The sequence below is a fragment of the Taudactylus pleione genome, unplaced genomic scaffold, assembly GCF_031769625.1.
Source record: "Taudactylus pleione unplaced genomic scaffold, aTauple2 ptg001531l, whole genome shotgun sequence".
Taxonomy (NCBI): domain Eukaryota; kingdom Metazoa; phylum Chordata; class Amphibia; order Anura; family Myobatrachidae; genus Taudactylus; species Taudactylus pleione.
In genome coordinates, this window is record NW_028285928.1 from 628,609 (window position 1) to 772,787 (window position 144,179).

Genomic DNA, 144,179 nt, shown 5'->3' on the forward strand with positions numbered 1-144,179 from the left:
CAAATGTGACTGAGTTTAGGAACTAACCATTTTTTGCATAGCCGACTGACCGTTGTGTCAGTGCAGCTGCGGAGGGTCAGATTTATTTGCATGTTCTCTTTACAGTGCTTAATATGTTATGGTCATTCTGTAACTTGCTTTAATTCAGGTTAATTCTCTGCATAGCCGACTGACCGTCTAAACACTATCTTGAAGAACTTGACTATATGAGAAAAGTACAGTTGATATATAGACGCATACCAGAATTGCAAAACAAGACTGAAAAGCATGTAAATTGTGCATATGTATATACGAGTCCTTTTCTTGATGCAGGTACAATAGCTGATTGAGATATACTCTCCTTCTAGGACTAATGCTATATCACTTTCCATGTTCATATTATAAAATAATCATGATAGTGGCATTTGCATATAGTGGATATAGTGCACATAGTCTTTGGATGGCCACTCAAGCATTAGGATACACTGCATATTCCTCTGTATATGTTCCTGTTATAATCAACTATCAGAGGGTTTGAGCCCTCCTTTTATAAGGTTATAACCAGGCTAACCCTAAGAGAGGAGACAATATCACAGCACCAAAGGGAGTAACAATACTCTACATCTATTGGAGATATCCATACGATACAACAATTGTATTCACCCGTTTTCCATTACAATTTGATTTAGTCTGTTTGGAGATGGATAAATGTAAGTCATGTTGACTCATTTAAAATGTACACATGTTGAATTATATAGAATGCAAAAATATTATGTAACCTCAGACCATACAATCCTCATATGTGATACCTGGACAATGTATAAGTACTGAGTTTTACATGAGATACAAATAAAGTACGCCTGTGCAATACTTTTTTTTCGACTCTGCACTATTTTAACAAAGCGGACTCCTCATGCGAGATAGTCCTACAAACATTGCTGGGTATACACCAGGGCATCCAGACTCATAATAAATTTCCAACCTACAGCCATACCATGCTGGTTATGCCCAATCTTGTCTGACCTTGGAAGCTATACAGTATTGGGCCTGGTTAGTACTTGGATGGCAGACCACCTGGGAATACCAGGTGCTGTAGGTAATTCCAGATAAGAGTTGGTCTGGAATGATGAAATGTATAAACACAGGATAGTGTTCACATGTTAAATCAAGGTCTGGTAATCACAGGGTTATTATGGATATCATTACACTACATTCAGTATTGAACGTTATTGATGTGTTTTTTTTTTTTAATCTCATCAATACTTTGGGTATGGTGAAAATATTCTAAAGCATCAAATTTCTACACTTACTCGCTAAGGAGATCTGTTTCATTTTAAATAATCATAATAAAAGTAAATATTTTATATATTTAAAAAAGTGCCTCAGCGACAAGCCCTTCTTGTTCTCTTTTGCTTGGTTCATACCATGAAATCTCCAGGCTTCATCACAACATAAAATTGGCCGTAAGGTTTCCATACAGAATTTGGGCACCTTGGTGAATCTGTTGAGAGTGCTCAGATTCAATATAGGGCGAAGCGACCCATTTGGTTATTGAATCAAAAATACATTTGAATAACCACCCCATTCCCTGTTGCATCACAGGGACGAGGACTATGACTGACTTCAGGAGGGCCCCAATAGACTCCCGGTAGGCCGAAGCTCTGACCGAATTCAAAGGCAGGGTTGTACTAAGAAACATCTGAGGGGGGGATGCCTTAGGAACGTGATGGCGTAACCATAAGAAACCAGCTCTCGAACCCAGGCAATCTGTAGTCGTCTGATGCCAGGCCTGGGCAAACTGTAGAAGTCGGCCTCCAACCCAGATATCCTCCAGGGGGAGGCCCGTCCTATCAAGACAGTAGGCTTACCGTCTGGCCTGGAAGCAGGACATTTAGTTGACCAAGATTTCTTGGGCTGCGGCTTCCTGTGGGAATGTTTCTTTGCCCTACCCAGTGGGCGAAAGGACAGAGATGACGACTGCCTAAATTTAGAGGTAGTCGTGGATGGCAATTCAGCAGACTTCGGTGTTGCCAAAGAAGTCATTATGTAATCCAGCTCTGATCCAAACAGTACCTTTACCGCAAAAGGCAAGGATTTGAGGGCCTTTTTGGACCCTGCATTAGCCATCCAGGTCCAAGAGATTGTTGTTCTCTGGTTGCATCAGACATAGGGTCTGATTCAGACCCAGTCGCTAAGCTGAACATATTGCCAAAAGGGGCGGGGTATGCAAATCCCATGATCGCACTGTCTGGCTTAAGGACGCCCTCTATGTCTTAGAGGGTGACGGCAGTGAGCGTACGCAGGTGTAAAGCCGCCCACCTGTCTCTCTTAGAACACGTTATCTCTAGGAAGTGTGTGATTAATTGGGAACATCGAGACCCATCGGAGATGCTCGCAGCACTTAAGGTAGCCCCTACCCCACCACAAGCACTGCAATCAGTTGAGGCGAAAAAACAACCAAGTGACGTGTTCAATGAAGCAACATTGCTAATTATGTACACCCATTAAACTCCGTTTTGACGCTCAGACACGCCTGCGTTCGCAAATCCATTCCCCCATTCGCAAGCACCTTCCCGTTACTACCCACAAACGGCACTGTCACTCAAAGTAGCGTCCAGTCTGTGTACTTACTATGAGCGCACGATTCCCGGCCGCATTGACTGGTTCGCACATGCGTACTTTGACACATACGCAGATGTGTGATAATCCCCACTAGCAAGCGAGTGCAGCTTAGCGCCCGGGTCTGAATCAGGCCCATAGTATCTTCCAGAGATCTAGTCCAATCTTCCCATAGCTTTTGGCTACCCAGGTTACAGCCATAGCTGGTCTGGTCATGGCTCCAGATAACGAAAACATTGATTTCAAATATTGTCAAGTTTTCTATCTGTAACCTCTTTCAAAGAGGATGCTGCAGGAATTGGTAACGTAGTGCTCCTAATCATGTAAGATGAGCATCTATCATCAGGGGAACTTCCCATTTGTTACACTCACTAAGTGCAAATGGGTATCATGAGGTTATATTCCTTGTAGCATGGAAATGCTTACTAGGAGTACCCCATGCATCAGACACGAGATTCGTCAGTTGCTCCGACTGAGGGAAATAATCCTTAGCCACTTTCTGACGTCTAAAGACAGGAGTCTTAGATGTCAGTGAAACCTCCTATTCCTCTATACGGAGGACAGTTCTAACCACTCTCACCAGAGAGGGGACATCCACAAGGGACTGATGGTCTTCTTCCACTAAGGCCCGGAACTCTGAGTATCAGAGTCTGCTGAGGAGGCAGAGTCAGACTCGAGGCAACGGCTGACGAGAACCTCTCTTATGTCCCTGCTTTACCGCTACAGGTCTATCTGCCTGCTGAAAGGCTATAGACTGTGGCATACTCTGACTAGAGTGAGCAGTAGAATTAAGCCAACAGGAATTCATGGGGGACATATACATAGGATGCACATGTTGTGAACACCCCATAATATGAGGTAATACCGCAGCAGCAGAAGCCCGTGCTTCTAAAGCCTTGTCTACTAGGTATGACAAAACCTGAGGCAAAATGGCCACCCAGGGTGGCTCTAGTGCAGGTGTACCAGATAGCCCAGGTAGCTGTTAACAGTTATTACAGAGTCCATCCTGTATAACATTCTGCTAAAACAGGCCTGCAAAACAGGACTTACATGTTCTCAGCACTGGCGGTTCATCCTTTTCACCTTTAGACATGACAGATGTGTAAATGGTAGAAGGTGTATAGTATAAATGCAATGTGACCTCTATCAATGAAAAACCCCACACACCTCTGCAGGGGGGATTTAGGAGAAAAACAGTGATAGGTATAACTGACAGCTTGAAAGAAAAAGGCAGTATAAATACAGCAGCTAGCATTACAGTCACATACAATGCATAAATATGCACATTTGCTATTGCAAATGGACTCTGAATCAACTAGCCAGCTCCGGAGGGGTAATGGTAGGGGATGTAGAGTGCTATATACCAGACCCAAGGGAGAGGTATACAGAGAGACACACCAAAACCTCAGACCAACAGCTTCTGCAGTACCCACACAAACGCTAATTGCGAGCGTCTCATACATGAGGTGGTCAGATATAGTAAACCAGACACAGGAATCCGTACCCGGAGGTTTGCGTCTGGGGGAGGAGCGGCCAGGGGAGCGCCTATCTCCCCAAGGCTGCGATTTTGACAGCCGTGTAAACTGACCTCACAGTAGTAAGACTAGTGCACCTCTGGTGCGTCTTACCACCCCTCCCTGGCGACAGACTATATGGTCCCGGCCGCCTTAGTGAGGACACGTTACACGAGGCCTTCACCCGCAGCCACCTCCGATGCGTCTCTATACCGGAGGCCAGGACTGCTGCCAGGAATCGCTTACCTGACATCTCAGTGATCCGACTACAGCCGAGATCCTCAACAAAAGCCGCTGCTAAGTCACGCTGAAAACCTCAGTGCATATAGCGGTACTGGTGTTTCGGCATCGGTAGGAGTCGTCGCGGTAAAAGGGCGTCATTATCGGCGCCTAGTACCGCTAGACTCTGAAGTTCAAAAACTAAGGTAAATCTCAAAATAAAAAAGCCTGGGACTGCCTAGGCAGTCCCGCTGTATAAACAGGTGCGACTGCTCTTAAAAATTAAATGCCTGTGGCTGAGGGCTTCCTTTGGGCGGCGGATTCTCCTCTCTGCACAGGAGCATCCCTACCCTTAAGGGAACTGCTTTAGGACATCCCCAAGGTAGTTCATGTGGACCCTATTGACCCTGAAGAAAATAAGAGTTATGGTATAACATACCTTTTTGTTAACGCTTTTTCTTCGAAGTCCACAGGGCACCCACCCTGAAGCACCTGGCCTCAGTTGGGATCTGTTATTTGGCCTTTTTGTATCATTGATTCCCTCTTCGTATGTTGAGTGTTTCTTGTGTACATTGTACTTCCTTCTCCACTATCTGTCTCTTTCCGTTGGGCTTGTTTACAAACTGAATGCCTGTGGCTGAGGGCGGGGTGTATAGGGAGGAGGACCAGTGCATGCTGGGAGCTCCAAAGCTGTAGCTGTTTGGTGCATTGGATCGCTCAAACTACATACCCCAAGGTAGTTCCTGTGGTCCATATGGACCCTGAAGAAGAAAAACAGATGTAATCTATTTACAACAAGCCATGTTAAGACTAATTTTTCATTTGTTGGGTGAGGAAACAATTTTTTTTTTCGCTTGCAAGCAGTATACACGTTATGTACCTGCTGTCCTGAGTGATATGAGCACTATCCAATCTGGGTGGACCACAGGGACAGCCCATACAGGCCTTGGTGGTCATCTTCATACCATATTTACCTACATACGCTATAATGAAAGTATCAGTTCTGAGGCCCAAATATGGCTGATGCCTGGTACTGATTGCAACACATGTGGCAATAATCAGACCATTTTACGGATATTGCCTTTTTACTTATACTGCCCTCATACTGAAATATGTGAAGGAAGTGGCTCTCAGGTGTGCAATTTAAGAAACAGTTACTTTTAACATTAAAGGGGATTAGTCAGCTTTTTACAAAACTATTCAGTTTACTATTTTAATAAAATAATGCTTCGACTCAGCCAATGAGGTGTTGTAAAGGCAGAATGTTTATTTAATTCAAAAACAAACTGTCAAACAGCTTATGGAGTTTTTTTTAATTATGGTCCACGGTAAAAACGTAATAAAAATAAGTTATTTTATTTTGCTAGCAATCTAGGTTTAATGTAGCAAACGTAATAACAATTCCGTTCACACTATTAAGGAGCGTACACACGACGATATTTTACACGATTCGCCCGATTATCGGTGTAATATATGTCCAAAACGTGAGTGTCCACTCATGATCACGATGCTCGTACCCGTGGGTCATAGATCACATCTTCAGATCTTGACTACTGCAGGCAAGATTTGCCAATCTCATACATGATTTTGTGCAAATTGATCTTTAGTCAGAATGGACACTTTTTAGCACCATATCGTGACCTGGAGAGCCTGGGAGCTGCCAGGGAGAGTTCAAGGGAAATTGCTCATGATATCGCATCGTGAGCACATCGTCTAGTGTGTACGCACCTTTAGACTGGATCCATTTATTATATATATATATTTCTCCCCTTTTTTGCAAATTTTGTTTAATCAATGTTTAGTGGTTCAAGCGGATGCAAAACCTATTCTAAAGACACGAATCCACTACACGATTAATGAACAAATACATCGTCTGAGGCAGACAGAGTGAGAGACAGCCTCCAACGAACCCATTAAAAATGCACTGATGCAGACACAGTAGCCAGGAAGGAGCGAGCATAGCCATTAGGAATTAAAAACAAACCACCATCAGAACACCATCAAATAACTTACATTCGATGGTGGAACACATCAGACTGCCACCATATTATGGTGAAATCATTACCACTGGAACAAAAAACAATCGATGTTACTAACCATCAGATTCCTATGTCCATCCCTACGCTGAACCTGCAGACGGACTCCAGCCACCACCCCTCCACCGTGAAGTGCTCCCTCTCCAGCCACACGCCCTCACCTCCCATGGTAAGTCTAAGTCAGCGCTGTTCTCAAACAGGGGCACCATGGCGAGGAAGCTCAACAGGAAGACCAGGAAATACAGTGTACATTGTGCAAAGAGGACATTGATTATCGCCATGTTCGGCAGCAAGGGAGGAGTGAGCATGGAGGCTGGGTATAGGCTGCTGATAATGCTTACGGTAGCTGCAATAGAAATCCAGTGGCCAGGCCCCAGCCAGCTGCAGGGTGGGTTGTGGTGACACTGGTGAGATGCAAGAGCGAGATGCACAGGTCTGTAAATAGATGCAGGGGGCTGAGGTAAGGACCAGTTGCAGGAATGAGAAGCAGGGGCTTGTGGTGAAATATAGGATGCTGTGGTGAAATGCAGGGTGTAGGAGTAAGAAGCAGGGGCTGTGGTGAGATGCCCAGTGTGGTGGCATGGCATAGGTGGTTATGAGATGCAGGGGACTGCGAAGAGATTAAATTGCTCCCGTGCGAAGCCAGGGTGGGTCACTAGTATGGGAATATATTGGAACATTCTAGAAGGATAGACACGCGAATATTCTAGGTGTTTGTTCCGCGATCACTAAAGAATATTACCTCTCCGTATACAAGTGATCAACTACCGTACCAGCAGTCAGTTATCTATTGTGCTTCTCGTCCGTGTATCTCAAATTAGAGCCAACCAAGCAAAACAGATGTCATTCTGAATCAGCACCACAAAGTTACCCCAAAATCACTAATATGATTGGCAATAAGTGTTCATTAAGGTGCCCACACACATAGCGACATTTTACACGATTTGGCAGATGTCGACGAATCGTGACGACGAATTGGTTAAAAAAAGTACAAATCGTGAGTTTATACTCACGAGCACGATGCCGATGCGCGTCCCCGCTCGTCTTATATCGCATCTTCTGATCTGCCGTGCTGTAGGTCAGATTAGCCAACCATGAACACGAAGGAAGCCGATCGTGAGGTTTTTTTTCCTCACGATGAATCGTACGATTCATCACACAATGTGGAATTTGACTGACAGAAGCCTGGACACGCCCCATCGCCATCTTGTGCAGCATCGTGTATGGAGCAAGACAGTCGCACTTTGGGAGCCTGCACACTGAAGTCTTGTTTTGTTGGATATTTGGTGAGTATTTGTACAGTTTGCAACTACACTGACCACCAATATGTGCCCCCAGGTAATAAATGCATGACCCAGCCACCGCCCGCCTCTGGATCATGCATTAAGCTCCCCCACTGCCCACCAATGTGTGCCCCCAGGTAATAAATGCATGACCCAGCCACCGCCCGCCGTATTGAGGCGGGCGGTGGCTGGGTCATGCATTAAGCTCCCCCACTGCCCAAAAATGTGTGCCCCCAGGCAGGGCCGCCATCAGGGGGGGACTGTCGGGACTGGAGTCCCGGGCCCGGTCACTTAGCAGAAAGGAGGGGGCCCGGGCCGCTCCTACCCCTGTAGCTACTGACTTTTTTTATGGAGCTCAGCAGCACTGCTGCTGCTGGCTCCAGTAGATAAGAATGAGCCGGCGGGCACTAGGACCCGCTGCGGCTCTAACATGCCAGGTCGTCCGGCAACGACTGCGCATGGGCATGCGCGTCAGTGCCTGGGACGGAGAGGAGACCAACAGCAGTGGGCGGCACGCGTCGCGAAGCCGGTAAGAAACATGCACTGCGCTGTATGAGGGAGGGGAGGGGACGGGAGGGGAACACACAAGGGGGCCTGGCTGGACACACAGAGAAGGGGGCCTGGCTGGACACACAGAGAAGGGGGCCTGGCTGGACACACAGAGAAGGGGGCCTGGCTGGACACACAGAGAAGGGGGCCTGGCTGGACACACAGAGAAGGGGGCCTGGCTGGACACACAGAGAAGGGGGCCTGGCTGGACACACAGAGAAGGGGGCCTGGCTGGACACACAGAGAAGGGGGCCTGGCTGGACACACAGAGAAGGGGGCCTGGCTGGACACACAGAGAAGGGGGCCTGGCTGGACACACAGAGAAGGGGGCCTGGCTGGACACACAGAGAAGGGGGCCTGGCTGGACACACAGAGAAGGGGGCCTGGCTGGACACACAGAGAAGGGGGCCTGGCTGGACACACACAAGGGGGCCTGGCTGGACACACACAAGGGGGCCTGGCTGGACACACACAAGGGGGCCTGGCTGGACACACACAAGGGGGCCTGGCTGGACACACACAAGGGGGCCTGGCTGGACACACACAAGGGGGCCTGGCTGGACACACACAAGGGGGCCTGGCTGGACACACACAAGGGGGCCTGGCTGGACACACACAAGGGGGCCTGGCTGGACACACACAAGGGGGCCTGGCTGGACACACAAGGGGGCCTGGCTGGACACACAAGGGGGCCTGGCTGGACACATAAGGGGGCCTGGCTGGACACATAAGGGGGCCTGGCTGGACACATAAGGGGGCCTGGCTGGACACATAAGGGGGCCTGGCTGGACACATAAGGGGGCCTGGCTGGACACATAAGGGGGCCTGGCTGGACACATAAGGGGGCCTGGCTGGACACATAAGGGGGCCTGGCTGGACACATAAGGGGGCCTTACTGGACATACACAGATGGGGGGCTGGCTGGAAACATAAGGGGGGTTGGCTGGACACACAGATAAGGGGATCTGGCTGGACACATAAGGGGGCCTTGCTGGACACATAAGGGGGGCTGGTTGGATGCACATAAGGGGGATGGCTAGACACATAAGGGGCTAGACACATAAGGGGAGCTTGCTGGACGCACATAAGGGGGGCTGGTTGGACAGACAAGGGGAGGGGCTGGCTGGACACAGAAGAGGGCAGGCTTGATATTTTTGGCCAAATTTTTTTTCCGTAGGAATAAGGTAGCAGGGGAGGGGGGCCCTGCCGATTTTGTCGGGTCCTGGGCCCCACAATTTCTGATGGCAGCCCTGCCCCCAGGTAATAAATGCGTGACCCAGCCACCGCCCGCCGTATTGAGGCGGGCGGTGGCTGGGTCATGCATTAAGCTCCCACTGCCCACCAATGTGTGTAATACATCAAAAAAATAAACAAACACGTATTTTACAAAAAAATCACCATACATTACATTTAAAAACACACATTATTTAAAGCTGGGGGTCTTCTACCTTTCGGTCTCCAGCTGTTGTGGAACTACAGATCCCAGGATGACCTGCCACCCACCTTTGAAACTGTTTTTAGGGCATCCTGGGATCTGTAGTTCTACCACAACGACAGGCCCAAAAGGTGGAAAACCCATACTGTCAAACAAAGAAAAACATTATATTACCAAGCAATAAACATAACATTCCTGTAAAAGAAAACATGATTAGAATACCATAACAAACCTTTAAAAACCTGTAAAAAAGAAAATATTAAAACATTAAAAATGGGAACTATAACATTACATTTAACAAAACTATATACACAAATATTTAAATGTCCTTTTTTTTTTCTTATTCATAGATAATGTCCATGGATTCAGAACGTGAATTCGTTACAGGATTCATTGAAATCCTGCACTCGAAAGACTGTCTGTGGAAGATCAGTTCTCGGAAGTACCACAATAAGTCGCACAAGTTGGCCGCACTCGAGGAACTGTTGGGGTATACGAAAAAATACATATCTGATGCAGACCTGAAAACTGTACGGCAAAAGATTCAAAATCTCAGGACAGTGAAAAAAAGAAAAAAAGGTGGATGACTCAAAAAAATCAGGAGCGGCTACAGATGAAATATATACTCCTGCGCTGTGGTACTAGCAAATGATGTCATTTATCAGTGAACAAGAGCCTCAAAGGGAATCAATCATCTTGATGTCTGAGCGTGAGGGAGATGAGGAGGTTGCAGAAGTCTTGGTAAGTAGTGACACAGTTTAAACCAAAATCCTTAATGTTTTTGTTGTTAAATCCCAAATGTCCAATTTAGTCAGTAGTTCACAGACAGTCCTCCTGCCATGGTACAGCACCTGGTCCATTGAAATAGGTCATGTACTCCTCCCTCACTTCTTTGGCACGTGCGGTGGATGTTGTTGTAGTTGGTGGTGCAGACACAGATGTCAAATGTTCAAATGTCCTCCAGGGGTCCTACATCTTCTGGTCTAGCTGGGACTGGTCCTCGTTGAGTAGATTTTCTTCGCAGAAAGTTGTGCAGCACACAGCACGCCATCACGACCCAGTCTATCTTCTCCACATGTAGATTGATGGTGGTGTGGAAAATGCGGAAGCGGTTGCTTATTATTCCAAACGCATTTTCCACAATGCGCCGTGCCCGGGATAGACGGTAGTTGTAGATCCTTTTCTCTCTGGTCAGGCCCGTGTGCAAATGGCTACATCACATGTTCATGTAATGCAAAATCCTCGTCTGCAACAAAAACGTAATTTAGGCCGTGCTTTGTCTGGTCCAGTGAGGGCAAGTTGAGGGTTTTGTTGGCGAGTCTCTGGTAGAAAGCAGTCTTTTTGAAGGACCCACCATCCGAAGCACGGCCATTCTTGCCGACATCCACAAACAGAAATTCGTAGTTTGCATTCACCACTGCCATGAGAACGATGCTGAAGAATCCTTTGTAGTTGTAGTAATATGATCTGGTGTTGGCAGGTGGGTTGATGCGGATGTGTTTCCCAGCGATGGCTCCTCTGCAGTTAGGGGAATTCCAACGTTGTTCAAAATCTTCAGCGATGCTGGTCCACTCCTCCACGGTGTTAGGGAACTGTAAAAATAGTAAAAAAGATGTTAAAACATGACTAATATTTTTTATATCTTTTTTCCCTATATAGACTCCCACCCAAGACCCTGATTTAACATCCACACCGGACCTCAGTCTGCTCGGTGGCGACAGTGATCTGGAGAATAGCACACATGTGGAAAGTCAAGTTCCACCTGGACCCTCATCTTCTCAACAACCCCAAAAAAAGAAAAAAAAAAAAGAATTTTACAGAACGAGAGGAAAATTTTTTACAAAACGCAGAACGGCTGCTGCAGAAACCCCCAGATGCAATAGATTATTTCACAGCTCATGTGAACAGCACATTGAGAAATCTGGATGCAGATATCCAAAGAAATTTTTTAAGGTTAAACTACGACCTCTTGAGTCGCTGTATGAGCAAAAATATCTCAAATTCTACATACATTGCAGATCCAATGCTATTTTCCCCTGCCCCAAATAGGTATGTCCGCCCCCGCCCAGTTAGATATTACTCCCCCACCAAGCACCAGCACCACCTTGTATAATGCTCTGCTGGATGCAGCAGATGAGTCGCCCCAATATACAGAGATGTAAATTTTTTCTTGGTTTTAATATGACCAAATGTTATGAATTCTAATAGGTGCTTGCTGCATGGGATAGGGTGGTGATGACGCCATTTGGACAAGGTCACTACGCACATGGCACAAGTACACATTGCTGGAAGCCGGGGCCACAATGTACACTTGTGCCATATGTGTATTGGCCTGTTCAAAATGGCGTCTGACCCACCCTATCACATACAGCTGGCTACCTATTGGGATTCATAAAATTTGGTGATAATGTTCTTTTGTAAAATTGTTATAAAAAAAGGATATTGCACACAGTTTAGTGCACAATTTCAGTTACCTGCAGGTCAGTGCACATTGTACTAAAAGAAGGCAATTTTTTGCTTTATGTTGAATAAAAATAAAATAAAAATGTGTGTTTTTTTTTTCTTAACTTACCTTGCAATAGTGGTACTGTAGCACTTTTACGATGGCTTTGCAGGTCTCCGGAACGATGACGCCCAAGGACTGAGGTGAGATGAGTGTCCCAAACTTCAGGTCTTCCAGTGACCTTCCTGTAGCCAGGTACCTCAGGGTAGCCACCAGTCTCTCTTCAGCAGGGATTGCCCCCCGCCACCTTGTGTCCTGTCTCTTGATGTGGCGGGTCACCAGATGCAGCAATTCTTGGAAGCTGGCGTCATCCATGCGCAGGTAGTTCCGATAGTCATCCGGGTTGTTCTCCTTGATCTCCATCAGCAGGGACATGTGAGAGCGGGTATCCCTTTGTAGCAGCCACTCCTTGGTCCAGCATGCTCTCGTCCTTGTTCACTGGGCCCTCTTCCTAATCTCCCGGACCCCAGCTTCAGCGATCAACACTCTATACTGATAGGGACGCATCAGTACAGAATTCAGGAACAGGATAGAATGCAGGTAGGTAGCACACATTTGCAGGTAGAATAAACTTTGTATAAGGCAAGCCAAATACAAAGAGCACAGTAGCAATGTACAGGATTCAGCAGGAATACACCTAGCCTCATCTAGTAGCAGAGCTGAATGTACACAGAGTTTAAAGGACGCCTTCTGTTTATACTCACTAGCTAGCCCCTCCCATTGTTATGGCTATTTAAATTTCCCACCAATAGTCAAGAGCCTGTTTTCTTTTTTTTTTCAACTCACGATTTGTTATGGCCAATCTCACGATGTGTACGATCCGATAGATCGTGAGATCGTAAGACAGATTGGGTGTCTTTTTTCCAAAATCGTGATCACGACGGCAAGGGAGCTCCCGTGAAAGTTCATGAGGAAATTGGCCATAATATTGTATTGTGAGCACATCGGTATATGTGTGGGCACTTTAAGTGTAATAAATTTGAATGGACTTAAAATAAACATTTTTTTGAAACTCCCAAAACCAAAGGTTACAGGGTTTTGTTGTGCACAAAGTAAAGGCCATGAAATAATGGTCAGTCGAGTGTGATGTGGAAGACGTTAAGTGTTCCACACAGAATCCTGACCTCAACCCCATGGAACACCTTTGCGATGAAGTTAACACTGGCTACAACCCGAGCACCATCGGCCATTATCAGTGCTGATCATGTTTATGTGTAAAGCCAAACAAACACTAACATTCCAAGCCATCTATACCTTCCATGAAATTTGTTTATTTTTACATTTCAATCATGTTGACAAACTTAAAAGTGCCTAAAATTGATCAACATAACAAAAAAACAAAAAAAGTATCAGCTCTAACATGTATCCACCCAAAAAAATTATTCAACTGCTATATGCGTTCTGAACACATCTAGAAACAAAACAAATAGCTGTCCTGCTGCATGAAATTCCAATTAAGGCTGATAAGATTATATAGGTATATTAAAAAAAAAAAAAAAAGGAATTGGGCTTTTAACAAAGCACTTTCAAAATAAAACTAGCTGCACATAAACTTGTCTTTGGCGACCGGGAACATGCAAAAGTTTAACACATGCTCCTTTAGTGAATAAAAAGTTATATTTTCTTTACGAGAAAAAAAAAAAAAAAAGGTTAGTTCCAACAGTTGCCGTGACTACGCCAAAATATTTGAGTACATATCCAATGCACTTGAGAAAATGTAACCTCTATTTGTTTAGAACATTCCATAACCAAATACAAGTGGAGAAAAGTGTTCTGCGTGTTCTTGGTGAGGGCATCTAGTCAGTGAACTCAAACTATCTAGGGAGATGGCTATATGAAGTTAGAGATAAAACAGAACTTTATTTTTGGTACAAAACTCTGGTGCCAATCAGTGAAATTAGAACACATTTTTGGAGAGGGTATTGTAGAACACTGAGGTAATCTGGGAAAGTTAATTTATCCACTTCTGATAAGTTTTTGAATAATGGGTTAACTTTAGGCGAATATGATTTTAAAGTTTTAGTAACAAATTAAGATTACCAAGAAGTTAAATCGTTATATGATTAAGGGAAAAAAAAAGGATTTAATGATCAAGCAATTGACATCCAGCTTTGGACTCTCTATTATTAAAAAGTACAGTAGGTTTCCTTTATGAAGCTGCATCAAAATTGACGCGGAAGGCAGAGATGGAATGAAGATGAGACCAGTGGATTATTTTGAACACCTTTAGCTACCTTGTGATTTAACGCATTAGACACTTGTTGCATGTTTATAAATTGTGGTTGTGTAATATTGTTTTTTTTGTGTTTTATTTTAAACACAGCATCATTAAAATGTTCATTGTTTCCCAGCTTGTCGTCCTGGCTTTTTATCTTGTTGTCCTCCTCTGCCAGCACCAGACATTCCTCTACCTCTTCCTCCAAACACACCTAAAGTGGAGAGATTAAATACAATAAAATTCTCAAACTATACACTTTTCAGATCAGGACATATTAATATTGCAGATGCAATCAAGGGATGTAAAACAGTTTTAATTCAGTTGCAACAAACAGTACCCATTTTACATTTTATCATCAGACAAAAGACTAAAAATATATCATCTCACACACCAGTTGTTTGCATGCCAGACAATACTGCCATCTAGTGGCATTTTAGGGCAATGCCACAGTTTTAACAGTGACTAAAAATTAAATAATTCATATAGAATGCAATTTACTAAGCTTAAAAATATTTAACATACAATGATCATTAATTCCCTACTAGTTTTCTACACCACAAAAAAAATCTATGTAGTATGTACTTTGCAGAATGTCTAACGTTTAAAGTAAAAATGCCTTATGTAAAACATATGGTACTCCAATATACTGTTTAACCCAGCAAACACACCTAAATGATTGGCGATTACCATAGAAGAAAAAAAAAAAAAAAAGCCTGGCTCCCAGCTGGCAGCCCTCCTGTTCCCCTGCACACCAAGAGCAGACTTTGTGTGTTTTGTTTTAGTACCAATTATTTTCTCTCTCTACCGAACAACGCTTTGCTGGCTGGGTGGAAAGAGTAGTAAACCAGCAGTAGCATTACTAAGTGTCACTGCATAATGTTGTGTGGGCAGGGCAACATTTGTATTATGCTGGGCAATCAGATTTGTTGATTATAAATGTGCTAGATCAGGAACAAGAGAACAGTTATCTGGAAGGTACTGGTTGCTTATTTTCATGTCATTGCTAAACCAGTGACACTATTGGTCCTTACTATTGACATGTTACTAGACATTACTACCAATGGTGATTGGCATCACTACAGGTGTAATCTAAGTCATAGTACAACACATATTACACCTAATGTTTTACTAAATGACCTCAGTGAATTGGAACGCGCAGCGTCATAGGATGTCACCTTTCTAAAAGACAGTTTGTCTAATTTCTGCCCTGCTACAGCTGCTTTAGTCTGGAAAAGCTATTTTTGTTAAGTGAAAATGAAGAGGTGCAACAATAGCATAGCCATGAAGTGGTGGACTACACAAGTTCATAGAACAAGAATGGCAAGAGCTAAAGAGCATAGTACATGTAAATAGCCTGTCCTATGTTAGAAATGCTTACTACCAAGTTCCAAACTCTGGAAGAAACATCAGCACAATAATGGTTTGTCTGGAGCTTTACGGATTGGGTTTCCATGGTCAATCAGCTGCACACAAGATCACAATGTGGAATACCAAACGTTGGCTGGAGTGCTGTAAAGCACACTGACATTGGGCACTGGAGGAAAGTTTTAGAACAGATGACTCTGAAACATTAGGTGCAAAAGCACTTTTCGGAGGGTACAGTATCCTATTTAGGTGTCTCTATTGGTGCTCAAATAAGATAAGATAGCCAGGTTGAAGACCTATCCTTGCAAAAAATGCAAAAAGCAGAAATGTGCAGAGTGTGTGGGGTTTGTATGTTCTCCTGGTGTGTGCAAGGGTTTCTTTGCTCAATCAAAAACACATACTGCTAGGTTAATTGGCTTCTGACAAAATGTACCCTGGTGTATCAGTGTGATTGGGAATATAGGGCCAGATTCTGAGCAATATGCAAAGCAGATTGTTTGAATACTACTGTGATTGAGAGAGAACTGCACATGATCAGTGCTGCATATTTGCAGGTCTCCCTCAGAGAACGCTCACAGTTCCCCCAAGTCACAGCATGACTGAAATGGAGCTGCGTTTTGGGGGCGGAGCAGCAAGTGAGACCAATCTACATAATGGGTGCTTGCCACCCCCGTTTTTTTTTACTTCCAGCCTTGGCTATAGAGCTGCGAAGGGCAATACGAGTAACCTCAAAGTCATGCAGATTGCCGATTGTCTCACAGAAGATCCAATGCTGCGATGTAGTCAGCAGGGGACTATTTGCACCAGACACCACCTGCTGCATTAGCATATTAGTTCCACTTCCTTTTGGCTGTACAATACCATACAACTCTGAATCAGGCACATAGATTGTAAGCAACTAAAATATTCTCTGTAAAGTGCCGTGTAAAATGCTTGCACTATATAAATAACTTACTAAATAAATGTAGCTGCCGTTACATAATTTGTACATATGGTTCTAGGATGCTCATGAAATAACAGAAATAGATCTACATTCATCTACAAATTTGGCTGATAAATTGAAAAATGGTCTAATCTTTTGCATATTACGAAAAGTCCATCACTGCAGCTATATGGCCGTTAGGAGAAAGCCCCAAAAACCTTCTGACCTCTAACAAAGTAGTGTGCATCATGAACTAATGAGCATAAATACAACAACAAAAAAAATCTCTTTAGAAAGAGCTTCCTAAACTCGATAAAGGTGCAAATAGTTTACTTTAAGGGGCAGATTTATTAATCAATTCTTCCCTTACCCGTTTACACGTTTTTAGGGCAGAATTAAGTACCCCTTAAATGTAACTATACAGAAAGCAGGTTTGTAGCCCCCACAGCAGCTGTACCTTAGTTGTCTATGGGAACAGTGTTTACAAGGGCGCAACTTGCCTCTGTGGGCAAATGCCATCTTCAGATGGTGTTAGTGCAGTGACTGCAATGGGACTGCCCTGCCGGAAGCTGAGGTCCAGCTGCGCATTGAGGTTTTTTACGCATTGTGCATGCGCAGCTGTAAATCCGTATGTAGCACAGTAGCAGCAAAAGGATCCATAGGTGGATGTAAACTGATTGTGTATGTGATCACTTCTTCCTGATCGCTGCAACGGGCTCTTATCGGAGCCCATGTCCCGGTGATTTATATTAATACATTTAAGAGAATAAAGTATCCTTATTGCCACAACATTCTGGGGGCCACAATTTGTAATAAATATGCCCCTAAGCCTGATTGCAGTGTATATGGAGGAAATGGGGGAAGCTTGCAGCAAGAGGGGGAACTTCAAAAGGCTAAACAATTCTTCTGGCACACAACTGTGGGATCCTTGCAGCTGTCTTTGCACCCCACTGCCATGTCAAGTACTCTGAGGCTCTCCTCCATGAAACTTACAGCTAGTTTCTTTGTTGGGGAACCCTCATACACACTAGAAAATATTTTGCACAATTCGCCCGATTTCGATGCATCGGAACGACAAATAGTGTAAAATATGTGCAAATTGTGAGTGTCCACTCACAATAACTATGGCGATGCGCATACCCGCGGGTCGATCATCGTATCTTCAGATTTTGCCTACAGCAGGCAAGATCTGCCAATCTCGTACACGACGTACTGGAAATCATTAAGGACGCACGATAGATCGTTGGTCAGATTGGACACTTAAGCACCATATCGTGTCCTGGAGCTGTGGGTAGAGTTCAAGGGAAATCGCTCACAGTATCGCATCGTGAGCACATAGTCTAGTGTGTGCGCACCTTTACACGTCACTTTTCTCTACAGGTACAAACTCTTACACACAGCAGTATCAAAGCTCAGGTACATACAGCAAAGCATTTCATCTGCCTGCTAAGAATTATATTCTCTGTGCCATGCTGTATAACATTATAGGCTACCACCTGTTTGTTATGGGTTGGGTAGGGATGCTGGCGCTCAGGATCCCGGCGGTCAGTATTCCGAAGCCAGCATCACGACAGGGTTAGGAGACTGACACCTGTCTCAGTATCCTAAGCCGCCCTCCTCTCCCTTCCTCCCAGTTGCCTAAACCTAACCCTCCACCCTAGTGCCTAAACCTAACCTCCCCCTCCATGCACCTTAAACCTCCCCCCTTAGTGCCTAAACCTAACCCCGCTACTTACCTTTGGGATTCTGGCAGGTGTCAGGATTCCAGCACCATTATCTCCACGGTCGTTATTATGACCGCATCCTGTTTGTTATTAGTATCTAGAAACTGATAATAATGTGTATGTGCTCCCTGCAGAGAGAGATATATATATATATATATATATATATATATATAGATCTATATATCTATATATATCACACACAGTTTGCTCACTACTAGTTGTAATCAGTGTGCCCTTTCACCTCCTTACACTAGCTGCAGAAGATATGACTGGAGAGGGCCATATCTAGGTTTACATCTGATTCTGCAAAACCATCCGTTCCATTGACACTGGAGTCATAATAAGTCATCTTTTTTTTTTAACGATTGGTTGGGCGCTCACATTACCCCCACCCCAACTACATGATTTAAAAAATCCCATGTATAGATATGGGTAGTAGTTGCAGAATCACAAATGGGGATGTTGAAGCACCTGCATCACCCACAGAGCTGGCAGCTGTAACTGAAGATTCTGAACTTTCCCTACATGAGAAGGCTTCGTTACCCCCTTCTGTTATGTGATCAAAATGTATAAACACTCCTCTGGAGCAAGATATGCTCCACAAATAGGCATACATCCAACACAGCATTCCCACTAACGGAAAACCAATAATAAAAATATTAATTTAAAAATCAATGCCCAACAGCAGCTAACTAATTTATAATCTTGGACCAATGTCTACTCTAAAATAGTTTCACCTCAATACTAATAACTAACTTAAAACAGGATTAATAGACAGAAAGAAATACTGTAGCTAGCATACCAAGAACCACGCTGTATACCATATAGCATACTATACAACGACCAGACTCACCTCGCCCGGCTCCTCCAGCTCCTCTACCTTTCATCTGCTTCTGTTGCTGCATTCCACCACGACCTCTGCCCTTTGACATCACTTCTTCTTTCACCATATCAATAATTTCATCAGGGATGCGCAAGTATTTAATCGTACTGCCACGTATGTAGCACTCAGGCATTCTCCAAAATTTGTCACCATCCTGTTAAAAAGAAAATACGACTAATTCTAATGCAAGAGACTATGTTGAACAGTACCAAAAGAACAAGTTCAATATGATGTATTTATATTACTGCAGACACCAAGGATAATTGACAACCTAGCGCCAGACTAAACCAACCAATCATTGGTGGCATGATGAGAGCTGTATTTTAAATACACTGATAGAGCTACTTTCTGACAACAAATGAGAGGAGATTGCGAATGCACCCGATGACGTACAGATGTGTCCTCATACATCTAGCCTCCTTGCGCGTTAAACAGCCTTTCAAATCGTGCCATGCTGTGGCGTGACTCTGTAGTGCAGAGCGTCTTTTCGTGAAACTTTTTCCCCTTCAAATGCGTACGATTCGCACAGTGATGCGAATAGGATGCACAAGCCGCTTCTGCCGATTAAAAGGTGTTTGTGTGACAGCCACTAGCACTAACCTAGTATGTCGCATGCAGATGCGCCTGCAGTCACACACAGAATATAGGCATGCCAAATATTTTATTTAGAAACTGCTTGTGTCCTAATCGCATTGCTGTGCTGACACACAAAAAAATAAATTACAACCACGTGCATCATTCGCAAAGCCGCATCGGGTTTCCCTTCCTTCCAGCATCCGGGTCCTGTCTCTCCGATGGCTTAGTGGTCAAATGCGAATAAGTGTAGCTAAACAGCAGGGAGAGGTATTTGCCGGGACAGAGGTTACTCTTAAGCTCTATTCTAGTATGCAAGTTGTTACATTCCAGAAATATTGCATTGCAAATGTAATCATTAATTTAGTTAATCAAAATCAGCAAATTAAATTTAAATTTTTAAATAGGGCTTTAAGTATTAAGAATTGAAAGGATACTTCGTGCATAGGCTCAAATGGGGGAGCCATCAAAGCATTTAAAAAGTCTAACACCTTTTTTAGATTTAACTTTTTTCCAGCACAGGAAATGAATGTTTTCCACACACTATAATAAGCATATAATGATCTTCTTTCTAGACTGTAAAATAATTTTAAGGACTTCATCAGACAGATCTTTTGGCTTTAGCAGTGTCCACTAAACCTCCACACCATTAATGTCAGAATTGGCAGTTCTGTCTAAAGAACTGGTCCCTGGAACAATAATTGACATAAGCCAGGGTTCCTCTCCTTGGCCATGCTGGTAGCAATGCCACTACCTTATCCCCAATTTTTCTTAGGTTGCGAGCTTACTAAATAGGCAAAAGACAGAGCCTGAGCTTCCACGGCAGAGAAGGAGCATCTGCTCCTTGGGACCTCAGAAGTTTGTAGAGCGACAAGATGTGATGTAACTGATCATTCTTTTTCATGGACATCAGAATTTCTTTACTTTGAGCGGAAACACTTCTAGGTTTAGTTCCCACTCCCATGGGAGAAAAATCTTTTGACTGAGAAAATCTGCCAGAAAATTCTCCTTTTGAGGCATGCAAAGCTGACAGGTAACAGGAATTCTTCTCTCCCATAGACAATTTTGCAATTTCACCCATCACGGACTTGCGCCTGAAACCACCTAGAAGATTCAGGTTTTTGTCTTAACACACCTTTAAGTAGTTTCCCTTTAATCCATACTCCTTGTGCTACATGGTGAGAGGATCATGCGCTCCCAATATGGTAATAGCAGCTGTCTATTAAAGTGGTCAAAAAACTTACCAAATTGGAGATACAGAATATAAAATAGAAGCACTTGACGTGCAAATTCTAATAATAAATCTAAAATACGTGTTAATGTAAAGTGGAAGTACCTATCAATATTATAGGTATACAATGTAAATAGCTCTTTCTGTGAATGAATGAAATGTCAAATTATGGATTTTCCCATGTCTGCCCTGGCAATGGGAGTGAGGTGAGGCTTCTTGTAAACTGACTACCTTTTCCTGTGTGAATCTGGGAAGCTGTGCATATCTGGATTCTGCATTGACTGTAACATTGACAACACCTGGATCTTTATGCACCTTTCTTCTGAGAGTGCCACTGCATCCCACAAGGTGTTTATCTGAAACCCCAGAAAAGTGATTTGCAATTACAAAGTTAACCAACTCTTCTCCCAATTGATTAGCCATCCATGACCTTGAAGAAATATTGTATAGACCAGAGTAAATCAAGTCATTCTGTTTTGATTCACCTGCCACCAGCAGGTCATCGAGGTATGGCCATATTTAGTTTGTGTTTTCTTAATTGCGCAAGAAGCATGATCAAGACCTTTGTAAAAGTTCTCTGTGAAGTCAACAGAACGAAACGGGAGTTAAGTAAATTGATAATGGTTGCCCAGGATTCAGAACCTGAGATAGGTCGGATGTCTCTGGCAATTGGAGGTCTGACTTACTGTTTGAACTGGAAACACCCTGCCTTACTAGAACAATCTTCAAATAGGAGATCCCGTTCTGCACCTTGCTCCGATTTATCTTTAAAACACATTCAAGACTATGAATCCTAAACAGACTTTCAACCAGCTCTGAATTAAAAGATCTTGTGTTTGCACATATTTTACCAGTCTTCACTAGACAAATCAAAAGTGGCTTAGAAGAAAATTTTAATGTTGTGGATGCTGCAGGTATGAAAGAATGGAATTTCTGGGTTCCAGGAATTGTTACTGTGTTTTTGAACTGGTCATCCAGCTATATTGCTGTCTCAATATGTTCTTCTTCTGTTGAAAGTAAAATGCATTCCTGTAATTCGGGGAATGGGAACCTCCGGCCCGCGGGCTGTATATAGCCCACAAGGTGATATCAACCAGCCCGGCTGGCTGTGGCTCTGTCCCCCCTCAGCGACAGCAGCAGAGTCAGCGCAGCGACGAGCAGGGCTCTCTCCTCATCAGCGGTAGGGGGTGTGTCAAGGCTGTCAGCGGGATGGTTAGTGCAGGGCTCTCAGCGGCAGCAGGCGGGTCAGGGCTCAACGGCAGCAAGGGTGTGACAGGGCTGTCATCGGGATGGTTAGTGCGGTGCTCTCAGCGGCAGCAGGGGGGGTGCCATGGCCATCATTGGGCTGGTTAGTGCAGGGGCGTGCAGGACTCTCACCCCATCAGCACAGACAGGCCGGGGCGGCAGCACAGCAGCGGGGGTGTACAGTCAGTGCTGTCATCAGGCTGGCTAGGACTGAAAGGACCCCAGGGCTGCCTTATCAATCTGCCTGTCACATCCGTAGGGACTGCAGACAGCCTCCCTCTCCTTTCTTGGCTTCTGGAACCCACAAAGAAGTACTGTAAGTGTGATGGTGGCCCATACCAGCTAACCAAAGAGAAGTAGTTCCAGCCATCGCATTAAAGGTGAGTTAATAAAAATTAGCCTGCTATATTTGGTTAAAATTTGTAAGTTGATAATTTTGTATGGCCCCCTAGATTATTTTCTAAAAATCCAAATGGCCCTTGGCAGAAAAAAAAAAAAGGTTCCCCACCCCAGCTGTAATGTTTCCCTCTGCCCAGTCAAAACATTATTGTTGTGTAAGAATCTGACCATCATATGGACGTTGCCACCATTCAGAGCAGCAGCAGCAGCAGCAAATGGTAACGATCTGTAGTAAGCTCTTAAAATGTGAAGAGACAAAATTAACAAAAAAGTTTTACATATTTTAGTATTAACATACTGTGTCATTGTACATAATATACAGCAAAGGGATTGTTTAAAGGAGCTAAGTAACAGGCCTAGATAGCTTTCATTTTCATAATTTTAACAAACAGTCCAAAGTGAAACCTCTTGTAGCAGATGATGCCAAAATAAAAAAACTTTGGGGATTTATTAACAGTAAGAACAATTTGAGATTTTGGTTATCATTTTTAAAAATTTTGGCTTTTGGAGAAAATCAAAATTCTTATTTCATTATTATTGAAACATACTTCGGTGTTATACATCATATGAAACCCATAAAAGAGGTTTAAAATGAGACCATGTCTAACTCTCAAGCTCAATCAGGTGAGCTGCAAAGTCAATTTAAACATTTTTTAATAGTTAATTTGCAGAAATTGCAGCTTTAAAAAAGGCATACAACTTCAAATCAGTGTACATAGCCTAAGATTTTGAAGTTATCAACTAAATGACCATTTCAGATTGCAATGAAATTTGGTATGTTTCAAACTCTGTGTTGATTTGGTGTGGAATAATCCATGAAAGCTTTTCCATATTTGTTCATCCCCTTTACAAAGATCAGAAGTTTGATGTGTAAAGAGGGCAGAATAATTTTGCTTCAATCAGAGGACTGATGGACAGTTTTTTCCATGGCCTACACTTACTCAGCATTCCTGTATTCAGGAATGTCAATCTTATTCTCTAGACACCAAAATACCCCTACATTATCATAAATTAACTATATGTGGAAACTGAGAGCTAACAGTTTTAAATGTCTTATTCGCTCTTCTCATGCTGAAATCAATTAGAAGTAACTATTTTCAAGTTGGAAACATTTTCACTAGTGCACAGTGTACTTCATACAACCGCCCTGCAGTTCAAGCAACAACTCAGCACAGATTTGCCAGCAAAATAGATTATAGTTGATGGCATTTATTAAGATTGACAAGGAATTGTACATTTATTTTGGATCACTACCGAATGAGCCAATGGTACCAACGATTTGGTGTTCCAATTATGCAATAACACGACAAACTTAGTTCAGAAGAATCCGTGCTCAATCTCCATTCTTCAGGGTTATGCTGAAACCCTTGTGCAACCATCACTCTTTTTAAACCTTTGCAGTTTAAAAGGGATACTTGCATTTATTAGTAACCTCAAGGAGAACTGTGTTCGACGTGAGCTGTGCTTTCAATTCAAGAAGTGTCCAACTGAACAGTTAAAAAAAAAAAAAAAAAGAACCCATTTGAACAAACATTGAACACCTTCTAAGAGCAGGTACTTTCTAAATCAAAATTTAAATTTGTTAATGTACTATTCTATAAAATTTTTCCTTTTATTCTAAATCACCATGTACCAAAATGTATTTTCTTATTTCATTCCATGATATCTTCTCTAAAGCTATGGCATTCTTCACTCTCCCTGCAGTTCATTCCGCTGTACACATTGCAGCATCAATAATCTACTCCCCTCTTGTGAACACACATGCTTTTTACTTATCTATATACATTGACAATAACACCCTTAGCCTGTCGCCATAACAAAAACTTTCATACACCTCCCACAACTATATTTATATCGCTCTCCTACTTCTCATGCCTCCAAACTGCGCTCTCTAACCTCCTCTCCCAATTAACTGACTCCTCTACTCAACAGGAGCGCCACTGCCTTGATTTTGTATTCAGACTATGCTCAGTGTCTAAATTCACTAATGCTCCTTTCCGTCTCTCAGATCACCTTATAACCTGCTCACTCTCCTCTATTAAGTCAACCACAATGTCAATCAAATCAACCAAGCCTCCTCAAACATGCAGAAATATAACTGCTATTAATTTTCAACAACTACTCTTATTGATCACTTCTCCGGAGACCGCTGTATCACACCTGAACCAGACCCTACAAACAGCCCTCAAACTGGCTCCAGCTACCCAACACACTCCATGTAGACTTAGACATCAACCGTGACATTCTAAATTAACAAGACACCTAGAAAAACTCACAAAGTAGAATGTCAGTTACGTAAATCTCGCACTTCAAGGTGACTTCCTCACATATAAGACTCTCTACCACACTTATTGTAATGCTCTGGACACTGCCAAACAAACATATTTCCAATCTCTCATCGCTGTCCAAGCCTCTAACCCAAAACAACTTTTTTAATACATTTAAATCACTTCTTACCCCTACCTCATCCAACCCACCTGCTACTATCAGTGCACAAGATCTTGCTTCCTATTTCAAGGACAAGATAGATAAAATCCAAAATGAAATGGGCTCTTCCTCAGCTAGTGACCTTCTCAATTCCCTACCTAACCCGCTGGCACATTCTCTTCATTTGACCCCACAAATAAAAGATGAAGTATCTACACTCTGCTCATCCTTCCACTCTACTACCTCTCCTCTTGATCATATACTCCCACAAATCAGAAAATATCCATCTCCTGTGCTAATTCCACCCTTAACTAAAATCTGTAATCTCTCGGTCTCCTGGTATCTTTCCATCACTGTTCAAGCATGCGGTGACTACTCACATTTTGAAAAAAAAAAATCTGATACTAACTCGCTCTCAAATTACCGTCCCAGCTCCCATGCCCCTCCAAAATACTGGAGAGGCTTGCCTACACTCATCTCACACACTTTAACTCGCACAACTTATTGGACCCACTTCAGTCAGGCTTTTGTTCCCAACACTCCAGAGACAGCACTGACTAAAATAGTGCATGATCTGGTCACTACTAAGTTTAAGGGCCATTACTCACTTCTTAATGTGCATATCCACTACGTGATATTAATGGACGACTGAACGATATCATTATCGTTTAGTCGTCCATTAATCGTGCACTGATCGGGAAGTAAAATGGCGGCAACGACCAGCGATGAGAGTTCACGCTGGTTGTTGCCGGCATCGCCTGAACATGCTGGTCAACCTGAAGATATCGTCAGGTTGACCATGTTCTGGGATGAGGTAGGGTGCCTGCACTGTGTAGTTTAATGAACGACTGAATGAGAACTATATTGTTAAGTCTTTCAGTGTCGGGTAGTGGATACCCACCTCAATTCTTCTAGATCTTTCTGCTGCCTTTGACATGGTTGACCACTCTTCTCATACAAACACTAAAATCCCTTGGCCCTTCAGAACACAGCCCTTTCATGGTTCTCATCCTACCTATCTAATCGCTCTTTCACTGTTCGCTTTTCTGATTCTGCCTCCTCTGCACTTGCTCTATCAGTTGGAGAACTGTAAGGCTCAGTCCTATGTCCTCTGCTTTTCTCAATCTATACCACCTCTCTCTGCAAAATAATCAGCTGTTTTGGTTTTCAGTATCATCTGTACACGGACAATACTCAAATCTACCTATCCTGCCCAGATTTTTCACCATCTGTACTGGTTCGTGTCACCGAATGTCTTTCAACTCGACAATCAACCCTACCCCACAAGCCCGCTGCCTAGTTGCCATCCTTGACTCTGAACTTTACTTTGTTCCCCACATTCAATCTGTCTCAAAGTCATTGTACATGCATGTGAAAAACATATCCAAATTTCAACCACGTTACACAATACGCTGCAAAAACTAATCCATGCAATCATTTCCTGCATTGACTATTGCAATAGTCTCCTTACTGGTCTTCCCAAAAACAGACTCTTGCCACTACAATCCATTTTGAATGCAGCTGCGAGGCTGATCTTCCTCGCCAAACATTCGTTGTTTGCTGACCCGCTCTGTTAATCTCTCTACTGGTTACCGATCTTAAACAGGATTCAATCTAAAATACTTTCACTTACACATAAAGCTATTAACCAAACCACACCAGCATACATGTCTTCACTTATCTCAACACATCTCCCAAACAAACAACCGTCACTCATCCACACGCATTACTTGCTCCCATTCATGGTTACAGAATTATATTCGGGCTGTCGAATGCCCTCCCACGCACAATAAGACTTTCCGCTAGTCTCCAAACATTCAAGTATTCCCTGAAAACTTACCTCTTCAGACAAGCTGATCAGATTTCAGAACCACTCACAGCCTTCATAGCTTCCTTATCTAAATTACATCCCTACTTATAGTCCACACATAACCTCATATGCTAAGTCTAGGCCAACTTTCCTGTGTGACTGGATCACAAAAAAACTCACCAATAACCTCTGCAACCAGACTTGACCAATTTGTAATATGTAGCTTCTATCCTTGTATATCAATAGCTATTTCCATATAAATTTAGATAGAGTCTCTCTCTCTCATATATATCACCACAAGTGCTCGCAGCACCTTGCAAAGTACATAAACAAATAGGTGACCAGTGACTTACAGTACAATACAATGCAGGACAAGGACATAGACAAGGATAATATACATTGCTACACTAATGACTAGAACACCCACATAAGCAGCAGAGCATAAGCAACCAAGTGTTAGGTGCCTTAGTGGGGAGTAAGAAGTAGATGAAAGTAAAGTAGGGAGAAGCACAAGAGAGTAGAGGGCCCTGCTTGTAAGAGCTTACATTCTCAAAAGCTTGCGAGCAGGGCCATCTTACCTTTAGGTCTGTCTGTTACTACCCAGTTTTGCTCTATTAAAGTTGTTTCCAATTGTAAAGCACAATGGAATATGTTGCGCTATACTGTATAAGAAACGGTTGTGACTTTAGCAAGTAAATTCCATTGAAGCAACCTTTATCCTAATATTTTGGCTTGATTTGAAACTTTAAAAACCCTAAGTCAACTTTGCTCAATTATTCTACTAGAATGGAATGGTGAATTCCACCCAGTTAAGCCGGGTACACATTAGTCAATGTCTAGTGTGTACCTGGCTTAACGATGTTTAGCGTGTACTGACCTAGTGACAGGGTCCCGGCTTCAGCAAGAGCATTTGCCGATGCCGGCAGCGATGAAGCGGGCCATGCTGCATGGCCAACGCTGACTATCGTTTGTCTGACGATGTCACTGACCGTGCACGGGAGCGCTCATAGCCAGTGACAGTGAGTACACGCTGGATGACTTAAATTTGTCGTAACAAATGTTCGTAATCTGCAAATTTGTTTAAAATGTCATCTAGTGTGTACCCAGCTTTAGATGGAGAACCAGAAATAGGGAGTTCAAGTGTATGTTAACTTTACTTTTCTTTGAAAATCTCAGTTTTTGTTAGAAAGAAATAATCTTGTAAGGGATATATTAAATTACCTGCAGTGTTCACTGTGCGGGTAAAGCACGGGGTTTAACACCTGCAGCTATTCAAAGATTCTATGGGTTTCTCCGCACGCCAATTCCCAGAGGGCACATTTAATGCAGATTTTTCTTTGCAGCTCCTACCCCCAACTGACTGGTTGGTTCTTGTCAGACCATTGGAACTGTAAAAGCCATATTAGTCGTCTTCATTAATTTCATCAGATTTACAGATGTGTCCACATACATCTTACTTTCTTATGCGTTAAACAGCCCGTCTAGTCACGCCATGCCGTAACTCTGTAGCGCAGAGCATCTTTTCATGCAACTCGTTACCTTCAAATGCATCTTATTCACAAAACAAATAAGATGCAAAATGCTACGTTACAGTGTCGAAGCCAATGACACCAACATAGCATTTTGCATGCATATTCTCCCGCAGTCGTACACAGAATACAGGCATGCCGCATATTTTAATCCGCAGAAGCTGCTTGTGTCCTATTTGCATTGCTTTTCGAATAAGACGCACAAAGAGACACTCGGCGCCAACGAGTTGGACGGCAATCATATGTCATGTTTAACGTGATTTGTAGCGCACGGAGGGAAGATTTATGTACACATTCCTCACTTAACGATCGGACATTAAATGAATTAGTGGTTAAGCGAGTACATTATAAATTGAGGCTGGTAAGAAAGTTAGAGATAGCAGGTGACTTGAAGCTGGCACGTTCAACCATTTCAACAATTTTGAAGGATAAAGAGTGAAAGAGGCAGTGAATGCATCTACAGGATATACTGTACTGTATACGCATACATATATGCTGTACTGTACTAGTACAGTGGATGTAATACAGTACAGTATATATGCACAGCAATTTTTTCTGTACTGTATTATGAAAAGGAAATTGCTTTACTTTCCAAAACTTGTTTGACTTAGTATAAACGGTTACAAACTGTTTCTTTACAAAAAAAACAAAAAAAAAAAAAACACTACTTTCTAGCCAATAAATCATTCTATAGCTCTCCCTCGACATATTTTACTAATTCTTCAATATATTCCACTTCAAGATCTAAATTACGCACGTTAGCAAGTTGCTCAGTTGTTTGACTTAAGTCATAGACCTGTTCGTCTACGTCAAACATTTCAACATTCACAAAACAGGCATTTTTTCCAAATGCCTTGCATACAATTCTCTGTCACTCCCTTCCAAGCAGATTCTATGTTTTTTGTAAAATGTTGTACAATTTCCAAAAATCATGAAAGGTTACTTCATTTTCTGTTGCTGAGAAAATCCTTTGAAAAAGTTGTGCGCAAATAGTGCGATTTGAACGTAGCTATAACCCCCTGGTCCATTGGCTGTAGGATAACAGTGGTGATTTCCGACAGATACACTACCTTTACATCTGGGTTAACATCATCAAGATGCTGGGGGACAGTGGCAGGTGGTGAGTTTGACTTGGGCGGTACACCTGTCAAACCGTTACGCAGGTGTCCTAAGGCGAGCTCAGGGAGGACAGAAACCTCCTGTGGAGCAGAAGGGCAATTATCAAGCAGATGGATAATTTTAAAGTGAATGCCCTTTTCCAGACAATAACGCTTGACCGGGGGTATGATGTAGTTGATGAACCATTCCTCAAATAAAGCTCGATTCATCCATGCCTTGTTATTTGCATGATCGTTAACGGGTAGCATGTGCTTACTGACCTGCTTCAATACACGTGGGTTTTAGGAGCGATAGATGAGCAAAGGCTTTTAAAACTTAAACCCAGTGACATTTCCACCAAACAACGTGACCCTGTCTTTAAAAGCCTCGAAACCGGGCATTGTTTTAGCTTCTGTGTGTATGTAGGACCTTTCAGCCATTTTCTTCCAAAAAAAGTCCAGTTTCATCCACATTGAACATTAGTCCCGGAAGGTAGCTCCCTTTCTTGATGATTTCATCAAATTGGTCAACAAATTTTGTCATCGCTTGTTGCCTCACCACAGATATTGCAGTTATGCAGGTTGAACTATACCCTTGAAACCATTGCCGTAAAGGCTTCCATAGATTCACCCCTTCACAAGTTTTCAAAGTTTCATAGATACTGCGTGCCTTGGCTAGAATTGAAAGGCTCAGTGGCATTCTATTTTGCATTTGGTCGTCAAACCAGATCGCCAGTGATTTTTCCCATTTCATGAATGAGGGCCTTTCCGCTGCAAAGTTATTATAGCTTTAAATCCTGTGGACTTCCTTTTCTTTGCGCTCCTTCTGTCCGACAAACGCCACCTGTCGCTAAAGAGTCTGGGCGTGTCGTAACGCCAAGATGGTCTCTAAAAAGTCTGCGTGGATCGTAAGTCTGAGGCGGACGGTAACGCGCGGGCAGTAAACAGGTAGGATTTTAAGTGAGGAATGTCTGTACACATGTTCCTCACTTAACCTACTCGTTTAACAACCGCTCAGGCTTATGATCAGTTCTCCGACCAGCTGGAACCAATAGTACGATGACTAAAATGTTACTCTGAAGGTCTTTTATATATAGAACTTTAATTGTACAGTATGTAAAAGTTATGCAAAGTAAAACAGTTACAATATCAAGTTTGAGTTTCCTTTAGACCTTTTCTTTATTCAGAATAAATAAAATCTATTACCTGTATTAAATATATATGGCTCCTCGTTTAGTGACCAATTTGTTTAACGACCTAGTCGTAGGAATGGAACTGGGTTGTTAAGTGAGAAGCATCTGTATATAGCACATTTTACAGCATATATGTGGTGCCCAACCTTTATCTTCAGCACCCACATGGTAGGAGAAATAAGCATAAACAGCTTGCATTAACTTCGGTGTGCCTTATCGACATGGTGACTTCACTGTAAATTAGCCAAATATATAGTACAACTATTTGGTGAATTTATACATGTGCGACATTATTGCTGCATTTTAAAATATTTCACAAAAACACAGCACTCAAACTAGACAGCATGCCACTGCAATTTATAAGCCAAAACTATAACCTAACACAGGGCTTGACAAATATTTCTAAAATCTAGGAGCCAGGATGAAAGTGTAGGAGCCAGATCCAGGCAACCAATCCCCAAGGCCACACCACTAACGGGGTACCCCAGGTAAACCACCCTCCCACAGCCACATTACTGAGCAGCTAGCCCCCCTCTCCAGGCAACCAACTCCCAGAAACACCACCCCGGGCAAGCAAAGCAACCGCCAGCAGTGGCCGAACTAGAGTGGTGGGCCCAGGTGCAAGAATATGCTTTGGGCACCCCTATGCAGTGCCCCCAGTAGTGGTCCGCTCTGCATTGCCCCCAGTAGTAGTCCCCCCTATACAATGCCCCCAGTAGTAATACCCCCTATACAGTGCCCCTAGAAGCGCACCCCCCTATACAGTGCCCCAGTAGTGGTCCCCCTATGTAGTGCCCATTTAATCAGTGACCCCAGTAGTAGTCCCCATATACAGTGCCCCCCCAGTAGTAGTCCTCCTATGCAGTGACCCCAGTAGTAGTCCCCACTATGCATTGCCCCTAGTAGCGGCCCCATCCTGTACAGTGCCCCAATATCAGCCCCGCCATACAGTGTACCCAGTAGCGGCCACCCCCTCTGCATTGCCCCCTGTAGCAGCCTCCCCCTTCATGCAGTGTCCCTTACACACAAAAAAAACCATAACTACTTTATCATTCACTGCCGGCTCCCACTCCCCCACAGGCATCCCGCGGTCCTCACCTCAGGAATCAGGATGATGATCGATGACTGTCTTCACAGTCTCACACTGTGACACAGCCAGGAGCAGCCGTGCCCAGTCCTGTATCACCAACCGCCGGCTCCCATGCCCTCGCAGGCCGCCCGTGGTCCTCAGCACTTTGTCACACAGTGACACAGAAAGGAGGAGAAGCCGCTGCCCAGCCAGCCCTGTATCACCGCGTCGGCTCCCACGCGCCCGCTGCCCGACTCCAGTCACTGGCGCAGGTACAGCTGCTACAGCAGTCAGCGGGGCTGCCCCTCTCCCCTCACGTCTTTGACGCCGGCGCTGCCCTTGTTCAGCGCCACCGCAGGGACAGTAGATACGCCACTGGGAGGCAGGGGGTTGCTGAAAATCTGGTCGCCAGGCAGCCAAATCTGGTCGCCATGGCGACCTGGCCCCCGGGTTTTGTCGAGCCCTGACCTAAAATAAACACTTCTATTGTATTTGGTTCAAATGTAGGCAAACTTTTTTGCTAAATACCCTCCAGACAGCCACTTCACATAGATTGGGGTGGATCAGACAAATAAAATCCTTAGTATGCTAGGCACTTCAACAATACATATTGTTTACGATCGCTATCTCTCCACATGTAAACTGGAAAGATAGTGACCATTTTTATGTTAACTCAACATAGCTCGATTCCAGAAGGCATCGTAAATATTTAAGCTTTTTCGACCATTTAAGATTTTTGCTTGTATCTAAAAACAATGTGATCGGATAGAACATTTTTAGGGTCATATCCTGAATTAGAAAACCGTTTTCATCCATGTTGCCTAAACCTTGTTGACTAGAGTAATTGTAATGCTGGCCATACACTAAACTATCCAATTAATTAGGTCTGAAAGATTTGCCAATTTTCTTTGCACTTGCCTCTACAGAGTGCTCCTCACTATAAACAAGTCTAACCCATGAAGTTCTATTCCGGTCACGTCAAGGGACATCAAACTCCTCAAGACAGTACACTAATATACAAACCCCACATAAGAACTACAGAATGAGCATTGTGCATTGATGTTACTAAATAATATAAGAGCCTTTGGTTCTGTTGAGTGGGTATCCCTCTGAGAGGTTATTAACATATTAGGATTTGCCTAAAATGACCCATGAAGGAATTGCCAATTTGGGTAAGCAAGACTGCATCTACCCCTTGATTAAAAGAAATAGTATAAATTTGGCAGACATGCTGCTCAATCTTGAAAATGTAGGTGCTTCACTTCACAACCTTATTCCCGCTATGCTGTTTAAGCAGGGCGCCGCGCCCTGCCCTATTTCTGAAGGGTAAAAAACATCCTGCCCTACGGTGTGGAGCCCCGCTGAAACTGCCTGCAGGTGCCGTCCCCACCCGTGGGTCTCAGTGTCCCGCGGGTGGGGAAAACTGCAGTGTAGCGGTCACAGCCGTTGATTAGATGCCAGGCGCATGCGTCCGGCATCCATTCACACTGACAGCAGGGTTTAGGGTCAGCCCGGCATGTCCTTAAGGCCTGGGCACGTCCCCCAAGAGTGGTGACTTAAAGGCACGCCCTTTTTTCTTGGCCATGCCCCCTTTTCAGGCACGCGCAGATGTGCCCTCTCTCTTCCTAGTAAATATGTAAGCAAATGATTAGTGGAGCCGGATTGCGACCTGCCGTGCTGTCCAATACAGTCACTCACCGCCGGTGTCCAACCACTCTGGTGTATTAAAGGGGCAAATGGAGCTGGCTTGCGACCTGCCAGATGACGCTCCCATGTAAATATATCCCGATACCTCCAGTATACACTTTCGTTAGTCTCCAGATATTGTGATATAGTGTGGTGAGAGGGGGCCGGCGGAGCTGGCTTGTGACCTGTCAAATATAGCTCCAATGCGGTTAAGACCCCCCTGGTCTCATGAATGCTGGGTCTCTATTGAGCGGGTGAGTGACTGTATTGGAGCGCACGGCAGGTCGCAAGCCGGCTCCACTAATCATTTGCTTACATATTTACTAGCAAAGACTGCTTTCTGATTTTTACTCATGTTGCTCTGGACTGAACTTAATCATTGAGCTAACTATAAATAGATTCTCTATATAGTTATATACATATTTCAATGCATATTGGTTGATGTAATTTATACATACACTGCATGTTTGTGAATAGGTTTTTTTGTACAGGATGCTTGATTACAGATTGATTAACAGAATATATTAGATTTTTTAATACAGTGCATTCGGAAAGTTTTCACAGCGCTTCACTTTTTCCACATTTTATGTTATAGCCTTATTCCAAAATGCAATAAATTCATTTTTGTCCTCAAAATTCTACACACAATACCCCATAATGAGGTATAAAAAGTTTTGAAAAGTTAATATAAAAAAAAAAAAAACAAACTAAGAAATCACATGTACATAAGTATCCAAAGACTTTGCCATGAAGCTCAAAATTGAGCTCAGGTGCATCCTGTTTCCACTGATCATCCTTGAGACGTTCCTGCAGCTTAATTTACCTGTGGTAAATTCAGCTGTTTGGACAGGATTTTGAAAGGCATACACCTGTCTATATAAGGTCCCACACTTGACAGTGCATGTCAGAGCACAAACCAAGCATGAAGTCCAAGGAATTGTCTGTAGACCTCCGAGACAGGATTGTCTCAAGGCACAAATCTGGGGAGTACAGAAAAAAAAATTAGATATGGTAAGAACTTACCCTTTGTAATCTCTATTTCTATGAAGTCCATAGGGTTCCACAGGATACCTTGAGGTATAGGTGATGACATCAGGCACCGGCATCACAGGGTTAAGTTTTCAAGCCTCCCAGGATGCACTGGTCCCCCTCCTATACCCTGCCCCCGAGCCAAGGCACATCAGTTACGCAACAAGCCCCAGGTCGGAGGAGGAGAGGAAAGAGAGAAGAAGAAAGATCTGGAATACACAAGAATCACATTCTCACTAGGAGGAGACGGAGAAACAAGTGACCAGATTAAAACCCATCTGCAGTACAGGTGCGACAGGGCGGGAGTCCTGTGGAACCCTATGGACTTCGTAGAAATAGAGAAAACAAGGGTAAGTTCTTACCATCTCATATTTTCTACATCAGGGTCCATAGGGTATCCACAGGATACCTTGGGGGATGTCCCAAAGCAGTATCCTTTAAGGGTGGGGATGCTCCTGTGCTGTAAGGAGAATCCACTGCCCAAAGGAAGCATCCTGAGAGGCGAAGGTATCAAAAGCATAATACCTTACGAAAGTATGGATAGATGACCACATGGCTGCCTTGCACAGCTGAATTGCTGAGGCGCCACGTCGAGCCGCCCACAAAGGACCCACAGACCGAGTGGAATGAGCCCTAACAGAGGATGTAACCGGAAGGCCTTCATGAATATAAGCTTCCGAAATTGCCATGCGAATCCATCCTGCCAAAGTTTGCTTAGTGGCAGGCCAACCTTTCTTACGGAAGCCATAGAGGACAAACAAGGAGTCAGACTTCCTAAAAGAATTGGTGCGGTCAACATAAATTTGTAGAGCCCGCACCACATCTAAGGTGACCTCACCAACCGATAGGTCTGGTGAATTAAAGGCTGGCACTATAATTTCCTCGTTGATGTGGAAACTAGATACCACCTTCGGGAGAAAACTAGTGCGGGTGTGAAGCACCGCCCTGTCCTTATGAAACATAAGAAAAGGAGGTCGACATGAGAGAGCCCCCAATTCTGAAACCCACCTGGCCTAAGCAATGTCCAGAAGGAATACAGTCTTAGCAGTAAGCCATTTACAATCCACTGAGCCCAGTGGTTCAAACGGCAGTCCTTGGAGAGCCCTCAGGACCACAGCTAGATCCCAAGAAGCCACTGGTGGAACAAAGGGAGGCTGAACACGAAGCACACCCTGCATAAAGGTGCAGACATCAGGAAGAGTAGCAATTCTACGCTGAAACCATACTGACAGGGCAGAAACCTGCACCTTCAGAGAAGCAAGGCGAAGACCATGATCTAATATAATCATAATATAATATCATAATATAATCTAAGATAATATGTAGGAAAGCCAACACTCTGGATATCCGGAATACCTGAGGATCATAGCATCTAGGGCGACACCACTCAAAGAAAGTATGCCATACACGATGGTAAATTCTTGCTGACGCAGGCTTCCGAGCTCTTAGCATGGTGTTAACTACAGAGCTGGAAAAACCTCTGGACCTTAAGAGGGCTGTCTCAACAGCCACGCCGTCAAAGACAGACGACTCAGGTGCGGGTAAAGACAAGGACCCTGTGACAACAGGTCCGGACGTGGAGGCAACCTCGGTGAAGCGTCTACGGAGAGAGCCCGTAGGTCCGAGAACCAGTGACGTCTGGGCCACTCCGGAGCTATCAACAGGAGTGTGCCGCCTTCTTGTTTGAATTTTCGGATTACTCGAGGAAGAAGGGAGAATGGAGGGAAGAGATACGCAAACTGGAAGGTCCACCGGATCGACAGAGCGTCTACCAAAAATGTCCCCTTGTCTCTTGTTCTTGATCCGGACACAGGCAGTTTGTTGTTGTGTCGGGAAGCCATGAGGTCTATTTCTGGAAGGCCCCACTTGTCCACCAGGAGTTGAAACACTTCCTGGTAAAGAGACCATTCTACTGGATGTACGTTCTGCCAGCTGAGAAAGTCCGCTTCCCAGTTGAGGACTCCCGGGATGAATACCGCTGAAATGGCCGGGAGATTGCCCTCCGCCCAAGTCAGGATGCGGGACACTTCCGCCAGCGCTGCCCGACTTAGGGTTCCTCCTTGGCGGTTTATGTAAGCCAACGTGGTGGCGTTGTCCGATTGGACCTGCACGGGTTTTCCTTGTAGAACCTGTCTTGCTTGCTGGAGGGCATTGATTACCGTGCGAAGTTCCAAGATGTTTATTGGAAGCACCACTTCTGCCGGGGTCCACCTGCCCTGGAACAAGTGTGGACCCGTGACTGCTCCCCAACCTCTGAGACTGGCGTCAGTCATCAAAAGGACCCAGTTCGCCACCCGAAAGGGACGTCCCCTTTTGAAGAGATCTTGTCCTCTGTCACAAAGATCCTCTGTAGTTGAGAGTCCAACTAGGCTCAGAGATGGAGAATCCTCTGCGAGGGAACCAGGGTGGATTTCTTCCAGTTTATTAACCAGCCGTGATCTTGAAATACTGAGACCGCCATTTCTAGATGAAGCTGGAGGACTTCTGGAGACCCTGCTAACAACAGAAGGTCGTCCAGATAAGGCAACAAGCGGACTCCCTGCATCCACAGGTGAGCTGCCATGACTTTGGTGAAGACACGAGGGCAGCGCCTGGAATTGAAAATGTTTGTCGAGCACCGCAAACCTGAGGAATTCCTGACGCGCTAAGACAATGGGGACATGCAGGTATGCGTCCTCGATGTCCAATGACACCATGAAATCCCCAGGCTCCATCGCTAGTATAATGGAACTGAGGGTCTCCATCCGGAACCGAGGCACCCTCAAGGACTTATTGAGGGATTTGAGGTTGAGGATTGAACTGTAAGACCCATTGGGTTTCTGCACCAAAAAGAGATTGGAATAGAAACCCATGCCCCTCTGGGAGAACGGAACAGGCACTATAACTCCAGCCTGGAGCATAGAGTGCAATGCTTTCTGTAGTTCCAGGGCTTTGTTCTGATCTGACGGAAGGCATGTGGTGAAAAATCTGCTGGGGGGCCTGCACCGGAAGGAGAGGTCATACCCCAGAGAGACCATCTGATGTACCCAAGTGTCCGTGGTAGTCAGACACCAATGCTGGACGAACCGAAGCAGGCGGCCTCCCACTCTGGGATCCCCCAAAGGGATGCCCGGGCCATCAGGTGGAAGGCTTGTCGTCCGACTTAGGTGCAGGGCGTCTAGCACTCCAAGGTTGTTTCTTTGGCTTGGTAGCCTTTTTGGGGCAGGCCTGTCTTGGAAAAGACTGTGCTTTGGACCTACCCTGGGTCCTGTAGGGCCAAAAGGACGAAGTACCTGCTCCTGATGGAACCGTAGCAGATGGTAGACACGCAGACTTGGCTGCTGCCAGCGTGGCCACTATCTTGTCTAATCAGGGCATTAAAAGGCAAGCATTCTAAGCCCTTCTTGGAATCTGCGTCCGCTTTCCAAGAGCGCAACCAAAAGGTGCGATGAGCGGCTACCGCTGCAGAGGAGATTCTGGAGGTGAGGAGACAGATATCCAAGGTAGCCTCATTAATGTAAGTGGCCGAGTCTATGAGATTGCCAACTATTTGCTCTGCAGAAGATTCAGAGTCTAGAGATGCCTCTAAACTATCAGTCCAGCGTTCCATGGCTCTGGCCCCCCAACACACAGCCATTGCCGGTCAGGCCGCCCCTCCAGCAAGGGACTAAATGGACTAAGGCATATTTCAACCTTGCGATCCGTAGCATCTTTTAAAAGGAGGACATCGGCAAATTAGCACTTCGCACTAGGCGTATCACATGAGAATCCACTTGCGGAGGAGATTCCCACTTAGAGAAACAATTATCCACAAATGGATATGCAAAAGCCAAACGTTTTTGAGCCTGGTACCGTTTACCCGGATTTTTCCATGCATCCTCTAAATGATCTACTAGCTGACCAGAAAGAGGAAAAACAGCGGCATCACCCTTAACATCCTTAAAGGAGGCGTATTTGGATTTTTGCCACGGGGGGATAGTCATCGAAAGCCGTACGGATAGCATGTATAAGGCCAGGTATATAAACTTTAGACTTGGCCTCCGACTCCTTAGTTCGGAGGGGCTCCTGGTCAGAAAGGTCAAATATCTCACAGTCATCAGATGACACATCATCCTCATCATAACGAGCAGTCTGAGACGCTAATGGTTGCTTATGCGGCCGCTATGATGACTCCCCCTGTAAAACGTCCGACTGGTGTTACACCGTAGTGGACAAGGAATTAACCCATGCAGGCTCTTGTGAGACCTGGGGGGGGGGGGGGATCGCTAGCTGGCCCACAAGGGTTGTAAGTGCCTTAACAAAACAAGCCCAGGGCAGTTCCTACACCGGCGCAGTGGCAGAAATCAGGCGCGATATTAAATAACACGCCCTACATAACGCGTCAGAGTTACCATCACCCCCCACTATTGGTACATTACATGTGGTACAATTTAGCTGGAGAGAAAAGTCACGTTTACTCTCAGACATGATGAACGGAATGTATGTGACACACCTCCCAGGCAAATACTTGTATATTGAGGCAATAAGCACCCTGTAACACCGCACCGCAAGGGCTTTAGCAGAGGAAGACAGGGATAGTAAAATGGCTGACAGTCAGAAAGTGAAAGTACAGGCAGCAGCGCTTGCAAGTAGCACATACAATGCAGAAGAAATCCCTGTACTATCAGTGCGGAGCTCAACTACACAGAGTCTGGTAGGAAACAACGCTGCATACACTTACCTTATAGCGGAGGAGAGGTATGCAGGGGGACCCGGACCGCGATGCCACAGGACTTCAGCTTCCAGCAGCGCTTGCCAAGTCCGGTTGAAGATGGCCGCTGAGGAGCAGAGAGGAGGCGGAGCGCTTACACAGATGGACCAGACCGCTGTGGAGAGGCCGTGTGCAGCTGCATGAAGAAAAACTTCAGGGGCCATAACAGCCCCCCTCTGTAACATGTGCTCAGACTCAGAGCTGGGCACCAACAAAACTGATGTGCCTTGGCTCGGGGGTGGGTTATAGGAGGGGGAGCAGTGCATCCTGGAAGGCTTGAAAACTTAACTCTGTGGTGCCCGTGCCTGACTGACATCACCTATACCCCAAGGTATCCTGTGGATACCCTATGGACCCTGATGTAGAAATATCTGCTAGTTTGAAGGTCCCAATGAGCACAATGGCCTCCATCATCCGTAACTGGAAGTTCAGAACCACCTGAACTCTTCCTAGAGTTGGCCGGCCGTCTAAACTGAGCGATCTTGGGAGAAGGGCCATAGTCAGGGAGGTGACCAAGAAACAGAAGGACACTGTCAGAGCTACAGCATTCCTCTGTGGAGAGAGGAGAACCTTCCAGAAGGACAACCATCTCTGCAGCAATTCACCAATCAGGCCTGTACGGTAGAGTGGCCAGACGGAAGCCACTCCTTAGTAAAAAGCACGTGGCAGCCTGCCTGGAGTTTGCCAAAATGCACCTGAAGGACTCTCAGACCATCAGAAACAAAATTCTCTGGTCTGATGAGACAAAGATTGAACTCTTTGGCGTCAATGCCAGGCATTATGTTTGGAGGAAACCAGGCACCGCTAATCACCAGGCCAAAACCAACCCTACAGTAAAGTGTGGTGGTGGCAGCATCATGCTGTCGGGATATTTTTCAGTGGCAGGAACTGGGAGACTAGTCATGATAGAAGGAAAGATGAATGCAGCAATGTACAGAGACATCCTGGATGAAAACCTGCTCCAGAGCACTCTTGACCTCAGACTGGGTCGACGGTTCATCTTTCAGCAGGACAACGACCCTAAGCACACAGCCAAGATATCAAAGGAGTGGCTTTAGGACAACTCTGTGAATGTCCTTGAGTGGCCCAGCCAGAGCCCAGACTGGAATCCGATTGAACATCTCTGGAGAGATCTGAAATTGGCTGTGCGCCGATGCTTCCCATCCAACCTGATGGAGCTTGAGAGGTGCTGCAAAGAGGAATGGGTGAAACTACTCAAAGATAGGCGTGCCAAGCTTGTGGCATCATATTCAAAAAGACTTGAGGCTGTAATTGCTGCCAAAGGTGCATCAACAAAGTATTGAGCAAAGGCTGTGAATACTTATGTACATGTGATTTTATTTTATTTTTTTTAATTAAATTTGCAAAAATCTCAAAAAAACTTTACACGTGGTCATTAAGGGATATTGTGTGTAGAATTTTGAGGACAAAAATTAATTTATTCCATTTTGGAATAAGGCTGTGACAAAATATGGAAAAAGTGAATCGCTGTGAATACTGTCCGGATGCACTGTAAATAAGTTTTTTTTACCCATATGTATTTGTGAATAATTATCACCACTATAGTGCTGCTTATAATCTCTGTTTTTTAATATTGGGTTGGCTACCCATTTGCAGCTGCTTTTGGTGGTGTATGGAGATACCACTACCTCCCAGCACCTAGTTTAATACGGTGTTGTTATGTTATTAAATTGCTGTGAAAAAAAAATTACACGCAATAAATGTAATATTAATTACTAGGCATCTTAACTGTTTATTGAGCAAGGCATACAAAAATGCCAATAAATTCTGAAACAGAGCCCCTGTTAAACATCACCCAGAAAGGAAGACACATGTCTTCCACATTGCATGTGCACAGTGATAGGTAGGGAGGGGAACAAACCATGCTCTGAAGACTTGGCTGTAAGTAAGTGTATATATTGTAACTGCGCTCACCTCGACCAGGCTGTTCTGCTGTTCACAGCAGTTATTCTTCAGGACTCCTCCTACACAACACCGATGCTGACCCAGGGCACAGTCAGCACAGGGCATGGAAGGGCAGCTGCTGGAGAGAGCCAGCGACGTCACGTGATTGGGAGGCGTCTCAGGCGCCAATTGGATAAAGAGACTGCCGCCTACGGTCATTGGTTGGCAGCTGGCGCACACAAAGTGCGTCCTGTAGGACCCGGCCACTTTTAAAAACTGGGGGTTTCATTCAGAGGCGGTCGGAGGACGCAAGCGGTCGCTCAGAAACTGGGCGGCCGCTTGCATCCTGACCGCCCGCCTCTGTTGCGGTCGTTAGGCTGTGGGTTAACACCCACATCTCTAACGACCGCTCCGGTGATGGTCGCGATGGTGAGAGACCATCGCGGCTTACGACGAGACCCTAGGGTAGGGTCTCCCTTGTCATAAGCCACGGAGAGCTTCTGGCTCTGTCTGAGCTGGAAGCTCTCCACTGACATCACTAGTGATGTCAGTGGGGCCTCCCCCAAACAGTAGGCGTTCCCATGGGAACGCCTCCATTTGGGCTGCCACCCCCCCGGCCCGCCTTCCAAACGGGGCGAGCTGTCAATCAACATCGACAGCTCGCCCCCTTTGGATCGAGACCCGCTACGACCGGCGCTGTCGGTCGTAGCTGGTATCACGCTTGCGCACGACGGCGCCGTCGTGCGCATGCTCTGTGGGGGGCCATCTACCCGGTACGAGCGCATCGGCGCTAACGACCGGGTCTGAATGACCCCCTGGGGGGTCTGAATGACCCCCTGTAGCGTGTAAATAATTGCTATAGCGCATATTTTGCAATCATTGATGTCTGAACGTCGTTCACAGACATATTGCATCGGCTATGCTGAACAGCCGATGCCCAATATATCTGCAGATATATTGGCACATCGTGGTGTGTCCGGACAGTCGTACTCTTGCAGCGGAGGCTGCAGTGAGGGGAGCGCGACACGCCCACCAGCCAGCAGTACCCATAGCCAGATGATGGTTGTTCAGTGTGTATGAACAACCATCATCTGCAGATCACTCGATCTGCAGATATATTTGTAATGTGTGTACTCAGTTTTAGAGAGAAGAATGAGGAAAGCGGGGGAGAGGTCAGGGAAGGAGAGGTAGATATGAGTATCATCAGCATAGAGAGGATACTGGAGGACAAAAGAGCCGATGAGCTCACCTAAAGAGGACATATAGAGGGAGAATTGGAGTGGTCCAAGAACAGTACTTTGGGGAACACCTACTGTTAGTGGAAGTGCGGGGGAAGTAGAGTCATGACAGAAGACAGAGGTAGGAAGACAGCCAGGAGAGGGCAGTTTCACTTAGACCAAAGAAGTAGAGGATTTGCAGGAGAGGGTGGTCCACAATGTCAATAGCAGCAGAGGGTAGTTTCAGTGGAGAGTATGGAAGCTAGACTAAAATGGGTCAAGCAGGAAGTAGAAGGAATGAAAGGCAGTTGTAAACAATATGCTCAAGGAGTTTGGAAGCAAAAGGGAGGAGAGAGAGATGGGTTGGTAGTTGGAAAAAGCTAGGATTAAGGGTAGGTTTTTTTATCTTTTTTTAAGAATTAGGGTAACAAGGGCATGCTTGAATGCAGAGGGTACAGTGCCTGAAGAGAGGGATAGACTGGGATGACGGGAAAGATGAAAATAGGCAGAAGGACAGAGGTAGTGGAGGAGACAGAAGGAAATGAGGGAATAGAACCAAGGGGGGAGGTGGAAGGAGGGCGAATATCGGATGAGCGCCATAACTTTGACCTTTTTCCCTTTTATCAGGAGATAGAGTTGATGAGAAGGGATAGGCTGGTAAAGGAGAGGGTAGGGTACCAAGGGTCTGGTGGGATATGATATCCTGATGTACGGAGTAAATTTTAGATGTAAAGTAGGTGGCAAAGTCAAGGGCAGAGAGTGATGAGGGGAAGCGTGGGGGGCAGAGGAGGGAGTTGAAAGTGGCGAAGAGACGCAGGGGACTTCAGGATTGAGAGGAGATGAGGTTTTTGAAATATGACTGTTTAGAGAGGGAAAGGGCAGATGAGAATAAATTTGAAATGGAGGTCTGCTTTAGAGCGCAATTTCCTTCACTGTTGCTCGGCAGTTCAAGAACATTTTTGTAGGTATCTGATGCATTTAGAATAACTGGGTTGAGGTGTGGCTATGCGAGGGTGAGTAGTGATTGCCTGAAGCAACAGATTCAAGAGCAGAAGGGAAGCATTGTATAGGGAAGCAGTTTGTTCAGGGCAGGAGAGAGAATAGGAGAAAGAAGAGAGTCGAGCAGGGAGAATAAGTAAGCCTCAATGTTACATTTCGCGATGGTAGCCTTAGGAGGCAGAGTTGGAGAAGGTGAGAAGTGGGAAAAAAAAAAAAAAAGGCAGTGAGAGAAAACCCAGTTGAGTGAGCATGGCTCAGCAACTCTGCTGAAGTGGGTTTATTGTTTCACTGATCTCACTGTAGTGGTTTCTAGAGACCTTCTCTCATTCACCCTAAAAGTTTTGCAGATTGTACAGAAATTGGAAGGCAAGTTGTCAACCTAGAGTGACCTAGTCCTGTCAGTTCCTCGCACCATAAACTTAGTAAGAATTATTTTTCTGACAGTTTATTTGTATGTGCCAGTTCATTGCCCTGTTTTGATATCTATATACATGCTTCATTGCTACCATCATTGGCTATTTAAACCACTCCAATTAAATTTTACAGGCTTCCCTTACAAATAGTGGCTCGGATTTTCACATTTTGACTTATACCTTCAAGACAGTTCCTTCTCATATGCCAACTAGAGGCTTTGCCCTCAATGGGGTAATCCTGCAACTAATACTGAAACAGCAGTCACTGACAAATGCCCATGCATTTCTGGACAATTAGTTTTTCAAGGGAAAGGCAACAGTGTTAGACCTCACTAGGTCATTGAATAGTGGTTGCTGAAATAGCGCTTATAGGCTTAATTGCCATACCTCCCACTACTTGCACACAGCCACAACGCTATAAAGTTAATAAGCTATAGTTAAACTGAGTGGTTATAGGTTCAGACAGCCTGATCCATTCTGCGGAGGAATGCAAGTTATGCCCTATTATTGTTACAATTGGGGGAGTGTGTTCTGTAAAAGTTTGGGCTGTCTGAGATCACCTCTACTTTTCGGAGATTGAAGACAACTTCTCGTTATGATAAACAGATTTACAATATTATTGGTGCATCACATTATGTAATAAAAGTGTGAGATCCGTTTAAACGGGGATTGCTTCATTTGCGTGGTGATGCTTCTAGTCAGGCAGTGGTGGTCTGGGGGCAATGTCTATATAACCAATAATCATAGGGTTACCAATAGTGTATAGGGGAAAATGCAAAAAAAGGAACTGAAGTAGTTTATGCTACTATGGCAAAAAAACTAAAAAAATCAAAACAAAAACAAACTTAAAGCATCTGAAGTTGCTTATACGAACACATACCCTAGAAGTACAAATGACTTCACGTAGATTGATATTCATCCAGTTGTCACAGCTCACCAAATGTCCGTTATATGTTTCACCATTCTTTAATTCCACCAACTATTTTAGAGAAAATAAAAATTTGGTACACTGTCATTCACAACCGATATTAAATATTAAGAAAACATTCAGTCATAGGTGTAAATTTAATAGCCTGTGAGAGCTGTTAGCAAGGATTTAAAAGTACATATACTAAAGGAATCTTATGAGGTGATCAGTAGATTTTGGCAATTTCTTCCTCTGGCATCTAATACTGCTTTGGTGCTTATTTAAGAGTCTTTATTCTACTATATATAAGGGGCTTATGATGAAAATATGTATCAAACCTCTTCTAAACTGAAATTATACTACAATAAAGATGTTTTTAATGATGTGCCGCTACGCTTCATTTTCTGTTTGGAGTGTAGCAATTTTCCAGTAATAAATTTAGCAAAAGAGGATGCTAATCAGTTGAAGGAATTTCAATTGTCCAGTCTTTAAAGGAAATCCATGCTTGAGCACAGGTGACTAAAGGCACCCATACATCAGCAATTGATTGCAGCAATTGTGCAATTTGGAATCGATTGAAAAAGGGAAAGATTTTTATACACAATTCTCTTACAATGTCTAAAGCTGGGTAAACACGTAAAGATTTTCTGTCCAACCATACAACTAGTTGATTGGTTGGAATGAAAATCTGGTAACTTATGGGAGTAACTGATGATCAGCAATTTGCTCCTAAATGCCAGAAAACTGAACAAATTGTTTTGATCAAACATTTAACAAACTTGTCGGACGACCATTTTCATCTGTTTTCTGGCATTTAGGAGCAAATTGCTGATCATCAGTTACTCCCATACGTTACCAGATTTTTCATTCCAACCAATTAACTAGTTGGATGGTTGGACAGAAAATCTTTACGTGTGTACCCAGCCTAACTTCAATTAAATTTGGTATAATATATGCTGCCATGGGTGTAAAGAAAACCCTCAAAACTTAAGCTAAGTACACTGGTTTTGAAGTTATGCCTTTAAAGCTGCAATTGCTGCAAAATTAGCTACTAACTTTTTTTTTTAAGTTGCATTTGCAGCTCACCTAATTGAGCTAGAGAAAAATCACAAAAGTATAAAAATTTTTAGTATTAATATTAACTGTCACTGTACATAATAATCTTAAACAATACCTTTTTTGAAGTATAATTTTAATTAATGAACAGGCCTAGAAAGCTTAGATAATAGGAGTTATGGTATTACATACCTTTGTTAACTCCTTTTCTTCGAGGTCCATGGGGTCCACAGCCATCACATTGGTGCCTGGATGAATCCATAAACCTCAAACAGTTGCACTAGGTCAGTGTTTGCTAACCTTGACACTCCAGCTGTTATGGAACTACATAACCCAGCATGCACTGCTACAGTTTTGCTATTAGGGCATGCTAAAACTGTGGCAGGGCATGCTGGGATATATAGTTCCACAACAGCTGGAGTGTCAAGGTTAGCCAACACTGCATTAGGTCGTCCCCCATATATCCCGCCCCTGGTCACAGGGCGTCAGTTTGTCACAAAGCCCACCAAGAGAAGGCAAAAGAAGGAAGGACATATGTTCTCTAGACATTCTCTCACAACGAGGGAAATACTTGATACAACGAAACTACCCATTAACACTAGGTGCGTTAGGGTGGGTGTCCTGTGCACCCCATGGACCTCGAAGAAAAGGAGTTAAAAAGGTATGTCATACCATAACGCCTATTTTCTTCTTCGGGGTCCACAGCCATCACATTGGGGATATACCCAAGCAGTACCCCTAAGGGAGGGAACGCTCCTGTGTCTCGGAAGAAAGGAGGATCCTGCGCCCAAAGGAGGCATCCTGAGAGGCAAAGGTGTCAAATGCATAATATTTTATAAAGGTGTGGACAGACTACCACGTGGCTGCCTTACACAATTGTTCCGCAGACACGCCCCAGCGGGCTGCCCATGAAGGACCCACAGACCGCGTTGAGTGTGCCCTGATCGAGTCTGGCACCCTACAACCCACCTGAGTACAGGCCTGTGATATGGTCATCTTGCTAAAGTCTGCTTATTGGCTGGCCATCCCCGCTTATGGCAGCCATAAAGAACAAAAAGAGAATCAGACTTCCTCAACTTGCTGGTGCACTCCACGTAAATACATAAAGCACGCTCAACATCCAGGGAAGCCTCACCTAAGGACAGCCCTGACACATGAAAAGCTGGGACCACAATTTCTTTGTTTATATGAAATCGTGATACCACCTTAGGGAGATATCCTGCTCGGGTCCGCAGCACCGCTCCATCCTGATGGAAAACTAGAAAAGGAGAGTGAACTGACAAGGCTGCCAAGTCGGACACCCTACGAGCAGAAGCAAAGGCCAGAAGAAAAATTTTTTTGCTGTTAACCATTTGAGATCTACTGACTCCAATGGCTCAAAGGGGGAAGCCTGTAAAGCTTTAAGAACTGAAGACAGGTCCCATGGTGCTACTGGAGGAACAAACGGAGGCTGCACCCTCAAAACTCCCTGAAAAAAGGTTTTTACATCAGGCAACGAAGCAACCCTACGCTGGAACCAAACTCCAAGCGCAGAAGCCTGCACTCTTAGGGAGGCCAGACGAAGACCCCACTCTAACCCTGACTGGAAAAAAGCGAGATCCTAAACACACTAGGATATTTTCTCAGTTTACACCACTGAAAAAAAAAGCACGCCAAACCCTATAGTAAACCAAGGCCGAAGAAGGCTTTCGTGCCCTCATCATGGTCTTTATTATTGGCTCTGACAACCCTTTGGCTCTTAACACGGAGGCCTCAAGAGCCACGCCGTCAAAGCTAACCGAGGGAGATCCGGATACCAGCAGGGACCCTGTAGCAGCAGATCTCGCCTGAGAGGAAGTGGCCAAGGCATGTCCACTGAGAGGTTTTGTAGATAGGTAAACCAATGGTGCCTGGGCCAAGCAGGGGCTATCAATATCACCATGGTGTCTTCTTGTTTGAGTTTTCTGACCACCCTGGAAAGAAGAGCTAGAGGCGGAAAAAGATACGCCAGCCCGAACTTCCACCTTACTGACAACGCATCCGTGAAGTCTGCCCGTGGGTCCCTGGTCCTGGACCCGTACCTGGGGATCTTGTGGTTGCGATTTGAGGCCATAATGTCTATCTCTGGAAGACCCCATCTGTCCACCAAGACCTGGAATACCTGCCGGTGGAGAGCCCACTCCCCCGCGTCTATGTCCTGCCGACTTAGAAAGCCTGCTTTCACATTTTGTACAAAAAGAAAAGCAAAAAACCCCTGGTACAAAAACTGCCGTTATCGCAGGAAGATGACGTTCTGCCCATACTAGGATTCTTGACACTTCTGCCATGGCTCCCCGACTTTGGGTGCCTCCCTGCCGATTTAGGTAAGCTACTGTGGTAACATTGTCGGACTGTACTTGCACCGGCTTGCCGTGCACAACATCCTGGGCTTGTACCAATGCCCTGAAAACTGCCCTCAGTTCCACTACATTTATTGGCAGACAACTTTCTGCCCTTGTCCATCTTCCCTGGAAGACATGCGGGTCTGACACTGCTCCCCAACCCCGAAGACTAGCATCGGTGGAGAGGAGAGTCCAATCCGATATCCAAAATGGCCGACCCTGGTTGAGGTGGTCCGTCCGTAACCACCAGGACAGGGACAACCTGACCTCTGGGGAGAGGTAGATCTTCTGAGATTTTATCGACCGATAATCCCTGTTCCAGCATGAGAGAACCCACCGTTGCAACGGCCAGGAGTGGAATTGTGCATATTGCACCATGCTGAAGGTGGATACCATTGACCCCAGCACATGCATGGCCGCATGCACTGATACTTGTCTGTTGTGTAAAAGATTGCGTATGCACCCCTGTAGGACCGCAATCTTCTCTTCCGGTAAATACAATCTCTGCTTTACAGAGTCCAGTCGTGCTCCTAAGTGCACCAACTGTTGTGCTGGTTGAAGGAAGGATTTCTTCCAGTTCACAATCCAACCGTGCCTCTGCAAACAAGAGATTGTCACCTCGAGATGCCTCATCAACTCCTGCGGAGATTGCCATAGCAGAAGGAGATCGTCTAAATAAGGCAAAACTCTGATGCCCTGGCGCCTGAGGGCTACAATTATCACCGCCATGACTTTGGTAAAAACCCGAGGGGCTGTGGACAGGCCGAACGGTAATGCCTTAAACTGAAAATGGTCCTGCCCTACTGCAAACCGCAGAAACTGTTGATGGGATACCACAATGGGCATATGTAAATAAGCGTCTTGAATATCGAGGGATACCATGAAGTCCCCTGGTTCCAAGGCTAATACTATTGACTTCATTGTCTCCATATGAAACTTGGGTACCCGTATGAACTTATTGAGGCCCCTTAAATTTAAATTGGAAAGACCCATTTGGCTTCCGAACCAGAAACAGGTTGGAATAAAACCCCTTTTGAACCTGTTCCTGTGGCCCTCGGACAATCACCCCTGTCTTCAACAGGGAGTGAACAGCTTGCTGAATAGCCAACGCTTTCACCGACCCCACAGGCTGGGGTATGGAAAAAAACCTTTGGGGCGGATTTCTCCAAAACGTTAGGGAATAACCCTGGGAAACTACTTCAAGAACCCAGGCATCTGTTGTTGTGAGACGCCAGATGTTCAGGCCACGTGTTTATCCCGCGGTTTGGAACCCGGGCGTTTGGTTTGCCAGGGCTTTTTAGGCGATGGCTTTCTACCAACACCTGCTCTACCAAAGGGCTGACCTCTGACCTTCCCCTGAGGCCAAAAGGTACGAAAGGAAGAAGACCTTTGTCTAGACCCTGATGCTGAGGGTAACCCTGCAGCCTTGGAGGCTGCCACCGAGGCTACAATTTTGTCCAATTCCGAGCCGGAAAAGGTTTCCACCTGTGAAGTGTAGAGACTCTAAGGCCCTCTTGGACCCTGAATAAGCATTCCAAACTCTTAACCATAATGCTCTACGAGCGACTACAGAGGCTGCTGAAGCTCTGGCGGACAATATTCCTGCATCTAGAGCTGCCTCTCCAAGGTAAGAAGAAGCCTCCTTCACATAGGAAACAATATCCTGCTGTTCTTCGGACAACTCAGGCAAGGATTCGGCCAAAGCCTTCATCCATTCTTCTATGGCTCTAGCCACCCAGGCTGTAGCCATTGCCGGCCGGGTAGCTGCCCCTGAGATTGAAAAAATCGTCTTAAGGCAACCCTGCAGCCTCTTATCAGTAGGATGTTTAAGGGAAAAGGCTGAAGGTACTGGTAAAGTGGAAGACTTCATTAAATGTACCACATGCGTATCCACTGATGGTGGAACCTCCCATTTAGAACACTGCTGAGAAGAAAACTGATATAAAGCCGAAATCTTTTTAGCCACATGGAACCTCTTGTTCGCAGCCTTCCAAGCTTCGCCCAAAAGTTCCGATAAATGCGTCGACCCGGGAAACTCCGCTTTGACCACCCTCTGGCGCTTAAGCACCGGAGCCTTCTTTTGTACAGGCTCTGCCTCCTCGATATTCAAAACCGCTTTGACCGCCCTAATTAAGAATGGGACATCAGCCACTGGGAAAAGATCCCCCTCTTCTGTGGAGAGAGATCCGTGAGGATACTTCATCCTCCTCAGAAGACAAATCAGAATCTGTGTCCTGATTTGCCTGTGTAGCCAAACGCCTTCTAGCTTTTTTCTGTACAGGTTTGGCTATCTGAGGCGGTTGCTGAAAAGTCAAAGATGAAGGACCCGCTTGCCCATGCGCATACATATCCATCCAAGATGGCAACATAGGAGGCATAAATACAGCTGGCTGCAATGGCTGCTGGACTCTCATCCCCGGAGGAGCTGGAACTGCCAATCTTTCGGCCACCTGGGTCATGATCTGGGAAAAAGCAGCCCAAAGGGGTTCCTGTACCTACAGCATCTGGTATTCCCAGGTGGTCTCCCATCCAAGTACTAACCAGGCCCAACACTGCATAGCTTCCCTGCTTAGACGAGATTGGGCATGTCCAGTGTGGTGTGGCTGTAGGTGAACCCGATGGCGGCAAATTTGATTGCTGTGGAGACTCTCTAAAACAACGAACACATAAGCCATTTTGCACAAAGTCCTGAGAGGACAAACCTGCCTTACAGGCTACACATGATATCAAAAGAGGGGCCTCAGCCACCTGCCTTTCAGAATCTTTTGACATATTTTAAAGTCTAAATTCTGTATATACATGTGACCCCACCCCACACACCGGTTGCAGGGAGAGAAAAAGTAATGAAATGTAAGCAATACATACAGTTTCAACAGGTCACAAACAATGCATATATACTTAGCAGAGTCTATGCAATTTGTTTAGGCTCTCATGTACTATAATTAGCAAAGCCTAGTAGCATATATGGAACTTCTGTAAAAATGATCCAAAGAAGAAGTACACAGGGAGACTGACCCAATGCTTCCTGACCAACAGCCATAGAGAGCACTGAGAGTGGTCTGTAGCTGACTCAAATAGGAAGCTGGGTGGAGCAACTCAAAAGCGGGACCTCAGGAGGGCCGTAGTTCGTGTTGGGGGAGGGGCCGCCAGGGAAGCGTGCCTCCCCTATGCTGAATGGACCACCCGGGAACTGACATGGCCGCCACCCCCCCCCCCCCCCCACGGCTGTCAGATCTCATATCCCGGTGGTCTGTGAAAGCAGACCCAGTGACTAGCTGCCCACACAGTTATCCTCTGGCCAGTCTCTAAGCCGGAGGACGAAGCGCTCATGACCGCGGCGTCGGTGGCCGCCCACGGTCCCACTTACCTGCACCCCGCCCGGTCGCGGTCCAGAGCAGAGCCCCTGCCGAAATCACTAGCCGCGACTAGCGTTGCCGCGCCGGCGGGGTTTGATGAAGCAGGGACCTGTGCGTCTGCTTGACGCGTGGTTCCTATATGGGAACACATGCCCCTGCCTTCCTGTAGACTTGAACTTCGGGACTGCCCTGCAGTCCCACTGCTAGTACGGTGCCTTCTCGCACCAAACAGTACACCGACGCCCTGTGACCAGGGGCGGGGTATATGGGGGAGGACCTAGTGCATCCTGGGAGCTGAGAGCTTGGATTAACTGTTTGGTGCCTGGATGAATCCATAAACCCCAATGTGATGGCTGTGGACCCCATGGACCCCGATGAAGAAATTCATTATTTTAACAAACAGTCCAAAGTGAGACCTCTTGTAGCAGATAATCCAATCATTATCCAAAAATAAAACTTTGGGGATTTCTGAGAATTTTTTCAAAAGTTAAAAAAGAAAAAAACTTGGGCTTTTAGCAAAAAAAAAAAAAAAAAAAAAATCTAAATTTTGAAAAGGTTTAACTTTTATTGAAACATACTGCTGTAGTGGTCCCGCTAGGCTGATTTAGTGGGGCGCCGCGCCCTGCCCTATTTCTAGGGGGCAAAAAGCACCCTGCCCTCCAGCACGGCACCCCGCTGAAACAGCTTGCAGAACACTGCGGCCCGCGGGAAGGGATAACATGCGCCCAGCATCCACTGACAGCATGTCCGTAAGTACCGGGCACGCCCCCAAGAGTGACGAAAAGGAGACGCATCTTAAAAGACAAGCCCCCTTTTATTTGGCAACGCCACCAAGAGTGAACACTATCATAAGAAAGCCCTAAAATGAGGGTCAAAATGAGACATTGCCCAACTCTCTAGCTCAATTAGGTGAGCTGCAAATGCAATTTAAAAATGTAATTTCCAAATGGCATATAACTTCAAAACAAGTGTACTTAGCCTAATATTTTGAAGTTATCTTCACACACAAGGCATCAATATTCCAAATTTCATTACAATCTTTAACTGTCAGTTTGAACCCCTGTGTTGATTTAGGTTGGGATAACCCAAGAGCACAAGTACCAAAGATTCTGTATGACCAAATTATATTTTTTCACTCCTGCCAGGCATCCCACAATTGCAGTGTCCTTTAATGATATTTAAATGTTGCCAGGCTCTTACAATAGCTTCTCCTGAATGTCGAAGGGATTCCTATAGCTTAGCAGTGTTCCAACCCCTCTCTGATTTTATATAAACACCACTAGTCTTTACCAAATGCTGCCTGGCTCAGAGCAGACAGCTTCCCCTCAACCAAAGGAGGTTGGTGAAAGAGCCAAGCATCACTTGAAGGAACTAGTGTACATTATTTCACAATTTTCAGAGGGAGCAGTAGAAATAAAATGGAGTATAGTGTTCCCACTAGGACAGGAGTTTCCAAACGCGGTCCTCAAGGCTCCACAACAGTTCAGGTTTTAGAGATATCCATGGCGGAGCACAGGTGGTTAAATCAATTTGACCGAGGTACTAAATGAAATCACCTGTGCTAAAACCTGAAGTGTTGGGGAGCCTTGAGGGCCACGTTTGGGAACCTCTGCACTAGGCTGTTTCAGCTGGGCGTCGCACCCTACTCAATTTTAATATAATAAAATGCATCCTGCACTTATGCCGCGGGCTGCAGTGTCCTGTGGGTGGGAAAAGTTGTGGTTTAGAGCTCACAGCCGGTGAATAGACGCTGTGAACAGTGCCCCCATCTCTCGGACAGCGTCCTGCCCTCAGTTCACCCAAGAGGATATTAATCTACTCTTTTACTGTGATACCAGAATAGTGAAAACAAACTGGAAGCCACAGTTTGTTTCAATTATCTATGAGTTTTAGTTAGGCCAACTGCAGATAGCAAGTACTTTGCAACAAAATAAGATGTATTTATTTTAAATAAGTTAACTTACCATGGGGTGGTTCTGGGCAGTTTTCAACAAAGATAAAGGAAGCTGCATGACAAAACAAAACAGCATTATACACCAGAATGTATGTCAGTGCAAACTTTCCATGCCCACAGAAGGTTGTACATCCAGAGAGTGAACCCAGCTCAACAAGACCTCAGAATAGTGATCCTTTGTGCACCAACTATACTAAAATGTTTCAAATGTTAAGGGGGGCAACCACTACATGATTTTAGCAGGCGATTGAACGATAACGACGTCGTTATTGTTCAATCGTTTAAAAATCGTTTATAAATCGTGCAGTGTTTTGTCGTTAACGATCAACGATGCGCGCTCCCGCTGGTCGTTTGATCGTCTCGTCAGTCGACTGAACATGCAGGTCAATTTCACTTGATCGTTTGCAAATCGTTCAGACTGAAAGATAAAACTTGAAGGGAAAAAAATCAAGGGAAAATCGTTTATCGATTGGACAGTGAGTAGATCGTCTAGTGGATGTGCCCCTTAAGAGTCCACAAAAACATTATGCACTATTTGACCCCTGCATTTGGAGAAATTGTACAAGTACACGTCTATTTTAAGGCCGCATAAGCAGCATTCATATCTCCAATACAGTAATGGCTGGTTATAGAAATAATAATATATTAATTTATCGATAATACACAGGTTCTCAAACTCGGTCCTCAGGACCCCACACAGTGCATGTTTTCCAGGTCTCCTCACAAACACAAGTGAAATAATTAGCTTCACCTGTGGATCTTTCAAAATGAGTCAATGAGTAATGAATACACCTGCTGGGTGACCTGGAAAAAGTGACCTGTGCGGGGGTCCTCTGAATTTAAGAACCACGGTTATAATATAATAGTCCTGGTCAGGTCAGCACACAACAAAATTCTCTGTAGACTTGGGTGCAGCAACTTTGTAGCACCAGCAAAGGTGACTACAGGTTGAGTCTTCCATATCAAAAATGCTTGGGACCAGGGGTATTTTGGATGACGGAATATTCAGTATTTTGGGATATTTGCATATCAATGAAATATCTTGAGAATGGGACCCCAATATACACACAGAATGGATTTGTGTGTTATATACACCTTATACACAGCCTGCAGGTAATTGTATACAATATTTTTAATAATTTGTGCCTTAGACAAAGTTTGTGTACATTGAACCATCAAAAGTTTCATTATCTCAGTCATGTTAAAATTATTCCGTATTTCAGAATATTTGGATATGGGAGACTCAACCTGTACTATCTATAATCATCAAGAAAAGCAGATAGCACTCACCAGGGCTTTTTTATGGTCCCATTTGAGGTACAAACTATCATAAGGTCTATAAAATCATACCAGCATTACCTGAATAATCTCCAGACGACACACGGCCCTAGGGTATACTACCTTCCGGTTTGCATTCCACCGTGGAACATTAAAACCATATGCGGCGCAGGAGAAATATTGAGCTTACATATTCCCCAATCAACTCATCTTAGACAAGGTTAAAAAATGTGCTTAGGGGCGCAAAAAAATGGTGGACCCATGGTCAGAATATGTTGGTCTTACTTACAGTTTGTGTTTCAAACTTGAACGCATAAACTGGAAGTGATGCAGGGTAAATGTGGAAATCACAAGTTACCCTGTCAGCAGATCACAAACAGGGTTTACACCCCATAAATCCAAAATGGATCTATACATTAAACACCTTAAGACCAAAGGCTCTCAACATCGATATAGAGCTTAATGCTTTTTTTTTTTTTTATAAATTCCTTTTTTATAAAGTCCATTTTAATCCACTTCCTTATACTTTAGTGGTTAAATCTCATTTCTTTATCATAGTTTTCAGCATTATTTCATCGGGCACGGTCTGCGCCAAAATTGCCCTCAACACGTTTTAAGTACATTCTAACGCAGAGGTGGGGAACCTTTTTCTGCTGAGGGCCATTTTGATATATATAACATTCACTGGCCTGGTGCAGGCCACACCCCCTCAGTGTGATGTCACATGGTGGTGGGGCTACAATCACCGATGATTACAGCAATGCCCGGAGCAACCAGAGGATTGTCCGGGGGAGCTGTAAGGGAATTAGTGTGGCAGTCTGAAGCGTCCTAAGGGCACTGCTGCATAGATTCTGGCTGCAGGATGCCATTCTAGGCACCCTGCTAGCCAGATGAGGCGAGTAGTAATAAGCTCAGAGGGCCAGTCTAAATGAATCCGCGGGCCTTATACCGCCCCTAGGCCTGAAGCTCCCCATCCCTGTCCCAACGGAATGGGATAGAAATACCAGCGGCCAAATCCCGACAGCGGATGCCCGACAGGATAAAGATCCCGACTGGGGCAGGTAAGTGCCCTAAACCTCCCCTCCTCCCGCCCTATCCCTAACTCTCCCTCCATTCTACTGCTCCCTACACCTAAGCCTCCCGGAGGGTGCCCAAGCCTAATCTCTCCGTGGGGGTGCCTAACCCCAATCCCCCCCCCCAACCTATCCCCTTTAAACAATGCTGAACACTTCCCTTTTTAATAAAAGGCAGTCTTTTAGTATCGGTTGTAACACAAGATCCGCTCAAAGTTTTTTTTAAAAGTTCATGAATAAAAAAGGGATCACCAGCACCAAGCAGTATTCTTGACAATGTGTCGGAGTACACAAAAAGTGTTGGATACTGAGTCTCAGTGAGATACCCGGCAGTCGCCAAACCAGGAAGTGACGTGGCAGCCTGCTCCGACACTTCCAGCCACACGAACAGCATCGGCGGCGAAGGACCGGACCCCTCCAGGAGAAAGGAAGAGGTGACCACTGCCAGAATACTTAAGGGACAGTTTAGTCAGCCGCCACCAGTGTCTCTTCAACATCGTGCACACGGCATCGCTCTCCAGCTCTTATCCGGAACCCCGCTCCCTCACTTACTCTCAAAAGAGCTTTTAAACATTATATGTGCAATACATTTATTATGTTTATTTGCACATACTGTGATATTTATTTTTAAGTATCAACATTGGTTTTAATTAACTTTTTTTTGCTTTTATGGTATTATTTATAGTTTTATACACTACACAAGTTACAAGCGCTCCTATTAGTCCACAAGGGTTTACATCCCATTTTGGGAATCAAATAATTGAAATACATTTAAAAAGTAGGAAGTTTATTCAGGTAATGCTGCAATGATTTTATAGACCTTACATGCAACAGGTCTATGCGTTTAGATTAAGTGGATATGATGTCACTTCTGTGGTGTCTCAAATGCAGTAATTGCTGCTGAGTGAGACAAATATTTAAGGAGGAGGTAGTACATGCTGGGAGAATGCAACAGTTTCCTTCAGGTGGAGGAGAGTCATGACTAAGGTCTGGGACCAGACCAAAATGTCGACTAACATATTGCCATGGTTTATACGTGAGCAATAAATTCTATACTACTTTGATAACAAAAAGCCCTGGTGAGTGCTGTATTTTTCTGTCACACAGGGATTCCGGCGGTCACAATGCCGATGCTGGAATCCCGACACTTATCGGAATACAAGCGCCAGGATCCCCGAAGGTAAGTAACAGGGTGGGTTAGGCACTAAGGGGGGAGAGTTAGGTTTAGGCACCGGAGAGGGGGAAGGTTAGATATACTTACCTTCAGCCATCAGGATGCTAACCTAGTCGGGATGCCGGCGTGGGGTTTCTGATCGCCGGCATCCCGTACGCAACCAGTCACACACTTTGGAAAGTCCCTCCGCAGTGACTGTGCTAACTATCTACATTATAAAAAGATAATACTGTACTCACAGCTTCCACACCGATACTTGAACTGATGCCCTCACAGTCGACAAATATCCAATTACAAAAGGTGCGGCACTTGGATTCTTGTAACAACCATACAGCAGAATGTATAATCCAATTTGATTAAACAGCATGCTGTCTGATTGTTACAAGAATCCAAGTCGGCACCTCCGGTAATATATACATATCCAAACACACACACACACCATAACATTAATAGTGTTCACTCCAGGACCTAGAAAGGGCATCCGAAAAGGGGGGCATGGTCACTAGAAAAGGGAGCGTGTTTTTAAGACATTCCCGCTTTTCATCACTCTTGGTGGCTGCTCCCAAACTATCCTCTCTCTGTGAATAGATGCCATGCGCACTGCATCTATTCTTTTCCCACCCGTGGAACACTGTGCTCACCCGGAAGGTTATTTTAACGCGGCAGGGCATATTCTGCCCTTTTGAAATAGGGTAAGGCTCCACTAAAATAGCCTAGTGGGAATGCTAATTAAAACCACTGACAGATGAAGTACATGGATTATCTTTCTACAATGGCACCTGTCAAGGGGTGGGATATATTAGATGGCAAGTGAACGCTCAGTTCTTGAAGTTGATGTGTTTGAAGCAGGAAAAATTAGCAAGCATAACGGTCTGAGCGGCTTTGACAAGGACCATACTGTGAAAGCTAGATGACTGGGTCAGAGCATCTACAAAACAGGTGTTCCTGGCATGCAGTTGTTAGTAACTACCAAAACTGCTCCAAGGAAGCACCACTTGTGAACAGGGTCATGAGCACCAAAGGCTCAATGGTGGGCGACGGGAGCGAAGGCTAGCTCATCTGGTTCTATTCCACAAACAAGCTACTGTAGTACAAATTGCTGAAAAGTTAATACTGTACTTCAGTGTTCTCCCCAGAAATTTTTTACAGCCGGGTGGCATCAAAAAGTAGCCTGGTGGGGGCCTTCACAATTATGTGCGCGGCGGGAAAAGGGGCATCTCCCTTACCAATCCAGCCCGACAGGTCTCAGGCTGCTCCCCTACTGGCTCTCAGTCAAAAGTACCAATTATGCAGTGCCCACTGTAGTTTTCCCCTTTATGCATTGCCCCTTGTAGTTTAGCTTTGCACTTATGCAGTGACCCCAGACTGGCCCCTTAAGCAGTGCCCCCAGGTTTAAATAGGGTCCCTTAGGCAGTGCCCCCAGGTTTAAATAGGGTCCCTTAGGCAGTGCCCCCAGGTTTAAATAGGGTCCCTTAGGCAGTGCCCCCAGGTTTAAATAGGGTCCCTTAGGCAGTGCCCCCAGGTTTAAATAGGGTCCCTTAGGCAGTGCCCCCAGGTTTAAATAGGGTCCCTTAGGCAGTGCCCCCAGGTTTAAATAGGGTCCCTTAGGCAGTGCCCCCAGGTTTAAATAGGGTCCCTTAGGCAGTGCCCCCAGGTTTAAATAGGGTCCCTTAGGCAGTGCCCCCAGGTTTAAATAGGGTCCCTTAGGCAGTGCCCCCAGGTTTAAATAGGGTCCCTTAGGCAGTGCCCCCAGACTGGTCCTGGTCTCGTCCCAGCCCAGAACTTCCCTTTACTTGCTCGCCGCTCGCGCTCCCACTCTCGTTGCCTCGCTCTGACTGGATCTAACTATATCCAGCAGGCACGCGGGGCATGCTCCTCACGTCGCAGGTGACGTCATGACGTCACCTGTGCAGTGCATCACTGGGAACGCTTGCCTCTGAAGTGATCGGAGGCTTCCTTAGCCTCCGGTCACTTCAGAGGCCAGTGTTCCACAGCAGGGGTCGGCGGGGGAAAGTGCCGGGCGGTAGGCTCTTTCTGCCGGGTGATGCGCCTGCAGAAAACAGCCTAGGGAGAATACTGTACTTGATATGATTAAAAGGTGTCAGAACACACAGGGCACGCTTGTTAGCAGAAAGGAGAACTCGTCGCCCAAGGGAAGCATCCTGAAAGGCAAAAGTATCACAGGCATAAAACTTAAGAAAAATGTGGATAGAAGACCATGTGACTGCCTTACACAACTGTTCAGCAGAGGCACCACGACTTAATGCCCACGATGGCTCTACAGATAGAGCAGACTGTGCTGTCACCATGCTTGGGACAGGGTGTACACCTGAGAGACTGTCATGTGTAGCCATCTCGCCAGAGTCTGCTTATTAGCTGGCCATCCTCGTTTGTGAAAACCATATAATATAAAAAGGAGCATCTAATTTTCTAACAGAGTTTGTACGCTCCACATTGATACGGAGAGCGCAAACTACATCCAGGGAGGCTTCACCTACAGAAGAGGTCTGGAGCCTGAAAAGCTGGAACGATAGTGTCTTCATTCACATGAAAACGAGACACTACCTTAGGAAGGTAACCCTCCCTTGTACGAAGAACAGCTTTATTCTTGTGAAAAATCAAAAATGCGGAGCGACAAGAGAGCACTGCCAAATCATAGACACTGCGAGCAGAAGAAATAGCAAGAAGAAAGTGCATTTTCTGTTAACCACTTCAAAACCACAGAGTCCAAAAGGTTCAAATGGGTAGCTCCTTAAGAACCAAAGACAAATCCCACGGTGCTACCGGTGGAACAAAAGGAGGCTGAATTTGCAAAACTTCTTGGAAAAACAACTTAGTCTGGTTTCAGAAGAAGATTGCTTCATTACCAGATGTTGACAGTGCAGAATCCTGCACTCTCAAAGTGGCCAGGTGGAGACCTTTGTCTAATCCCGCCTGAAAAAGCCAGTACCCTGAATATTTTAGGATCAAATTTCCTATGGGAACACCATTGACCAAATAAATACTAAACTAATAGATGCGGGCAGAGGCAGGCTTCCGTGCCCTAAGCATCGTTTGAATTACAGACCTGGAAAAACCTTTTGCTCTTAGGATAGAAGATTCAAGAACCATGCCATCAAAGCCAAACGAGGCAAGTCCGGATGTCGGCAAGAACCCTGCGTTAGCAGATACTGCCATAGAGGAAGAGGATAAGGACTGTCTATGGACAGATTCTGTATGTCGGTGAACCAATGACGTCTGGGCCAAGCTGAAGCCACCAGTATTACCGTTCTGCCTTCCTGCTTGAATTTTCTGAGAACTCTTGGGAGTAGAGAAATTGGAGGAAATAGATACGCCAGGTTGAAGTCTCATCTTACTGTCAGTGCATCCAAGAATGCTTGTGGCGTGATACCATGAGATCTATCTCCGGTAGACCCCATTTGTTTATCAGGAGCTGAAACACTTAGCAACTTAGGAAGTCTGCTTCCCAATTTAGCACTCCCTGTATGAATATTGCCGAGATGGCCGGGAGATGATGGTTCTGCCCAAATCAGAACCTTTGTCACTTCTTCCATGTCTGCATAACTTCTTGTGCCTCCCTGACGATTGAGGTAGGCCACTGTGGTCGCATTGTCAGACTGGATCTGGACCGGCCTGCCCGGAACAGGTCTTGTGCCATGATCAGTGCTCTGTATACTTCTTGCAGTTCCTGAATGTTTATTGGCAGATGACTTTCTTGATTTGGCCATCTTCGGAAGGTGTGATGACCTGTCACTGCCCCGCATCCACGAAGGCCTGTTATGGAACTAGGCATATTCCACCAAGTTGAGGTGGATACCACGGAATGGATACCCTCTGATTGCGGAGCAATTTGCGCACCCGCAATTGTAGAGCCAAAAACTTGTCCACTGGTAGAAAGATCCTTTGTGCCAGGGAATCCAGTAGCGCCATACACAAAAAACAGTTGCAGATGCACTATGCAATCATTACTGTTCACATTTAAATGTATTAAATATAATTTAAGAGGTAGTTAGCATATTAATGGCCAATTGACGGGGCTGCCCACCAGCGTCAAGGCCACCTCATTGAGCAGGTCCCTAACACTTTTGGGTTCACATCTGGGAAGCAGGGCACCCCAAAAGACAGCTCAGCCAAAGACCTCCCCAGGGCATCACATTAAAAAAAAAAGGGTGACAGTGAAGCGTTAAAGAATCAGGTGTGTAAAAGTAGCTAATAAGTGTTAAAATAATAATAATAATAATAATAATAAAATGTGTGAAAAAATACATGAATAATATACAAACATAAAGGTTATATACAAAGTGTGTGTATTAAATGGTGGTGCCCTGAAGAGGGGGCCCCACGCCCAAAAATCCAGTAGCGCCCCCAGATGTACCATCCGCTATGTTAGACAAAGGGAAGACTTTTTCCAATTGATTATCTAGCCCCCTCCTGTAGACAGGCAGTGGTCAGCTGGAGATATTGGCAGTCTACGGAGGTTTTATAACATCAGGTCGTCGTCCAAGTATGGCAGTATCATGACTGATAAGATGAGCAGTCATGACCGCCATTATCTTGGTAAAACACCCGATGGGCTGTGGACAGACCAAGATGCAATAGTAATGTTACTGACAAACAGCAAAACTCAGAAACCCTTGGTGGAATAGTGCAATAGGCACACGCAGATATGCATCCTGTATGTCCAGGGAACCATGAAATCCCCAGGTTCCAATGCCAGCATAATTGACCGTAGGGTCTCCACATGGAACTTGGGCACATGGATGAACCTGTAGAGATTTCAGAATCAGAATAAAGTGATGAGACCCATTTATCTTCTGAATCAAGAACAAATCTGAGCAATAACTCCTTCCTTGTTATTTGAAGGAAACCGGAATTATCACCCCTGAATTTAGCAGGGCATGAATGGTCTTTATAGGATCAGATGGGGGAGTTGTGCAAACAACCTTCTGGGAAGTAACCCTTTAGAAAAGTATCACGTAAGAATCCCTAGTAGGGGTATTTCCCACCAAAAGCACTCACCCTGTGGGAGAGGGTAAAAAGACACTAGTCTTTTTGGAACCTGGAACACCTGAAGTGTTCAACACCTCCCCAAACTCAGTGCGCTGTTCAGATTGAGGAATCCAGCCTAAAACACCTTCTGGCGTCTGAACACCAGGTTTATTAGGCTTCAGGAGGCGGTACTTCATCTTCTATAATGAGGATTGCATTAACCGCCCATGCTAGAGAAGAACTGATGAATGACGCTCCTCCTCCGATATAGGCCCAGAGGGAGAAACCTGCGTATACTCCTCAGATGATATATCAGAATCGGAAAGCAGGATGGACTGAGAGGATGGTGTAATCCATCTATATGCTTAGGGTCATTCCATGCCAAATCATCACAGTGTCCAACCCGACAGTCTCAGATTTTCATGAAATTTGGTAGGATAATAGACAAAGAAACTTTCATATGTAAAATTTTAGCACTCAGTGATACACTGTGTTCATGCAACAGGGTTGCAAACATGACAAAATATGTAAGATTTTTGCTTGCAAAGTCAACTAAAATGAATCATAACTTTGCGGTAGAACTGTCATGTTGGTATTGTTTTGAAGCTAAGGGGCCATAGTTTTCATAAAAAATAGTTTCATATTTAAATATTGACTTTTAGATATTCAAGGTCAAAGTTCACATGTGACCTTGAAATGTAAAAGTGTATGTTTAATATTTTTGTACATAAAGTATGTTATACCAAAGAGAGATTGTATTTAAGCGTATAAGTTTAATTTTGGGATGCCTTTGGGAACAGGATTAAAAAAAAAATATGAAGTACTGCAGTTGAACCCTTGCACTAACCACGCAAATGGCAAGTTCAAACGTGTCTTGTAGTGTCTCGCTCTGTGTTATAGGGACGGCCATCTATGGCACCATTGGTGATAACCATCGATGGTAAATTATCATTCTATGGCGAACCATCGATGGATTACACCTCTGTCATGCTTGCCTCTGGGAGGGGGCAGCCAGGATGGCAGTTGTGGGGCGTGGCAGCGATTAGAGGGTGTGGCTAGGGATATTACCCAGCATTAGCATCGGAGTGGGGGGCATTACCACACGATCACATCATTTTGGTCCCGCCACAGCTACACAGTATAGAGATTACCAGCATTGTGAAGCAGGGGACTGGGCCGTTATGACATAAGCTTTGTCTGCTTTTCCGGGGGCCGCGAGTGCCACCAGATTTTCGGGAGGCTCCCACCCGTTTGTAGTTTTATCAAGAGCGTGACAAATGGAGAAGTACATTAGGACTCAGTGCTGCAACCCCATTTGATATTAAAGGATATATCAGCAGTAGATAAATAAAGAAGGTGCTACCTGGATGATTAAAATACAGCCAACAGTGATCATATGCTTTGTGAAAATTAAAAGGGATTCTTTAACTGCTGAGGAAGGACCAAGCACATAAATGAGGAAAGTGACACAGAAGGGGCAACAAGCATGACTGAATCGGCTTTGCAGTCATTAAATGAAAGTTTAAGCAGTGTGGGAGCATCAACTATCAAGAGGAAAATAATTAAAAAAGAAACCTATTGCAAAAGGAAAGCTGTAAAAATTCGGCCAGGCTGTGGCTGCTTTATCTTACCGCAACCTGACCGGATCCTGGTAGCTTGCGAGGCCAGGAAATCTGCGCACCAATGCAGACCCTGGCCTCATCACTCCCTGAGACTGAGGGCGCGACAAGCCCCCATTTAAGGGAATGCTGCCCAGGAATGCCCCCGCAATGTTTCAACCTGTCAATCGGGCTGCGGCTGGGTGGCTCTGCAAGGGAACTCGCAGACAGAGGGCTGCAGATGCGCAGAATTCCCACCATCGGAGATGTGCGCTAACCATCGGGTTAGCATACATCTCTGAATCAGGTCCTGTATTAGAAGGGACTAAGGGCCTGATTCAGAGCTGAACGCTCTGACCAGAGCGCTCGCTCTGAATCAGGGCCCTCCTCCATGAAAATGGAGCGGCCTCCTGGACGCTCGTATAGCTGTGGGTGACCACCCCCACAGCTATAGCGAGCGTCCATGATGATGGTCGAGATTGTCTTGACCATCGGGCTTGCGACGGAGACCCTGCGGTAGGGTCTCGCTGCCGCAAGCCCTGGGGTGATTTTGGCGCTATCAGAGCCAAAATCACTCCCACTGACATCACTAGTGATGTCAGTGGGGCCGGCTTGAGACGGTAGGCGTTCCCATGGGGACGCCTCCGTCTGGCAGGCACGCCCCCGGCATGCCCACCAAAGGGGGCGTGCTGTCAATCAACATCGACAGCACGCCCCCTTTGGTGCGAGACCCGGAGCGATGGAAAGCCCTTCGCTCCCCGGGTCTTGCGCATGCGCACGACGGAGCTCCCTCCGTCGTGCGCATGCGCAGTGGGGAACATCGACTCGCTTGCGAGCGGGTCTGAATGACCCCCTAAGACGGTTTACCTATCACTAGATCTCAATGTAGAAGCTGCAGCCAGACTGAGAACACCACAGTAGGGATAGCCATCGACCATCAATAATTTACAAACATCAATTATTTACTACCAATGGCAGATTGTTTTGCCATTGATGGCAGAGAGCCAATTCTTTTCTTCCATTTATGGCGAAATGGAACCTTTTTTTCTGCTCATGACAGAGCATAGCTCCGCCCCCTGGCTGTCCGCTAAGCCGCCACCTAAGCCCCGCCCCTTGTTATTTGATTAGCCGGCGGCTTGCAAAATACCTGACAGTGGTAGCCATCGAGTGGCTCAAACCATCGATTGTTCACCATAGATTATTGTACAATCAATGGTTAATGGAAAACGACCGAGTGCCATCCCTAGAACACAGATGGCCATATTCAATTAGGCTGCGAAAAGCTGTTATCGGCGTAATTTTCACCGTTATATTTCACCAGGTTTTGGGGTGCAGACAAAAAAAAAAAAAAAAAAGTACCCTGCACCCCTTGGAATGTACCCTTAAAGAAATCTGTTTTTTTTTTTTTTTAAATACCATAGGATACCCCAAAAAAAGTTGTTTAATTTTGGGTGTGAAAAAAGAAAAAAAAGTTGGGGGACACACTTATAAAGTAGCAAAAAACTCGGCATATCCCTAAGTATGCGGCAGGTGTTTTTTAGAATGCGGTTGGTTGCGGAAGGTGGATTTTAAAAAAAATCCCTTTAGGGACTTAAAAATATGCTTGCACCCATTTTCACGTACTCCAAATTTGATGGGTCGTTATATTACAGAAAAAATTAAGCTAAATGCTATTCAACAGTTTTTAAAAGGCGCATTAAAGCACCTGTAGGGACCTTTTAAAAACCCTAATTACCTTTAGCAGGGCTTTTCGAGAGTACCCATAGTGATCCCCATGTTAGTGCATCTTTTGGGGGGTGACAGGCTGATTTCCCCAAAACTGACAGGTCTTTTCGCTACTTACCTTTCAGCCAGCTCCCGTTTTTGACGATTCCAAATTGAATACGGGGAAACGCGGGCACGAGCCCGATACTTTATCCCAACAAAACCTCAGATGGTGGCGAAAAGTCCAGCAATGGACTTTTTGCCTCTAATTGAATATGGCCCAGAGAAAGACACAAGACAAGTCTGAACGTGCCAGTTGCATGGTTAGTGCAAGAAGGGTTCAACTGCCATACTTCATATTTTTTTTTACTCCTGGGCATCCCAAAATTAAACTTAAGGTGCGTACACACGGGACATTTTTTTGAACGATTCAGTTTCTGAGGTGTAACTATGAACAAAAACTACAAATGCGCACTCCAGTTTGTAGTTTTCGTTCATCGCCTGAACTTCCTGTCCAACCTGATGATAATGTCACGTTGAACATGTTCGGAGATGAGTGAGGGAGCCCGGCACTGAACAAAATAGTTATTGATTTCGTTCAGTGTTGTTAACATCACTGAGCACACCCCTGCCGGGGACACACAGGACAAGTTTCGTTCGGGGAGAAAATCGTCCCGTGTGTACGCACCTTTATACCAGGAGATTGTATTTAAGTGTATAACATACTTTATGTACAAAAATATTAAACATACACTTAAGATATTCAAGGTTAAACTTCACATCATGTGACCTTGAAATGTAAAAGTCAATATTTAAAAAACTATAACGTTATGAAAACTATGGAATCTTAGCTTCAAAACAAAACCAACATGAAAGTTCTACCACAATTAGAAGCAAAGTTATGATTGGTTTTAGTTGACCTTGCAAGCAAAATTTTTTATTTTTTTTGTCATGTTTGCAACCCTGTTGCATGAGCACTGTGTATCATTGAGGGCTAAAAGTTGTTTTATGTCACCTATCAAATTTCATGAAAATCTGAGACGGCCGGGTTGAAAAATTACTTATTTTGTGATCATTTGGCAAGGAAAACCCTTATTCTCCTGTAACATCTGCAGATAGGTAGACGCTAAAAGCCAGATTCTGGACTGAGTGGACATAACCCTCATCCAGGAAGGATGTATGGGAAGAGGAAACATAGCAGGCTGTAATCATTGTGGGTAATCCAAAGCGGGAGGCAGTGTGGGGGCTGATAAGCGGTCCACTAACTGCGTCATAACCTGAGACCAGGAGGACATTCAGGTGCTGGCAAGGTGAACTGTTGTGGTGTATAACAATAAACACACAGTCCATCCTGTATGAAATCCTGAGAGGCCAACTACACAGGATTCACATGAAACAGTCTCCTGTTTACCCTTGTCCTGAGACATGGGAAATACTTGCAAGTAACCTACAGCCAGTGTACGGTTAACAATGCAATGTGACCCTTTTCAAAGATAAAAATAAACGTGAAGTACTCTATAACCCCTATACAACAGGTAGTTGGGGGTTAGGAGAAAAAACAAAAGAAAATCAACTTTTTTTTTTTCCAGCAGAGTTAGCATAAGCCACATAAAATGAATATAATAAATTTGCAAAAGGGTATTAAAATCAACTACCTAAACAAGTTCGGTAGGATCTACATTCACATAAATCTATTTGCAAATAGGCACTAAATCACAATCACATTGGTAGGATATAAGTGCAATGCATACAAATATACTTACAAATCGGCACTGAATCAACTAATACAAACAAAAAAGTTGGTCCTAGGAGAAAGGTATACTCATAGAGCGAGACCAAATCCCCCCCTCATCAAACATTTCCATGATCAATTGCAGCTGAGCGTCTCCAATTAATTAGGAGAGAGGGGGATGGGCAGCTCAGTCTTTACAAGTAAATATGAAGTACAATTTAACCCCTACACATCTTGGTAATTGACGGTAAAATGGAGCAATAGCAGTGAGTTATAACTGACAGTCATAAATAAAACCTGCCTGAACTCCCGTTTCCCTTTACGCTTAGCAAATATACGTATAAAAAGGTAACAATGCAATGTGACCACCTTCACAAATATCTTAATGAATGTGAAGTACTCAGAAAGAAAGCCCCACCCCAAGAGGATGGAGAGAAATTGACAGACAGAAATTAAAGACAGTGTCAATACTACAATCGGCTCTAAATCAACTACAGCAACGCAAAGGAATAGTAGGACAAAGAGCACTGTATACCTTAACCAAGGGAGAGGTATACAGGGAGATTGACCCAGACCCTCTCGAGACCAACAGCTACAGGGAGTACTGAGCGTGGACCGTGATCATCTCATATGTGGAGGGTAGGTGGAGCAACCCAGATGCACAAAACCCTTCGTAGGGACTGCAACTGAGTCAGGGGAGCATCTACCTCCCCTAAGCTGCACTAACCAGTTGGGCAGACTGGCCTCGTGGTAGCAGATAGCGTCTGCTGCCGATCCCTGGCGTCAGACAATAAGGCCCCGGCCGGTGTCGTGAGGACGCGGACAATCCCAGGCCCTGACAGCAGCGGCTTCTGGTGCGTCTCTGATACCAGAAGAAAGTACTGCCGCGCGTGATTCCTCGTAAGTGAGGAACCGCCTTACCAGACATCTCCAAGGAACCACTGCAGTCCAGGTCGCAGCATTGCTGCTAGCTAAGCTCAGCCACGACCCGCCAAAATCACCAGCACAATTACTGATGTTGTGGCCCGGTGGATGGGAGTCGCAGTACGTGCGTCTTAATTCAGACGCTTGGTACTACCAACTCAGAAAACAAAATAAAACAAACTAAAAGCTTAGGACTAAAAGCTTAGCACTGAGCTGTCCCCATTACAAAAGGTGCATCTTGGATCCTGCCGCACCAAACGAACAACTGAAGTCCTATGGCTAGGGGCAGGGTATATATGGGGAAGGGCCCAGGGCATTCTGGGAGCAGCAGCTTTAACTGTTTGGTGCCTGGTCTTCCAACTATAATATCCCCATGATATCCCTGTGGATTTCTATGGACCCTGAAGAAGATGCCGCGCGGATGGCATCTAATCACCTGATGGTGACTTTCACCGTAACTTTTCCCACCCACGGGACACTCCGGCCCATGGCAGGCTCTTTCAGCATGGCACCGCCAAAAGGGCAAAGCACACATTTTATTATAATATGTATCTCTAGGTCCGGCACCAGACCTAGAGAAAGGGCACTCTGGAGCGCTCCGAAGGAGGCGCAGCCACGGTGAAAAAGGGACATGCCTTTAAGATGCGTCCCCTTGTTACAACTCTTGGGGGAGTGCCCGGCACTTATGAACATTCCAGGCTGCCCCCAAGCGCTAATGTCATGCGCCCAACATCCATTCACTAGGCAGTTTCTGTGGGGCAATCGACCCAGCCTGATTTTAAAATGGGAAAATGTGTCCTGTCCTTACGGAGGTGCCCCACTGATCACAGCCAGACGTTGGCAGGTCCGAAGCACCTGCCTCCCGCTGTGCCTCTGTTCTCAGTGTCCCTTGGAGGGGTGGGGGGTTAGTACTGGGCAGAGGGTGAGAGTGCTGAGCAAGCCCCATAGAGTGATGAAAGCAGGGGCGTGATGCAAGGCCGTGCCCCCTTTTCAAACACGTGCATACATGTGCCCTCTCTCTTGATCAGCACCCTGCCCAATCAAGAGCCTGGAGTGAACCGCCAGGTCCCGTGCGACTTGGCTTGCGACGCTCTTTTTAGCCTGATGTGTCTTATTTGCAATTGGAAGCAACAAAACACTTCACAAGACTGCACAAATTAATTTGATGTGAGACACTTGTATATCTGTGTGTGTCTGACAAACAGTCAAATCATTTAATGGTGGTTTTCTTATGTATGGGGATCTTTAGTCGCACACAGATACATTATAGAAGTGCTGCATATTAATCAGTGCAGTTTCGGAAAGCGGTTTGGTGCATGCAATTGTGACCAAGATGCTTTGTCGTGTGAGAAAGAAGCAAAAAGAGATGCAAGCAGAGTCTTTTGGGACCTGGCACACCGAAAAGGGCTGTTTGGTGCGACTGTAGCAACTGTCACCATAGCAACTACTTAATGTACCTCTTCGCACACTGGTTAATGCCCCCTCTCTTCTTTTATAAAAGTTTGGGGTCCTAGATGAAAGCCGAACTTTCAGTGCACCCATTGCGAACCATTAAATTTGGTCTCAATTCCTACAGAGAATTCAGTATTGCAATAACAAATATATATCTCAAACTGCTAATACTAATAGACCAGCTATTATGAACACTTTTGAGGTTGGCGAAAAGTTTGTAGACTACTGAGCACAAATTATTTATGTATATATTTGCCCCTGCTCTAGAGCAAGTATAAATTAATCACCTCCTAAAACTAATACCAGCTATGTTAGATCACCCTTAAGCTGGGCATCCACTATACCAGTGGTTCCCAAACTTTGTTGAATCACGGCGCCCTAGAGTATCAGAATTGTTTTCACTGCACCCCTAAGCCAAAAGTTTGTGATTGAGAGATTCAGAAAAAAAATTGAGTAAACTAGTAAAGTGAAGTAAATTGTGCTCATCTATCATCCTTAGGTTCAGTTATGTGGTGGTCGACAGGTTTAAGCTTCTGTTTGTCCACATATTTACATTTCATTGAACATAAAGAATATGATTTGGTGCTGGACCACCATCCTGAGGCACCCCTGCAAGTGTCCCGAGGCACCCACAATTTGGGAACTAGTGTTCCTTCTAGCTCCGGCGGGAGGCAGGGCGCCGGAGCTAGAGAGGGCCTACGGCGCGCACGCGTCCCAGAAGGGGGCGTGGTCATCGGAAAAGGGGGCCGGTCAGATATCTGTCCAAACTGGCTGGTTGGAATGAAAACCTGGTAACGTATGGGAGCAAATGACAGTCGAACATATGGTTTTAAAGTTTAAGCACTGAAAAAAAGGACAAAAAATAAATAAAAAATTGTTCAAATAGGTTAAAATGCTGTGATTTAAGTTTAACCAATTTGTCTGAACAACCATTTTTGGCTATTTTCCAGTGTTTGTGAGAAAATGGACGATTGTCATTTGCTCCCATACATTACCAGGTTTTCATTCCAACCAGCCAGATTGGACAGAAAATGTATTTGCCTTTACCCTGAACATTGCATGATTGCCGGTACACACTGCACGATTTAATGAACGATGGAATAATCACATGTTCCGTCCTTCATTAATATGTATGAGGCTGCATGTGATATCATTTGATTAGTCATGCAGCACAGGCTGCACATTGCGTTTGCATGCGTGGCAGGGGAGTGCATAAATTATCCACTGCGCCTGATAGAAATTGCTAACTTACACGCACGCTAAGTGAGGTCAGGGGTTGTGCAGGGCCACAACTAGGGAGGGGGCTGGAGGTGCACATGCACTGGGTGCGCCGGTGCACCCGCCACCAGTGTCCTCCAGCCCTGTCTAAACGGTATGCCCAATTTGGCTAAATCGGGCCGATATCGTGCAGATGTGTACCCAGCCTAAGTGTTCTGCAAAACTAATTTTCGCATTTACACTTACCAATCCACCACCTGACATGCGTGGCCACAGAAGTGATGTCCCATCAGAGGTGGTAGAGGCCAAGACAGTAGAGCAATTTAAAAATGCATGGGATAGACATAAGGATATCCTTCAGAAGAAGTAAGGATCGATAAGGGTTGAGGTAATAATGTTTAAAAATGAGGCAGACTAGATGGGCCAAGTGGTTCTTATCTGCCATCAAATTCTATGTTTCTATGTCATTCCTAGCTTTGGAGGCACTTGAGTTGTCTAGGCCTGATTTACATACTATATACTGTGATCTTGAATTTAAGCATAATAAATTATTGTGGCATCATGGATATTGTTTTCAACAAACACATACTTTAGTCTTGCATGATGTGTAGTAATTTCACTGTAAACAGGAGGATTACCTAAAACATTTAATGAGGGGGAGATTTATCAAGTCTGACCTAGCCTCTCCTGCAAAAAGCAATCATTTTAAAGCCTGCACACACAGGCTTGGCCTGCCAATATAGCCTGCATCTTAAGCATGCCATCTGAAGCATGGAGTTAGAACCGCAGCAGAGATTTAATACCAATCTTTCATCTCTTTCCAGATAAACTAATGCCATCTTCCATATCTGATGCCTTTCACTGAAAGAATAGTCTGTTTTGAAAGTTTGCTTTCCAACTGTGATGCTGCATCTTCCCCCACCATTAATTAGCTTGTTGAACAAACTGCTCAACATTCCCTCCCACTATACCAGCTGACCTAGCCTCTCCTGCAAAAGGGACTCATTTTAAAGCCTGCACACACAGGCTTGCCTGCCACTGTAGCCTACATATTAAGCATGTCATCTGAAGCATGGAGTTAGAACCGGAGCTCGAACTGGATTTGGACTATTGACTACTTTCTAACCAAAATTTAAACAAATTTCACGAACACACAGGAATGCTGCCACTCCACCTTCATTTACACTCCCCTGAGACTGCGTTCGGCTGCTGTCTCATGCTGCAGCCAAATCGAACTCCACAAACTGCTGGATGCGACAACCCAAGTGAAGGAGACGCTGTGGCTTTTTGCAGATCACTATCATTTTTTAATTTCTGATTAAGTTTAACATGTTTTTAACTTAAAATGCGGTCACCATTTACTCTTTTTAATTTTTTTTCACCACCTGGACGTTATACTTCCGCTACTTGCACACCCTGCCAGATGTAACCTACGCAGTGTGCCCCAGATGGCTGCCTCGGATGGTACATTCTTGGGCAGGATGAACAAACACGTGAATCTATTAATTCAGTGCACTTCATTTTTCAAATGTTTCAGTCACCCGCAAATCTCATCTTTTTTTTCTGTCGTTTATCTCCCACAGTGCAACCTTCGTAGTGCGCCCACCATGGCTGCCTCACCTGGTACACTCGTGGATGGGATGAAAAATACATGGACCCATTATGTTGGGACCCTACTCCTAGCATCAGGATTTTGCAACCACCCAGTTTGTGTCATCTCTTCTAGGCATAACCTATTCCACCCAGGGTGATCCTATGTAGTGCGCCCAAGACGGCTGCCTCATTTGGTACCTTTGTGGGTGGAAAATATAACCCATGGAAGTTATTTCCCAAAATGTCTGCACCAACCCTGCAATATGCTTATTGTGCTCTCTAGGTTTCGGTTGATTTTAATTATCTCTGTGTGGTTTTCTATTTTTTTTGCAACACCAAATCCTTGTACAATGTACCATGTTTTCTGATGTCTGTAAAGCAACTTTGAGTCCTATGGGAGAAAAGTGCTATATAAATAATAATAATAATTTTATTATTATTATGAGCACAATTAGAGAAGTTGCCCATTCAGATCTAGCTATTTTATAGAAAATGATTGCTACGGACAACTTCTGAGTCATTCCATGGTAACTTACGTTACAAAGTGACATAGCAAACAATTAGCAATTCCTGTATACAGTTTTTAAAGCATAAACCATCTTATTTTCTCAGTAAATTAAATTAATTTCAAACTCCTTTTGCGGTTGATAGTCATGCAAATAATTTGCTATGTCACTTTGTAAGGAGAGTTTCAATGGAATGAACCATCTCTACTTGTGTTCTTTAACCACTTGCAGCAGTGAGTTACCTGACATGGTTGCAAACAATAGGGAAAATTTAATTGAATGCAATATTGAAAAGCACCGGGAATGAGTGCCCAGAGCTATTCAACTGGCCATGTTGTAAACCCACGACTAGAGGATTTTTGAAAGCACCCTCCTGAGGTGCGAGCAGAAATCAGACTTAAGACCTCATTCAGAGGCAGTTGCAAGAAGCGATCGCTCTCTGAATGAGGGCGGGCGCTTCTTTTTTTTTTTGGTGTGGCCTCCTGGTCGCAAGCTAAGCTGTAGGTTACCACCCACAGCTTAGCTAGCGACCAGGGTGATTTAAGAGGTGGCGAGTGCCAAATGTGCTATAACCAGCAGTATTTGACACTTACGCTGAATCTCGGTATGTATGTAGATAACGTACAGAAAAAGAAAACTTTTCTCTAAATTATATAAAAACCTAACAATTTTGACATCGCAATACTTTTGTATGGCAACGACAAATCATTCAGATGTTATTGAAAGACAGTAAGAGCACTTTTGTGGTTTATAGTTTTTTCACATATTGACAGGATTATCTGTCGGTATGTGTACAAACCTGAGGTGGCTTACCCAGGGTTCCGGTTGTGTGCGAGATCTCACACAAGCGCAGTGGAGCTGGCCAGTAGGCAAGGCACACTGCATCATAACTTGGCTGTTACATGGATCGCTGGAGGAAAGAGTTTTAATTCATCTCAGCATTACCGCTTCCTATCGTGCAGCAAAAGCTATTGCAGCACGATAAGTACCACTATATGACATCTGCCTGCATGTTACACAGATGGGAATCACATGCAGCTAATTCCCCAAAAGTAGTAAGTGGGGATTTCAATTGTTTCATCACAGTCCCCATCTAAAATGACAGGAGCAATTAAATTGTTTTTACTCTTCACAGATTTCTGCTCACATTCTCCTAAATTGGTTTATTCGTGATAATAATTAATATTCTAACTCGCTGCAGATGCCGCAGCAACTCATCATTGCTCCGGCACGGAGACAGCTGATCCGAAAACCAGCTGTCCCCGCGAGCGGCTTCACTGTTCCTTTCAGAGCAGTGACACTAGTGCGCAAGCGTGACCTACAGGCCATGCATGTGCACAAGAGCCCCGACATCTGGCGGAAGGAGCAGAGGGATCAGAAAGTATTCCTCTTCACAACAAGGGACTCTCTCTCATAGGGATGGAGTGGGTTGCGAGCCCGGAGCAGGAGCACTTGCCATCTAAAGATGGCGAATGCTCCTGCACTCAAGCTCAGGAAATATTATATTTTCAGAGCATGATGAATTCTGTCCCCATACTAGTGTATGGGAACAGCGGTCCAATCCGCAAGAGGAAGGTAAGCAGGAGATATCTTTAACTTCTTGATGAATGGCCCTGACACTTCATTTCTACAATTGCATTTCACCTGCTTTTACAGAAATTAAGTGATGATGAATAGACCCCAAAGTGCAAGCAGAAATCCATGATAAGTTTGGCTTTTGGTTGCCTTAACCATCATTTAGACAGAAGCCGCTTTACATGGCTAAAAACACAGAGGATTAGCCAGGCAAAGCAGCGTCTCGCGTCTAACGTGACACTTGTCTTAAGGCGCCCAAAAACCAAACTTATCGTGGATTTCTGCTGAAACCTCAAGCAGAAATGCGCGATAGGTAAATACAAGTGAATTGCTCCTGTCACTTTAGTCTGAAAATGCAGCAGCGATATAACAATTGGATTCCCCCCAAAGAGTGTAAAATAAAACTGCTTCTCAGGAACAGGACAATATGTAGGGATGTGCTGCTCCCAGTGTCTTTCAGCATAAAACAATTACATACAGCCCAATTACACCACACCGCAGTTATTATAGACACACGTTGTATCAGATTAGAATATGAAAGAAAACAAGCTTCCCACAAACAGAAATAAGAGTATAGCCCTTAGGCCGCCATCGCACACAGGCGCCGGCCTATTTTCCGCCGCCGCCACCTCCTCCTCACTGAACTTACCATTCTCCTCACTCACAGCGCTTGTCCCTGAGTGTTCCGTGCGGCCGCCGCGGCTTCCGTTCCCAGCTCTCACTTAGCGCATCGCATATACATATCCCGCCACAGCTCATCCAGCTCTTGACAGACAGCTGCCTGCACCTATAGGGAACACGCCTTGCGGTAACATGACCAGAAGCTCTGCATTAATCCTGGAAATAAAACGCTAGAGTAAAATCAAAGTATTTTACACGAACGTGGCCGCCATTTTTCTGGAGACAAGTCTATTTGATGAGCAGAAGATCTCACCACAATGGTTTCCATCATTACCGAGGACAGGGGAGACAATACAGGGGTCACGAATCACGATGCTACTGTAGTAGTAAAGCAAAGACGTACGGATAATGGAGGACATGTAGTAACTATGGCAAAGCTAGGTTACTGCTATTTCCTAGTTGGAGAAAGGACCTCTGTGACGTATCCAGCACGTGACCGCTGCAGGAGGCTGGACCGCTCCTGCGTTATCATCCACTAGGGCATAGAGGGGGAATAAATATTTGTGTCCCCGTTAGCATCCCTGCCCCTCCCCCTTTCAGACCGGGTCACGTGGGTGTGACGTCACAGGTCCATCTGCGCTGTATTGGCTAGTCCTAACCATGGCAGCTACACTTGTGTATCTAATCGACAGCAGCTGTGTCTAAGATTCGGTTTAAAATATTTCTTCAAAACATGAAGAGTCTCGTGGGTGTGACGTCACAGGTCCATCTGCGCTGTATTGGCTAGTCCTAACCATGGCAGCTACACTTGTGTATCTAATCGACAGCAGCTGTGTCTAAAATTCGGTTTAAAATATTTCTTCAAAACATGAAGAGTCTCAATAGATAAACTGCGTGTAATTTCAGCAATGTGCCTTTAGGAAGGGTAACGCTGTCTTTGCCAGGGGATTGCACTAACTGTGTAAAACTCAGGAGGTAGCATGTCACATCGTACACAACAGTTCATAATCTTACAGTTTTCCCATAAGATACACGATGCAGATCTACGACGGGGACGCACATCATAATCATAAAGGGGAAAAAACGACACACGATGTGCACGATAGATCGTTACCATTGATCTAAATCATCCACATAGTGTAAAAATCACACCGTGTATGGGCCGCTTAAGGGCAGCTTGATGTGGTTATGCAAGAAGTGTGGATAAAGTAAGGCCCTCATTCAGAGGCGCTCGCAAGAAGCGAGCACTCGTTCTGAATGAGGGCAGCCGCTTCATTTTTGAAGTGCGGCCTCCTGGTCGTTAGGTAAGCTGTGTGTTACCACCCACAGCTTAATGACCGACCAGGTTGATGGTCGTGATGGTGACCACCATTGGGGCTTGTGACGAGACCCTAAGGTTGGGTCTTTGCAGCCGCAAGCCCTAGGGAGCTTCCTGCTCTGAAAGAGCGTCCGGCTCTGAATCAGGCCCACTGTCTCCTCTGCTGCACTTTCACATGGTGACCTGCACTTCACACACACCTCCAGGCCTGGCAATAGTAAAGGAGGTGGGTTAGGAATATTACTGTCCCAATCTTTCACATACACAGTTCTCCCACAGGTACCTTCACTCACATTTACATCATTCGAAGTACATTCTATCAGGACTTTCACCCCTTTTTCTCTACGAGTTGCTTCTATCTATCGCCCACGAGGGCCACCCCAACAATTTCCCGAAAATTTTTCAGCCTGGCTCCCTCACTTCCTATCCTCAGACATCTCCATCATCATTATGGGTGATTTTAATATCCCCATTGACAGTCCACAATCTCTTCATGCATCTAAATTACGCGCTTTAACCTCCTATCTTGGCCTCTCCCAATGGACTGACTCTACTCATCAGGATGGCCACTGCCTTGATCTTGTATTCACCAGACTACAGATGGGGCCAGCTAGTTTGCTGCTTATACCGCACCAAACAGGCCTCTGTGTTTGCACCATGGATCGTTACGTGATGGCTGTACTTTGGCGTAGTGGTATTCTACAACGAAAGATAAGCCACTGCATGTAATACACTGCTTAACCACTGGGAGGGGCGAGTGCTCCACTGATGAAATTTGTACTACTGAATACCATACTGTTTGTATGGATATCACATTCACGCAGTGTATTTGCATATTGCATGTTCGCACAACCAATCTTTTTAATATCACATGAGCTCTTAGAACGGGACGCAAATCAGTACACATACATAACTATACAGTAGTGTAATTGCCGTGTTCTTATGACGGTATAATCGATACTGTAGATTAATGAGTCACACACACAGCTTTCAATGAGATGGGATGAATTCTCTAATGGTGGGGTACTGTGTATATATGTACTAGTATAATATTTTGAAAGGAAGACACATTTTTTATTATTAAAAACAGCAGCTGGTGGGTGGAGTGCACACGGATGAGCCCACTATTGACACATTGCCTGCTGTAATTTGGAGACGTCACATCACATACATGACAGGTGCGGTTCTTGATACGGCTGGCGTGTGTGGGCTAGAAGATTGGATGAGCACCTTGCACAGTGCTTGTCCCGGGTTCGAGACCTGGAAAAGAAAATTTTTTTTTTTTTAAATCTTCACTACAGGATTAAAAAGAAATCTCTTAGTGTTGTGAGTTCTGTCATTTATACAGGTATCTGTGTTGACCAAAAAGACGAACTCCCAGCATTGCATAAAGACCAAGCAATTGAAGTTCAGTATTGTTATCCAACCCTTCTGAACTCAATACATTATCCACAACTTCCCACCACCTGGCATTTCTATGCTACTTTATGCCACTGTACTGCTGATGCACTGTGTGCTCAAGAAAGTGGTGAGCAGCACTGCATACGCCATGTAGCGCCCTAATAGTCGCGCTATGCTGTGGCATATGGAGTCTCATAGTACTGCGCATGCCCAGTGGAGCCGCTCTGGAGTCACACACAGTGCATCTGGTCCCTTCCCCCAAAGCAAGCAAGCAAGAGCCTTTCATTACAATAATAAAGGACACTTTTTAGCCATTTAAGCAGTCAGCTCAAGGTCTGCCCTTGTGTCCTGAAAAGGTGAATGGTGACCATTGCCTAGGACACCATCCCCCATCTGCTAGGACAACTAATGTGCTGCTATGAATGTGTCGGTTGCTGCTGCACTGCAGAATACGTGATGGCATGTTTTAGCAATTTGTAGTGTCTTAACAGTGGTGCATAAAGCCATCACTGAACTAGAAGTCAACCCTGAAAGACGTGTCTCTATATTACGAACTGACTGTGCGTTTTAAGGTGCACACTTGCGGCACTGTCCCAGACTTACTGTAGTGAATGCATGTTTTAGAAACTAGTAGTGTGATGTTCTGGGTTGTTTGTGGACCCGGGGTGGTAGCAGGAGCGATCACAGAGGCAGATTTGAAAATAAAACTAGGATTTTTAATAAGTGCTTGAGTAGACATATAGGGCCTGATTCAGACCCACTCGCGAGCGGCTGTCCGCTCGCAAGTGGGTCGATGTTATGGACTGAGCATGCGCACGACGGAGGGAGCTCCGTCGTGCGCATGCGCCAGACGCGACGAGCGAAGGAAAGTCCTTCGCTCGTTGTGTCCGATCAAAGGGGGCGTGCTGTCAATGTTGATTGACAGCACGCCCCCTTTGGTGGGCGTGCCGGGGGCGTGCCTCCCTGACGGGGGCGTTCCCACGGGAACGCCTCCCGTCAGAAGCCGGCCCACTGACATCACTAGTGATGTCAGTGGGAGTGATTTTGGCTCTGATAGAGCCAAAATCACTCCGGAGCTTGCGGTTGAAAACCTCAACCGCAGGCTCCGGCTCGCAAATTCGATGGTCGCGATGGTCTCGACCATCGCGACCATCACAATGCACGCTCGTATAGCCTGTGGGTGGTGACCCACAGCTATACGAGCGTCCAGGAGGACGCTCCATGAAAATGGAGCCCGGCCCTCATTCAGAGCGTGTGTAGAGTTCCACCGTTATTTTGGAACCAGCACCTGGCTGCAGGACGAGTCCTGGTTTTAAATATAGGGGGGAAAAATGCGTAGGGGTCCCCTTACCAACACCAGACCAAAACCGACCGGGGTGTAATGCCACAGCCAGGGGACCCTATAACCAGGCCTCCATGGCCAAAGCATTTGCACCCCAAGATGGGGATCTCAGGGGAGGTGGGGACACCCCAAGAAGGGGTCCCCCCTCCTAAAACCTCAGGCTTAGGCCGAAGCCTGGGGCTCTTCCCCGCACACCCTGGAGCAGTTGATATACTAATTTACAATGAAACAACAGGTGCCAGCTTGCCTGCCCTTTGGCACTTGTAGAACTACAAGTACCAGCAGGCGGCCTCCACCTGTGCCTCCACTATAAATTAAATAGTTAAAAAAAACAGTACACACACCTTCTAAAGTAAAATACCTACCTTCCTCACATATACCTGCTGCCAGCTGGTCGGTCACCTCTAGTAGAATCCATTTGGAGTACCTGGAATAAAGATCTTATACTCACCTCGATCATCGCGCTGATTTCTGTAGCATCCAGTGGTCTTGGCAAAAAAAAAAACAGGAACCCGATACATATACTTACATTAGTGGTGTATGTGTGTGACCACATACAAATCCATATACTTACATTAGCGGTGTATGTTTCTGACCACATACACTGCTATCCGGCTCCTAACTGATCAGTGTGAACTATCAAGAGCCGCTAACTGTAGAGCGGCCACTGATTGGCTTCGGCTCCTGACAGATCTCACGTGGACTGGTCAGTGAGTAACTCTAAGAATTAGCTCTGTGAGAAGTGAGACACAGTGCATCAGGTTCCTTCCCCCAAAGCAAGCAAGAGCCTTTCATTACCATAATAAAGGAAGCTTTGTTAACCATTTAAGCAGTCAGCTCAAGGTCTGCCCTTGCAATTATACAGTACAGTACTTGTGTCCTGAAAAGTTGAGGAATGGGTGTCAGCCGCCTGCTGGCACATGTAGCCTCTCAGAAGAAGCAGTACATGCCCACTTTACTGCCACACTTATACTGTAGATGCTGCTTTCATAAACTCCCTGAAATGCTTTTTCAAAAGTAGGCAAGTATGGTTCATGGGGTGGGGGGTGGAATCTTCTTTAGACAATGTAGGCAGAAGCTTTTGATGATGTACTGCAGACAGCTCAAGTGTACTTGCTTAAATCCTGTTGATGTCTTTACGATAAAGGCAAATTGAACTTTCTCTTCTGTAAATAGTGAAATTAAAAAATACAAAACATGGTGTATAACAAAAAGGTTTATTACAAAAAAATACAATATATAAGAAATTTAAACCAAACGTATGAGAAAATAAAATAAAAAAAATCAACTAAAACGTAGGCAATCACCCGAAAAAGGGCCAACATGTGCAGAACTTTTGCGCTGTTGGAAAAAAGAAAATGGCATAGTAGTACAACACTAATATAAAGTACTATACTATAGTAGTAAGCATTGAAATACTTTACCTCATGTGTACCCCCGTTGGAAGTTGGCCTGTGGGCCTCGTGACCTTCGTGGGCCCCTTTGGTCCTAGCTCCTGTGTGGTCGTAGAGGAATTAGCTCTGTTTTAAAAAAAATATATGATAATTGAGTATACCCTTTACATTATGCAACATTGTAGAGCTCCACGTAACATTATGTACTGTAGAATTGTAGTGCCACCACTTCACATTAACTCATTGTAGTGCCCACAAATCACACTATGCCACATTGCAGTGCAACCACTTCACATTATGCCACATTATGGCGGATGAGAGGAAGATCACATGTACAGTAATTTCAGAGCTTGCTATACTGTAAATCATATACAGTATTGGGGCTGATAGTGTAGGGAGTGTATATAATAGCACATAATAAGATATACAGTAATCTGCCTCATGTACGTTGCATGTTTCAGCTAAATATTTTAATTTAGATTTTTAGGTCACCATATTTTAGAATGCACTGTGGAGCATTGGACCAAATCTGGGAGTCTGGAGCAGCAGCAGAAGAACCTTCAGTACATTACCTAAATGTGACCGATCCATCTCATCGACTGTGGAACTTACCAATTACATAGCCGACTCGTTAATGATCAGCCGTTCTATGTGTAAAACAAAATGCTTTAATGTTACAGTAACTCAAGTACTTTTATTGTCTCCACATTACAACATGGGGGAGAAATAGTACCATCACAAATGCAGGAATTCTTGAGGGGGTTTCCAAATGCTTGATTTTAGAGAGCCATTAAATGCAACAGTATGTAGTGGTACTAATTTAAATTGTGATACTCAGAAGAACATGCAGCACTAGTAAAATTCTATTCTGTTACTATTTCTATAGTGGTCATAGCGTGGGATGGGGGGAGGGGGTTTTCCAGGCAACCGGAAACCCCCCTGCATTTGCCTTCTGTACCCCATGTATTATTGAAGGGCTGGGCGGTAAATTACAGGGGCACTATGCTCCCCCACTCTGGCAGATGAGATGTTCTGTCATCGTTACTGATGATCTGTAAATGCTGTAATACCTCCCGCTAACGCCGATTCATACATCTCCCCCACTGTACTGTACCAATATTTGGCTGGAGACACTGATACAAAAAAACGCAAGGTTAAAGCTTACCAGAATCGCTGCTCTCCTCACTCTCCAGCTCCACAAGTATGATATGGAGGTGTTCTTTGTAAAGAAAAGAAAAACAGTAATGTACTCAGCGGCAAAGTAGAGGATCAACATAACATTACTGTATACTAAATGAAGGGGCATACTGTCACGACCAGGGTCTCTCGGCATGGTAGTCGACGGGTAATACCTGTGAGGACGCTATGGCGAGGGGCGTCTGGCAGTGGCGGTGGTGCCTGGCGAAGAGCATTGGCTGTGCGTGGTTCTGTGGGGGCATACTGTCACTCTGGTCTGGTTAGGCCTGGTGGTGCTTCTGTTCCGTTCTGGCATGGGCGCCGCCATCTTGCCTCCGGACATGTGACCTAGTTGCCCTATCCTGGTGCGTCACATGCTCCTCTCTGACCAGTCACGGCTGAGCACTGGGGATTTAAGGGAGTTCAGAGCTCCCTTGCATTGCCAGTGCAACGTGTTTCTCTGCGAGAGCTGAGAGAGAGTGTTCCTGTGCTTAAACCTGTCTATTGGATGCATTGCCTAAGCCTGCTTTTCCTAACCTGCTCCAAACCCTGCTGGATTCCCCTACCTCCTCCATATACCTTTCTACCTGCCTGAGTACCTGAACCTGCTGTTTCCCTGCACCTTGTTTCATTTCATTCCCAGCTGGACTTCACTACCTCTGTCTGCATCAGCTACAGCTCACCAAACCTGCATTCACGTACAGCTCATCAAGCCTGCATTCTGTTTTAGCTCACCATACCTATACTGGACTGTTCTGCCTGTCACTACCTTGACATTTGTTCATTAACCCTCACAACAGTTATCAAGTGCACTTTAGTGCTATACCTGGACTTTTGTTTGACCCTCCCATGTCTTCTCAGTCCCTTATTAAAAACCCCACTTTTTCATTTAAGTCTGCTCCTGTGTCTGCTTCTATCACCACCCCGGGTCCACAACAAATTCAGAACCTCGCAGTTTGCACTGGCCCCATGGATCCGGCCACGGAACAGGAGTCTGGAGCAGATTTTTTCCGAAGTATTGCTGGCCATTTGGAAAACCTGGAAGCTATGCAGCACCAAGTGGCTCAGTTCCTGCAAGAAATAACTAAACAACAGGATTTAATTCAGAGCATAGCAACTCGCTTGGAGAATGTGGAGACTATACAGCGACAGATGGCACAGTTTGTGCAAGACATTGCACGCCGTCTGGATACTGTACAAGCTACTTCAACGGCTCCTAGTGTGCTTGCAGCTACTCCTGTCCCCACTCCTGTGATTTCTTCATCTGTATCTACTCCTCGTTTGCATCTTCCCACACCTGATAAGTTTGATGGTACTCCAAAACTGTGTCGTGGATTTCTCAATCAGTGCGATGTGCACTTTACTTTGCAACCCTCTAACTTTCCTGCTCCTAGAACCAAAGTGGCTTACATTGTGTCCTTGTTATCTGGCTCCGCCCTAGAATGGGTTTCTCCGCTCTGGGAGCATTCAGATCCGCTTCTGGACAATTACCCAGAGTTCCTAGCAACATTCAGGAGGATTTTCGACGAGCCTGGAAGAACTTCCTCTGCTTCCTCCAGTATTATGAAGTTAAAACAAGGGACCCGTCCTGTCAGCCAGTACGTTATTCAGTTTCAGACTTTGGCATCTGAACTCAAGTGGAATGAAGAAGCCTTGACATTGGCCTTTTGGCAAGGTCTATCAGATCGTTTATAGGATGATCTAGTGACTCACGAATTACCCTCTAGTCTTAGTGATCTCATTTCCCTTTGTAATAAAGTTGATATACGCTTTAGAGAGTGCCAAGATGAAAAACACAGAGCTAAGCGTTTCCCTTCCCCTACCCGTCCCACTCCCTCCCTTTCCGAGGAAGAACCCATGCAGGTAAATCATACCCGTCTCTCTAACGAAGAACGACAGAGACGCTTTAAAGAGAACCTTTGTCTATACTGTGGAGACTCGGGTCACCTGGTGGCTTCCTGTACCCGCAAGCCGGGGAGCGTCCCGTTTCTAGCTAATTCTGGGTGCACTCAGCTAGGAGCAATTCTTCTGTCCTCTAAACATATTGACTCTGTGTTGTCCATAGCCTTAGACATTAATTCTAGCCCTGTGTTTGTGTCTGCCCTTTTGGACTCCGGGGCAGCGGGCAATTTCATGTCGTCTCGGTTGGCAGATAAATTACAAATTCCCTGCAGCACCTTGGATCATTCTGTCTCCTGGACCTCTATTGATGGTAAATCTCTTTGTAATGGAACTGTGTCTAAGAGAACTCAACCTGTTTTAGTTCGTGTTGGAACCCTCCATGTTGAACATATCAGTTTTTTCATTATACCCAAGACTTCCCATGAAGTTATACTCGGATACCCGTGGCTGTGTAAGCACAACCCCAGAATTGATTGGAACACTATGCAGGTTCAGTCATGGAGTGTGAAATGTCAAGTGTCTTGCCTTCCGAAGACCGATGCCTTGTCACGGTCATCATCCCCTGATAGTGGTCTAGAAACACTACGGAATACACCCATGCTTGGGGCAAAAATTTTGACAGCTATACAACTACAACCACCTGTTGGGAAGTCCTTTGTAGCCCGAGGAGGGGTGCCTCCAAAGCCTCAACCCCAGAGGATGTCTCTAAGGTCTCAACATCAAAGGAGGTCTCCAGAGCCTCAGCCCCTTAAGGGATTTCTGAGTGTCCAGCCCCGGGATGGGGTTTTCAGCCCCATACCTCGAGAGGATGTTTCAAGTTTTGTTCCCCAGGAGGGGATTTCAGATCTAGCACCCCAGGAAGGGGCCTCAAGTCTCGTACCCCAGGAGGGGTTTTCAGTTTCTAGTTCCTGTTTCTGTCGGGTCAAAGCTGAGGATATCCACGTTTCCAGTCCTGTCAACAAAATCCACTTGGCTCATCCTGAAAAGCCTAGAAGGTGTCCTGAGGCCACCCATAAAGGGGGGGTACTGTCACGACCAGGGTCTCTAGGCATGGTAGTCAACGGGTAATACCTGTGAGGACGCTATGGCGAGGGGCGTCTGGCAGTGGCGGTGGTGCCTGGCGAAGAGCATTGGCTGTGCGTGGTTCTGTGGGGGCATACTGTCACTCTGGTCTGGTTAGGCCTGGTGGTGCTTCTGTTCCGTTCTGGCATGGGCGCCGCCATCTTGCCTCCGGACATGTGACCTAGTTGCCCTATCCTGGTGCGTCACATGCTCCTCTCTGACCAGTCACGGCTGAGCACTGGGGATTTAAGGGAGTTCAGAGCTCCCTTGCATTGCCAGTGCAACGTGTTTCTCTGCGAGAGCTGAGAGAGAGTGTTCCTGTGCTTAAACCTGTCTATTGGATTCATTGCCTAAGCCTGCTTTTCCTAACCTGCTCCAAACCCTGCTGGATTCCCCTACCTCCTCCATATACCTTTCTACCTGCCTGAGTACCTGAACCTGCTGTTTCCCTGCACCTTGTTTCATTTAATTCCCAGCTGGACTTCACTACCTCTGTCTGCATCAGCTACAGCTCACCAAACCTGCATTCACTTACAGCTCATCAAGCCTGCATTCTGTTTTAGCTCACCATACCTATACTGGACTGTTCTGCCTGTCACTACCTGGACATTTGTTCATTAACCCTCACAACAGTTATCAAGTGCACTTTAGTGCTATACCTGGACTTTTGTTTGACCCTCCCATGTCTTATCAGTCCCTTATTAAAAACCCCACTTTTTCATTTAAGTCTGCTCCTGTGTCTGCTTCTATCACCACCCCGGGTCCACAACAAATTCAGAACCTCACACATACACACTAGATGATCTCTATGAATGATATGAACGATAATGATATCTTCGAACGATATGTCATTCATATCGTTCAGTGTGTATGCAGTGAGTGTGAGCATAGTTTTGAGAGCTGTACTACTTCCTTCGATGTATCTGGAATCAGCAGTAGCTTAAGTTACAAGACAAAGCAAGCAGACAAACAGACAACCATGGTTGGAGAACAAATCAGACATAGACCACGATGTACTTTCACATCATAGCACTGCGCAGACCGTTCTGGGGAACAGTACGAGTGCTGGCTTTATTTATACCAATCTGAAACAAGTCAGTCACCATGAGTCAGCTTTATGCATGTGCACAAATAACTTGTTCATGCACCCCAATACTGGCTGGACATATAGATAAGATAAACATATGACATTATGACGCATATTCTTGTTGTGCTCCTCGCCTGCCATCTTTGTCAACATCTTCTATCTTGTTATCTTCAGACTGTCCAAGGGTCCACCCTTGATAGTACTTTATCTTCTCTACTCCAGACTGTCTGGTGAATAACATGTTTTTCTGAAACTTCAAACTTATGTAACTCTTAAAATCACTCTTAAAGTGACATACACATAGAGCATTTAATAATTTAATTAAGCACTCTACGCTATCATTAGCGACCAACGATGCACACTCCCTCGGGTCAGTAACGATGTTTGCAGTCATGCACACTTTCAGGCCAATCTGATGATCTCATCAAAGTACAGGAGGAACAAAGACATTCTTCAAAGTAAGAGGAGTACATTACAGTAGTAAAACACAATGTACTATACTACTGTATACAGTACGTACTTGGCTGGGGAGGGCTGATGTACTCAGCTCCCCGGCCTCCACCACCTCATCATCCTCAGGTTGTGGGCCTGTGTAAACAAAGAAATATATAATTGTGTCTTTATTTACAGTATAAGACGCCACAAGTGTACATTACAGTAACAAAAACAAACAGCACAATTAACAGTATTGTGACTTGATTCTCAGGACACAATACAGCTGGGAAGCCAGTTACAGCAAGTGAGATATAATCAGAGAAGTGTGGACCTGACTCCATTAGTGATGGCACAAGTAGCAAAGCTCCAGTCATTGGCTAGCCGGAGAGGGCAGGAGGCAGTGTGTTAGGAGACGAGGATTGGTGATGAAAAGAGCAGTGTAGACTTTGAAGTACAGGAGGAACAGATACATTCTTCAAAGGAAGAGAAGAACAGTACAGTAGTAAAACACAATGTACTATACTACTGTCTACAGTACTTTCTTGGCTGGGAAGGGCTGTTGCTCTCAGCTGCCCCGTCCTCTGCCTCCACCACCTCATCCTCAGGTTGTGGGCCTGTGTAAACAAAAAAATATATAAATGTCTTAAAAAAAACGTGAATGCAGTCATCGGCCCTCCCGGACCACCCACTTTCGGTACTTACTGTACCATAAATTTCTAAACACAGTACTACTCTAATAGTGATGGCACAAGTAGCAAAAGTAGAGCCGCTGAGAGTGTAGGAAAAAGGTACTGTAGAGTGCAGGCAATACTTACTTGGCTGGGAGGATTGTCGGGCCCTGCCGCCCTGTCCACCTCCTCCAAAGAGGAGGATATCTGGTGGATGCGCCGTCGATATACTACATTGAAACAAAATACTATCATTTCACTTTTCATCAACACATTATAAAAAAAGTAACTCTTGAAAACAAACACATACAGAAATTACTTGGCTGTGCAGGCTCCCCCTCTTCTGCCTGCTGCTGTTTCCTCTGATGTACTGTAAAAAAATAACATTGCAATGTATACTAACTTTAGTCTGACAACAATTGGAACACAATCTACAGTATGACAGGGCAGGGCAGGAGTACAACATGGTACCAGCACAGGAATAAAAAATCACAGACATTGGAAACAAATCAAAGACATTGGCCCCAAAGAAAAACATAAAATAAAACTCAAATATTTCCCCAGCCCTGACAAAAGTCTTACATAACCTTATGGGAACAGAGATACAGTAGGAGCTCCCAGTTGTCTTTTCCAGCGGCACACTTAGGACCTCATTCAGACCCGGTCGCAAGCACCGAGCGCTTGCAACCAGGTCGATGTTTAGGCCCTGTGCACGCACAAGCCACGGAGCAAGAGAGAAATTCTCTCGCTCTGGAGCTCACTACAAAAAGGCCGGCTGTCGATGTTGATCGACAGCTTGGCCCATTTTGTAGGAGGGACGAGGAGGTGGTTTCACAACGCCTGCCGTTTTGTGGGCAGCTGCACTGACATAAGCAGTGATGTCAGTGGGGAGCTTTCTACTCGATCAGAGCAGGAAGCTCCCTGGGGCTTGCGGTTGCCGAGACCCAACCTTATGGTCTCGTTGCAAGCCCCAATGGTCGCGATGGTCTTGACCATTGCGACCATCAACCTGGTCGGTCGCTAAAGCTGTGAATGGTAACCCACAGCTTAGCTAGTGACCAGGAGGCCGGACTTAAAAATAGAAGCGGCCGCCCTCATTCAGAAGAGTGCTCAATTCTTGCGAGCACCTCTGAATGAGGGCCTTCGTGTGCCGTGGCACAGCGGTTGAAAAATGCTGGTCTAGTGTGTACCCATCATGTAACTCTACAGTTTATGGCACACAAAGCTTATTCATGTTACTGTATGTCTGAAGCACGCTCATTCACGTGCTGCAGATATAACTTTCTGCAGTGCTGGTCGCTACACTAAAGTCGGGTACACAATGACGTGTGTACTGTAACCAGCGATATCGTTAGTGGCAGGCCTGGCGACATTGGGAAATGCATCCACACTTGCCGATGTTGTTAATGATAGCGGAGGGGGGGCGGTGCGCAGGGCCATGCTGCATTTGGCACTATAACGATACATTTTAAGGTTATGCCAAAGATTAGGGCTTTAAACATTTTTTTTTAAATGTGTCGACCTTTTCACCCTGTCGACCACTTGTAACTCAACCTTTGTACATATCAACCTCAAGTGTGTCGATTTATTCACTGTTGTTTTGGTAATCCACACCCATTCATGTTATGTCACACAATAAAGGCGCTATGGAGGATCCTGATTGCCTTTACTGTACTTAACTAATTAAACTGTACAGTAATATTGTACTTACTACGCACAAGGTGCTGTCTGAGCCTCTGCAGCCATGGGGCATCCCTCCTCACCAGGTCACTAAACTGGAGCTGTATTGACCGGATTGATTTATCCCAGCCTACCTGGGCCAGGATTTCACGCTGGGCATTTACAAATGCCCAGCATTTCTCAGCATTGCTGAGAAGCTGACGATCCCTCCCAACTCCCTCCTAGAATATGGCCGCTGCCTCACAGCCATTTTTGAAAACATACAGTACTAGCAGTACGCAGGGCGCCGGATGCCGGACATTAACGCATTGGAGCGCGCATGCGCAGGACATGAAATTATTCTGTAGTGCCGCATCGACTGGCACTTATGGCTATGTGTCAAGTAGTGACATGTACAAGCTCCACTAGGCATGCATGGGATCTCGCAAGCATCGCGGGATCCCATGTTCAACCCCTGGAGCTGGCAGCCACCATAGCACCAATGTGCCGACATTGCCGCCAGTGTATGGCTAAAAATGCACAGTCAGTTTGTAATCCAGAGACCCCTCTTTCACTCAGACCCCACTACTAGTTTCTAAGTCATGAAATCACTATAGTGTCTAAGTCTGGGATGCACTGTGTGTGACTCCCGACTGGCTCCACTTAGCATGCGCAGTACTATGAGACTCCATATGCCACAGCATAGCGTAACTAGAACGGCTCCACTGGGCATGCGCCGCAGATCCCATGCTCAACATCTGGAGCTGGCAGCCACCACTGTGTCGACGTGCTGACAGTGCCGCAAGTGTGCAGTTTAAAATGCACAGTCCGTTTGTAATACAGAGCTGTGTGTGCAAAATATTTTTATAAAAAAGTACAGGACTCACACACTTAATGTAATTTTTTAAAACTTTATTAGACATTTCTCTACAGCTCTGATTCCATGAGGAAAACACTGTACTATAGTGTACCAAATCACAGCTTCTGTCAATCAATCATCATGCGGTGTTACAGAAAATGCATTGGAAATCTGTCGCATGCACTGTGTAGTTTAGGAAAAGTGACACCTGGTGGACAAAAAGTTGTATTACACATTATGAATTTTTTGCCAGTGCTACGCTACCAGAATGTTACGTAATATTCTGTGTGGCGCAACTCAAGGCGTACTGTGTGGCGCGAGATTCATCGTGTATGGAGCTACAAACTAGATGGGCCCATCTGTATGCTCAGTTTCTGATTTCACTAATGCTCCTTTCCCTCTCTCAGATCACAACCTTATCACCTGCACACTCTCCTCCATTACATCAACCAAACCTAAAACCCGCAGAAATATTAATCCTATTAATTTTCAACAACTATCCACCTCTCTACAAAAACTACTCTCACCAATTTCTCTTCTCCTGAGACTGCTGCATCACACCTGAACCAGATTCTACAAAAAGTCCTTGATGAAGTAGCTCCAGCTACTCATCACACACCACGTAGACTTAGATGTCAACCGTGGCATTCTAAATTAACAAAGACATCTACAAAAACTCACTTAAAGTTAAACGTCAGTGGCATAAGTACTCCAAGTGACTTCCTCACATATAAGACTATCTATAACTTTTGTCATAATGCTCTGGACACTGCCAAACAAACATATTTTCAATTTGTAATCTCTGCTCAAGCCTCTAACCCCAAGCGACTTTTTAATACTTTTAAACTGCTTCTTACCCCTCCCTCACCCAACCCACCTGCTACTATATGTGCACAAGATCTTCCTTCCTATTTCAAGGACAGATTGATAACATCCGAAATTAAATGATATGCTGTACCTCAGCTAGTGACCTGCTCAATTTCCTTCCAGAAACCCTCTGGCACATTCTCTTCATTTGACCTGACAAATGAAGATGAAGTATCTACACTCTTCTCATCCTACTCTTATTACCTCTCCTTTTCATCCTATACCATCACAAATAAAGCTCTGTCTCCTGTGCTCATCCCAACCCTAACTAAAATTTGCAATCTCTCTCTCTCTACTGACATCTTTCCATCACTGTTCAAGCATGCAGTGATTACTCCCAATCTGAAAAACAAAATTCTGATCCCAACTCTCTGACTAAGGTAGTGAATGATCTGGTCACTGACAATGCTAAAGGCCATTACTCTAATTCTTCTACCTCTCTCTGCTGATTTTGACACTGTTGACCACTCTCTTCTCATACAAACACTACAATCCCTAGGTCTTAAGGACAGAGCTCTTTCTTGGTTCTCATCCTACCTATCTAATTGCTCTTTCACTGTTCGTTTTTCTGATTCTGCCTCCTCGCTACCTTTATCAGTTGTAGTACCACATGGCTCTGTCTTAGTTCCTCTGCTATTCTCAATCTATTCCACCTCACTTGGCAAACTAATCCACTCTTTTGGATTTCAGTACCATCTTTATGTGGATGATACTCAAATCTACCTATCCTCCCCAGATTTATCACCTTTTGTATTGGTCCATGTCACTGAATGTCTTTCTGCCATTTCATCTTGGATGTCATCTCACCACCTCAAACTTAATATTTCTGAAACAGAATTAATTATATTTCCACCGGCAAATAACAGTTACCAACCTGATCTCTCTATCACTGTTGATAACTCAACGATCCACCCTACCCCACAAGCTCACTGCCTAGGTGTCATCCTTGACTCTGAACTGTCCTTTGTTCCCCACATTCAATCTGCTTCAGAATCATGTTACATACATCTAAAAACATATCCAAAATTCGATCATATCTCACACAAGACACTGCAAAAACTCTAATCCATGCATTCATTATTTCCCACATTGACTATTGCAATAGTCTCCTTACTGGTGTTCCCAAAATCAGGCTCTCACCATTACAAACCATTATCAATGCAGCTGCGAGGCTGATCTTCCTCGCCAAACGTTCATTGTCTGCTGCCCCACTCTGTCAGTCCCTCCAGTGGTTGCCGATTTTCTACCCTATTCAATACAAAATACTTTTACTTACACATAAGGCTATTAACCAAACCACACCAACATACATCTCTTCATTCATCTCAAAACATCTCCCAACCCGACCTCTCTGCTCAGCACAAGATCTGCTTCTCTCATCCCCATACATTACTTGCTCCCTTTCATGGTTACAGGACTTTTTTCGGGCTGCACCCACTCTATGGAATGCCTTACCATGCACAATAAGACTTTCCTCCTAGTCTCCAATTCTTCAAGCATTCCCTGAAAACTCACCTCTTCAGGCAAGCTTATCAGATTCCAGAACCGCCCACATACTTTACCCTTCATAGCTTCCATATCTAATTGCATCCCCTTTCATAGTCCATACATAACTTCACACATTGTCTTTCTTTCACATCCTCCTGACATTTGGCCGACATTTCTGTTTGACTGGATCATGCAGCCCACCAAGAAACTCTGCATTCTGGCTAGACCAAAATGCAATTTATAGCACCTATCCTTGTGTAACAATACCTACAGTATTTCAGTATAGATTGTATATATATATCTGTCTGTTAATACCCAGTTTTGTTCCATTAATGTTTCCAATTTGAAAGCGCAACCGAATATGCTGCGCTATATAAGAAACTGTTAATAAACTGTATTTATTTATTATTTTATTTGGATACAAATATCTAATCTATGGTCATAGATCAAAATGCGCTCAAAACCTTTAACGAGATGGTGTGCGTCAATTGTAAGTGTATAGGAGAGTGATGAGTTCAAGCTGAATATGGTATTATAGAGCTTTAATTAAACAAAAATGGGTGATAGTGGGCTTAAAATAATGACTGTTCACTGACTAAGTCAATGGCAGTCAAACTACAGAATATGTGCAGTAATAGTGGCAATATTCAGTACCTAACTTCACTAAAAAGGAGAAAAGGAAAAAACTGTGGCATAAATCCACAGATTAAAACAAGAAAAAACAAAATCAATCAATCGATGGTAAAAGTTGATTAAGTGAGTGAAACAAGGACCGAAGACCATGGAGCTCGCATTGAAGAAAGGCAAGTCTTATGAGAGAGTTAATGTTGGTGCGGCGTCCCGCACTTATATTGTAGAAAGGGCTGCTGGTGGATAATGAATTGCTGGTGGTTTGCTTGGGTGTTCCCGGGGTAAGCAGTACGGAGAACTGCCTGAGTATGTAGAGGTGTATATCCAAGCCCGTGTATGACCACGGAACACGTCCGGAGCCTACCCGCCAACGAGAATACAGGAACATCTCTATAACATAACAAAGGGTAATGACAACCACCCCCTTTCGTCACATTTCAAACAATTCCATCAGTCAGACCCAACAAACTTGGGATTTTGTGCACTTAAATTAGTAAGGCATAACTGGCGGGGAGGCGACTTTATTAAGCACATCAATAAAGAGGAACTCAAGACAATGATCCAGATGGGTACCCTTCACCCGAAGAGACTTAATTTGGATAATGAAATTAAGCCCATTGTATGTGACTAAGAACAGTCAGTGTCAATATTTAAATATTCTATAGTTTGCTGTTATTGACACATTTAACTTCATTAGCAGGAATTAAGCATCCAGTTCCTCCTATAGTCACCAGGTACACATTCTACCCCGATTCCATCGATCATTTGATTTAAATACGCACTATGTCTATATCACCATTAGCAATTATGTCAGTCATTATTTTTAATGTTTTTTCTTTCTTCTCTTAATAACACATTCTTTTGGAGTTCATTAGATAGAATAGGCCTTAGCCAATCAGAGGTAGATTGCAAGTGATGTACTGAGAGGCCAGTCTAATTAGCTATTGGTGCTAATAAATACATTTAAATGACATAAGAGCAATTATGCACTTTACTATATTATTACTCTATAATGTAACTCCGCTTTCTATACAGATTGATCCATTACTTGCAGATCTTATAATTATACATGTATAGAATCCAGTACTTCACTTAATAAAATTCAACATCCTAAGTTAAGGTATTCCAGAAATCCTGGCTGATATGGACATGCTGCAATTGCACCAGGACATGGACCTGACTGACTGACAGTCTATTCAGCCTATGGGCATTCAAGGCTTACCTACCCCTCAGACACACCCCACCTCTGATTAACCAATCGGATATGAGGTGTGCCCAGGATACGTGGACTTAAACAAATCAGAGACACAGGCAAACTATCAATCCCGCCCAGAGGAAGACCCCATGTGGGTCGAAACGCGTTGGCCACACATCCCCATTGAGCAAGGAACCGGACACCGCATCTAACGAACACCTGATCAAACGGTGCCTGACGAGCGAGCATTCAACGAGTGGCTGCTTCTGCCGAGGGACACCAAAGGAAGGGACGACGCGACTGCAACACGCCGGCGAGGGGAAGATCGGACTCTGCCGAGTCCCTGAGAGGTGAGTCCACAGTGGAGGTAGGGAGTACGGCATCTGGTACGTAGCACCACAACCGTCTCTCCCCCTCCTTCTGTATACCTAGTTGTGGACCGGCGGGACGCGCCGTAGACTGCCTAGCATTGGCGGGTAGGCTCCGGACGTGTTCTGTGGTCATACACGGGCTTGGATATACACCTCTATATACTCAGGCAGCTCTCTGTACTGCTTACCCCGGGAACACCCAAGCAAACCACCAGCAATTCATTATCCACCAGCAGCCCTTTCTACAATATAAGTGCGAGACGCCGCACCAACATTAACTCTCTCATAAGACTTGCCATTCTTCAATGCGGGCTCCATGGTCTTCGGTCCTTGTTTCACTCACTTAATCAACTTTTGCCATCGATTGATTGACTTTGTTTTTTCTTGTTTTAATCTGTGGATTTATGCCACAGTTTTTTCCTTTTCTCCTTTTTAGTGAAGTTAGGTACTGAATATTGCCACTATTACTGCACATATTCTGTAGTTTTACTGCCATTGACTTAGTCAGTGAACAGTCATTATTTTAAGCCCATTATCACCCATTTTTGTTTAATTAAAGCTCTATAATACCATATTAAGCTTGAACTCATCACTCTCCTATACACTTACAATTGACGCACACCATCTCGTTAAAGGTTTTGAGCGCATTTTGATCTATGACCGTAGATTAGATATTTGTATTCAATTTAGGAGGTCAGACACCCTTCCTAAAAGTGCAGCTCACCTTCATCGTTCACCTTGAGTCCAGTGCGCAATATCCTTTTACCGTGTTTCTTATTATTTTATTTATTTGCACTATAGTGTTGTCTATGAAATATCACTAATGTTTAATCCAAAGAATTAATATCTTTGGCGATTGTCAATATCAGGAGTTAGAAGAATTTTAGGAATGTCAGATCTTGGAACCCATGCAGTATCATTAGTTTTGAATGTAAATAGTCCTATCTGCACTGCTCTTTCTCAAAAAGGTCAATTTACATTCAATATTTTCTAATGTTAGGCCTATGAAGTGTCTGAGTGACTTCTTGGTTGCAAATCTAGCCAACACAAAAGCACCAATTTGAATACCTTGTTTTTCATCATCCACTTGAATGCTTTGGGCGGTAGCCAATTAGCCCCAATATTTTTTAGGGGGTGAAAATAGGGATTTTTCGCCAATAATCCCCATTTTTCAGTGATTTCTTGTTCACCCTATCCTATTTGTTTCGACTGAACAAATAGTATAATTTGCCTGAAAACATATAGGATTCCGTAATAAGTTCATGGATCTATGTGTTTTCGCCATTGCGCTGGCGAAAAAGCAGCATTTTTTGGGGATAACTTTTCGGGACACATCAGGTCCTGAAAAAAAATCCCCGATAAGTGCCAGCGTCGAGCTGGAGTTTGGGGCTAATTGGATAGCCCCGTGGGATCCATTAGCGCCTGAACAATGTTCGGATTTAATTGGATACCGCCCTTTGAATTTGATCACAAATCTTCCTTGTCAAACTTTTTCCTGAAACAAAGTTAAATTCTGAAATGTAGACAAACTGTAGGGGGTGATTCAATTCAACTGTAGGGGGTGATTCAATGCTGTTTTTAGTGCCGGGAAAGAGTTCCCAGAGCTATTCAATTCAGCACACTGTTAAGCCGACTACAGGATTTCTTCTTGCACCCTCCTGTGAGGAGAAATCCAACTAATGTACTGGCCTCGAGGCTATTTGCTGGCTTAGTGCAGCACTAACAGCCTCGCGGACGTCACTTTAGTTGGAGAATGCCAGTTCTCGTGACTAAACATCCAGGTTAAGATGCGAGAGCCGGCATTCTCCATCTTAAGTTGTTATAGTCGGATTAAACAGCATGGTGAATTGAATAGCTTCGGGACCAACTTCCCAGAGATGTTGAATGTGCACTGAATTGAATCACCACAACTGTTTATGACACTTTTTTCACAAGCTCATAAAATGACACTGCAATTTTAACTTCATACTTTCCACCTAAAACTGCATGCAATACTAATCATTTCAGTGCGCCACCAACACCATCAGCACTGCCTTTACCATGACTTGTTTACCATGGCTGATTAAGTTGTATAAACATTTTGAGGATATGCTACAAAATGACATGCAGAAGTTTGTACCTCCAGTGATGTTGAGAAAAAACATTTAAGAACTAATAATAAGCCTTGTTATGCCCATTTTCAGCCAATATTATAACCATGTGACGGAATGGGACAGTTATTTTTATTTTATGGTTACAGTTTCAACTTGTAAAGTGATGGACTACTACTTAATATTGATTACATTAACTGAGAATACCTACTACTGTTTACTAAGATTAAAACAGTACTGTTAATTACTCCTTATTAATGTGATGGAACAGAACAATGAGGCAGCTTCCGTTTTCATTGTCTAATGTAGCATAACTGTATGTAACACAGTTAATTATTTTATATACTGTACATCAGTAAATGCACTAAAGTATGTGTACAATTTAACGTTTATATTATTATTGATTCATATTAAACCTTTAAACTCCCTCTTGAAATACTGCTATTCATGTGTCTTTGTTTCCAATAGTAGCTAGCCTTATTAGGATTAGCATTTACAGAAATAATAGTGTTGCCACATATCTCTTCACCAGTATAGGAAACATTGTTTTTTTTTTTATGCAAACTTTTTTTATTGAAAAAAGACCAAACAAATCAAAATGTGATACATTCAGATAGAATGGATATATGAATAAACCTATAAAATATTAAATTTCGGCATATAAAATTATAGTCGAAATCAGAAGGGAAAAGATACCAAGCAGAGGGGAAAAGGAGGATGATAAAGAGAATCAATATTTTGTTATCATAGAGGGAACACATTGATGTGTTTTACACCAAATTTACCTTGAAAAAAACAGTGATTTTGAAAAAAAAAATTCTGTTTGGTTTTACTTTCTGTGGAATGGCCCATGTGTTTCCCTCTTACCTTACAAGTAGCAGAGTACAGTCTTTCTGGTTGGCCAGGGATCTGTGGCAGCTCTGCCTCTGACAGCAGCACTGCGATCAGTCCTGTGTAGCCCAGGCCCCTTGCTTGGACTTGTCAAAGCCGAATAATTGGCTGAGACAAAATCTGTTAAAATTAAAATCTGCAAGAGACCATTTTGCGAATGGCAACAAGACGCCAGTTTGTGAATGGCCACACAACGCCATTTTTGCGAATACCGCAATATCAGTACATACGGCAATGCTATTATTTAACGTTGTGCGATTCCCATGCAATAGAACAACGTTAAAAGTCCTCATTATATAAATACATACATTTACTAAAACATATAATATGAACAACCCTGCAAAACACGTTGCACAATGCTAACTAGCATCTTTTCTTAATATACTTATACTTACACATTGCACACTTACATAGGAAGGTTCCCTAGCATTAAGATTAATATCCAAGGTTATATTCATTATTAATTATGTAATAAAGTGACTGTATTTATGATCTCAGGTTCAGTACATGACAAACAGACCGTGTTTGGTACTTTCTGAACCACTGTTTATTTGCAGATTTCCGGTTCCATCTGCAAAGAAATTGCAACATGTGTCTAGGAATTATGGATCATAGAGAGATAGGCATTGAAATGTACTCTGTTGTGGGAAAATGGACACAAAGAAGCTGTTGGAGGCTGAACTATTACAATGCAAACTGACCTATGAATCACATCGTAACAGGAGAACCAGGAAGAAGAACCAATGGGATTATGCCAACTTGTTCTATTGTATTGCCTATCTCTGCAAGGGTTTATATGCAAGCTCCCTGAACCTGCTAGTCAGTCATCTTTTCTTTGCTGTTGATGGAGGTTTCATAGTTGATACCGGGAATCTGGATTCAGAGCGCATGCGTATGTATTCTACTGTACCTAGTGATTGTATAATCTGTTTGCACTAATTGTATTTAGATCACAGCGATAACTATCTGCTTTTTGGTGAATAATATATTTTTGTGCTTTGGAAACACAATCAAAGTCTGGAAAGCAATTATTTCTTGTGTGACTTATAACGTTATATAGGGACATTTAGAGTGTATAGATAGGTAGAAATCAATAGATGGGGGCTCATAGTGAAATCACGCTACCATTCACATGGTAACACATGGTTATCAATCTCTCAGCAAAAGGGTGGAGGCGCCATACGCTGGAAAGAACGCATTGTGCCTTCGAATACCTGCTACCACTTTGTTGCTGAGAGACCGCTAATCGTTATTGTGTGAGTTCAAGGAGCGCTGATTAGAATCCAGGGACAGGGAAGGAAAAAGTTTGTTTTCCTACTTCGATAGAATTTCATGTTAAAAGGGGAAGTCGCACAATAGCATAAGGGTAATAATACGTTTTGTGTAGCGGTCGCATTATTGTGTATATTTATTGCGTCATTATTGCGTATACGTATTTCCTGCGTGGTAGCATTGTTTTAAAGATCTTAATTGGTGCTGCCATATCTGGGAAAACATTTATTTTTCTGCAAAGGAAAAAGGTAACAGTGAACGTGTGTTGATAGGGGTAACATGTTCCCTAGCTAGGGCTATCATAGAACCCTTAGGGGCTAGGTGCCTGGTGTCGGCCTAGTGGCTCGGTAGTATATACCGAAGTCTATACACACAGCAGGTGTAGTTGTTTTGTGTTAGGTATTGGCTCTCAGTGTGATTGCAGCATCCAGTGTTCAATTAGGGTTATTGGGCATTGTAATTGAACCACACAGTTGTGGCATATTGTGATTGTGAACTAAGTAGTGGTGGATGAAATCACTGAAAAGGGTAAGTGTTATTGGAATGCTTAAATTCTAGCAGTGCAAAGTACTCAAAAAGGGCTTAGGTGCGTGGAAGCAGCCTGGTTATTCTTCCAGAGGTGTGTGGGCACAACCTGTTAATATCGTCCGCAGGTAAGTGAAAGTAGCCTTGACATTCTTTCACTGATTTAAATCTCTATTGAAAAGTTTAGTGTTATTTTCCCAAGTTGGGAGCCAAGCAAATGGTAGAGATGTTAGATGATGTGCTGTTGTTGGAAGCGCCGATTGGTTTGGCACGACATATTATGCATACTAAGTACAGGGCGTATGCAACTATGTACTGTGATGTATGGTTTAAAATGACGAGAATGAGTGTGAAACCGTTTCCCAGAATTGGCAGCTTTGATAAAAAGGTATTGAACAATGTCCGAGATAGCATCTGTATGGTGCACTCTTGAAAGAAAAAGATAAAGTATAATGATTGTTTAAAGTTGTGGCAGCACGAGGGGGATATGTGGCTTAGGGGTGTGCATGCAATGCAAACCAGCATCACGTGCACGATGCAGGGGAGAGCGCACACAGCGCTAAGCAGCGTTGCGTGCGGGCCACGAAATAGCATGCATGCACAGCAAGGTAGCATTGCGGAAGGTAAGGTCAGTAGTTCACGCACACCACCACTGCCCTATGCAGATGGGGGTGAAGGTACAGTCGATGTAAAAACCCATAAAAATTTAACATGTAACCTGTACCCTCTCTTAAGTAATTATAAGGAACGTGTTGATGATGTAGATGATGACCCTGTTGTGATGTCTGCTCTCTCCCAAGTTGCACAAATGTTAAATGTACCACCACAGCAAGCACAGGTAGCTGCCTCACTAGTACCAGAAATGGAGGTAGCCCCACCCGTACAGTACAAGTATTAACCCCCGCTTTAATAGTAGCAGAGATTACAAATACCATATGTAGTAGCATTAGGCTGAACCCTCAACTAGGTAATTAGGCCAAGGGTAGTATTATGGCAGGCATACATCCCATCTGGACAATAACTGTTCAAAATGGGAATCTGGATGCGAATGGTGTGGTGCCAACAAGATATGTAGTGGTGCATTGTCCTTGGACAAGAGCTGAACTAAATTCCATAATGACCGACTTCCCTGACCCTAAGAAGGAATTAGCAAAATGCCAAAGATTTGAAAAAAAAACTTGGGTAATGCTCACGAGCCAACCAATAAAGATTGGCGAGTGGTGTTAAGGGCGTGTCTTCCACACAATACCGACGTGAAAAAGTTTATCACGGATTGCATATTGGAGGGAGATGGTCCCTTAACAGACAAGAATAACCAAGGTAACATTACCCGCATAATAACTCAATTGGGTGTATATTTTCCAGTAGTAGTTAACTGGAGTAAAATTTTCACCATAAAACAAAAAGAGAATGAATCTGCAGAGGATTACTGTACCCGGGCTCTGAAGACTATCATCCAGTACACTGGGATAGAAGATATTAAAGATAGCACTCATCACAGAGAAATGGTCATCACGGTACTTATGGATGGTCTTAAAGACAATCTAAAGACCCGAGTCTAGACCTCTCTACCTGGCTGGAGGGGAGACACTGTAGACACACTCAGGGAGTCCGCTATTGAGCACGATAAAAACATCCTCAAGAAGAGAGAGACCAAGACCGAGAAGCTAATGGCTGTTAGTATTCAAGCTCTAGAAGGAATGAATATACCATCACAGCCAGCAGACACACAGGCACCTGCACAGCTACACGCCTTCACCAATCCTGCACCACCACAAACACAGCCCTACCCCACTTATCACACACAACCACAAGACCCATACTACCCTCAGCCACCATATTACCCTAAAAATTCATATCCACACTCACAATCCCTACCGCCCAACCCACACAACAACTTTTTCCCCCACCCCACTCACGAAGGTGTTTTAACTGCAACCAAGTGGGACATGTAATTAGGAACTGTAAGGTGAAGAGGGTAGGACCCCCTAACCAGGGAATACCTACATATCCACATAAGGGATATACGCAGAATGCAGGAAATTTCCCACAGTCAACTGCTCCAATTGTGGCTTTAAATGCTGTATTGGAGAGTGAGAGTCAACGATAGAGGTCAGGTCATACCTGTAGTCTACAGCTAGTCAGGTTAACTGGAAGTACTACGGAAGAACTGGTGATGATGGTTGATGTAGCTGGTACTAAACGTCCTTTTCGTGTAGACACAGGGCGACCAGATCAGTGATAAAATCTCCATCTAATTTACAGGTGACCAGCAAAATGGGTAAAGTGCAAAATTATCCTTTAACCAAATATACATCGGGCCATTACATACCAGGTATTCTTTTCTCCTGGCAGCAGTGGCTCCTACTAATCTACTGGGAAGTGATTTGTTATGCAAGATGGGATGTGTCATATATTGTACCCCGGATGGTATATTTCTAGATATCCCAGAGAGAGTTACGCATGAGGTGAGGGATATATTGGACACTCCCCAAAGTTTAATGTTTCACTCTAATGTTTCAGATAAAAATCCATCTCTAGTAGAACAAATGTTATCTCAGATACCGGGGTCCCTCTGGACCAAAGATGGACAGGACACTGGATTGATGGCAAATGTAGCTCCCGTAATGGTAAATTTAAAGAGCGGTAGGCAAGCTCCAAAAATTCCCCAGTACCCATTAAAACAGGAGGTAGAGATAGGGGTTTATCCAATAATTGAGCATTTATTACAACAGGGAATTTTAGTCCATACAGCAAGTGTAGCCAACAGTCCCATCTTTCCTGTGAAGAAAAGTGGTGGGTTAATAAGGTAGTAGAAAGCCAATTCCCTGTAGTGCCAAATCCAGCTGTCATCCACATGCAGATCCCACCAAATGCAACCCATTTCACTGTCATCGACCTCTGTTCTGCCTTCGTCTCTGTCCCTCTTCATCCTGACTGTCAGTACCTATTTGCATTTACATACAGGGGGGTACAGTACACATGGACACTATTGCCCCAAGGTTTCATAGACAGCCCCAGTATCTTCTCCCAGGCCTTACACGACTGTTTACAATCTTTTCAACCTGCCAATGGATCTGTTCTAATGCAATACGTGAATTATTTTTTGTTGTGTCCTGATTCGTTTATGTCATGTTTAATGATACTAAACTTTTATTGCTTCATCTCTTGCAAACAGGACACAAGGTTGCTAAGGAAAAACTACAGCCATGCCAGTCCAGGGTTAAATACTTGGGACATTGCCTAACCCAGTGGTTACAACATCTAACCACTGACAGAATCCAAGCCATACAGACCATGACACTGCCGAAGAACCAAAAGCAAATTCGTACCTTCTTGGGAATGTATGGATACTGCAGAATGTGGATCCCAGGTTTTTCTATTTTGGCCTTGCCATTAAAGGACTTAGGCCCTCATTCAGAGACGGTCGCAAGAAGCGATCGCTCTCTCTGAATGATGGCGGCCACTTCTTTTTTTTAGTGCGGACTCCTGGTCGCTAGCTAAGCTGTGGGTTACCACCCACAGCTTAGTGACCGACCAGGGTGATGGTCGCGATGGTCTTGAGGTTGGGTCTAAGGTTGGGTCTCGGCAGCCACAAGCCCCAGGGTGCTTCCTGCTGTGATTGAGCAGGAAGCTCCCCACTGACATTACTGCTGATGTCAGTGCGGCCACCCACAAAATGGCAAGCATTCCATTAGGAATGCCTCCATTTGTGTAGCCACCCCCCGCCCCGCCTATAAAACGGGTTGATCAACATCGACAGCCGGCCCTTTTGTAGAGAGCTCCGTAGCGAGAGAGTTTCTCTCTCGCTCCAGGGCTTGCACACGTGCTGTGCGGCCGCTGCGTGTGCGCATGACTGAAACATTGACCCGGTTGCGAGTGTGCAGCGCTTGCGACCGGGTCTGAATGAGGTCCTACGTCTCTTCCTCAAAGCCCAATTGTATCATACACACAGAGGAAACAGAGCAGGCTTTCCTTAATCTTTAGGATAGTCTGACAAGAGCACCTGCATTGGGAATACCTGATTGTGAAAAACCTTTTGATTTGTACTGTACGGAAGCTAATGGTTGTGCAGCAGGTGTCCTCACACAAAAACATGGTGATGCCAGAAGGCCCGTAGCATACTACAGTGCACAATTGGACACTGTGGCAAGATCACTCCCAATGTGTTTAAGAAGTGTAGCAGCAACTGCTCTATTGGTCAGGAAGAGCGAGGATGTAGTATTAGGCCATGATATGATTGTTTATACACCCCATGCTGTATCTGCTTTGCTGAATTCTCCCCAAACCAGACATGTCTCCTCAGCTAGGTTCACAAAATGGGAACTAGCCCTAATAGCACCTGCAAACATCACCATCAAACGTTGCAGTACGTTAAATCCAGCAATGTATTTACCATATGTGCAACAGGATGCACAAAGTCTGGAGAGAGGTGAGTCGCTGGCGGAAGGTGAGTTTTGTAGGTATACTGATGCACATGATTGTATGGATAATCTGAATCAGACCTTTACTGCAAGACCTGACATACGGGATACACCTTTAGAAAATGTAGATGTGACATTTTACATGGATGGGAGTTGTCATAGACAGACTGACACCGGAGACTTATGTACAGGTTATGCTGTGGTAAATGATGAAGACAGCATAGAGGCCGAACCTCTTGGTCCACTTCATTCGTCCCAAGTGGCGGAGCTGGTGGCACTAAGAAGAGTGTGTGGATTATCAGAAGGCAAATCTGCTAATATACACTGACTCTAGGTATGCCTTTGGGGTGGTACATGATTTCAGTGCTCTATGGCATCTGAGAAATTTTATGACAGCAGAAGGCACACCAGTTGCACATACCATACATATAAAAGGACTACTGACAGAGATCTAATTGCCTAAGGCAGTGGCGGTTTTAAGTGTAAAGCCCATACTTGTGAGGATGATCTGGTGTCACTGGGCAACAACAGGGCATATGAAGCTGCCAAATGGGCAGCAGGGTTAAAAGTGAATGTGCCAATTAACCAAATGACGTTTCATACAATTGACATGCAGATATTAATTGAGATGCAAAATTTGTGTTCCATTCAGGAAAAGGCAGTCTGGAGGTCTAAGGGATGTGGGCAGGAGTCTTCTGGAAAGATGGACAAGGTAAGCCAGTGGCCCCCGAGGTGTACTACCCAAGCCTGGCTGAGGCAGCGCACGGACTGACTCACTTGGGAAAGCAAGGTATGTGCAAATTGGTGAGAGCATACTGGTGTGCACCGGGTTTTTCTTCCCAAGCAGAAAAGAGAGCAATGTCCTGTTTGACCTGCTTGAGGAAAAACATTGGAAAAACAATTCCCACCGAACCATCCCACATTCCTCCGACCGATGGACCTTTTCAGGTAATATAAATTGATTTAATTCAATTACCACTCTGCAGGAATCTCAAGTATGTATTATTGTGCACTGATGTGTTTTCTAATTGGGTTGAGGCATACCCAGCTGCGACTAATACTGCTGCATTTACTGCTAAGAACATAGTTCCGGAATTTGTATGCAGATATGGTATCCCTAGAATTATTGAAAGTGATAAGGGTACTCATTTCACAGGTGATGTCTTACAAAACATGTGTAAGTTGATGGGTATTAATAGTAGACTTCACACCCCCTACCGACCACAAGCCAGTGCCAAGGTGGAGAGGATGAACGGGACTATTAAAAATAAATTAAGTAAAATCATGGTGGAAACTGGACTGGGTTGGCCAGAAGCACTACCACTTGTCCTTCATAGTATCAGGACAACTCCTAGATCCTCTCTCAATCTGTCCCCCTTTGAAATACTGTTTGGTAGACAACCTCATTTGATTATAAGTCTGCAGGAAGATTTGAAAAGTAACAACGAGGTAACTGTAAAGTATCTTATAACATTGAGTAAACAGTGAAAGCAGCAACAGCAGAAACTGAAATTGTTTTCACATGATATGCCAGAAACAAACTGCAAACTGTCATGATGTTAAACCTGGAGAATTTGTTATGATCAGAAATTTCTTGCGTTCAGGTTGTTTGACAGATCAGTGGGAAGGTCCGTATCAAGTGTTGCTGATGAGTACAACTTCATTGAAAGTGGCAGAGAGAGATACCTGGCTCCATTCCACTCAAGAAGGTCAACCAACTGATGGAGAGACAAGGCAGAATCGAGGCAGATAACGTAGACCTGTCAATTGCGAGTCTGTTTCGGGAAGGTTAAAGGTTACAGTGAAATACCTGAGCTAAAGAAATTTGTAGATCATTGTTTTCAGCAATGGAGTGGTCTGCTGTGGTTATCTTTGTGTTTTCTCCAAGAGTTCACATTATCTTGGGTTGTTTTGGGATCTCTGGTTTCTGTGACAGAGGATAGAGGACGGAGAGGGGAGCTGGTGGTGATATCAATGGAGTGGAGTTGGGAGAAGGAGTGCTAAACCAACCAGGGGAGTATCTGACCAAACACAGTACAGTAATTGCTAAGAGATCTGCTATGTTGGAAACTCAGAGATAGTGTGAAGGTCTATCATCTGAGGATTATTGTATTTATGAGTTTTGTGGGTCATTAGTTGATGAGAATTGCATCCAGCAGTGCCAACCTAAGTATAGCCAGTATTGGGGTGGTATCCCATAGAGGATTATCATACTATGGTGGGCAAAGTTTTAAACCAGACTGACTGTTGGGTGTGTTCTCATGTGCCCCAGGGACAGAATAATGTAGGGTTAGTGCCATTTCCATTAAATGTCTCTGAGGTTTTAGAACTGCAACAAGGGAAGACGCTGGATGGAAAATTTCTAAACACCAGACCACCTCATTTTAAACTCTACCAGTACCAAGTAGATAAATTACTTTTATGTTTGAACATCACGAACTCCAATAAACCAGGACGTTGGGAGGTGACTGGGAATAACCAGACAATGACCTTCTCACTAAGAGCTGATTATGAGCCTATAAATTATGAACTGTTACGCACAATTAGATTTAAAGGGAGACACTTCCGGTATCGGTATACATTAAGTAACATCAAAGAAATGTTGGCAGAGTGCCAGAAGGGTATTGTGCCAAGGTATTACAACCAGAAACATGTGTTAGCCAGATAGGAGTACCTGAGATAGGATCATTTGCTAGGGAAATGTGTTGGATGATCATGAGGCATTCTATTCCTTATGTTCTCCCCAATGATGTATATTTTATATGTGGTAGGAAAGCATATAAGTGACTCTTTCTGAGTTCCGAAGGTTTGTGTTATCTGGGAAGAGTACTCCCAGAGGTTATGACCCTTACACATGGTTATGACCCTTACACATGGTGAAATGCTTGGTATTCATAAAAACACACCATGACCATATCTTCACACACACAGTATGAACATAGAGACAAAAGAAATATGATACCTGGTGATGTACATAAAGCCACACAATTGATTAGTGAACAACTGGCTTTCAAGTTTTAGTCACATTGGATCCCACCAGGATCGCTTGAGGTACACTAAATTTTAGATATATCCAAGATCTTGCTAAATTAATAGATAATATCACCGAGATGTATGATGACACGTTTAGGTATACAGGTAGGGAGTTACAAGCTTATAAGAAAGAACTTGTGCAACATAAGCTAGTGTTAAATTATTTAACAGCTGTCACTGGAAGGTATTGTGTAACTTTGGCCACCCAATTTGGTGTAAAGTGTTGCACATATATTACAAATGATACCAGTGACCCCAAGGAAGTGATAGACTGGAAGATGAATGAAATTCTACAGTTAAAATGGGAATTTCGGAAGAACCATAATGCTTCAGTGGCTGAAGTAGAGGAGAAAGTAGAGGAATGGGTTTCTTGTTTGAACCCAGTGAAATGGCTCTCCGGTCTAGGAGAGTGGGTCCAGGAGATAGTTGCTAGCATAGGTAATTTCCTGATCCTCATATTGGTTGTCATCATAGTAATTGGCTTATGTGTCAAATGTGTTCCTACTGTGTTGAAATACGGAAAATGTAAAGATAAGGTAAATCGAATGAATGAAATTATGATGGTGGTTAGTAGTAACAATATGAATACTGAGGTAAATGAAGGACTGCATTACAACCCTGAACTAGAGTGTACCATCAGATGATGTATAATTTTTAGCCATGCATGAAATGTATTATTAAAGGTTATTTTAAATATCCTAATTAATGTAAGTCCCTATCCCCTTCCAGACTTCCTTTATAGGTTAGTTGCATCCACACATCTTTCCCATGATCTCCCAAGATCCGCAGTGTGCGTATAAGGCTAGTTTTATGTTCCCCCCTCGAGACACATTATTGATGGTTTGAGAACCACCTTGTGCCATCCCATAATATAACATTAAATAATATGTCATAATGTAAGCCTAAATTAAATTTTAAAAATCAGAGTGTGATAGCATGTTGTTGGCTATCAAAGGGTGGACTGTCGAAGCCGGATAATTGGCTGAGACAGAATCTGTTAAAATTAAAATCTGCAAGATGCCATTTTGCGAATGGCAACAAGACGCCATTTTGCAAATGGCCACACAACACCATTTTCGCGAATCCCACTATATCAGTACAAATGCCAATGCTATTAATTAGCATCGTGTGATTCCCACGCAATAGAACAAAGTTAAAAGTCCTCATTATATAAATACATACATTTACTAAAACATATAATATGAACAACCCTGCAAAACACGTACCACGGTGTACTCCACAAATACGTAGTCACACAATGCTAACTAGCGTCTTTTCTTAATATCCTTATACTTACACATTACACACTTACATAGAAAGGTTCCCCAGCATTAAGGTTAATATCCAATGTTATATTCATTATTAGTTATGTAATAAAGCGACTGTATTTATTATCTCAGATTTAGTACATGATAAACAGACCGTGTTTGGTGCCATTCTGAACCACTGTTTATTTGCAGATTTCCGGTTCCATTGGCAAAGAAATCGCAATATGTGTCTAGGAATTATGGATCATAGAGAGATAGGCATTGAAATGTACTCTGTTCATGTAATTAGCCAGTTTAGACTTGTTTTTCAGCGGGAAAACGGACACAAAGAAGCTGTTGGAGGCTGAACTATTACAATACAAACTGACCTATGAACTGCATCGTAACAGGAGAACCAGAAAGAAGAACCAATGGGATTATGCAAACTTGTTCTATTGTATTGCCTATCTCTGCAAGGGTTTATATGCAAGCTCCCTGAACCTACTAGTCAGTCATCTTTTCTTTGCTGTTGATGGAGGTTTCATAGTTGATGCCGGGAATCTGGATTCAGAGTGCATGCGTATGTATTTGACTGTACCTAGTGATTGTATAATCAGTTTGCACTAATTGTATTTAGATCACAGCATGTAACCATCTGCATGTTGGTGAATAATATATTTTTGTGCTTTGGAAACACAATCAAAGTCTGGAAAGCAATTATTTCTTGTGTGACTTATAACGTTAAATAGCGACATTTAGAGTGTATAGATAGGTAGAAATCAATAGACTTCGCTGTCCCTTTCCTCCCCAGTTAATACAGTTTTAATGTCCTGACTCCTGCTCTACAAGTAGTGCAAAAAGCCTGTAATGGGAGCAGGCCTGGGGGCCAATTACTCTCCTGTCCCTTGGCAAACCTGCTACTGGACTGTGTGGGCCTATTTTCATGGGGAAAAATAGGAGAAAAAAGAGTGCAAATAGATAATAATCAATTTATTTTATCAAATAAAATATGTGAAAATATCAGATCAGAATTCACAATAAATATTTAACACAATATAATAAAATGGAAGAACATATGTGCATATGTGGTAATTAAAAAATTTCACCAGCTTACAAAAAAGGGGGTTTATATCCTTATTAAGAAACTCAACTGAGTTTTGGCAATTCCAGAGTAACAATATTTGCTCCAAAAGACAGTCAAGTCAAACCACTTAAAAAAGTAACAAGTATCAAGGTCCTCATTAAGAGGTAAAGCTGGGTACACACCTGGCCCGATCACCTGATATTGGATGATCAGGCTGACAATTGTATAGGTGTGTATGTTGTACCGTTGCAAGAGTGTTAGCCGATAAACAGCTTTGAACACTCCTGCAATGGTTGGATAAGGAGGTCACATTTTATATACTGTTTAATATTTGTCGCCCCGATCTCCTGATCCCATAGAAGCCTGTACACGCTGTGCTCTGATTGGAGATTCAAATACCCGAGAAGAACGGAACGGAGGAGGGAATATTGGTAGAGCATGATTAACCAAACCTGAGAGCAGTGAGATCTGTGAAAGATCACACTGCTATATCAATAAAGAAAATCAGATAAAGGGGATCCCGGTGGGGAAAAATTAAAAAGGAAAGATGAAAGATAATGAAAAATAAAAGAAGAGGAAAGAAAAATAAGGAAAGAGAAATAATCAAAAACACCCCAGTGGGAAGAATATTTAATCTGAGCAATAAAATTTTAACAGAAGTGGAAGAAAAGGTTTTAGTTAAGGGAAAGCGGTTGCGGACGACTTTGAAATAATTGTGAATATACAAAAATTTACGAGGAAAATCACAATAAAAATTTTATTTTAAATGAAACGGCAGGAAAATTCTGTAGAAGATACAGAATCATTGACCTCAGACCCGCCCCAAGGGAAATTGAAGAAGAAATCACAATTTTACCCAACATACGTAAAAAGTAATTATATTGACACGTTCAACAAACTGGTCTTTGGAGAATTAGAAGATATTCTGAAAACTGGGGGAAAGAAGAATAATAAAATTAAGCATAATCTCACAAAAAAGGAAAGAGATGCTATCAAGAGTTTAAGCCAGGACCCGGATATCGTGATAAAACCCTGTGACAAGGGAGGGGAATTGCTGTATTAAACAAAGAAGACTATAAAAAAAGTATACCGCCAACTCTCAGATTCAAATACTTATCAAAAACTAAAGTCAGATCCCATGATAAGAATTAAAAATAACTTTGGAAAATTACTGAATGTCCATCTAGAAGCTGGCGGCATTACGAAAGAAGAATTTGATTATATGACAGTGGACAACACTATGGTACCATCAATCTACGTCTTACCCAAAGTACACAAGGATCCCGTAAATCCCCCTGGAAGACCCATCATTTCTGGAACTAACAGTCTCACATCAAATCTATCAGCTGTCATTGATACGTTATTGCAATCAATTGTAAAAACAAACTTCTCATATTTAAAAGACACTGATGACACATTATTAAAATTACAGAATATAAACTGGGACCCAGAGATGATTTTAGTAACTGGAGATGTAACATCCCAGTACACATGCATAGAACATGAAAAAAGAATAGAGGCAGTAGCATGGTACTTGGAAAAGGCTGATTATTCAACAACCAGAAAATCATTCATCATAGAAGCTATACGGTTTATCCTAAATAATAATAATTTCTACTTTGAATGCGAGTATTATATTCAGAAAACCGGAACAGCAATGGGAACAAAGTTCGCACCGAGCTACGCCAATTTATTCATGGGGTACTGGGAAGCCTGTAACATCCATAATGGCGTAGCGCTTGTGAAACATCTTCACGTTTGGCTTCGTTTCATGGATGATGTTTTAATGATCTGGAAAGGGCCGGAAAAAGATTTAAGAACCTTTCTAACCAGATTCAATTCGAATGAAATGAACATCAACTTATCTTTTGAAAGCAGCAGGGAACAGGTTAATTTTCTTGACTTGACAATATATATTAAGGATAATAACATTCAAACAAAAATATATAATAAACCAACAAATTTGAATACATACATTTCAAGAAATAGTGAGCATCACCAACATTGGCTTAAGGGGATACCAAAGAGTCAACTAATAAGAGTCAGAAGGAACTGTAGTGAGGACTCAGTATGTGATGAACAAATAGAAAAAAAGAATTTCCTGTCCAAAGGTTATGATACCACACAGCTCGCTACCATAATGGAAGAAACCAAAGTGAAGGACAGGAATCTACTCATTGAATCAATTAGGAACACATCTGAAGTAGAAAAAAAGTAAAAATGTTTCTGAATGGGCTTTTATAACCAAGTATGATTCACACCATAAGAAAGTTGAAAACGTCATCAAGAAGCACTGGCACCTATTATGTAAAGATCCAGTTTTAAAAGACATTATTCCATCCAAATCAAAATTCATCTGTAAAAAAGCAAGGAACCTGAAAGACCACTTAGTATGAAGCACACTCCCACAGGCATCAAAAATTCTCATCTGCATCAAAGGTTTTCATAGGTGTGGAATTTGTCTAGGATGCAGACAAGTAAAAATGGAGAATTCAAAATACACCACAATTAGGATTAAAGATGTTGATTTTAAAATAAGAGATTTTAGAAATTGCCACACCACCAATGTGGTGTATTTAGTGGAATGTGATTGTGGCCTTACATACATTGGAAGAACAACAAGATCCTTGAAAACTAGAATTGCTGAACATTTAAGGAACATTAAAAAAGGTCTACAGACCCACCATTTGTCGGAACATTTTAGAATGACACATCAATGTTTCACTGAACACATAAAAAGATTTGTGGGGATTAAACATATTAGACTGAACTGGAGAGACAGGAATGTAGAAAGAAATTTAGCAATGGAAGAAATGAAGTTGATCAGACTAAAAACCCTGTCTCCTAATGGTCTAAACCAAGACTTTGAATTAAAGTGGTTCCTGTAAAATGTCCCCCAAGAATCCATTTTAAAATAGTTTTAAAATAATTATTTTAAAAATGGTCTAAACATCTTTTATAAAAACCGTTCTAGAACATCTTTTTTACTTTTTTATCTTATCTATTCATATGTGCAATATATATCCTTTTATCTATTTTATGTGATATATATATTTTCTCCTCTGAAATAAGTAGGTCTATGTTATTCATATGTGCAATAATTCTTCTCTCCCTAATTACACACTTTTATAAAATTATTAAATTAAAAAAAAAAATGTAAATATCCTTTGCAGTGCACTTTATACAATCTTTCATAACCCATTTAGAAATTTACTACTCATTAGAACACACTTTGTGTGTATGAATTGTTTATTTCAGAATTTATCATCATAGAGAACTCCTGGGAACAAAGAGAGAATGTTGAAAAATGTTTTATCGGCAAAAACGACAAAATTATGTCACTTCCGGTGACAATGGAACTACAAATTGACGTCACTTATGGTTTTGGACGAACCACAATATGTTGGAGACTGTTTTATTGGTAAAAACTACAAAATGACGTCACTCCCGGAGACGGCAGAACTACAAATTGACGTCACTTCTGGTCACGGACGGACCGCAATATGACAACACTATCAGCTTCTACTACGGGGTTAACTCAGCAGAAGATGCACTTCATTAGGACTTTAATATACCCAGTCACCACATGAGTTTTTCCTCTAAGAGGATGTAAAAACTTAACGGACCGCAACTTCCGGTTTCCAGTCAGACTGGAACCAGAAGTAACAGACGATCAGGCTATTTAAAGCCTTCAGTATAGGACCTCCATGCATTGAAAAAGGGACAAGGGAGTCCCAAAACGCATTGGTAACCAGGAGGTCAAAGGGGACTGTGGACCAGGATGGTTAAAGCGGTGGCAGAGAGACATAAGGTGATCCGGATTATCTGTCTTCAGAATGTTAACACCAATGCCCGTTTAAACCAACTATCTGGTAAAGCAGCCACCCTGGCAAAGTTTTATTTTTTTATTTATTTTACCATTGTCCTTGTTATAATAAAAATATGCATGTTTTTACTTTTATGACATCTGATTTAATGGTAGATTCATTTACATGCTAATATAACTATATAGGCGTGGTATATATGTACTTTTAGTGATTTATTTTCAAGATTGGTTCATCAGTTTCTAAGGTAGTGCCTAGTGACCACTTTCACCCTACAATTTTTATGCAGTTTTATGTTTCAATCAGGGCCGGACCGTGGTTCTTATGAGGGCATGGCCTAATGTAAGGCATGGCCATGCCTTTTTACAAAATAATAGTATTTGCCCCACAGGGGGGTGGTGTGTGCCCCTCAACCAGGGGCAATTCAAGGAGGAAGGGAGCTACCCCTCTCCCCTTCCTGCATATCCAAAGGATTCTGCTGATCAGCAACAGCAGCCTAGCACTCAGCAGCATGTTTTGGGTTGGGGAGAGACAGGCTGCGGCCACTGACAGCTAAGGCCCCATGTCCAAGTCATTAGTAATGAAGGCATAAAGCAAATAAACATAGATTTTAACAATTTTTTGGACTAATCACAATAGCCACCCTTTACAGATATAACTTCTGAACACAATCCTGGCAATCTTATTAAGTCTATTTATTAATAATTACAATTCTTATTAATAAATCTAATTAATCAATAGAAATCACATGTTGTTAAGGAAGTTCTTCCCTACACTGTCCAATTCATTCCAAAACAGATTGGAATAAGTAGTTCTGACATAGCCTGGAGGTATGGTTTGATTCATTATCTTGCTGTGAACCCAACTTTGTATAGACTAGAAGGTTTTGCATGGTGCTGCAAAATGTTGTGGTAGCCCTTTTGGTTCAGGGTGCCAATCGCTGTGTGGAAGTCACCGACTCAGGATCCAGCAAAAGAGCCCAAGATCCAGATACTTTGCAACCAGTGGTGACACCTGGCGTGGCACCTCCTGACCCCTCCTTGTGCACAAAAGGGGGCACAACCTTGTGCCCATGAGACCACATACCCTGATTTGTGTCCTTGTCATGCTGGGTGTTTTCTCTGCACTAATGGAGCTGCTGTAAAGCCCCTAGCCTCATACAGCATAGTTTGGATGATGCGCGCATATGCACATCACCACTGCATCACTACTTGGTGACACCATCCAAGGGGGTTACTCCAAAACAGCAGAGCAGCTCTGCTATTTTGGTGTCACCTCCTCTTATGGTGTCACCCGGGGCGTGCCGCACCCCCCTTGTGGCCCCACTGCCAAGATCATTATGCTTCCTCCTCCATGTTTGACATTTGGTGTCACTGGTGTTTATTTTGTAAACTACTAAAGCTGGCCACAGACATAGCGATGTGCTCATGATCTGACATTGTGTACGACTTGGCGTGAACTATCCTCGGGAGCTCCCGGCAGTCGTGAGCATGATTTAGTCCAAAAACCTGCCAATTTGGCTTCCAATCTCATGATCCATCGGATCGTACGAATCGAGAGTTTCATCTTGACTTTCCCAAAACAAGAGAAGAGGCTCTTCATGATTGGTGGGAAATTTAAATAATAATAAAGGGAGGGGCTAGCCAGGGTGTATAAAAAGCACCACCATTTTAACCCTGTGCATATTCTGCTCTGATACTAGTGAGACTTGGGTTATACCAGCTGAAACCTGTACATTGCTACTGTGCTCTGCTTTGTATTTGGCATTTACCTTTTACACAGTGTGTTATCTACCTGCAAGTGTGCATTCTGTCCTGTTCCTGAATTCTGTGCTGATGCATCCCTATCAGTATAAAGTTTTGGTCACCCAAGCTAGGGTCCAGTTGATCCAGGAGAGGGCCCAGCAAAGGAGAGGAACATGCTGGACCAAAGAGTGGCTGCAGGCGAGCTCAGGGAGGACAGAAACCTCCAGTGGAGCATAAGGGCTATGCTTCCACATGGAGGAGGAAGCATAATGATCTTGGCAGTGGGGCCACTGTCACATGTCCCTGCTGATGGAGATTAAGGACAATAACCTGGGCAACTATCACAACTACCTGTGCATGGATGATGCCACCTTGCAGTTGCTGCATCTGGTGACCTCCACATCCGGAGGCAAGATACAAGGTGGCAGAGGGCAATTCCTGCTGAAGAAAGGCTGGTGGCTATCCTGAGGTACCTGGCTACAGGAAGGTCATTTGAAGACCTGAAGTTTGGGACACCATCTCACCTCAGTCGTGGGGCGTCATCATTCCGGAGACCTGCAAGGCTATTGTTAAAGTGCTGCAGTACCATTATTGCAAGGTAAGTTAAAAAAAACACACTACACATTTGTTTCTTGTGAAAGAAAAATTATTTTTTTTTTTTTTGTTAATTTAACTCTTTATATAACTGAGACAGCCAATAAGACTGCATTATCAAAACTGTGCTGCATAGCAGTCATGAACATTTGTGTGGCAAGAACACAACACTATGTAATTGTAAATATATTACATAAACATATGTATAAATATTTCAAAACAGCATTATCACCAAATTTTATGAATCCCAATAGGTAGCCTGCTGTATGCTATGCAGCGGGTCAGACACCAGATTGAACAGGCCAATACACACATGGCACAAGTACACATTGTGGCTCCAGGTTCCAGCAATCTGTACTTGTGCCATGTGTGTAGTGACCTTGTCCAATTGGTGTCATCACCACTATATAGCATACAGCGTGCACCTTTTGGGAGTGATGAAATTTGGTGATAGTACAGAAGAAGAAGAAAAGAAAAACATTAAGAGTAATGCGGCAAATCCTCCTCTGACTCCAGCAGAGCATTGTAAATGGTCCTGCTTGTGGTTGGTGTGCTGGGTGGGAGAGTAATCTCCAACTGGGCTGGGGGGGCCTGACATAGGCATTTGGAGCAGGGGAATAAAGCATAGGGTCAGTAATATAGGTGAAGTCATGTAAATTACTGCTGAGGGATCAAACGGGAAGCTCATAGACGAGCCTATGGAAATTTTTTGCAGTTACCGCATCCATTTTTCTCATCTGGCTATTTATGTGAGCAGTACAGTCATCAATAGCATCAGGGGCTTTTTGAAGGATGCTTTCTGCTTATTGTAGAAACAACTCCTCCTGTTCTGTTTTGGGGTGGTATCGAGGAGGATGATGCTCCTGGTTCAATGGGTATGGTGAAGTTTTCCACCTTGCTGTCCCTGATCAAAGTTAGGTCCGGCGTGATGGACATATCAGGATCCTGGGTGGGAGTCTATATAGAAAAAAAAATCTATATTAAAGTCATGTTTTTCTAAAAAATTATTTTTCCATTTTTCCAGTTTCCTAACACCGTGGAAGAGTGGAAGAGCATCGCTGAAGAATTTGAACAACGTTGGAATTTCCCTAACTGCGGAGGAGCCATCGATGGAAAACACATCCGCATCAACCCACCTGCCAACACCGGATCATATTACTACAACTATAAAGGCTTCTTCAGCATCGTTCTCATGGCAGTGGTGAATGCCAACTATGAATTTTTGTTTGTGGATGTCGGCAAGAATGGCCGTGCTTTGGATGGTGGGTCCTTCAAACAGACTGCTTTCTACCAGAAACTCACTAACAAAACCCTCTACTTGCCATCACTGGACGAGACAAAGCACGGCCTAAATTACGTTTTTGTCGTAGAGGAGGCTTTTCCATTACATGAACATGTGATGAAACCATTTGCACAGAGGGGCCTGACCAGAGAGAAGAGGATTTACAACTATCATCTATCCCGGGCACGGCGCATTGTGGAAAATGCGTTTGGAATACTCAGCAACCAGTTCTGCATTTTCAACACCACCATAAACCTACGTGTGGAGAAGATAGATTGGTTTGTGTTGGCGTGCTGTGTGCTACATAACTTTCTGTGAAGGAAAACTACACAATAAGGACCAGTCCCAGCTAGACCAGAAGATGTAGGACCTCCGGAGGAGATTGCCCTGTTTACGTCAGTGTCTGCACCGACAAATGAAACAACATCAACAGCACATGCCAAAGAAGTGAGGGAAGAGTATATGGTCTATTTCAATTGACCTGGTGCAGTGCCATGGTAGGAGGGCTATCAGTGAGATAAATGACTACAGTGGACAACTGTGATTGAGCAACAAAAAAAACGTATGAACTGTGGGCCTGATTCAGACCCGCTTGCGAGCGCTATGCGCTCGCAAGCGGGTCAATGGTGGCCCAGTGCGCATGCGCACGAAAGAGCCAGCTCCGTCGTGCGCATGCGCGAGACCCAGATAGTGACAGGCAATCCGTTGCTCTGGGTCTTGTACCAAAGGGGGCGTGCTGTCGATGTTGAGTGACAGCACGCCCCCATTGGTGGGCAGGCTGGGGGCGTGGCTGCCCAGACGGAGGCGTTCCCATGGGAATGCCTACCGTCTGGGGCTGGCCCCACTGACATGTTAGAGCCAAAAGCACTCTAGGGCTTGTGGCAACGAGACCCTACCACAAGGGTCTCGTCGCAAGCCCGATGGTCGCGGTGGTCTTGACCATCGAGACCATTTTCCTGGCCACTCGCTATAGCTGTGGGTGGTCACCCACAGCTATACCAGCGGTCAGGAGGCAGCTCTAAAAAAACAGAAGGCCGGCCCTGATTCAGAGCAAGCGCTCTGTCAGAGTTTCCTCCTCTGATTCAGGCCCAGTGTCTCTACTTACCAACAAATCCTCAGTTGTTGCATTTACTTCTGCAGCCTCCTGGTCTCCCTCTCGCTCAACCATCAGGACCACTGACTGGTTTTGTGGCTCTTGTTTACTTATAAATTATAAGGTCATAGTACCAGAGCGTTGGGTGGTACATGTCATCACTGCCAGCCCCGGAACTTTTGGACTCATCAACTTTTTGCTTTTCTTTGATATACACGGTACGCAGATTCTGTATTTTGTGCCATACTGCTTTAAGGTCCGCAATGAACTGTTTTGTATATTCCAAAAGGACATTCAAAGCTGCCAAGTTTGCTGACTTGTGGTTGTACTGTTGACAGGATCTCTTCCAAAGGCACTCCTTTTCCTGGAGGATCTCTAGGAAACCGGAAACAAATTCCCGTTCACTATCCACGGACATTGCTAGGAGGAAAAAATAAGGACATTTTAATAATCTACACATGTGAATTGTTTTGTACATTTTTCATGTATTTTTTTACCTTTTTAACATTTTTGTTATATTTTATGTTTTTTTGGTTTTGTTATATTATATTTTTCGAGGAATGTTTTGTGTTTTTATACAGTATGTATTGCAATCAGTTTTTCTTCCAGGAATGTTCTATGGCCCTGATTCAGACCCACTCGCAAGCGGCTGTCCGCTCGCAAGTGGGTCGATGTTGTGCACTGCGCATGCGCACGACGGCGAGAGCTCCGTCGTGCGCATGCGCCAGACGCGACGAGCGAATGACTTGCCTTCACTCGTTGTGTCTGATCAAAGGGGGCGTGCTGTCGATGTTGATTGACAGCACGCCCCCTTTGGTGGGCGTGCCGGGAGCGTGCCTCCCTGACGGGGGCATTCCCAAGGGAACGCCTACCGTCAGAAGCCGGCCCACTGACATCACTAGTGATGTCAGTGGGAGTGATTTTGGCTCTGATAGAGCCAAAATCACTCCGGGCCTTGCGGTTGAAAAACTCAACCGCAGGCTCCGGCTCGCAGTGGCGATGGTCGCGATGGTCAAGACCATCGCGGCCATCAAACTGCACGCTCGTTTAGGCTGTGGGTGGTGACCCACAGCTATACGAGCGTCCAGGAGGACGCTCCTTAATTATGGAGGGCGGCCCTCATTCAGAGCGTGCGCTCTGCTCAGAGCGTACGGCTCTGAATGAGGGCCTATGTTTTTATATGTATTTTAATCATTTTTTTTCCAGGAATGTTATGTGTTTTTGTATATGTATTTTAATCTGTTTTTTTTCCAGGAATGTTTTGGGTTTTTTATATGTATTGTAATCAGTTTTTTTACAGGAATGTTCTGTGTTTTTATATGTATTTTAATCTGTTGTTTTAAAGGAATGTTATAAGTTTTTATATGTATTTTAATTTTTTTTTTTTACAAGAATGTTCTGTTTTTATATGTATTTTAATATTTTTTTTACAGGAATGTTCTGTTTTTATATGTATTTTAATATGTTTTATTTTTGATGTAGCAATGTATATGTTTATGTTGTTGACATACATTTGTTTATGGTGGTATATTCAAATATCATAAACTAATGTATCACAGCAACAAAAACAAATTTTATATATGTATCAGTGTTGTTGTAATTTTAAAATATTTGTTGTTAAACTAAATTTATTTAAATCAATTTATAAAACTGTTGAATGATTTTTTAATGTGAGGTTATTTTATAGGTGTCACGTGACATTGGTAGGTAGGTGGGTGGCACACATTGGTGGGCAGTGGGAGGTTAATGCATGGCCCAGCCTCATTATGGAGGGCGGTGGCTGGGCCATGCATTTATAAATGACTGGCACACATTGGTGGGTAGGTGGGTGGCACACATTGGTGGGTAGGTGGGTGACACACATTGGTAGGCAGTGGGAGGTTAATGCATGGCTTAGCCACCGCCCACCTCATTATGGTGGGTGGTCACTGCACCATGCATTTATAAATGACTGGCACACATTGGTGGGTAGGTGGGTGACACACATTGGTGGGTAGGTGGGTGGCACACATTGGTGGGCAGAGGGAGGTTAATGCATGGCCCAGCCACTGCCTGCCTCATTACGGCAGTCGGTGGCTGGGTCATGCATTTAGAAGTGGCTGGCACACATTGGTGGTCAGTGGGGTGGATTAAATACAGTACCAATACTCAGCAAACTGCGGTAATCCTGCAAGCCCTATCGTGCTGTCCTTTTCCACTCTCCACGATGCTGCACAAGATGGCAATTGGGTGTGTCCAGGGTCCTGTCCGTCAAATTCCCCAACATACGATATGTCGTGAGTTAAAAAAACCTCACTATTTGGATCAAATCACATCACGGATTGGCAAATCTGGCAACAGCACGCCAGGTCTAAAGATGCAAGGTGCGACGAGCGGGGACGCGCATCGGCATCATGATCAGGAGTAGACGATTTGTCCTCATGATTCGGCAAAATCGTCCAAATGGGGTAAAAAAATCGCCATGTGTGTGGCCAGCTTAAGTGTGTTTACGCTCTGAATTTAAAAGGGCAATGCCTTTAATATGAAAACATGGGGCATTTTGTTATTATAAGCACTTTCCTTTTAAATGTTGGGCTTCAACACCCCAGAAAGCAGCAGCATTTATAAGCCATCGCTTAGACTAGGTACAGGGCCCAATTCAGAGATGGATGGTATTGCACAGCTGCAGAGGCTGTACAATACAATCTAACTAAAATGAAATGCAGCAGATGATGTTTGTAGGAAATAGACTCCTCCTGCATGCATCTGCGATCCACGTGAGAATGGGATGTAACAATACATTGTGCGTGCCGTACACACTGCACAATCTGGTGTACGATGGCACAATGTGTCATTACATGCTGCATGTAACAGCATTGATGTGTGCCGACCCTCGTATTTTGGATTTGGATCTGTATCTCCCCTGGTTTTGGATCTGAATCTGGTTTTGGATTTTTTTCCTTGGTGTTTTGTTTTCGTGTTTTGGTTTTGGATCTGGATTTTTTTCTTAAAAAATAAAAAAAACAGCTAAAATCACATAAAATGTGCCTTTTTTTGTTCCTACAGTATTAATAACCTCAATAACATTTACTTCCACTCATTTCCAGTCAATTTTTTTTTACCTCACAGCTCACAATATTGATTTTTTTTAATCGAGTTAAAGGGCCAAATGGTTGCATCCAGCTTGCTGGCTCAAAACTGATTGATATAATTGTTAATTGTTGAGGACTATGCAAAGATGATGGTTTGTGATACCCTTGAGGATTGAAGGCATGGGCCTTCATAGAGGACAAGGAAGTTGACGGCCTTGCATTATCATGATGACTGCTGGTGGCAGCTACAACATGTGGTTCTTGGCCTTGCTCTCCTGTCATTTGACAGCCCTCCATATTTTCTGCCGTCTTGAATCAGTGTCACAAGCACCAATAGTGAAGCCCAGGTGCGTTTTGTCAAAGCTGGATTAGTGACTGAGACGGAATCAGCATAAATATTAGCGTGCACAACGCCATCTTGCGAATGGCAGCTAGACTCCATTTTAGAAACAAGAATCTGCAAGATGCCATTTTGCGACCAGCGCCATTTTAAGTTACTACTCACGAGCTAAGTACAGATGGCAATGTTTTTGATAATCTACCAAAAACAACTAGAAAAACAGCCCCTGAAAACAGTAAATAGAATAGACAATACACCAGAATACTGTGAGTGTTTTACATACAAATTGGGAAAACCTGTATATAGACAAGTATAGTTGTGGCAATTGTAATATAACCCAGACATTGATCTACACAATTGAATTTGTCTGAATCCTAAACAGGTTTTAGTCCCACTCCCAGACCAGAATGGCCCCGGCTTCACAGCTGGGGGTAACACATTTGCATTGTAGTTTGAAACTCTTTCCGGTATCAACGTGTGAAGATCGGAACATGCATTCGCAACTTATGGACCGTAAAGACATAAAGAACCAAAATGTATTTTTGTGCATGCAGGGGAAATAGAGGAGGCAACAAGCTGTTAGAGGCTGTTCTGTGTCCATTTGAACCAACCTGTTAAATGCCCTGTAACAAATGCACTCGCACTGGGAATCAATGGGATCAGCAACAAACTCCTCTATTGTGTTGTCTATTTCTGGGGGTGTATAAATATGTGTGCTCTGACCGTGGGTTGCTAGTCTTCTTGCTGATTGCTGATTGACGGAGGTTATCTTGCTGATACCGGGATCTGGTCCAGAGCGCTTGCATATGTATAACTGTACTTGGGTCTGTATAATTTCTTTACGCTAAATTGTACTTAGATCACAGCGTGTAACTGACTGTACTTTTACTTGAATAATACTTTGTGCTTTGGAACCACAGGTTCAAGGTCTGGAGTCTTTATTTACTGTATGACTGCGTACGCAAAATAGCGTCATCCTTAGAGGTTTATAGAATGGATATTAGAAGGTATATGCAGGAGTGTATAGAGGTTCAAATCCAGAATCCTTAGTTTACAAAATTCACACGTGCAGTCATGCACACACAGCAAAAAAATATACAAAAGACACAATTTTTTTTTTCGGGTCCAAAACTTTTTTCGGGTCCCAGAGCACAGATTGATGATGGCTGGAGTCGGGCAGCACTAGGTTGTGTTGCCGACTTGCTAGATCTTGTGCGGCTAAGCCTAACATGCACAAACGCACAGACAATTATTAGAAAAAAAGACAATTGATTTTAATTTTTTTTATGCTCCAGAACTTAGGCCCAGAGCACAGATTGATCATGACTGGAATCGGGCAGCACTAACTTGCAACTTGCGTTGCTCACTGAATCTTGTGCGGTACTGGGTTAAGCCTAACACGCACACACACACAGAAAAATATAAAAGACACTTTGATTGATTTTTTTTTTTAAGCACACCTGGAGTCAGACAGCACTAGCTTGCAACTTGCGTTGCTGGCTGAATCTTGTGCTGTTACACACACAAAGAAAAATATAAAAGACACTTTGACTGATTTTTTTTTGACTATATATATATTTTTTTTTAGTCCAGAACTTGTACCCAGATGGACACAGCACCAGTCCAGATGTATCTGCAGTTCTGCACCAGCCCAGATGGACACAGCAGACATGAAAAACACCAGCCCAGGGCACAGTGACAGCACCAGCCCAGAATGGATCAGCTCCAGCCCAGGACACAGCAGACAGCACCAGCACCTCTGCTAGCTCTACACTACCCACCCTCCCTGTTGAGTCTCCACAGCCGGAGTGAAATGGCGTCCATCGCGTGGTCCCTTATATACTACATTGATCATAGAGACGAAAGCTCGTGGACCGCAAGATTTCGTCTCTATGGTTTTGCCTCGATTTGAGAGATCCGAGTAAGACAGGAACATCCGATCCTGCTTGAATCTGACTCGGTTCTACTAAATTTGGGTGGGTTCAGATCTCTGGAAACTGAACCCGCTCATCTCTACTTTTTACTAGTATCAATGTAGTACTGGGGATATGTCTCCACTTGGCCACCATGACTTTCATCCCCGCAAAACAGTGTTTCTCTTAGCTATATGAGTTTACTTGGGTGAGGGAGAGGCCTGATCCCTTTTCCTGTAACAGTTCCAGTGTTCTCCCCAGAAAATGTTTCCAGCCGGGTGGCATCAAGAAGTAGCCGGGTGTGGGCCTTCGCAATAATAAAATGTTTTAAATCCTGACCTTATAATGATTTAAACTTGGGGCACTCTCCCCGGCCCCTATACGCCACAATGCGAATGATGGGCACTCACTCCCTGGCCATTTTAGACTAATTGAATTCCCCCTGAAATAGTTTTTTTAAGTAGAGTATCTAAACTATTTGATTGTCGTTTGCATATCCTGTCCTAGCTAATTCAGTAGGTGGAATAGGTCCAACTTACCAGTTCCTGTGGGTCTGTGGAGTGACAGGCATAGAATGTGTCATCCATGCGCTAATGCTTGTTTAGCTCTCCACTTAGGAGCAGATAGTTGCTGCACCTCTTGGACATGCACTAATGCATTGACTCCATTACTGGCTGCTCCTCCCATTATATGCAGATTACAGTATATATTGGGGTGGAGAGGATTTATCAGATGTTCTATTACTGGAGAAAGAACTGGCTCAGTAACCTACCTGTTAATAAACCAATGCAACTCCCTTCAACCCCAATGTGCCATGTCCCGTTGTCATGGGTGCCAAGAGGGAGGGGAGCAGGTATAGTTTACCCAGGCCCGGGCAGCAGCCGGAGCAGTCTCCTATGGCTGTGGGGGGAGCAATCACACTGATTGTGCCCCCCCGCTTAGCACCAGGCTAGGGGGCTTACAGCATCCCCCTACCCAGTGCGCAGTGCCGCTTCAACAGAGATTTATTTATGTATATTTTTGTCAATGGGACGTGGCCATGCCTCCCATGATTAGGCCACGCCTTCTTCTTTACCTGGACCCAGCCGGGCTCTCTATGGCCCTGCCCATTGTCCAGAACCCTCACTAATGTGTCCTTATCCAGGAGGACACAGATGCCAGACGGACAGAGAGCCTTAGATGGGAAGACCATGTGAAGTAGGGGCATCTCTGCATCACATCCGGCATCCGTGTCCGTGGCAACAAGGACACGTTGAGGGTGACCGGGCAACAGCACATTGGGATGGGAGGGAGTGCCGGGCAGTAAGTTGTACGGGGATGCGGTGCATTGGGCCTGGGGAGAACACTGCAGTTCTGATTATGTCATACACACCATAAACATTTTATTCTACCTGCACTGAAATTTATCGAAGGACGGAAGTTTGTTCGCCATAAGAGCCAGAGCAAAACTCAAGATTCCCTGTTACTCCAATCTAAGCTGAAACATTTTCTTATGTCTGCTGGGGCAGCTGCACCTCCCTTTCCTGGGCCAGATCTTACACCTTTATACGACATTGACTATTCCATGGCATCATCGCCTCACATTCCAACCTCAGCTTCCAAGGGTGATCTGGCCACTATTCTTTAATGTTTGGACTCTCTTTCCACAAAGCAGGACCTACTAGCTTCTGAAAAAAGACTCCATGAGGCTTTCAAAAAGTATGTCTCTGCTTTACAGGCAGACATTGCACAGGTCGCTGACCATTTATTGGAATTGGAGGACCGTGAGGAAAAGATGGAGGAATATCATCACACCTTTCACTCTAAAGCTATACTTCCAGCTGCAGAGTCAAATGCACAGCAGACCGAATGATATGGATAACCATGGCAGGTGTAATAATCTAGGGATACAGGGAATTCCTGAGGATGTACAGACCCAAGACATGATTGGAGTGCTTACCAAGTTATTCAATGAAGTCTTAGAACGTGCCCCGGACACTTCAATCCTATTTGATAGCACTCATAGGGCATTGAAGCCTCGGAATGTTCAAAGGGATAAACCACGTGACATAATTTGCCATCTTCATTAATTCACCGACAACAAACTTGTCCTTTGGAAAGCCAGGTCGGTTCAGGATGTCGATTTCAATGGTTCCCCAATACAAATTTTCCAGGACCTTTCTTGGAACACGGTACAACAGAGGCGTATGTTGGGGCCCTTGATTGATGAACTTAAGAATCACCAGCTGAAATATCATTGTGGCTTTCTTTTCAGCATCATGGTCCCCTTCATTTACATAACAAACTTGGGGACTGGCATTCTTTTTGATGACTTGCAAATTTCTAGAGTGGATCTTCCCAATTGGACTGCTCTGTTCTCTCATCTGGATCCTCCTCCTTTACCAATTGTTCCTGGAGATAAGCAATGGCATCCTTTATGAGGGAAGAAATGAGGCTCTCCATCTCGGTCTTGTGATGTTGCTAGTCACTTGACGTCTTCCTTGTTGAGTGTGTTGTGCATTTTGTTTGGGTCACTCTTAACTCCATTGTTTTCTCCACGGATACTGTTTCTCACCAATTGTTAGTCTGGCCATAGGATTCTATAGACTCTTCCTGTGGTATAAGGCTATTTTCTGGGATTGTTTTGTATATGTATGTTTAATGATGTTATTATGTAATTTTCCCTTTTTTATATCTTGTTTGTTTTGTTCCAACTCCTATTGTGTTACCCTTTGTTCCGTTCTTTTTTTCCCTCTTAGGTCTCCATGGACACACAATCTGGGTCTTCCCATATTCACCTTCTGATGGCCTTGATTATCCAGTGGTGTACTTTGTGGCTTCCCTCTCTGAGTTGTATCAATAGGCTGCTTCTAACTCTTGGAAATTTCCTCCATAAACGCGAAAGGACTAAATATTCCTGAGAAACGGTCCTCAGTTCTTTGTGCGTTCCGCAGTGAAAAACTTGACATTGTATTGATACAAAAGATACATTTTAAGCTTGGAAATGCCCCCTCGCTTAAAAACTACTATTATCTGCAGGTCTTTACTAGTGACAACTCAGAGGGTAAAACTAAAGGGATTACAATTTTGTTGTCTAGGCGCATACCTCTTACTGAGGTGACTACAAATGTGGTTATTGAAGGTTGCGCTTTAATTGTTGTGGGACTTTTTTTTCATCAATTGTACACACTATTTATGCTCTAAGCAAGGATCAATCTGCTTTTTTTTATAAAGGTTTACAATTTGTTGAATTCGTACAACAATGCATTGTAATTATAGGTGGAGACTTTAATTGGATCTTTGACCCAGCTCTGGATTCATCTAGGTCTGCCTTAATGATGTCCCTTAAAGACCTGCAAAAGGTAAGAGAACTTTTACACGATCATCAGTTGATGGATGTCTGGAGATTACAGCATCCTAATGAAAAAGATTTCACTTTTTTCTCTAACCCCCATAATGTCTACTCCCGGATAGACTATTTTTTCGTATCTCATATAGTGTGCACTGGGCAAGGCGGCGGACCTAGAGAAAGGGCATGGCCAATGAAAAGGGATGTGTCTTTGTGATGCGTCCCCTTTTCATCACTTTTGGGGGCGTGCCCGGCACTTACAGACATGCCGGTCAGCCCCCAAGCGCTGCTGTCACTGTGAATTAATGCCGGGTGCATGCGCCTGGCATCCATTTACCGGCGGTGACCATTGCACCGCAGTTTTCCCCACCACTGGGACACTGTGCCCATGGGAGGGGACAGAGCCCACAGGCTGTTTCAGCAGGTGCCATGCCAGAGGGCAGGGTACTTTCTGCCCTTTAGAAATAGGGTAGGGCACGGTGCCCCACTGAAAGATATCTTCATATGATTAAATGCCCATTGATTCTATTACTTGGTCAGACCATGCCCCTATATCCCTGCAACTCCTCGTTCCAGAATCTCATTCTAAGAGCTGGTCTTGGTGATTAAATTAAGGTTTAATTCAGATCCCAGAATACAAATAAATAATTAAGAAATCTATTGAGGATTATGTGGCCCTTAATAGTACATCTGATGTAAGTAAATGCTACCTTTGGTAAGCCCATAAATTTGTGATTCATGGGAAACTTATACAGTTAGGTTCCCTGGCTAAGAAACAAAGGGATGCTCAGAAAGAGGCAATCCTCTTGAAAATTCAATCTTTGGAACTTTCACACAAATCATCTTTAGATGCCACCGTGGTCCAGAGGTCTGGCATGCAGAAGCACAGGAAGTTCATGGAAGTGTGGCTGAGACACCCAGACAACAGCAGGGATGCAGGAAACCACCCTCAGACCTAGGCCCCACACTGGATTCCACTGACAGCAGCGGCCGGCAACTAAGCAAGCCGCGAGGAGACAAGCACATGGGAAGATGCAGAGGTCTCAGACGGAGGTCTCTAGCCCGGTTTGTGACAATAGATAGCTGCCTCTTTTCAGAGGTATTATTCTAGTATATTCTCTTTCTGGGCCCGCTTCTCTGGACCAGCTATCATTACGTCTCAAAGTGAAAGATGATTACCTTTCTTTTTTTTAAATATCCACAAATTTCAGAGGAATGTTCTTAGAACATTAGTGGAATTGGAGTCTGCAATTAAATCTACTCCAGCCAGTTAGAGCCCAGGCCCAGATGGTTTACCATCTCTTATTATAAATTATTCCAAGCCCGTCTGTCCCCACTATTACTCCAGGCTTTCAAAGAGTTTGATGATGTGAAAAAATGTTCTGCTCAAATGTTTGAGTCTCATGTCACTCTTCTCCCTAAGGCAGGCAAGAACCCTACTCTGTGTTCATGCTATCTGCCAATTTATCTACTTAATGTAGATCTCACATTATATGCAAAGGTGTTGTCAAACCGTCTTAAATCTCTGTTGACCACATTGATCCATAGTGATCAGGTAGGTTTTGTTCCCGGACGAGAAGCAAAATACAACACAGCAAAGATGATTGATTTAATTCATAATGTCATCTCAATTTCCCACGATTATGTTATCAACAGATGCCGAAAAAGCCTTTGCTAGAGTGGACTGGCAATTTATGGCTGGTGTGCTTCGACATATGGGTTTGGGTCCAGTGTGCCTTGCTAGAATATTGGCCTTATAATAAAATCCTTATGCCCGGGTTAAAATAAATGGAGTACTGTCTGAACCGTTTTCGATTTTAAATGGAACTAGTCAGGGTTTCCCATTGTCTCCTCTTATTTTTAAACTTAGCATGGAAGCCTTGGCATGTGCTATTGGATATAACTAATATTCAGGGGGTCAGATTGGGGAATGCGGAGTACAAACTAGCTCTTTTTGCAGATTATTTATTAGCCATTATTACCAACCCAGTGGTTTTGTTACCTAATTTAACTTTGGAGTTTAAGAAGTTTGGTGCTTTATCAAACTTCAAAATCAATTATGCAAAATCCGTGGCTCTTAATCTAAATGCAAAAACAAATTTCTCAGCGCCTAGAATCCACTTAGGGAAGGAACATCTTCCGCAGTTTTCTCCAGGGAAATTGTAAACCCTGCAAAAAACAAGTAAATAAGAGATTAAAAAAATGCACTGGTATCCCCAATAAGCATTGACTAGTTAAGTAAATAAAAAACCTAATTTATTGTTAATAGCAATCAGATTCTATCCAGTAAATTGCAGAAAAATCTACAATACCATCAGTATTCTTAGATACTATTCAGCATAAATAGATATCATATAGCCAACTACATAGAAACATTAATAGAAGTATCACAATTTATAAACGGCTCATTAAAGAGAGAATGTCAATTTATAACTGTATGCATCTACTTTACAATGTCTTTAGCAAGTATACATCCAATTTTTTGTGTCCCAGCAAACCAGGAAATACTGTAGGTGCAATGAGATAGGGAGACCTGTCTTAGAATATGTTTGAAGGTCCTGTGTGACCAACTGAGACCCAGTCTTTCCAAATAACAAGTCAAGGTAATATTACCTGCTCCTTTTCCGTTTGTATGAAAATCTCCAGTAACGGAATGACCCACTGGCCGCTTAGTTTATATGGTAAGGGAGCTCTTACTTACAGCCACACTGAGGAGCTGATTCAGAGCTACTCGCTAGATGCAATCACTCGCATGATGTGTATGCAAATTGCGTAGGCAGTGCTGCCCAGTATTTCTTAGAGAGCGATCACCTAGTGTATGCAGACACCCACCAGCCTGTCTTAAGATGCCCACTTATGCACTTCATGTCCAGGAAGTGTATGCAACCATCGGTACATCGGATGCGATCGCAGCGCTTAAGGTTGCCCATACCCTGCCACAAGCACTGCGAGCACTTCAGTGTAAAAACAAGCCAGGTGACGTGTTCTATGATGCTGACTTTTAATTATACACACCTCTAAAATGCCATTCAGATGCTCAGGCACGCCTGTGTTTGCACCTACACTCCCCCGTTTTTATTGGCCTGCCCCTGTTACCACCTACAGATGGCTTCCCCGGTCACTCACTCTGCTGGGCTGTCTATGCGCAGTGAGCGAATGCATTGTGAACTTTTGCTAAGGTATGCACATGTGCACTGCGATACATATGCATGCGCACAATGCATACCATTGGCATCAGGGAGAGTTTGCATCTTAGCGAGGGGGTCTGAATGAGCTCCTGAGCCCGGACCTCAGTGCAGTATGCCAGCGCCTATCAGTTGTTTAGCTGCGCTGAATCCCAATCCTCTGTCGTTGTGCTTAGGGCTGCAGGACCCGCCGGCTAATATAGTTTGTAATTGCGGCTTGAACTGTTGGTAAACCCACTGCTGGGCATAGACACCATGATGTGTATAGGACAGCCTGTAGTACCTAGCCGTGGATTTACCTATCAACTGCATGCTGACCATTGTTTTCTGGACTTAAAGACAGAACTGGGCTTTCCTATGTCAGAGAATTGGTCATATATTCAACTGATGTCCTATGTTAGGAAGATTAATACACATGGGGCCAAATTCAATTCAGTGCGATGATATATAGCCGTGGGAGGGAGCTCCGGAAGCTATTCAATACAACACCCGTTTGGGGATACAAGGAGAAATCCAGCAACAGTGCCGGGCGTGCAGCTGTTTGCCGGCTTAGCACGGCACTAACAACCGCGCGCCCGCCACTTTAGTCAGAGAATGACGGTTACCGCGCCTTAACACCCAGGTTAAGTCACGAGAACTGGCATTCTCAGATTTAACCCATTCCCGACAAGGCAAATAATGCATTGAATTGAATAGCTGCGGGAGCTATTCAACATCGCACTGAATTAAATTCGGCCCATGGAGTCTTGATTAGAGAATGAAAATGAAGTTCACTGAACAACAATGGTTTAAAGCTTTCCAATACTCTCATGTTTCGTCCAAGAGTATATCAGTTATTGAGATGCACTATAAGGTACTTACCAGATGGTATCAGTGTCCCAGTATATTAAACAAAATGTTCCTAGGTTTCCAATTAATGTTGGAGATGCAATAGGAGTTTGGGTTCTCTTCTTCATATATGGTGGCTTTGCCATTCATTGGCCTCTTTTTGGCAACAAGCCATCCAAATTACTAAGGATATTGTTGGCGAAGGGGTTCCTGATGGACCGGAGTTTTCGGTTTTGATTGTAATATCCTGGCCTATCTCTAAGTACAAAAAGTCTCTTTTATGACTTATGAATAGTGCCACTAAGGCAGTTATACCAGTTAACTGGAGATCAGTATCACCCCCAACCATCAAAGATTGGCTGAACTGCATAGATATGTATATGATTATGGAAGAAAATTCTCTGGCTACAACAGATCACCTTTCTAATTTTACAGCCACATGGTTTATTGGCTGGAATTTAAAGATGCTGGCAAATATAAAGCCTTAATGGTTTAATCTGTTTTTTTTGGTGTGCTTCTCTATTAACTGTTTGATATACCTGTTGGAGACCTAGGAATTCCCTGTCACTCCTTCCATCCCCTTTCAATTTATCCTTTTTTTTGCCTTGTCATTTTGTTTTTTAATCTATTTGTATTGATTGGTTTATAATATTATTTTGGAAAATTGGATGTATCTATGTCAAATGTTTATTGTTGATCCTTGACATATTTGTGACTATTTTTGATTATGTAAGGCCTTAAATAAAAGAATAAATATATATAATATATATATATATATATATATATATATATATATAAATTTCATTTGCAATGGACCAAAGATTTCAAATTTTGATTAATCGTTCCAGAAGATCTTCTTCCAGTCTCCAGTAGCCTACTGGTAGTAGTTAGTTTTTAACCCACTACTTGTTCACTGAAAAAAGGCTTTATTTATAACTGAGAAATGTACATTATTTTTCAGTTTTTACTAACCTATACTTTATTTTTCAACCTCTAGCATTTTATCACTTACATGTGTACCATTTCAGGTTATTCTTACAATTCAGTAAAATCTAGAAAAATGGGAATATTCTAAAACTTTTGACTGCAGTGTAAATAGCAGTATCTCTGGTTATAAAATTAATTTTTCTAAATCAGATGCCATGCAATTACATTTCCAGCCACCCATTATAGACAGGATCTCAGCAAACAGTACACTCAAAAAGTTAAAGTATTAACAAATCTTTCTATGATTGTCTTTTCCAGGAGATCTTTACTCAATTAGTTTCTAAATGTCTATCTGATCTCACTAATTGGAGGAAATGTATAGTTTCATGGCTAAGGAGGATAACTGCAATCAAAATAAACCTGATCCCAGATTCAGATTCTACAAGTTAAAGTCCCTAGTGCAATCTTTAAATATTAATATAGATTTGTAAACTGCCTTGTACCTCAATGTTTATACTTGAATGCAGAAACAGGTGGCAGAGGTTCCCCAGAAGTCAGGTCATATTATTTAGTCTCAATCTGAGCCAAATAGCACTTTCCCTACCCAGCACTATTGCTTGTTTGGATATTGAAACGGAATTCATTAAACTAAATGATCTAATTTGGGGTCTATTTAAAAATATAGATCACCTCAAATAAATTCTGTCCCCTTTCTAAAATGCTGCTAAACTATATGGAATATATCCAAACCTCAATTTAAACTCTCCCCAGCACTATCCCCCATAACTTTTATTTGGGATAATCCAAATATCCTTCTGGGATTTTTCACTTCTCAGTTTAAATACTGGATTCTGACAGATATAAAAGTTGCTTATGACCTCATACAAAACATCTCTTGATGACATCTAACATAAATTTTCCTCTCTCGGACCCAAGTGCTTTGATTTTTTTCAAGTCCCTTTGCTCTACGGATGCCTTAGGGGACCTAACCTCATTTGAAAATAATTCTGCTTTAGGACCCTCTTCAGGAAAGGTTTGATATATATGTTTAACAAACTTCTCATAAATGTTTCCCCTGAGTCACAGGATTGGAGGAAATAGCAGAGGGATGTGCAGGGGTAAGTTTCCCTGCACATTTTTGCGTTCTGATTCGGACGCAGTGGTGTCAGTGTTTTCATCTTTTGCCTGTTGTACGTTTTTTGACTTTATGCAAATAATGGTATAAGCCCTTCCCTGGTGTACAAGCATCTGAATATGTATATGTATATACGTAGATATATGTCTGAATGTGCAAGGACTGAGACACACACTTTGAGCATCTTTAGATGCTCAAATACCGCTTGGTGCATCTTAAGATGCAACCATCAGTTGTACCATCGAAGCTTGCACCAGCCCTATGCTATGCTAATGCCTCCAACATGAACAATTAAGTGTCTGTATATAACCACTTCAGCAACACACTAAAAAGGTGGCCCATCACCGTGCGTCTGAATTGCCATCTCCCAGTCACCGCCCAGGAACACCCAATACATATATTCTTCAGGTTCCATAGTGCATCCATGGGGTGTGTGTGGTTGGAGTGATCCAGACACCAAACAGTTAAGCTTTAGCTCCCAGAATGCATTGGTCCTCCTCACACATATACTCCACATGTAATCAGTATGGTTCTAATCCTGACAGTAGCAGCCCGGCAGAGGTGGAAATCCTGATCATCCATTTAGGTAAGTATAGCTATTCCTCCCCTAACCCTAACCCTCTCTTAGGGGTGCCTAACCATAACCTCCCCCCAAGTCCCTAACCCTAACCCCCCTCTAAGTGCCTAAACCTAACTCCCCATCCCTGCAGCATAACCCTAAGTCTCCAGGGGGCGTGCCTAACCCTAGCCTCCCCCCGGGGGTGCCTAACCCCCCTTTCCCTAGCCTAACCATAACTTCCCGGGGGTGCCTAACCCTAAGTCCCCCCCGGGTGCCCTTAACCTAACCCTCCCTCCCCGTGGCTGTCTGGTAAGCCGGATGTCGGGCTTCCGGTGTAGGTCTAATGACAGGCGTCGGGATTTCAAGGCCTGTCATTTGAACCTTGCTGGGATTAGACAGTCAGGAAGCCTTGTGACCATCAGCTTCCCAACTGCTTCCCCCACATATACCCCACCCCCAGTCACAAGCAGACAGTTTTTTCGTTTGGCGCTGCACAGGATCAGTCACACCTTTTATAACAAGGGGACTGCTTTAGCAGTCCCAAGCTTTTAATTTTATTAGTTATTTTTTCTGTCATCTGAGCAAGCAGTAAGCCATCCCAAAACCAGTAAGTGGCCTGGTGATTTTGGCTTTGATAGCCACTCCACTGGGGACCCAGGGCTGCAGCTGGACAACAGAGAAGATCAGGTAAGGTGATTCCCTGCTTGCAGGAAATCACTTGTTGGCAGTTCTTACTTCTGGCTTCTGGTGGTGGAGACCCACTGGAAGACGCTGTAGAGGGGCGACTGGTGCATCCCCCACTAGACCAGCAGGGCGGTTAAAACCGGTGTTGGGGACCAGGTGAGGTCAGTGGCACCCGGTGGTTGATGTGGCAATGAGAGGTGTGCTCTCCCCTGGGAGCCCCCCCAGCTCAGAGCACAATCCCTCACTAGAGTTTTTCTGCTTCTGGGCTGCTCCTACTACTCACCCTCCTCCTATATGAGATGCTCAGTACCATTAATGCTCAGTACAATTAATGTAGTGAAGTTAAATTGTCGTCCTTAGGTTCAGTTATATGGTGGTGTTGGACAGGATTGCTCTTCTGTTTATCCACATATTTACATTACATTGACCGTAAATAATTTGATTTGGTTCTGGATCACCAACCTGAGGCACCCCTGCAAGTGTCCCAAGGCACCCCAGGGTGAAATAGACCATAGATTGAATATACAGATGTGTCCACATACATCTATCCTCCATGTGCTACAAGTTGCTTTACACATAATGCGTGAGTGCAGTGAGACTCGTGCGTCCTGTTTGCACGAAAAGACACTCGGCGCTAGCGAGTCACACCATGGTATGGCACGACTAGAAGGGCTAACGCGCAAGGAGGCTAGATGTATGTGGGCACATCTGTATATGAATATAATTTAGAAGAAAGCTCTGTATAGACTTGCAGGAAAATAAACACTTCATGCTAAATGTTTGGCTACATTATGGTTCAGTTATTTATCCTCCTGTGAATGTGCTGTTTTTTCCCATTCTTTAAGTTTTCATTTAATTTTATTCTAGCTGTCAGTGGGCAGCTCAGAGGAACTGTGGCAAGTCTTCAGGGGGAATATTATTGCATATATTACTTGAGTACATGCATGGCTTAAAGCAGTGGTTCCCAAACTGTGTGCCGTGGCACCCTGGGGTTCCTCACGGCACTTGCAGGGGTGCCACGGGTTAATGGTTTAGGACCAAATCAAATTATATATGGTGGAAGTGATTGCCAGTTACCAGCACTGGTTTTACCTATCATAAAAAACATGGGCAAACAGAAGCACAACCCTATCCACTACCACATAATTGCACCTAAAGACAGGTAAGCACAATTTACTTTCTGAAGACAGGTAAGCACAATGTTTTTTCTGAAGCTACAGGTCTCAGGAATGTCGGGCCCGGTGTCCCTTGTAAACCTCTCCCTGGGACCAGGTTATACAGCACACAAATCCTACCAGCCCTTGGAGGCTTGAGTAGTTGATTTAGTGCCCATTACAACTATATTTATATGCTTTGGATGTGACTTGTGCTAACTCTGTTGTGTGATATACTGTCTTAAACATTCTGATTGTTAGTTATAGCTATCCCTGCTGCTCTTTTCTCAGACTCTCAACTACAAGGTGTGTAGGGGCATTAGTTCTTCACATTTGCTTGTATTTGTCAAGGGTGTCATATTGCATTAATAGCTAGACACGTATTGTGTGCTACTTATTGGCTATTTCTATGTCTTCTGAAGGCAAAGATAAACAGGAGGCTGAGGTCCCTGTGCTGGTTACATGCAAATCTTGTTTTGTGGGCTTGCCCTCTCAGGATTTCATGCAGGATGGTCTGTGTGCTAATTGTTACAAATTTACTCACCAGTCCACCTTACCAGCCCCTATCCAGGAGCCACATTGGGTGTCCTCCTTATCCCAGCTAATGACACAGCTAGTGGATTGTTTATCAACTTCTATGCTGCCTCCCACCATGGAGTACCCACAGCTACTAAAGCCTATTATGTCTGTACCCCCTATGCATTCTCCTTGGATGGATGTTTATGCCCATCAGAATATGGCTCAAACGTCTGTCGCCTCTCAGCAAAAGTTACAGGTGGGCAGAAAAGCACATAGGTGGACTGTATCAGTGGCGGGCTGGGCCGGGGGGCAGGGTGCCATATGCCCCACGGGCCGCAGCGTCATGCGGGCCGCGGGCCGGTGCAGTCTATGCCACTGTGACACAGACTGCACCGCGTGTGTAGCGCTGACCGGGCGCTGCACAGCACAAACACACAGCCGCCGGAGCCGGCAACTGTGTGTTTGCTGTAATCAGCAGCCGCTGAGAGTCTGCCATCTTCCGGCTCCCGCAGTGGGTAAGGGGAGAGACGTCGTCAAGATGTCTCCTATGGGGGCACTACCAAGGGGGGGATTACTATGGGGGCACTACCAAGGGGGGGATTACTATGGGGGCACTACCAGGGGGGGATTACTATGGGGGCACTACCAGGGGGGGGATTTCTATGGTGGCACTACCAGGGGGGGATTACTACTGGGGGCACTACCAGTGGGGTGGATTACTATGGGGGCACTACAAGGGGGGGACTACTACTACTGGGGGCACTACAAGGGGGGGACTACTACTACTGGGGGAACTACAAGGGGGGACTACTGCTACTACTGGGGGCACTACAAGGGGAGGGGACTACTACTAGGGGCACTGCATAGGGGGGCGGGGACTACTACTAGGGGCACTACATAGGGGGAGGGGACTACCACTGGGGGCTCTATATAAAGGGCAATACTGGGGGTACTGCATAGGGGGGAGACTACACCTGGGGCCACTATTTAAGGGACATTGCATAAGGGTTACCACTATTGGGGGCACTGCATGGGGGGGTGGACTGCTACTGGGGGCACTGCATAGGGGGTACCACTTTTGGGGGCACTATATAAGGGGCCTACTACTGGGGGCACAAGGGGCACTGAACAGGGGGGACCACTACTGGGGGCACAAGGGGCACTGCATAGGGGGGGATCACTACTGGGGGCACTACTGGAGGCCTGCATAAGGGTGTTATCTCCTGTGGCACACGGGGGCTCTGCATATGGGCACTACGACAGGGGGCTGCCCCTAATCTTTATTTTTACCTTACATTAATCCCATATGGACCCGCCTCCTCCCTGAAACACTTGAGGGGGGGCGGCACCGTAGCACGCACATTCTTCGGGCACTGTAGCTACACGCTACTCCTCTGCCAGGGCCGCCTGCATGCATTTGCCCCCCAGGCTAAAAGTTGCCAGCCAGCCCCTGGACTGTATCATCCTCTCAGTCCTCCCAGCTTTCAGATTCTGACACGACTTCTGAGGAGGCACAAAGTTCTCTCTCACCGTCAATCAACAGTGGATGTTCCTGCTTTAGTGAAGGCGGTTAAATCAATCCTAAATATAGAGGATGATGAACTGGCCTCTTGGCCTTAAACCCCGATGTTTAAACATCAGAAGGTGGTTAAGGCAGAATTCCCTCAAGCAGAACAGCTCACTGAGCTCATGGGGAAGTTTGGGGTACTCCTGCCAAGTGGTTCCAGGTCCCAAAAAGACTAGCGCCTGTTTACCCTCTCCCTATTAAGGTGTACTAAATGGGAAATCCCTCCCACTTGACCCGCATGTGGCGCACTTTGACAGAAACTCTATGCTACCTTTACCATCTACATCCTACCTTGAGGCCATGGATAGAAAGTTAGAAACTTGTCTCAAGTCAATATACTCACTTTCTGGTGCTATTACTAGGCCAGCTATGGCTGCGGCCTGGGTGGATATGGCTATCAAAGGATGGGCAGGGGCACTTTAAGAGATCTGCCATCAGACGCTACCAGGGACCAACTGGCCCCCAGCCAAAGGCATTCAGTTTTTTTGTTTGGTGTGCATCAAGTATCCAGATGCATCGGCTATAACAGTGGAACTGCTTAGGCAGTCCCAGGCTTTTCTTTTTTTTTGATTCATCCAAGTTTTGGAACTGAGTTTAGCAGTACTAGGCACCAAATAGGACGCATGTACCACAACTCATACCTCCGTCGATGCCGAAATGTCAGTATTGCTATATGCCCTGGAGATTTCGGCGGACCACACTGAGGCATAGCTAACGGCATCGCTGGGGTCTGGACTGCGAACAAATTCACGGAGATGGTAAGGTAAGGTGATTCCTCATTGTGAGGAATCGTGCGCTGCAGTCCGGTCCTCTGGTGTAGGAGACACATCAGAGGCTGCTGCGGGTGAAGAACTCATCAGCATATCCTCACTAAGGAGGCCAGGGCCATATCGTCTGTCGCCGGGGATGGGTAATAGATGCACTAGAGCGCACTAGTCCATGTCTGTTACTGTGAGGCCAGCGTAAATTGCAGTTTTGGGGAGATAGGCCTCCCCTGGCTGCTCCTCCCCCAACCCAGACACAACTTCTGGTGTGGATTCTTACATCTGGTTTGCTACTTTTGACCACCTCATGTGTGAGATGCTCAAAGTCCACCTTGGGTGCACTGCTGAAAGCTGTTGGTCTCAGAGTTTGGTCTGTCTCCCTGTATACCTCCCCCCTGGGTCAGGTATATAGCATTCTATATCCTGTCAATACCCCGGTGGGGCTAGTCAGTTGATTCAGAGTCCATTTACATTTAGCATTTGAATGTATATATGAATTGTATGTGACTTTAATGCTAGCTGCTGTATTTATACTGCCTTTTGTTTTCCAAACTGTCAGATATATCTATCACTGTGTTTCTCCTCATCCCTCTGTAAGGATGTGTGGGGTTTTTCATTGGCTTTTCACAAATGTGAAGAGGGTCACACTGCATTTATACCTTATACCTTATACCTGTTATACATTGCTATGCCTAAAGATAAAGGGGAGAAGGATGAGCCTCCAGTGCTGAGGTCATGTAAATCCAGTTTAGCAGGCCTGTCAGAGCAGAATTTTGTACAAGATGGTTTGTAAACTGTCTCCTTTTCTATCAGGTACACCTGCACTGGCACAAAAACCACCCTGGGTGGCCTCTTGGTCTCAGGTTTTGTCAAATTTAGTGGACAGAGCTGCAGTGTCATGAGCTCCTGCTACAGTACAGCAACTGATGACTCTCATGTCTATAGCATGGTGTACTCCAAATAAGCATTTCCATGCTACAAGGAATTTAAACTTTTGGTACCCATTTTCACTTGGGGAATGTAACAAATGGAAAGTTCCTCCAAGGTTGATGCTCATGTTACTAGATTGATCAGGATCTCTACATTACCCATTTCTTCTGCATCCACACTAAAGGAGGTTACCGATAGAAAACTTGAAAATTATTTGAAATTGATGTTTTCATTATCTGGAGCTATTACCAGACCAGCTATGGCTGTGGCATGGATAGCCAAAGCTATGGAAGAATGGATGACATCTCTGGAGGTTGACATGCCTCATGCTACCATTGAACAGCTCTCTTGTCTCTGTCAGATGCGAGAAGCAGATGTGTATGTTGGGGAAGCGGTTATTGATGTGGGTATCTTTTCTGCTAGGGTGTTGGCAACTGCAGTTGTATCCCGGAGAACCCTTTGGCTAAGAAGCTGGGTCCAAGAAGGCTCTGGAATCTTTGCCTTTTGTTGGGAAAGTACTTTTTGGGCCAGAACTGGATGACATAGTGGCTTCTCTGGCATCATCTAAATCTGCTGGGTTGCCATCTACGACTACCCCTAGGTATAGGCAGTTGTCAGTTAGGTTCTTTAGCCCACTTAGTAGGACAAAGGGGCAGTCTTTTTCTAGACAGGGTAATTCCCACAAGAAACCACAGACCAAGAAATCTTGGTCAACCAGACATCCAGCTTCTAAGCTGGATGGTAAGCCACTCCCTGATGGGGTGGGCCTCCCCCTGGGGGGGTCTCAGGGTTGGAGGCTGACTTCTAAAGTTTTCTCAGGCCTGACGTCAGACAACTGTGGATGTAATTGTTCGAGAGGTGGTCTCTCAAGGTTACGCTCTCACATTTCTGAGGCATCCCCATCAGAGGTTCATTGGTACAACCCTTCCTTCAGACCCGGTCAGGGCCCTACCCTTCCAGGAGGCTATTGGGGCCCTCCTGAGGTCAGAAGTTATAATCCCCATTCCTGTGATGCAACAGTGAAGGGGTTATTCAAATTTGTTTTTGATTCAGAAATCAAATGGGTCACATTGCCCTATTCTGAATCTGAGGTCTCTCAACAAGTTCATCCATGTGCCCAAGTTCCGTATGGAAACCCTACGGTCAATTATTCTGGTGATGGAGCCTGGAGATTTCATGGTCTCCCTGAACATACAGGATGTGTATCTGCATGTTCCTATTGTGCAATCCCACCAAGGTTTTCTGAGGTTTGCTGTAGGTCAGCAACATTACCAATTTCAGGCTCTACCCTTCAGTCTGTCCACAGCCCCTCGGGTATTTACCAAGATAATGGCAGTCATGATGGCTCATCTCAGATGACAAGGAATCAGGATACTGCCATATTTGGACGACCTCCTGATATTGGCACAATTTCAGGAGGTATTATAACGTCATCTCCAAAATGACTATTGCCTGCTTACAAGAGCATGGCTGGATAATCAATTTGGATAAGTCTTCTCATTCTCCAACTTAGCAGATGGTGTACTTGGGGGCCGCTGCTGGGTTCCTTGGGGCAAAGGATTCTTCTACCAATGGACAAGATTGTGGCACTACAATCTCATGTGTGCAGTCTACTCTGCAAACAGAAAGTGTCAGTTCACTTGGCAATGCAGGTACTGTGCTCCATGGTATCAACCTTCGACATGGTGGCTTATGTCCAGTTCCACTGCAGGTCCCTGCAACAATGGATTCTGTCTCATTGGGATGGTCAGTATCATCGGATAAAGTCTCAGATTATCCACATCTCACCAGAGGTTCGGCTCTCCCTCGCATGGTGGCTGTAGATGACTCATTTAGCCAAGGGTCGCCCTATATGGGTCCCAGATTGGGTACTCCTCACCACGTATGCAAGTCTGCGAGGATGGGCAGCAGTGACAGGTCATCAAACCTTTCAGGGAAGGTGGACTGCTAAGGAAGGTCACTTACCGATAAATATTTAGGAGCTTGTGTAGGTCACAGAGCACTCATTCTGGCGCAGGACCTTCATCAGGGCAGGCCGGTCCAGATTCAGTCCGACATCATGACCCCAGTGGACTGTATCAACCATCAGGGAGGCACACAAATTCTGGCATCCATGAAGGAAGTGGCAAACATTCTGTTGTGGGCAGAATGCTATCTTCCAGCAATCTCAGCAATATTCATCCAATATTCATCTCAACTGGAAAGCGGACTTCCTAAGTCATCAGGACATACATGCCAGGGAATGGGCTCTTCATCTGGAGGTCTTTCAGCTCCTGGTGGTCAGGTGGGGACATAGACCTTATGGCATCATGTCACAATCACAAGGTCCCCAGGTACGGGTCCAGAAGAAAGGACCCCTCAGCTACCTTCGTGGACACACTGGCGGTAAGGTAGGACTTCAGGTTGGCATACCTGTTTCCTCCAATCTCCCTCCTCCCAAGGGCTGTCAGAAAGTTCAAACAGGAAGGTGGCTAATAGCTCCTGCCTGGCCCAGGAGACATTGGTTCACCGATCTGAAATGTCTATCCATAGACAGTCCACTTCCATTTCCTCTACTGCTGGATTTGCTAGTGCAGGGTCCCTGCCTATATTTGGATTTACCTTAGATGGCTTTGACGGCATGGCTCTTGAGGCTTCCATCTTATAGGCCAAAGGTTTCTCTACTTCTGTGATCCAGACGATGCTGAGGGCGTGGATGCTTTTCTGCCCGCATCTATCACAGGATTTGGCATTCATTTTTTCGTTGGTGTTCCCACAGAAAAAAATGAACCTAGGGTTTGCAGGATCCCCCGAGTTCTTGTTTTCTTCAAGCTGGACTAGACTTAAGTCTTCGTCTGGCTACATTAAGATTTCAGGTTTCTGCATTGTCAGTTTGGTTCCAGTGCAGAATTGCCACTATGCCAGATGTTACAACATTTTTTCAGGGTGTTCTCCATCTGCAACCTCCGTTTATCCCTCCGGTGGCACCAGGGGATTTATCCTTGGTTCTCAGGGCACTGCAGGCTCCCCCCTTTGAACCCTTAGATGCAGTGGACCTCAAATTGTTGACATTGAAGACCCTTTTTCTCCTCGCTATCGCCTCAGTTTCTGATTTAGCAGCACTTTCATGTCGCTCTCCATTTTTGAATTTCCATCAGAATAGATCTGTCTTCCATACAAGGGCAGGTTGCCTTCCAAAGGTGGTAACCATTTTCATATAAATTAAGAAATTGTAGTCCCGGCCATTCAGTCTTCTGGCCTTTCTGTAGGTGAAGCTTCACTGGATGTGGTTCGAACTCTTTGTATCTACAGTATGTGGATCGTACCAGCTCCATCAGGAAATCAGATGCATTTTTTGTGTTATATGGCTTTCATAAATGAGGCTGACCAGCTAACAACCAGACTCTGGCTCGGTGGCTGCATATGACTATTTCTCATGTGTATACTCAAACTGATATCCCTTTTTTGAACATGGTGACAGTACATTCTACTCTGTCTGTGGGACCATCATGGGGGTTTAGATATGGCACCTCTGCAGAACAATTATGCAAGGTGGCGACTTGGACTTCGGTCCACACTTTTATCAAGTTCTTTTCATTTGATACTTTTGCCTCCCAGGATGCTTCCTTTGGGCGGCAGATTCACCTTTCTGCTGAGGAGTGTTCCCTCCCTTAAGTGAACTGCTTTAGGACGTACCCAAGGTAGTTCCTGTGGAACTTACGGACCTTGAAGAAAAAAATAAAAGTTATGTTATAACATACCTTAGTTAATTCTTTTTCTTCGAGGTCCATAGGGTCCACAGGGCACCTACCCTGACGCACCTGGCCTCAGTTGGGATCTGTTCTTTTCTTTTTGTGTCACTAAGTCTATCTTCATTTATTGAGAGTGTTTCTTGTGTACATTGTATTTCCTTCTCCACTTTCCGTCTCTTGCCATTAGGCTTGTTTACAAACTGAATGCATGTGACTGGCAGTGGGGTATATAGGGAGTAGGCCCTATGCATGCAGGGAGCTTCAAAGCTGTAGCTGTTTGGTGCATTGGATCACTCCAACTACATACCCCAAGGTAGTTCCTGTGGACCCTAAGAAAAAGAGTTAACTAAGGTATGTTATACCATACCTTTTATCTCCCATATTCAGGAAGGGGCCTCTTATTTGGGAGAAGCTGTGTTGGATACTGAGCTCCTTGCCTTTAAGCCATCTGCGACTTCTGAAGTTGCACGTCGGATCCTTTGGCTACGGTCCTGGAAGGCGGACATGGGATCCAAGGAGGCACTAGAATCCTTATCCTTCTCTGGAGACAGGTTGTTCGGCCCAGAATTGGACAAAATTGTGGCTACCGTGGCAGCCTAAAAGTCTTTATATAAAATATCAAATTTCAGTTTTTGGCACAAACCTAGCTGGGATATTCTGGGGGTAGAATTGGAGAGAGATGAAAGTTGGGGGGAAAGATAGAAAGATGGAAGAGCAGCAGTCCACTGCTTATATGATAAAGTAGTTATTTTTCTTCTTCAGGGTCCATAAGCTCCACAGGGACCTTGAGGTGTAGGTGATGGGAACTAATCCAGGCACCATGCAGTTAAAGCTTTCAGCTCCCAGGATGCATTGGTCCACTCTCCCTATACCCCACCCCCGAGCCAGAGGCACCTCAGTTTCATTGGCGCCCGGCAAGAGTCTGGTCTTTATTTTATTTTTACAAAGACTAGAGCAGCAGCAGCAGACTGTCCGTGGGATGTCTGCGCTTCTGCTCGGTTACCCCTCCGGTGCCGCAACGCCAGTACTGATCTGGGGATCTCAGCGGGCGTTCTGGGGGTCAGCACTAGCGAGGGCCCCCGGAGAGGACCCAGACTGCACCCGGACATCAGGGGTGAGGTTAGGTGGGTCGCCATCCACGGTGACCAGCGTGTTATGGCAGTCGATACCTCCGGTCTCAGGGAACAAAGGCACTGATTCAGAGCCGGACGCTCTGACACAGCGCTTGCTCTGAATCAGGGCCGGGCTATGTTTTTTTAGAACGGCCTCCTGGCCGCTCGCATAGCTGTGGGTGACCACCCACAGCTATAGCGAGCGGCCAGGAAGATGGTCACGATGGTCAAGACCATCGCGACCATCGGACTTGCGACGAGACCCTTGTGGTAGGGTCTCGTTGCTGCAAGCCCCAGAGAGATTTTGGCTCTAATAGAGCTAAAATCTCTCCCACTGACATCAGTGGGGCAGCCTCCAAACGGAGGCATTCACATGGGTACGCCTCCATTTGGGCAGCCACTCCCCCGGCCTGCCCACCAAAGGGGGCGTGCTGTCACTCAACATCGACAGCATGCCCCCTTTGGTACGAGACCTGGAGCAATGGATTGCCCTTCGCTATCCGGGTCTTGCACATGCGCACGACGGAGCCGGCTCCGTTGTGCGCATGCGCTCTGGGCCACCATCGACCTGGTTGCGAGCGCTTAGCGATTGTGACCGGGTCTGAATCAGGCCCAGAGACCGAAGGTATTGACTCTGGAGGTATCGATTCCGGAGGTTTGGCTCCGGCCATCGCCCTCCATAGGATCACCAGGGACAAATTGGTGCAGGAAACCAGCATCCCAGGGGTTAATAATTGGCCAGAGGAGAGAGCTTCCCTGTTTAAGCGGCTCCTTCCCTCAGCTCAGCGTGCCTTTCTTCTGCAGTCTGGCTTCCCTGAACTGTTTTCCTCCTCTGGACATGCCCTCTCTGAAGTCTCCAGTGGCCATTTCTCCATGGTGCAGTTGCAGTTCTCCCAGGACAACGTGTGGTAGAGTCCCCCTGCATACCTCTCCCCAGGGTCAGCATATGTAGCGCTATTTCCTACCAGACACATTGCGTCTGTGTAGTTGAGTATAGTGCCACTTTGCAGCGTTTTCCTGCATTGTATGTGACTTGTGCTAGCGCTATCTATCTGTATCATTTTTTCTATCTGTCAACTTATGGCTATACCCTTTCTCTCATTCTGCCCTAATACAGGTGTTGTTAGGGTGGTTCTTGCCTGACCTTATATATATATAGAAACACAGACGGTGCGGCACTCAGGACTCGATCACACAAATAAATCAGACACAAAGTTTTCAACGTTTCAATCCATGTTAGATTGTCATCAGGAGATACAGAATGAAAAAAGCATCTTACCTTTAAACACTCACCCAACAAGTGAATCGTGACACCAGCAGAGCCCCGAGCTGGGCACGGGGAGCGGGAGGCACAGAATGATGACGTCGTCGGCGCATCAATGCCTCGCACGTCAGTGACAGAAACCATCACCATGGAAACTTGTAACAGAGGCAATACACTGTGGACAACACGGACAAGTATATAGCAGACATAATATATAAAATACAAAAAGCATAATACTATTGAGTTAAAGAAACCATGCGGATACAGGATAATAAAAAATATAGCAGCGATAATCTATACTAATTAAATCGGCAACACCACATGTCAGAATAAAGAAGGA

At 44.4% G+C, this 144,179-nt stretch overlaps 1 protein-coding gene and 2 pseudogenes across 1 annotated transcript; 1 reads left to right on the forward strand and 2 right to left on the reverse strand.

Moving 5' to 3' along the window:
- The first annotated feature begins 959 nt into the window (after window positions 1–959).
- On the forward strand, window positions 960–1,078 carry LOC148442420 (5S ribosomal RNA; annotated as a pseudogene).
- Window positions 1,079–13,619: 12,541 nt separating this feature from the next.
- Window positions 13,620–75,053, reverse strand: LSM4 (LSM4 homolog, U6 small nuclear RNA and mRNA degradation associated). Its single transcript, XM_088463965.1, has 5 exons — window positions 74,899–75,053; window positions 53,444–53,485; window positions 44,681–44,779; window positions 19,220–19,403; window positions 13,620–14,566 (listed from the first exon to the last, which is right to left on the reverse strand). The coding sequence occupies exons 1-5, from the start codon at window positions 74,899–74,901 to the stop codon at window positions 14,475–14,477; spliced, it is 420 nt and encodes a 139-aa protein (XP_088320091.1). The 5' UTR covers window positions 74,902–75,053; the 3' UTR covers window positions 13,620–14,474.
- LOC148442422 (5S ribosomal RNA) lies at window positions 50,616–50,734 on the reverse strand (annotated as a pseudogene).
- Window positions 75,054–144,179: the final 69,126 nt, after the last annotated feature.

Excerpts from the sequence above, each read along its gene's own strand:
- LSM4 (XM_088463965.1), bottom strand. Across the intron at positions 19,404-44,680 it reads AAGTCATTTGTACTTCTAGG|GATGGTGACAAATTTTGGAG; the intron begins GTATGTGTTCGT and ends TCTTTTTAACAG. Across the intron at positions 14,567-19,219 it reads AGCTGGAGGAGCCGGGCGAG|GTGTGTTTGGAGGAAGAGGT; the intron begins GTGAGTCTGGTC and ends TCTCCACTTTAG.